Below are 144,179 nucleotides of genomic sequence, written 5' to 3' on the forward strand. Positions count from 1 at the left end.
CCTCTGGTTTTTGTGCATTAAAACAAATTTCTCTTTGTATCATTGCATTTATTGTAGTATTTTTATTAAATTGTAACTCTGACTTATAATCTCTTTTGAGTTGTGTTCGTTTCTCCTGCTGGTTTACCTTTAAACCAGCATATACCATGCTTGAGTACAATCACTGTCTCTGAGGAAATTAGCCTATTGAATCAGAAATTACTGGCATGAGAGAGTGTATAGGAATAATTTCTTTGTAAAGCATGGTTACAAAAAGTTATAAGGTAATGAAGATCAGTACTGAGGTAATTATTTTTTATTGCATAAGAATTCTGTTTTTCTTCATTCCTTTATAATATAGGGAAGTTTAAAATTATTAAGGCTGGTTTGGGCTTGCTATTTTTTCCCTTGTTGTATGTTTTGGTTCTGGTCTTTTTTATTGTAAATCCCCTTTAAAATACACTGCTTTGCATACACTGGAAGCTATAACATACATCAGGATATGCTTGTAGTGTGAAAATTGTGTGCTTATATTCTTTTCATAAAGTTCAGATGTATAGGCAAGGCTTCAGTGCAGCCGCTGCTAGATGTTTCAATCAGCAAATATTCTTCTGAGAGAGAGAATACAGAATGGATATATATATATATATATGTACAAAAGTCATATATATATGTACAAAGTATATATGCTATATGTACAAAAGTAGAAAATTAAGCACACAGAAAAGGAAGAAAACTACAGGAGAAAATGAGCTCTTAAGGTGAAGGAAAATGGCTTTTTTTTCCTAACTGTGACATAGGCATTTCTCCTTGCCTGTTGTTTTGGAAAGCTTCTTCCTTACCACTCTTGAGCATTTCCACTTTTTTAGTAAATAGTCATAGAATTGTAACTGAAGTGTGCTACTGAATCAGTCCCAAATCACCAAACACCCTACCTCTAAGCCAAATCATACATTTCTTTCCATATTTTTCCAAAAGTATCTAGCTCTGAATTAAAATTGATGCAAGGAATGCAATAGAGCAAGGGAAATCCTAGGAAATAATACCTCTCGATTTGTATAAAGTAAATTAATTAGGATAATATGTAAGATAAGAAGGAAAGGCAGGTGCTTCCCTTTGACACTGGAACCTCAGGATAGAAACCTTCTAAGGAGGAACTTTGTTTCATTTCATGCTGATAATTAATACTTAAATTTGCCTGTTTGTTAGAAACTTATCTCCTCCAGACTTTCATTAATCTTTCATGTAAATTTTGCTTCAGTGTGATTTTTAAGAAGAGAGAAGAGAACTATTTTTAAATAGTTTTAAATAGTTATAATGTATCTGGAATGGCAACAATTATGCCACAGAAAACCACGTATCAATAATATGAATAACAGTGAAGGCATTCTTAACACTGCTGAAGTTGTCATGTCTAATGTTAGCCAGTTCCAATTTCTCCATCACGCAAAAAGGAAATATGCAGCTTTATGTGGAAAGAGAATCTAGAAGCAGCCTAATTTATCTTGCAGTAGGAAGACCTGACTAGATGTTGATTATGTCAATCAATGCTAATGTTTCTACTTCTGAAGACTAACTACAAGAAAAAACGAGTGCAGAACCTTATTTGAAATCCAGTTTTGTAGGAATGGATGATGTCCTGCAGATGTATATATTAAGTTTACTTCAATAGTTGGATGCAGTGATTCACATTAGATGAACAGGTAACAAGCTCCAGCATACTTCATCTATACATGATTCATAGAATTATAACATGAGATGTATAGGGAACAATCCTATGAAAACCTCTTTACGGTTGCTGGAAAGTAGCATGTGCTGCTGCTTGTTACATGTCCTGGATGTCAGCTCCTCATTCCTTTTGCCTCTAAACCCAAATTTTCCCAGCTTCTCTTAAGTCATGAGTGCCTCCAAGAAACAGTTTTTCTTGGTGACAATTGTAGTAATAATTTGTAGTGACTTGTCTTGACTGAAAGGAGTTGAGGGAAATAACAGTCTTACCATTTTCTTCACTATTCCAAATCTTAGCAAGGGAATTTTAAAGATGTTGTGCACTGGATCATTACTTTATATAGACCTTAGCCATGTGCTTTTTTTGTGAACTTTAATATATAATTATATAGGATGTAACATGTTTCCACCACATAGAGATAGATAACTGGGCAGTGAAGCAGAGCAAAAGCCAGAACCTAGGGGATTTTACTAAAAGCACCCAACTTTCAGGGGAGTTTCCAAGAGATAAGGCTTAATTTACTGAAGACATCTAACTTTCAGGGGAGTTGTAATTAAAGATCCATTTAGCGAACAGGTTAATCCCAAGAAAGAAGATAAGAAATCCAGAGTACCATGTTTGGCAAGACCCACTGCTGGCATCAGCAAAAATCAGACCGAGTTGAAAAGTTGATGAGGATGAAGAGCGAAAAATACGAACACCACCAGATGAAGTAACAGGATCTCCCCTCATAATATTCCTCAAAATGGACAGCTCTGCCCCAACTCCGCCTGCTATGAATATTATAACTAGATATTGCAATATTATAATTGTGTATGAATATGTATGTAAAAATGTTGTAATCCCTCACTAGAAATATATAAATACTGTAGCTTCTCACTGTAGACTTTGGAGCTCTTTGTCCGATACTAATCGGAGGGTTCCCCAACGTTGTCTTGATAAATACCTTGCTGTTTATTGACTTAAACTTTGTCTCTAAACAGTTTGTTCTGCCTCTTTGGGCATCAGCAGTCTTGCTCCATTTCCTGACAGGACATATCAATAGAGGTGTATGAGAATCAAAACTATAATTGTATTTATATGAGGGCTTTCTTCAGGTCCAGTCAAGTACATGAAGGCCCATATTAATTCTTTTTCTGCTATATGTCTATTCTGTGTCTATGTGCTACCTATTCCCTGTCCCCCAGAGCTATCGCTTTGTTTCTTTTTATAAAATTGACTATGAATTCCTTGATGGACACATTAGTAAATATGTGAGTCTGTGGAATTACACATTACAGATGAGCACAGATATCTTTTTAGGTTTCTTTTTATCCAGTATTTTTATAATCCTATTAATGCCATGTTACAGATGTGAACATCTTGGATCAATATAAACCTGTTGTTTGGGGGTTTTTTTGCAAGTCCAGCTCTCCATGCAAAATGAAAATCAGGAGACTGAAAATAAAAGCAGTGGGGAGTTGCTGACAGACAAATAAAAGACAGCATTTTTAGTTGATCCAGGTTGTACCAAAAGACACCAAAACTTGGTGTGCAATGACAAACAATCATCTGAATTTTTTCCCCACCAAAGAAATGGCCTGCTCTAAAAGACTACAGGCTCATGCCTTACAATTAAAAGAAAATAATCTACTTTTGTCTTCATATAATTTTGTCTTTGTTGCTAGTCATGTCTGTAATGTACTTGGGTAGAATCTTCAGTCTTGTCAACTTTCAAAACCTTTTAATATAGTATAAAAACAGCTGCCTGTTTCTGGCAGTTGGTAACTGAGTATTTGACCTATGGTATCTTTACTGTACTCTTTGCATTAAAAGAAACTGACTTTTATTTAGTTGTTGAGGAATTCCAGATGCAGAGCTTTGACATGGTGAACATCCCCAAGGGACAGCGGCTTGCCCAACTAATCCCTTTCTACAGTACTTCCTCCCAAGGTAAGAGACAGAGGTGATGGGGCTTTCAGAAGCACTGGAGAACTGCAGATTTTTTGGGCCAAAACAATTGCATCATCACAGCCAATGATGTGTTGCCATAGATGGTTGGAAGTTTAAGGGTTTGGTAGACATGGGAGCTGATGTATCAATAATAAAAAGTACAGAGTGGCCTCCAAACTGGCGTACAGTATTCCCAGTGTAAACTGTCATGGGAGTAGGAGGCATGCAAAGGCCCAAACAGAGTGCACATCTGTGCATCATTGTGGGGTCAGAGTGGCAAACATGGAGGATTGCTCCCTTTATAGCTCCCATACCCTGCACATTATGGGGACGGGACATCTTAAGCCAGTTCAGCACAGTGGTGCAGATTGCAACAGGAAAGGAGCAGATGTTTCTGTAGGGGTCACAGATTGGCTGTTCCAGAGACCCATAAGGTTGAAATGGAAAATAGATGATCCAGTGTGGGCGGATCAATGGCCCCTAAAAAGGGAATGGCTGGAATAGTTACACAAGCTAACAGAGGAACAGTTAAAGGCAGGCTACATAGTACTGACCTGCAGTTCCTGGAACACACCTGTGTTCTGCATTCCCAAGAAAAGCAGCAAGTGGCGCATGCTCCATGACTTCCAAGCAACCAATGCTGCATTGAGTCAATCAGCATATTACAACAGGGGCTCCCTTTGCCTTTCATGTTACTGGCTGAGTGGTGACTAACAGTAATAGACCTAAAGGACTGGTCTCTTAATGTTTTTTTACACCCTGAAGACACCCTGTTTTGCTTTCTCCATTCCAAGTTTAAATCATGCGGAGCCAGTGCAGAGATACCACTGGGTCGTGCTTCCATAAGGCATGTGTAAAAGTCCCACGATATATCAAACCACGGTGGCAAATGCAATATGATCCATCCAAAAGCAGTATCCTTCTGTAATAATATATCCCTATATGGACCATATATTAGTGGCCACTGCTCAAGAGACAGAATTGCGAGTGGCAATAGACACATTGACTAACACTATCTGGGAAGCAGGTTTGCAGATTGCATCTGGGAAAATACAATGGACTCAGCCATGGACTTACCTTGGATGGCACATTACCCAGCAGGAAATTACACCACAGCCCCTGATGCTCAAGGTAACAGACACCATGACACTCGATGACTTACAGAGATTGTTTGGAGCGATAAATTTGCTTCAGCCAATTGGCTGAAATTAGCTTTAGCCAATTTTGGGTGTCACCACCAAGGAGCTCCACCCTTTGTTCGAACTTTTGAAGAGTGATCCTGCCTTGTCTTCCAAATGCACACTCATAGATGAAGCAAAGCAGGCTTTACACAGATGTGCACAAGCTATTGAGGACAGGGCTGGCAACATTTTTTAGATCTACACGTTCACCTAGCCCTGATAACCAGCAACTTGCAACCCTTTGTTGTCTTATTTCCATGGGATCAAACAGAGTCAGACCCCTTAAGAATACTGGAATGGTTGTTCTTGCCTCATTCACCTCCTAAAATCTAAAACTGTATGGACTGTTGATGACATGTTCTCTAAGTTTATTATTAAAGGTAGAGAGAGGCTTCAAGCAATGGATGGACAGGACCCAGAAATCATCTATATTACAGCAATGAAGGACAATCTGACCTGGCTCCTTGCAGAAGATGCAGGACTCCAGGCAGCATTGGCAGATTACTTGGGTGACCTGTCCATCCACTTTCCAAAACATCATCTATGAGCTGAGATCAGTAACTTACCCCTGATGGCTACACACCACTGCCAATTACAGCCAGTGGCGGGTGTGACCGTCTTCACAGATGTCTTGGGAAGAACAAGGAAAGTGGCAGTGACATGGAAGGACAAACGCACAAAACAGTGGAAAACTAAACTACAGACCATTGAGAAAAGGTCTGTACAAGTGTTAGAACTGGGTGCCATTCGTATGGCATTTTGAACTGTTTTGTGATGAACCCCTACGTATTGTCACTGATTTGTGCTATGCCACAGGGCTGGTCTCATGCCTAGAAGCTTCCTTTTCAAAGGAAGTTTCTAACCTTTTTTATTTTCAGAATTATGCACTTTATGGATTCTTGTTAATCACAGACAGTTCGAGTTTTACATTATACATGTTCATTCCCACAAGGACTTCCAGGACCCAAAGTGGAGAGCAAGGACAGTTGCTATTCCTAAAACTGTGCTGCAAGCCAAAATTTCTCACTCATTTTTTCATCAGAATGCAAGATTTTTAAAATGACAATTCAAGTTAACCCTTAATCAAGACAGAGATATCATAATGTCCTGCCCTGACTGCCAACAGTTCACTCATACGTCATCTGAAGGAGTTAATCCCAGAGCCTTAGTTGCCAATGAGATATGGTAAACTGATGTTACCCATACACAGGAATTCAGCTGATTGAAACATGTTCATGTTACTGTTGACACCCATTTCAAATCCATTCATGCTACAGCTCATGCAGGAGAAAGAGCAAGAGACATACTTAGACACTGGATTGCTTGTTTTGCAGTATTGGGAATACCAAAAACTATAAAAACAGGCAATGCCCCTGCATATTGTTCTGTTAAAGTTTAAACTTCTTTTACAGATTGGGGCATAACACATATTACAGGCCACCTGAAGGTATGTATGAGAGAGCGTATGAATATGTGGAAATGGGAACATTAATAAACTCTGCCTACTCTTACACAACAATCCTACGTCTCTTATACACAACTCAGGTAAAAAAATACACAAACCTTGGATCACTTGCAGAGATACTTAAGTTTCAATAAAGGTTTATAGAAGCTTTAAATAAAGAATAGTAGGAACAAATCCTGGACTGAAAACACCCTCAGGTAAAAGTCAAATATCAGAAAACATAAAACCCTGATTGATTAAAGTTACCCAGAGAGTTAGTTTGAATAAGGTTTATGGGAAACAGCTGTTGGGGTTGTTATGAAAATGGTTTTTCTCCTAAGTCTGCATTGTGCTGTTCATGACGTTACCATATAGTTATTAACCCTGTGATTTAAAAAAAAATTAAGAAAGGTGATATGTAGCAGTATGGACAATATGGCAATCATGGGTAAATATAGCAAATGGCCACCGAGAGCTGCATCATCCCCCTGAGCACAGGAGACTCGCATCCAGGCTGCATTTACAGGATGGAGGCGGTGGCGTCATGGAGGATGTCACCAACTTCGCTTGCTTATGAATGGGCATATTGATTAGAAGTCATGCGAAATGTAGCACCTCCTGCAGAGTTATAAATATTGGTGGTGCCATTAATAAAATGATCTCTCACTGCCCACAATGGCGTAAGAGGAGTCTGTGAGTTCACTCCACAGAATGGTGTTCATTAGCCCCTGTGCTGAGACCCATGTGGTCCCTCTGAGTCCAAAGTAAAAGGAAAGGAAAACCTGTTGGTGAGGATGATGGTCGCAACCTGGTCGGGAGTGGTAGCTGCAGTGCTGTTGAGGTTCTGCTCCTCCTCTGGATCTGAAGAATGATACCAGAAGTCCCCAAACTTCAAGATTATATATGCTTAGGTTCAGATGGGAATGCCCAGTACCTCCCTCAGGCAAGGAGTTTTCACAATGGGTGATTTACTCTCTGAGTCAGGGGATATTTTTGGAACCCTTGATGGCCCATTAGCAGACATGACCCTCAGGATGGGTGTGAAGGTGCTAATGACTTCCCAGAGAGGAATTATCACAGCTGAGTCATTGGTATGATGACAGGAACACCCTCCTGTCTAACAGGATCCTTTTAAACCCAGCTTGTAGGCTGAGGGGTCAGGTGTGCCCTGGGCAACTGCTGCCAACAATCCATTATTAACAGTTAATGAGAAATGGGATAGAGGGTGTAGAATACACAGTTTGGGTTACACCCACGCAGTGATAAACTGGTCCTGGCTGCTGAACTAGGACAACCCAACACACAAGGGTCAAGACGAGGCTCTCAAATGTTGATGGCTCTCACAGCACCCTGAGGAGTCCTTGCTCATTCATCTGTGCCTATTTGAGTTGAAATCCTTTTCCTCCTGTAATTGCCCACCTTTCTCTTTCTGTCTTCCCTTGCTGAACTCCTATTTCTCTTTGTTCCTACTTTGTATACTGCCTTTTCTACTTTGTTCACCACCTTCTGCCAAGTTTATAATTGCCTGTTTTGCCTCCCAAAATTCAGAAACTTGTAGCTTTGGGGGCCCAAGGATCTGATTTTATCTGTGCAAGAATTAGGATTTTAGTCCCATCAAATAATCCTGCTGTCTTCCTGGAAGTCATTAATCTCATGATGGCTGTTGATAGAGGAGACTGGCAAACAATGAAGAATCCAACAGTTACAAAAGTAAGGTAGAGTCCTTGAAGGTCAAGAACAACATCTGTGCTTGGGAACATCAGAGCAGATGTGCACTCTTTATGTGGAGCTTGAATGAATCTTTGCTTGGGAGCGTTCCAGTGATCTGGTGTCATGGCTGGACTCCCACACCCCTATGACAAAGGTGCCATGTAGGAGAATCTAGAGAAGAGCACCTGTTCTCAAGTTTGCCTCAGGATCCCAGTTTCCTTAGAAAGCTTTTGCAGAGACAGGCCAAGAAATATCTCCTTCCATGTTTCCAACCATCCTGGAATCAGTGACCCCTTGTACCAGTGCCCTGGATCCCAGCCCCACAAAGTGTGCTGCTTTTTGTGTATGTTGCTCTTTGAAGGGGGGGCAGTCAGTGCCTGACCTTTCTAGGAGGCTGATCGCCACAGGAAAACTGTGCACTGCTGGTCCGATACCTTTAAAACACGTCCTTCAGAGCCATCAGCTGTGGAAAAATTCCTTGATGGAACAGCTATCTCAGGAATTGCCTCTCCAGTCCCAACTCTGCATGAGTAGCAAGCTGAGCCCCAGTGTTGGGAAACTGTGTCTAATGCATGCTGCAAAAGCACAGCTCTCTCAGGCCTACAATGCAGCTCCTTTCTCACACCAGCTGCAAGGGATTAGCTCACTCACAGGGTGTAACTTTGTGGACCCTGACCCACAAATACAAGAGTACATACCATTTTTCTGACTTACAAAGCAGGCTGAGGTGCTGGTGGATTGCGGCAACCCTTCTCTCCCCTGCATATCTCAACGAGCAGGAGTTGCTGTGCCACCTATCCTCCATCAGCACCTGAACAGGACCCGCAAGGATATGACCTTCTGTAGCTCTGACAGTCCCTTTTCAGGAATGCTGTGCAGCATAGTCATCCCCCTTGTTACAGCAGCTGTGTTGGTTCCTAGTTTTAGCAAAGAGCTCACAAACAGGGTCAGTTATAAGTCTCTTCGGGTGGAAAAGAGAAAGGGCTGTTGTTGGCTATAGTCTGCTGCCAGGCCTTTACTCCAAACCTGATACTGAATTCATGTAGTACCCCAGTGTTACCAGTTTGGCTTGGATATGTAGGCAGACCTGTGCATCAGCAGGAATGCCAGAGAGGGCAGCCCACAGCATTCTTCAGAGTTCCCTCACATGGGAATCTGCAGGGAATCAAACAGATCCCCAGCAATTGCTGGTAAGAGGCTGCTGCTCTGCTGTGATCACTTATCCATTAGTCTTGGGAAACAGGAGATTTTCTACCTCCTTCCTCTATGGCACAGGCTACATAAAGTGTGTGTGTGGGGTGCTGAATGGGACAGAAGTTCATGTCTCAATAAAAGGGGGAAAGAGAAAAGGAGAAGGATTTTTTGCTGAGAAGGTATTATCCCTCCCACCCAAGCTGACTGTCACATGATTTCCTGTTATTAATTTTCCCTCTGCTGTGCTAAGGCTGCTGCTTTAACAGCTCTTATCAAGATTTCCTTCACCTTTGTTGTAGTTTGATGAGAGGGGTAGGGTTTTATGACTTCTGTGAGTTGGCCTCAGCCAGCAGCTAAGCACCCACACAGCAACTCACTTGATTTCTCTCTCCATGGGATGAGGAAGAGAAAAGGAAGACTGAGAGCAAAGAAAAAAAAAAACCAAAACCAAACAAAACCCAAACAAACCCCCAAACATGGATTAGTATAAAGACAGTCTCATAGGTTAACTCCATCCCAAAGAGACCCAGTAAAAGAGTCCAGTAGCATGTCCCATGGTGTAAATGGGCACCCAAATGCTGCAAATGATCCTCTCTCTTCCTTGTGTCTCTCTGTATTCGTAAGTGAGGTTAATGTGGTGCGGAAATATTAGTAAGAGATGAGAAGATAGTGCAGTCTTGCTTGGAGAGACCCTTAGTTTAGGCTGTGAAGCCCTGGAAAATAACTACCCTTCAGAAAGTTTTGTACAGTTTTGTGAAGATGCTTTGGCCTTAGGCCAGGGTCTGATACAATGTAATCCTCCTAAACCAAATATGCTGGAGAAATGAGACATTTCAGCACCAATCTCACAGTTCTGCTGAACAGCTCTCTTTAGGCTGATATTTTCTGTTGAGAAAAAAGCCAAGATGCTGGCCCTCAATCCTTTGAGCCATTTCCTCTAACTCATTTTGTTTGCAAAGTGCATCATACTGTTTTCTGCAGCTAAATATTCACAAAGGGATCTAGTATGATTTGTGAAAACTACATCAGTTTTCATAGAAAACCTCTGTCCTATGTCATGACTGTTTTCTATATGAAGCAGCTGCACAGCAGGTGGGATCCTATTTATATTGATGTACATGACCAAAGGGTGAGGAGCACTCTTAATTTTCATTCTCAGTATTGGTGTGGCAGTGTTGCTATAGCGTATTACATCCATCTTGAATTCCCCGATTCAGAATTTGGCCATCAGCTGTAATCCTCAAGGTTGTGATCTTGACAATGTTTTTAAGGTAGTGAGATTTGGGCAGAGTCACTATTTGCATAGGAAATGCCTTTGGAAAAAACAAAAGTGCTGAGGGAAGGTGGTCTGAATTGCTAGACAGTGGTTTTTCCTTGCTGCTTAGTACTACATTAGTGGTGTAGTTGGGAGGTGATTTCTAAGTTGGTACCTTTTAAATGTCAGACTTTTTTAAACTAGTTATGGTAATGTGATACCATGGTGACATTTACTATCAGCAAGAAGCATTAGTCTGGGCATCCTAGCCTTCTCCAGCAGGCAGGAGGTGAACTTTCCCTCCAGTAATACCTATAAGTTTGCAAGCATGGGTGTTTAATTTACAGCAAAGCCTGTTTTCTCATCTTCACACTTGCTCTGATTGTGCAGCACAACTTGCTGATGAAAGTGTAGCTACAATTATTCTGTATTCTCATCCACCTCAGAAAAAAATTTGAAGTGTGGTGTAAGTCCTAAAAATAGCTTAAATGTTAGCATTTTAGTGCTGTTTCAACTAAGCCTACAAGCTTAGGTTAGACCTTGCCATCATTAATAAAGCCTACTGAAAAAATACAGGTCTTCCACACAGTAGTTTGGTGTTCTAGTCTTTAAAGCAGCTGCTTAATATTTAGCATATGTTTAATCCTGATTTTATCAGACGTATGTGACAGAAGCTTAGTAGGAATTCTGTTGATGGTTACTAGAGTGAAATAAAATTCAGTTCTTTCACAGATATTCTTTGCTGAATTAAAAAACAGTAGATCTTATATTCACTACTAAAATAAGCTCAAGGAACTCTTACCTGTATTGAAGACACATATTTCTGAAAAGCAGGAAGGCTATTTCTTAATGCTGGTGACTTTTATGGAACTGTACTTGCAGACCTGAATTTCACTCACTGGCATTGTAGAACTCCAGAAAAAAACCCTCTCCTCTTAAAATCTTGGGCTGTTCATTTCTACATTTTTTCTTCTAAAGAGCACGAACATAAATAGCATGACTCCTGCTACAGCTCAAACCATGGCATGGATGCTCTTTAAAAAAATTTGCCATTCAGATTTTTCCCTGAATGCTTGTTACTAAACCAAATTAAAATAAACAAAAATGATTCCTGCTGCTTTCTGTCTGGTTCTGCCCATTGCTTTTACTAGGGAGGTAGTCCTAAAGGATAAACCTCAGTATTTACTGATAAATTAGCAAATTCCACTCACTTTCTGAATTCTCTTTCATTCTCACCAAGTGTACAGTAACTGAGAAAGTTACTGAGAAATGTCATCTTTATGATGAAAAGCATAAGGCCAATTCCTGCATTATTTTCTCTGAAAAGTTCCACAAGTCTTATATGAATTATGGTAGAAGTAATGGTCAAACTGAAAGTTCTAACTGTTCTGCCAGGTAAGCAGGTAATGGCTCACAAAGGAACAGATGGCAGACAAAGGAACTTTAAGGCTTTGATGAGTAATACCATAAAAAGTAATCTGGATTTACAGGTCTTTTGCCAGCCACATTTGGAATGGTGAAAACAAGTGCACTGAGAAGTGAGGAAAAGCTAATGCTTCATGGGCCTTCTGTTTCAGAAAGCAGCTGTGTGTAGACTAGGGATAATTGTGTAGTTAGAGGACTTCAACCTTACTCTTTTAGACTATTTAGTAAACATGTGCCCCCTGAAAAAGTGAGCTGAAAATTGGAGTGTCCTGAGGCACAGATGTAGAAAATAGCCTGTTTTGAGGAGAGTTAGTGTTGGTTGATTTGAAACAGCAGTTGGGCTATAGGAAGTTGCACGGAAAAGGGAGTGACAGAGAGCTAGCGAGTGCTCTGGACATGTACCAGAGACACCAAAGAGACAGTAAGCCTAGACACATGAACACTAAATATGGAGGACTAAAATACAACAGCTTGATCAATGTCTAGAGCAGTTTCAGGCTGTGTTTATAACACGGTGTTACTGGGAGTAGTCTAAATCTCATTCAACCCCAGGATACTTGCCCTCTGTGAATACTTCCAGCAAGACTTCCCTCCTGGCACAAAAATTGCTTCAGAAATGGGATGATTTTGCTTAACTAACTGTGCTGCATTTAGTACCCAAGAGGCCACCAGTATGATGTTTTTGAGTGGTCAACAGAGTTCAAGTGTTGTGGCAGCTGCTGGGAGAACAGCTGCCAGGAATGGAAACAACATGAAGAATATCCATGAGGAACGGGAGAAGAGGAAATAAGAAGCATTAAAATGAAAGAAAAGGCTCAAGACCAATTCTCCTCTATTAACAGAATTTTGATGAGTCAAACTTTATATTGACTGAAGCAGAGAATAACCTTTAAATGAACATACAGTTTGTGTTCTGGTAGACAGATCTAGCCAGTGGTTTCTGGTGAAAAGTGCTATCTACTTTCACCATGTGGATTACAAATATATTGGTAAAATGCTGTTGTGCTTTAATTACCTGTTCATAGGAAGAGATGGCTCATCAGACTTTGGGTTTAATCTAGTGCCTTTTCCAGGAAAACTTTATATCCCACTCCTGCTTTCAAGTAAGAAACCTAGATTGCAGATTATTAGATGGTTGGAGCTTGATATATCTAACAAGTAATTTTCTTCTGAAAATGTTATTGCTATAGTCTGTATCAACAGAATTCTTCAGGTAACTTCCTGTCTTAGCTGTTTATCAGAGGACTTTTTTTCATTCAAGGAAGATTTAGTGTAATCATGGCATAGGTTTGGACATTAAAGTAAAACTACTATAAAGCTCTGTAGGATATGGAGTGAAAGAGTTCAAATATTCTGGTTTTCTTTTAGTTGCATCACATTTGTTTGATTCATTTGACCTTTAAAAGGCTGGTATCAAGGTATCAAGGAAGAAGGGCTTTGACCTTGTATCATATGGCACATTTAACATTTAACAGAGTATTCCAAGAAGATTCTAAAAATGACATCCCAAAATTGGTGTTAAGAAAGATGGGTAGAGGCATTTTATTTCTTTTTCCCTTCAGAACTCCTATTTTAATACTGGAACAGAAGAATTAGTAATTCCAAAGTCTGGCACGTAAATCAGCAAAGAGTAAGGTTGTCTCTCCAAAGAAATGTAGCAGTCATCAGTTCTTCCACAGATTAAAAAATGAAAAAAAGGTGTTAGGAAATGAGGACATTCCAAACTCTGGATCATACATTCTGCACATCCATTCAGAGTCCATTTTGTGGTTTATCACTTGCCACAAAAAAACCCTGTGGAATTGTCCTTTTTTAATGTTCTCTTCAGTTTGTGTAGGTTTAGGGTTGTTTTTTGTTTCAGTTTTTTTTTTTTTTGCTTGTTTGGATGTTTGGTTTTTGTTAGGTGTGTTTTCATTTTAGTTTGGTTTTTGTTGGTTGGTTGGTCCTGTGCTCATCAAATGTCCTGTTGTCTTGTAGAACAGGAAGAAGGGATGCCAATAATATATTTTTCAAAATCTAAACAGACTTCCACAAGTACCAGAAATTATTTTTAAAAGATTATTCTGGATTATCATGAAAAAGTAATTTTTAAAAATTTTTAAAAAGTGGGTATACATTTTAAATAAACTGACTGTGGTGATATTTCACTCAATAGGTTCTGTTGTCTGATGCAAAATATATATGTGCACGCAATAGGGGTAACATGGTTCAAGGACTGAACATGTGTTAAGGAAGATGTTCATTCCTGCACATATTTATCAAGTTCTCCTCTTTGAGCTACTTCACTAATTTCAATGCAATAGAAGTCTCTTTTGATCTCTGCTGTGCTAGTGAGATCACTGCTTTCATCCTTTTATGATCCTCTTTGCCACTAAAAGAAAACTGGGAGGGCTTCTGAATGGAAAAGCAGCAAATTGCTAGTGACATAGCCATTGGTTACCCTGAGAGTACTTGCTGCATCCGTCAGTTTAATTTGCTTAATATTTGTAATTAATTAGCAAATGTAGAAATGTATTTGTGGATTCAGTCTCTGTAAATTAGTCATAAACTATTTGATACTGCAGGACGTTAGTTCTTTCTCTGGGGAACTAATGATTTCTAATGCTTCAGTAGTCATTTGTGGAGCTCATCTCATGTTTACCTATTAAAATGAAGTAATTACATTTTGCTGTAGAAATCTTAGAATGGTTTTGGTACTACCTGCTGTGAATTTGGCTGTGAATTTCTGATTGTGCATCAGACCTGAAACCAGGTGGACAGGATCCTGTCCACTAAAAAAAAGGTATTTTCAACAAAGGCAAAAAGTGGTCTCCTAAGAGTGGAGATCATTTAAAGTGCTTGGACTTAATAGCTGGAACTTGTCTACTTGTCTGCAGAGAGCTTTAGTGCAGCAGGTGCTGTGCTCACATTGTGTGCAGCCTGGGCACCTACATATGCAGGTACTGAGTCTGCCTGTATAAATAATAAGTCTTTTGTATACGAAAGCCTGTAGAACAAAATTTGGAGGCTAAACTGACAGAATTTTCAAAAGAAGGCTCAAGACCAATCCTTCCTACTTCTTTATACAGTCATTCTTGTTTTTCTTCCCTCAGTTCATTTAAAGAAAACTGCTTATTTAGCTGGAGTCCAGACACATGTTTATTAGTGTCATCTGTACCCAAGTGATAAGTGACGTAACCTTAGCAGAAGGGAAAAAAAAAAAGCAACTTCACTTGTTTTTTGCAAAAGTGGGTTTTTTCTTGAGGAAGTTCATGTGGTTTGTTGTCACTGTCAAGCAGCATAACAAACTTATGAACTTAATCATAGAGTCATTAGCGTTGGAAAAGACTTTTAAGATCCAGTCAGGATGGCAATTAGATGGGACTTCAAAGGATGAGCCATTTGGAGCCTGGGGTCTTGACTGTCTCTGTAATTGTCCCTTGTTTTAACTTGTTCCACCTGCCAAATACCTTAGAAAATGGATTATTTGTTTATGTTTGCAAGCTGCAGGAGATTTTCCTGTATGTGAAACAAAATTATTTCTCCGTGGGGAACTGTAAGATGAATGTACTGGTATTATTAATGGAGCTAAATTCCAAAAAAGTTAAGATATTTTAGCTGGTGGCCTATCTCTGTAGCATATCTAGCAGCTGTTATGCAAGTCTCAGACCTAAAGCATGTGTTGTTTTAAAATTAAGAGGTTAAGCAGTAAGATGTTTTTTCCCTGCTGTTTTTAAAAATTAATGTAGTCAGAATGAAGCACAAAGATATGAAATATAAGGATTTAGCCCAAAACTTAGTCTGTGTGTTCTCCATCCCTTTTGTCAAAGTTGAGACATTGTGTGAGAGAGCACATGTGAGTCAGGAAGCGGGATGAGAACAAGCAGTCCCTTTGGCTCTGCAGCACAGTGTTGTGAAATTCAGCTAGGAGAAAGTGGAAGTATCTAACCCATAGGTAGCCCTTGTCCATCACATTTGATTTTGCTGGGCTGAAAGTGAAGGCATGACCTCATTATGCAAACTAAAGCAGTTTAGATCATGACAAGAAAATACTGCAGATCTTCAGGGAATGTCATAACTATACAGGGAGGTACTAAGTAAGTTTAGATTATTCCAGAACCAGACCAATGTGCAAGAATTTGCTGAACTACATTTTTAGCCTTGGGCATCAAAGTCCTTTGAACCTGGTCTCAGTAACCTAGCACATTTTCCACTTTACTTATGCTTAATGCTCTCAGACCTGGCCTAAATTTTTACAATGTTGAATGTGTCTATTTTTCTGCTGTGAAATATGAACATGGTTAGGATAAGAAAAGACCTTGTTAAGTAGGATTTCATTTGGTGCATATGCTGGAAATGACATGCAGCTTTTAAAGCTTTTGACAGCTAATTCCTTGTTGGAGGTTCAGGTTGAGATGGTGGGTTTCAATCACTGTGGTGTTTGATACATTGGTTTATTAAGAAATATCATACAGTCTGAATGACAATGGCTATATAGAATTCTCTGTAATTATAAAATGTAGGCTCGGGAAAAATTCCATCTCCACAAAAGTTAGTGGCACAAACACTCATTCCCAGGGAAAAGAGACTTTCAAGTCATGCTTTTGGTTTCAATGATTGCTTACAAACTGTAAGTACATGGAAGTAATTTTTAAAGTAAGAAAAGTATCTATATCTTCTTTCCATAGCTGGGTTTTGTAAACTTCCAGACTTTGAGATACTTGTGAAAACACAGCATGCAGGTGTGTATGGAATAGTAAAGGATTTTGTGTGTATGTTGTAGCTTCATTTTCTAGACCGCTATTTTCTCATGGAAAAAATATTGAATTCAGGATATTAGTGTATCTTTGGAAACTTTAAAAGTATTTAAAACATTTAATCAGGTGATATTAATTGCATTCTGAAGGATAACCAGCTTAGTAGGTTAGTGGGACGCCCTCACTGGAGACAGTATTTTCAATACTTCCTCATTCCCTTCACAAGAACAAACAGGGTTTACACAATCAGTGATCCTGGTCTCTCATTACCTTGCCCAAGGTTTGGGACTTTTTGCTGTCCCTGATTTCCGTCACTGAGGTCAAACTCCTGCAAGCAAGCTAACTAGGGTCTCTAAGCCACGCGTCAGGCACTACTGATAGATCCCAAAGAACCCACAGAACCAGCTCTTGAAAAAGATAAACTTGTAAGGGTAGAGTCAAATTGTGGCTCTAGGCTCCAGCATTAACACGTTGGGAGAGGAAAAATTCCTTTGCTCCCTCTGTGGGCCTGTCCAGCCAGTCAATGTGTGCTTTATTGCGTATGTTGTTGATCCAAAGCACCACACCAGAGTGTCAGTACACGTTGTACTCTGGCATGGCACTGGCTGTGCTGGGGCTGGCATTCTTTCAGGTTTTCCTGAACTTATCTTCTGTAAACTTCCCCCCTCCCTCCACCGTGCTGTGGCTGGAGACTCTGCCTCCCTCCCTTATGTAGTCAGGCCCTTTCCTAGAAGAGATGTGAGACACTGCAGGTTCACCTTTAGCTTTGGCCAAGGCCAGAGATGCTGCTGTGCCTGGCTGAATATTTGAGAAGCTGTGTAGGCTGGAACTGTGGGTTTGGCAGTTACATAAGTATTTGTGTGTTCACTGCAGGTTGTGCCTGTTTATCCTCTAAAGGCACTGGATTACAGGCAGTTTGCATGTTTACCTTGCCCTAATACTTGCTTTTCCACATGAAGAAAGTCATCTGCCTCAGATTGTCAAAGAAACATAAGTGTGTGATCGTTTAAAAGCATGTCATGGGTGAAAGAGTGAGAATCTTTCCTGGCTTTTGCAATTTGAGAAGCAAACATGGATGTTTACCCTGTGCCAAAATCTGCCCACATAAGCAGATCAGGGGGTTTTTGTTTGGTTGGGTTTTGGTTTTTTGAGGGGGGGAATTGTTTTTGTTTTGAGGGTTTTGTTTGTTTGTTTTGGGTGGGTTTGTTTGGTTTGGTTTGGGTTTTTTTTTAATGTTCTGGAAGATCAGAGACTATTTTGTTTGTTGCAAGGGATTTTTGCTTAGTGAAGCAAAGTTCACAGAAGCCAGAGTAATGATCTGATTTTCAACTTTTCTTCATTCTTCCCTGTGTGCTTATTTAAATATGTGTGGGAGTCTCAGCTTTGAGCAAATGAGATGTAACTTCTAAATAAGCAATAAACTCCTTTGTCCACTAAAAACAAAAAAGTAACTTCAGAATTACTGATATAAATGATATGAAATGACTGGAGGGCTGTTTACATCCTGAGTGTTTGCATTATGTGCCCTGAAAATTCACTGTGTGGCTGTTTGGGGTTCTGCCTCTGAACATCTTCATGTGCAAGAATTGTGCCACCTCCCGTAGCTCTCATGCTCTCATAGAGTCTGAAGCAGCAACTTGGGGTTAGATGCATCCAGTGTGCAAATGCAGTGGTAAGGGTAGCTGACCTTTTGTATTGTGTATGTTTCAGAACAGCACTGCAGAACTACCTGTTGTAATTTCTTAGGGCTGAATCAGGAATTCAAGTCTCTTTTCTTTGCGAGGGGCCTTTTTTATTTGTATCTCTTTGTATTATGTCCTAATGTCTGATTTGCAAAAGAGATAATAATTCTCTACCTGATGAGGGTATGAAGGCTTTTCTTATGTTGGATTCTTTACTGAGTACGAATCTCTTAGCAAAACAGAAGCGTAATAGTGTGAACTCTGTTGATTTGGATATGTGCCAGCCAGATACAGGACAGTCAGCCATTTGCTGCAAGGTTACATGGCCCATGGATATATGGGATTAACTACTCTCTTTATACCAACAGCCCCCCAACATTTTTCAATATGAGAGATGGAGGGAGGTTAGATAAGGGCTCAGCTTTCCCTGTTCTGCAAACATTCTTTTGTGCTGGATATTCTGAGCCTCTTGTTCAGAGCCCTGTTTGGTACTGTTGAATATATACTCTGCGTATATACAATAGTGAAATGGAAGTACAGGAGGCAGCTTTTATAACACTGATGTTTACTAAAACTTTCCAAACTGGTTTTTGTTCTTATTTACACAGTGTAACTTGTAGAAAAGCTCAGCAATAAATACTGCCACAGGAAAAAGACATTAATTTAATTTTCTCAATAAATTTTCCTACTTGTTAAACACTAGATAATTTAATTTATAAAACATATCATTGGTAAAAAAAATAGCTGAAGTAAACAAAGTTGCCTATTTTACTAGCATTTCCTGTATTTAGTAGTGATGGCTTCTTTACACCCTTGGTGCCTTAACATCTGTGTACTAATGAGCGAAATTACTAATATTTGATGTAGGTTTCAGGAAAGCTTCATCTGAAAACAGTGGACCTTTGACTATTTAGGGAGAAAATTTGCCCTTTGTTGAAATTATGATTGACACATCCCCTAGGAGAGATTTCAACTATGGAAATTAAGGAGAAGGGTTTATACCTGTTGAGGACAGAGAGCATATGTCTCTGCATTGTAACTTACGGCTAATTGTTCTGGGTTTTCTTTGCCATGGAGGGTGTAGAATTTCTTGGACCTTGTGGCAGACCTCAGTTTCCTAGTCTTGAAAAGGCTTTAAATTCAATGAACTGTGAGTCATTGCACTTGGAAGAAGATGTCCCAGGAGAGACCACAAATAGAAACAACTCTGGGGCAATTCCATCAAGTACCAAATGGAATCCAAAAGGACCACGTGGGTTTCTGCTCTTTCTAGAAATGTTATCACAAACTGCTCAGAGCAATTTCAACAACTGATTTTTTTTTTTTTAGCTTAATCTATTTCTGACTCCTAAAGATCCAGAGTTAAAGTTGCAAGTTTTTTTTAAAGCTATTTTGGCACTAGGTTACTGAAAAAAGAAATTGATTTTTGTTATATTCTCCAATAAACTGGTACCACTACTCCACTTTTAGCAACTAGTTATCAGGGTGCACTCTGCAATCAGAAAATATGTAATCAAATTCCTTTGAACTCTTCCACAAGTCTTGTCACAGCACCTTTCTCTCACTACATGATTTCTGCCTGCACAAACACAATTTAATATTGAAGTTCATTTAGATTAGCAGGTGTAATGTTGCTTGATGAGCTGCCAGATACTGTAGATACTTCAGCTGAGATTTGATCTGTTGCTGCTAAACTCTCACTTGTCTGAAGCTTTCACAATCCATTCTTCCTGCACTTAGGGCATTACCTTGGCTGCTAATTATTTCACTCATCATGTACAAAACTGTGTTGTTTCCCTTAAAGGTGATGCATCAGCTTCATCCAGCTTAACTTGCAGACCTGCAAGGTAACTAACTACCTGCCTCTAGTTGTTACCTTGAGGTTTTTGTTCTAGTGATTTCCTGTCAGCTTCCGCTTTTCAATTACAATAATTTGGAAACACTTGATTTCAGTAGCTGTACTTTTAGGTTTTTATATTTAGTAAATTTTACCTATTGGGCACACTTGTTCCTGCTGCATCAGCAGTGGCATATCTCTGCAATAATTCTGTCTGACTTGCAAAAATACTTTAGGATCTCTATGTGCAAAATGTCATGGAAGAATACTTTGTACTGTGTTATGTTCTACAGACCAGGCCAAAGGAGAGGATATAGTTTAATCATTAGAAATCTTGGACTGAGAGGCATTACTTCAGGTTTCTATTCTTGGTTTTAATGCTGACTTAACATGTGAATTGTGAAAGATACAACCCCTGCCTACCCACAGATAAAATTAATACTATAATTTCTACTTCTCAAGGTTTGTCATTAAAAAGACTATACTAGTCTCTGTCTCAAGCCTGTTAAATATAAAGCTCAGGTCTAAGGTTTCATTTTTATCCATCTCTATCCCCATCCCTTAATGGCACAGCTTTTACTTACTGAGATACTGGCTCATACACTCAGTGATCTCTCACAACTACATTTCAATAAACCAAAGGAACTATAAACCAGAAGAATTAGGGGTTTAAGCCAGGAGAAATCACATATTTTGTGTATGGCCTACGAATAAGCAAATCACCCTCACAAGCAATTCTGGTAGCTGTAAACCACAGCTTCAGAGTTAAAGGAAATAATATACTACCGGAGCTTACTGGTTTTGACCTCCCTAATCCAGAAACATCAGATTTTGGTGGTTGTAGATAAGGAGAAAGATAAAAAAGCTAGACCACCAATTAGTGTGAGTTTCTGTACATGATTTTGTGAAGTGGTCAGGAGCCATGTTGTGTAAATGAGGTATTTGGGTTATACAAAACTGTGAGAACCGTGTTCCTTTATGATCTATACATAAGCCATGTGAGTAAGTTTTATTTCTGCAGGAGTTAAAAATAATGCACTTATGCAACTTCTAAGTGGTATAGATTTACATATGTATGAGTCAAAATCCTTTTATCTCCCCCTGTTTGTGTGACTAGAACACCCAGAGACAAAATGGACCTCAACAGAATTTGGCCCAAATGTGCACCTGTCTGATTGCTCTGCTTTACAAGACAACTCTCATAGGAAACATGAAAGCTCTCTGGAAATTCTTACTCTTGAAGATTAAGTACAAGCTGGTGTTAACAGTACTGGTTTGGATATGTACTGTTCTTCTATGCAAATTTCTAATCTTCAAAATAAAAAATGAGAAAGTAGGAGTTCCTAAAAAGCTGGAGCCAAAAGACCAAAAGAATTTTAAGTGATACTTGGGCTAAATTTAACAGTGGGGAGAAACTCAACATCTTCATGTGTGGAGACTGCAAGATTCCAACTGTAAAAGGAGTATCAAATTTAAAAAAAAGAAAAAAGAGGAATAAAGAAATAAAAGTAAAAATATTTTATCAGACACCGTTGCAGCAACAGATTTCCACAAAAAGCTGGAAAAAATGCTTAAAAGCAACATATTCTTTCCTTGACTTTGTACATCTGCTAAAAAATAACATTCAAGAGGGAGACATTGAAACCTAATCTAACAATCAAAAAAATAAATAAAATTGAATATGAGTGTTTATACCTGATGCAACAACTTGGAGAAGGCACCAGAAGTTCTGTGCGTTAGCTCTAAGCCTGATATGTATTCTCTGAGTGTTCCTGGAACAAATGCTAATATTGATATAAAGATAAGTGAGTGAGGCACGGAGTCTAATGACATTATTTATTCTAACAAAGTGCCTGCTTTGATGAGAGGGTAAATACCTATTAGAGATGAAGGCTGATGCCAAAACTTCTACTGACTGTACTTCGAGCAGAACTTTCCTTACTACCTTGACATTTAGCCAGTGCAGGTAGCAGAAGACTACAGTGAGGTTGTCTCTCCCTGGTTTGGTTTCTAATCTTTAAAGTCAGGCTGTGGTCAGATGTTTAATGCAGAATTAAGATTTCCTTCTTTGCCTTGAGTGGCTTGCTTTTGTTGGCAGCCTGCCTGCTACTGCAGGTTCACCTGGGCTTGAAGTTTGTAGAGAAGCTGGTGAGGATCACTCACAGAGTCCATCCTGGTACTTGCTGCTGGCATTCTCAGGCTGGTGTCGCAATGGTGTCTTGAGCTGCTAAAGCTGATTCTGCAGTGAACAGCTCAGTCCTTTATGTAGATAATAGGTAAATCCTTTTTTTTTTGCCCTGTTTCATATTAATGGTGCCAGTGGCTTACTGTGGTATGTTCTCTTATGTTCTCTCCTGTTTGACCATAGCTATATTAGTATCCAGTTTCATGTGTTGAAGTAGTACAGGATGTAACCTTTACATTTTGCCTTCCAATAACTTGCAAAATTATTCTTCCAGCTACTAACCCTTCAAATTTTAATATTTACTTTTAAAACATAGTGCATTATTCCAGAAGAATCTCTTGTGAGATACTGTACTCAGAGACAAAATAACATCTTCGTTCCAGTTCTGTTACCTTCCAGTAAAGACTGGGCTAGCTGCTTGTACAGCATGAGGGACTCACATTTGGGGAGTTTTCTACAGTAATTTATATAGTCTCTACTTTATAAAAGACAGTCCACCATTCTGAAAACATTCATGTTATGTTCTTAAATGCATGGCCTTGCATCGCTTCCAATAGAAATCTTTCTTAAAATTCAAGGTGTAGCTTAATTGGCTGTAGATCCAAAGAAAAACTAACTACAGAAAAACAAAATTATTGCCTCAAATCCAAAAAGCTTGAGACAGGAAAGTTTCTATTATTCCTCCTGAGAAATTAGAGCACATTCACATTTAAGCTTTTCTCAGAAGCTTGTTCTGAACTTCTTGGAAAGAATTCAGAACATTGCAACAAATACCATTTCTTATGATTCTTCAGTGTTTTACAATGGACAACATTGTTTAAAACTATTTAAAAGAAAATAATTGCATTAATCCAGTAGAGGTGCATACCTGTGTATAATGAATGACAACTGACAGAAGCTTTGTTAATCTTAATTACTTTTTATGAACTTATGAGAAGTAGTCCATGCAGTCCTGAGGGGTCTGCAGACCTCTGCAGGAAAAAACTAACTTATCCTGTTCTGGAGTTTATACTGCAGCACAGCAGCAGGCACATGCTGTTTAGATAGTACAGAAAAACTAAGTCCCCAGTCAGTATTGAAAATGAATGCCCCTGGAAGCCCCGGGGTAAGGTCATAGGCATATCAATGTAACTCTGCCAAAAAGTGGATTATTATCAGGTAATGTGATGTGGTGTGCTGCACGGATGATCACAGGTCCGTGATGGCCATACTAAGAAAGCCAAAAGGCTAAGGCTCCAATCCCTCAAATATGAATGGCATCAGTGGAACTGCTTCTAATTACGCTGCTGATGTATGGAATGCTATGCCAACAGGTATCTTTCAGGTCTAGATGCCAAGGCAAGTGCAAGAGAATGTAAAGAAAGTGTGTGGTTTTGTATTTTCATGTAGTGGAAAACACAGGAATCAAAGCCTTAGGCTCTAAAATCTGAAGATGCTTCCCCAGCTGTTCTGTGAACAAACCCCTGACTGTCTGATTTTTCACAGTGAAAAAATACCTCTGGGCAGGAGGATATTTTTGTAGTAAAGTACAACTTTTTAGGATGTGCAGCAATGTTTTATTAGTGGGTAAGTAGGTGGGTGAGACAGCACAATAAATGACTTGGTTTGCATGTATGAGTAAAGACCCAATTCTTCTGCTCAACTAAGGTGTGATTCTTTGGCAGACTAATATTGCTGTGGAGGCTGCATTAATTTGTATTTGCATACTATGGGGACTGCTTTGCACAGATCGCCTTAATTCTGTGTCTGAGCTTATGCTGAACCTTCTCTGTGGTGTTTAGACTAGATTTGCTCAGAAATTCTGCTTAAAAGGGAGAGTTCATCACTCAGGGAGCACAGGTGCATGGCGTGAGGTAAAGTGATTTATGTGGAAAATAAATCTGGGTTTTTGATAATAGGAAATTTAGTATATAATATAGTGCCAATTTAAGGTAATTTCCTTTCCTGCCAGAAAGATATGAACTGAACTGCAGTATGTATTGGCGCTTTCTAGTCTTTGAGAAGTATCAAAGTTGAGGAGCTAGAGGGATAACGCTGGGGGCTGAGAACAGAGCACGTGCGGTTTTATTCTTGGCCCAGCAATTACGCACTATGTGTGTGGCTACAGAGCTTAACTCTTACATGTCCCAGTTTCTCTGACTGACAAATAGTGACTGATGCGTTCTGCAGAGGAAGCCTGAGCAGCACTAGAATTGCTGGTTGTGAAATCGCTTTAAATGTTTTTAAGAGAAGAGTTAATGTTTGCAGGGTAAGACCAGCAGTGCCGCGTGCGGGATCCGCGTGCAGTCACGACTCTGCCAGCCGCGCAACGCTGCCTCCCATCTGTATTTCCGAGCCCGCTCGAACATAAGCGAGGAGACGGCTGGACCGGGGCGGCCGCGCAGCCCCGGGGATCAGGGAGCGAGGAGCAGCGAGTGCTCCGTGCTGTGCGCCCAGGCCCGCCAAGAGTTAACTGCAGCTCCCTCGAGACCGCCGCCGCCTCCCCACCCTGGTGCTGCATTATTATTATTATTACTTCCCCCCCTTCCCTCGCTTTCCAGTTTTGGCAGGGGATTAAAGCAGCTCCCCCCTGTGGCAGCAGTGACCCAGAAACGAGTTTGATTCTCGGAGTCGTTCCTCCATAATAAGTACAAACGTCAGTCTGAGGAGTGTGTGTGTGTGTGTGTGTGTGTGTGTGTTTGTGTGGCGCAGGGAGCCGCTCTCCGCGCCCGTTCGTCGACGCCGCGCCGAACTCATGCGGCGGCCCCGAGACCTCCGTGCAGGGGGAGCCCGGCCGCGCCGTCCGCCCTCACCGCCGCGCCGCCGCCAGCAGGTAACCGAGCCCGCCGCAGCGCCAGCCGGGGAAGCCGCCAGCACAGCCATATTTGATGGAGGTTTTTTGTCGCTCCGGAGGCGGCGGGAGCGCAGTTTCGTGCCGAAGGTCGCTGCCTAGTGGAAATAAGATAGTACGTCATTAACATGGCGCCAAGAGCCGTGCGGCTCGGTGCGGGGCGAGGGGAGGCGGACGAGTTGCGGCTCCGCTATCCCACAAGCAACTTGTGCGGGGTTGGCGCGGGCGGAGGCAGGAAGGGAGGCTGCGCTGCCGCTCGGTGCGGCGGGCCGCTGCCGGGCAGCGGCGGCCGCGTTGTTGTTTCGCTGCGGGCAAGTGAGGACCACACAGCTCCCCAGGTGCAGTGGACAAGTGAGCTGCCGGCGTGCCGTGCCGTGCATTGCGGTGCCGCTCGGCGCCCCGCCTCGGGCATCGCTGTAGGCTGTGCCGCGGCGCGGGGGCGCCGGGCCGCAGCGCCAGGCATCACCCACCACGGAAAGTAGGAAGCGTTGGAGAAACTTGGTAGTCAGATGCCCATGGCAGAGCGCAGGTCCTGCTCGGATACGGATGTGTAGGAAGGGGGCGGGGGAAGCCATGGCCTCACTCTGTTACCCATATGCCCTCGAGACCCGTCGCCTTTCGCCGCGAGCGGGGAAGGCGTGCATGGGGGAGGAGGTGTTTGTGTGCAGAAGCGACTTTGTAAGTTACGCTGACCTCCATCCCCGCCCCGCCAGACGCACTTGGCTTTGGCTTGTAGGAGATAAAAAAATGCTTGGAAAGCACACAGCCTGCTCATCGGTGAATTTAGACAGAAGTTGCCTTTCGGAGCGAGAGCGCTTCAGCTTGTTTAGCCGCCTCCTCGATGGGCACGGTGGGTGCTCTGCTGGAGGCGCGGACCGCCAGGCTAACACAGGTTGCCTCCGCGGCAGGAGAACAACTTGCCCGAGGCCCGAAGTACATGTGTTTGAGAGTGGGAAAAGGCAGGGAAAGGCGTGCGGCGCTGTCCGGGCCCGCCGGGGCGCGGGGCGGCATCGGGGCAGTGGCGAGCAGGTGCACGGTGGTCCCGCGGCGCCCGACCCCGGTCCGAGGTCCGGGAGGTGAATCGGGAGCGGAGCAGGGAGGCGCGGTGGAGCCCGGCCCCCTCCCGCTGCTCGGGCCGTGCCTGGGGCAGGACGACGGGGCGAATCCGCGTGGCCGGGCTGGAGTTTGTAGGTGAGGGAACGGCAACGCTGTTCGCGGTGTCGGGGCGCGAGCGTAACACCACAGGAGAAGGAGCGCGGGGAAGCCGCGGCGAACGTCCGAAGTTGCTCGCGCGGCGGTCAGGGAAGCTCCACGATTTGGGCCTTCCTTCGGTACCTGGCAAGCGAGACGGGTCCGGGCTAAGGTATTTCTGTGTAACGGGCCGACCTCCCAGGGAGGTGAGTGCAGGTCCAGCCAATCATTCCACTTGCGCCCCTTAAACAAAGGCGCCCTGATGGCTGCTGCCACCCTACCCGTCCCTGGGCTCAGGTAGCCGCCTGCTCAGAATAGAATTTGCGGGGTGGAGTTTTTGTTTGTTCGGGGGTTTTGTTTTCTTTTGCTTCTCCCTTTCCGTTCGCGCCCGCCCGTTCGTGCCCGATAGGGGGTGGGATGCTGATGATTTGGGGAAGGGCGGAGGCAAAGGGTGTTTGTTTGCACCGCCTGCTGGTTGGTTTCCTGTGACAAGAGGTGAATACATAGTTTCCAGAACTGTCTGGGAGTGGGAGGAGAGACAGACACAGAAGATGAGCTCAAGTCTCCTCCGAGCTGTCGCTTGATTCGTTGTCGTGGTCCCCCCTCCATCGCAGCGTGGCGATGGGGATGAGCAGGGAAGGTGCCTTGGCCGTTTTTGGCAGTGTCAGTGTTTTAGCGGAGAGGCAGCGGAGCCGGGGGCACGAAGTTTGATTTGCAGCCAGGGCCGGGCGGATTGGTGCGGCCGACGGCGGGGAGGAGCGGGAACGGGAACCGGGAGGGTGGAGGAGGAGGAGGCGAGCCGGGCTGTTTCATGTGGAAACCGAGGCCCTGCCGCTGGACGGGAAGGTGCCACCCCCATAGGGGAGGTGTAACCCGGCGGCACCCGGGCCAAGGGGAAGCTCCGTCTCCTCTCCGGACGGTGGCCGTTCTCCGGCGGCGCTCCCGCGAACCCTTGGCGGACGCAGTGCAGACAAGCTCCGCTTCCGTTCCGGTCGGAGCTGACATGGAATCGCTGCGGGGGGAGAAGGAGGAGAGCCGCCCTCAAGGGCACCCGCCCGGCCGAGGCCCGGCGAGCGGATTAACCGCGAGGCGCCGCTTTTGAATTGATTTCCGGAACCTCGTCTTCCACCCTCTGGAAAGGCGGTCCCAAGCCCGCAGGCACTGGCGCGACTCCGCGCACCTGTGAGTAGTGCCTGCTGTCGGCCAACTTCTCCCTTCGTCTCTCCTACCCCTCAGCTGACCGCTTTATTCAGAGAAAGTGCATTAGATTCACCCACAGGTGAGATCCAGGGGATCCTGAGTCCTGCCAGTCGCCCAGTAAAAGCGGCTGTGTGTGACTTGGTCTGAGTGGTCATATGCCTGCATTAAAAATAGATTGTGTCTCCTTGGGTAGCCGTGACATAGTATTAGAAATTATGGTAGCATTTAGCAACATGTTTTAGTTGACATTTTAATCTCAAAAGCTGAAGATGCTTTTATGCTAGCCCCATTTTTTAGGGAAAATTTAGCTGTTACTTGGAATAACTTCCTTTGTAAGCAGGCACTGTCTTTTAAATCAGTCAAAAGCTGCCCACACTTTCAAACCTAAAACCTTCATGAAAGTCATGCCAAAATATACTTACTATGATTCTCTTTCTAGTGGTTTCTCACACACAGTGGGATATTGTTGAAACAGCAAGGGTTGTATGTTTAAGTAGCAGGATTTTCCCTCTGGCTTCAGATACCACTTGGTCCCTGCTTTTGAGCTATGTTTGATACATATGTTTAAAATAAAATCATAATAATAAACTCACCATTCGCCTCACAGCTGCAGATTTCCCTTCCAGCTTCTCTGGTTTCATTCCCAATTCACAGACTATAGTAAAAAAAACTTCAGTCTTTCCTCAAATGTTTTCTCCATGTGGTTAGCACTGCTGCTTCATGTTCCTGTTTTCAGCTGGAGCTGAACCCTTTTCCCAGGTGGAAGAGATGAACTGCAGTGGGTGTAGGTTGAATTGCATTAATTTATGGAGCCCACTTGGTCTTTTCTCAAGATGTTGGGCGGTCAGTTTAACTACTACAGTTTGGGAGTAATTTTCTGCTGCTGCCCTGGTAGTAAGGTAACATTATGCCACAGGTGTGTAAATGAGCACGAGGATTCCTGAAAAGTGTTGGGCTGATATGTCCACATTGTGCTTCTCCTGTTCCTTATGAAATTTTGAATATATGGACTGTAGTCAGTGGAAATATTCCTTGTGGAGAACATTCTTGGCCTAGGACTATACCTTTCTTGTACTCTATAATACTGTAGTATTTAATTTAAGAACTCTTCTGGTATCTTTGTGACTTCATGGATGGTAAAGAGAAATTTTAAAGTTTTAGGTGTATCTTAGTAGTATAACTTACTTCTGATGCAGTTCCTTTTTTTGTTTCAGGTCTGGGATAGAAGCAAAAAAGCTTCTTGCAGTGTCAGGTGCCAGTGAAGACTGAGGTGGTGTCATAAATAAGCTATTTAAAAGGAGCACAGTAATAGAGGCCTCATGTCTTCATCTACTATCCATTTTGTAGAGCTGTGGCACACTTCAGTTCCATTTGTGCAATAACTGTTTTGAAGTGATTTCTTGTCTACTAGGGGTAGTTAGGTCTTAATTTCATAGCAGTTAGTAGGTACCTTTCAGGAAAAGCCAGTTTTTCAGTTTGTCTTCAGGGTGTACATCTGTCATAATTCTGGTTTCTTCTCATTCTGTCTCTGCAGCTGTTCAGTGCAGTTTGTTGTAGTGACACCTGTTAACACAGTTACAATTTATTGTTAGAGTTTGAATTATACACTCTCATTATCCAGAGGTTTATACAGCCCTTGAAAATACTTCAGTAAGAATTGTACTACATAAAACCTTTGACCTGAGGATGTAGATTTTTTCATGTGTATTCATTTTTTACAATCTGGTTCTGTTTAGCTATCTGCATAATAACAACTGATACACTTTACATCACTTTTCATTTATGTAGCATTTTACAAGTATTTTGAAAAAAGCCTACTGCTGTCTCCAAAATACAGTAGCCAAATTCAGGCAGTGTAATCTTGCCTTTAAAAATAACATGAGCAATTGTGTCATTGAAGTTCTGAGTTGCATTCATATGTTTAAACTTTCTACATAATCAGCAAGAATGATGAAAAAGGACAAATAGCCACTGGTGATGTGTCTCAGTAAAACAGAGCAGCATCTTCAGCTTCCAGAGCAGTGCAGGCTCACCAGTGCTGCCCTGGTATGGCCAGCTCGCCTGACAGTGCTTAGGGGCTAAAAGGTCATGGCCCCTGTAGTATCTATGCCATTTATCATGGTGGTATTATTGGATGAAGTGCTTTTAGATGCTTTGTCTGCCCTAGGAATTGAGGTAACATTGCCAGCTGTTCCTTGAAAGCTGTATTTGATTAAGACTGGCATTACTCTGAGTTCACTTTGATTTCCCTCTCCCCCCAATAAAGGGATAAATGTTACAGTAAAGTCCTCAGGAGAAAACACTATCAGCATGCTGTGTGTTGTTCTGTTTGGTTTCAGAACAAAAAGAAACAAACATCTTTCAGGGAAATGAAACTGAAAGTTTACCTACAAAAGTTGCTGAGTTACTAAGAATTCACGGTTTCACTGAAAATTCATAGAATGTTGATAGGATGCTTGGTGATGTATCCTTTGTCACCTTTGGGTTGCTGGATTTTGTGGTAGCTTCCCAAGTGCTGGGCTTTCTCTTCAGAGTGTGGGCAAATGCCCTTTTGGAGGTGGTGTAAAGATTTGGGAAAAACAGCTGTAGAAACATTTGATAGGATATCCAGGGTTAAAGGGCACTGCTGCTTGGTTGGCTGCTTCCTTGCTTCAGAGGAGCATTTCTTTTGTGATAGGGGTTGGGAAGTTACTCTGTGGCATGTGTGGGTGCAGTGAATGTTTTGTGGAAACTTCTGGGCTGGACAGCAATAATGTGGTTGCATCCAGCTGGGAACTGAGCTCAGTAACCTGCATGGTCTCTTCCTGTCCTACAAGTGTTGTAGGCTGGGTGCATAGTTTTTACTTATTCTTGGTATGAATCTTAAAACTGGGCTCAACTGTTTTATGTTTTCTATGCTTACAGGCATAGTGATCACAGTGTATGTGATTTGAATAGGAAAGGCCTGCACCCCTCTGTCTGCACCTCACCATCACTGTATTAATCAGTGTTTGTTTTTCATGCGGTTCTTGTGTGACTTTGAGTCACCCACAAACTGACAAAACCTGATAGTCTTTGTGGCAGAGGCACCGTGATACCCTTAAAAGCAACAGCATTTCCATGTCCATCTGTGTGGTTTTATTAGCTGTTCCAGTGTTATCTTCAGAATTTGTGTTCTGAACTGTGGGTATGAACATCTGGTGGGAGCAGCTTAAAATTATTTTAGAAGTTGAAAAAAAGCTGTTTTGTTACTTCTAATGACTAAAGTTCTTACAAGATTTGAATCTTGCTCCAAGAAGCCAAATGATGCCTTTTCATCTGTGATTTAGCTCCCTGTAAACTCAGGTTATAGTCAAAGATAGGAAAATGAGTTTTCTGGGTTTTAGCTCTTCTTTTTTTAATATTCTTTTGTTTTCCCGTGCACCTATAAAGCAATCTCATAGGAGCTTCATCAAATGGGATATTTCTTTTAATGTTATTATTGAGAACACAGGGTTTTCAGTGTGACCAGTTTCAGAAACCTGACTAGAGTGGATGAGGAAATTGGCTACCTTATATAATACTCTGTACTCCAGGAAAGTATCTTCTATTCCTATTTCCTGAAAAACTGGAGTGTTTGAATTGGCAGGTGTAAGTACCACTCTCTCCTTTAAAGAGCAACAGAAAAAGAGATATCTAGTTTGTTTTGTAAAGACACACGATAGGAAGAAGAAACTTCCATTTCTTTCCTAATTTTTTTGAATTTGCACAAAGTATGGCTAAGAGAAAATCAATTCAAAATGCACTTACCCAGGAAGATGTGAAGGAGCAGAATTTCAAATTTTCTTGTTCATTACAAGTTCACAAGTATGTCTCAGTGATATTTTGCATTACAGTGCATCTTTCCAGACCTTGTGGGAATGAACCAAGAAGTGAGGAATTTGACCAGGAATATGCAAGTTACATTTCTGAGATAGAGCAATTTTTCATTGTGTTCCATATCTTCTTTATTAATGGGAGATATTTTCACTCTGAGTATCTTCTTTTACATTGCCATTAATAATATGTGAACTAGTAGAGAAAGTACGTTTCAGAATAGATATTATCCCCCTAGTTTTGGCCTCATAACAGCTAATTGATTTTTCAGTTCTGTCTTAGCCTGTTTTGGATCTGAATGTTGATTTTCCGTCTTAATAAGTGACTGTATCAGAACTTGTCTCTGAATCTCCTACATGTATACAGGATCTGTACTCAGAAAATTTTGATGGTCCAGACTGGTTTCTGTGTGTATTCACTGGCAGCATTTCCATCTGCCATACACACAAAGTTTTGGCCTACTTCAAAGCAGTTCTTTTGAGAGAATTCTTCTAGCACTGTAAGAGACTGTCATTTATGATACTTTATTCTCTGGCATCAGACATTATATGTGAACTTTTACTCTATGAAATGGTGACAAAAGGTCTTGGTAAGGTGAACCATTCAGTTTCTCTTCAGTGAGCAAAGTATGCAGTTCAAAACTGTTACATGTTTCAAAGACAGAGGTATTAAATGTCACTCTGAAAAGCCACTCTGTGAGAGGGAGGCTTCCCCCAACTTTGTTTGCAGGTATAAGAAAAAGGAAGCAATTGTGCAATGTTTGGGCACTTAGAACCATACCAAGTTCAATGAAAGTGTAAAATAGAATCTCAGGTTCAGCTGCTTGTGATTTGCTCGTGGAGATAAAATGAATTCCCTCAAAAATGATAATTTTGTTTTATATGAATAACTTCTGGAAGAGCAGATATTTTGCACTCTTTTGGAAAAAGTGTCAGGCTTTGGTTAGGCTTTTTGGGTTTCCTTATTTTGGAAATTAGTCTTAGAAAAGTCTATAAACTAGTCTTATAAGAGTGTTGCAGAGTTTCCTACAATAACCCATGTTCTCAGTGAACAAAGATGAAACAGTTAATTATTACACTGAAGAGTCAATGAAAAGAGTTGTTCAGAGGTTTTGAGGAAATCCAAACTCATGTAAAAATAAGGTTAGATTTTCTGCACCTACATAGAAGCAAAAAAATGTTTTGGCATCTGATCTCCAAGTCTGTACACCAGAGATGTAGCAGAATGCCCAGACTTTGTTGATATCATTCATGATTGATGCGTGGTGAGCAAAGACTGAGGGGGTTTGATGTGCATCTAGAGTCCCTTGTCAGTTTAACTTGTGGTGGATATGCCTTTTTGCACTTGTCATATTTTTTCTGTTCTTCAACTTACACTCTTTAGTAGCTTTTTACATGTAAATGCTGACTAGCTATTTACAACTTCCTTGATTTTTCTGAATTTGGTTTTGTTCCACAGAGAATAACACAAAAATACCAGCGCCCTGAGAATAGCAGTTAAAAAGATTAGGAATTTTTTCCTTATACATCACTGGCTTATGTGCAGTTGAACTCCATATTGCTAGAAATCTAGCAGTTTGAAGGAATTTCTGACTAATCAATTGGTGGTCTTATTCCCAAAGAACAGTTAGTGTTAGGAATGGTACTAGGAATGTGCCTGAAGGAGGAAGTAACTCTCTTACCTTAGAGTGTAGTGCTTTCCAGGGCATTGATGATGCATGTTCAGTTATTCAGGGCAAACTGGGCTTGCTACTGCTGATATTTAATTTTTTATGTATAAGTGGGTGACTAATCTCAGATTTCATAAATCTGGCACTTTGAACAGGTGTAAAATACTTCCAAAAACGTATTACCCAAAGCAAATATTTAAACAAGGAGTAAAAATGTTATTGAGTTGCAAATCTAATGTCAGAATGGGCAGAGGAAGTTAAGGACCTTGACTGTAGATATCCAATGACTGTAAGACCTCTCAGGACAAAAATATGCTTTTGTTGTGGGGTGAAAGCATTAATGGGGTTGTCATTGATACTCTTCAGTGTTTTTCACCTGGTCATGTGATGACTGCCTCATTAAGCATCCTTGAGAGAATCACTGTTTAAAGTTGTTTGTTTTCTTTTGTGTGCTGTAAATCCTCACATGCCATCAGAAACAGGACTCGACTGTGTGTTATTACCTTGGTTTAAGTGCTGTCTCATTGCTTCATAGGTTTCCTGCTGTTTCCCGAGGAGATCATGAAACGACATCGGCTTCCCAGCAGCAGCGAGGACTCTGATGACAATGGTAGTAAGTGCTCCTTTGTTGTAGAGTGCAGAAGGTTAGAGTTTGAAAACATGTTTTAATGCAGTGTTTTGTGCACCAGAGGCATTTTGCATATTGGTTGGACTGGTAGAAATGTGTATTGTAAGGATTTAGTTTGAACTCAGTTATTCTGAGCCCAGGTGGACGACAGCAGATTCAGGATCCCTATATTGAATTGACTATGTAGTTGTAGTTGATGAGATAAGGGGAAGAGTCAGTGGTCATCTTTAAAAACTTTGCAAGCAGCGTAATTTATCATTACAGGGACGGAACGAGCATGGAGATATCTGCTGACATTGCCCATAAAAGTCTACGTAGGGACTTTAAATTTGCTTCAGTGTTCTCATGCTCTCTTATACAATGGAAAGCTATAGTGCTTCAAGCTTAAGCAGAAAAGATTGATGGAGCATAGAAGTTGTTCCTTACTTCATTTGAAGATTATCTTTGAGGAATAACTTTAAAAGAATTTGAATTCAATAAATAGTAATTTGGATTCAGAATGAATTTATGTTTTTTAACTGTTTCTATACTGATACAAATAACACTGAGCTCTGTGTGTTTGTAGTGGGTTGACCCTAGCTGGATGCCAGGTATCCACTAAAGCCACTCTCTCACTCCCCTTTCCAGCTGGACAAAGGAGAGAAAATATAATGAAGTGTTCATGAGCTGAAGTAAGGAATGGGAGAGATCATCATCATGGGCAAAACAGTCTCAGAGTGGGGATATTAATTAAATGTATTACCACCAAGATCAGAGCAGGAGAGCGAAAAGTAAAATAAATCTCAAAAGCAGCTTCCCCAGCCTCTCCCGAGGGTACGATCAGCTGTTGTCTCCCACAGTGTGGGCTCCTCTCTCCACAGGTCAGCAGGTCCCTGCCATGACTGTGCTCCATCATAGGCCTCCCAAGGGATCACAGCCTCCTTTGCACATCCACCTGCTCCAGTGTGGGTCTTTGCACTCCTGTGATCCTTCACAGGCTGCAGGGGCACAGCAGCCTCACCATGGGCTGCCCCATGGTCTGTCCGAGGACCTCAGCTCCAGTGCTTGGAATGCCTCCTGCCCTTCCTTCTCCACTGACCTTGGTGTCTACATTGTTGTTCACATGTTCTCACTCCGCTCTTCTCTGGCTGCCCTTTTCATCTGCACAACACCTTCTTCTTCTCCTTCTTATATATATTATCACAGAGCCATTGCTATCATTCCTGATTGGCCCAGCCTGGGCCAGCGTCAGGAAGCCCATCCTGGAGCTGGCTGGCATTGGCTGTACCGGTTACAGGGAAAGCTTCCATCAGCTTCTTACAGAAGCTACCCCTGTAGCCCCCACCACTACCAAAACCTGGCTACAGAAACCCACTACAGTGGTATATCTGTCTCTTGTGTTTGAATTCTAGTGATTGATAGTTTTTCACGTAAGCGGAAAAAAGAAGGTGGGGGAGACAAGAGGACAGTTTTGGAAATGGGCCGAGGTATTTTATTTGCCCAAATAAGGTTGTACTTGACAATAGGGCAGCTCAGCCAGTTGTCAGAGATTTTCCTGGTTTTAGCATGATGTGTCTGTGTGCACGTCTTCAAATCTGAAGTATTTTGTAAAACTTCAGTCCAAAATGTAACAGAAAATGGTCGGGCTGGTTTTCCAGGTGCTTTTGAAAATTTTACTCCAGAAACATAGCCCTGTGTTGCACTGTGGCTCTGCACAGGCGACTGCTTCCCTCCATGCATTTCTTTGTCTGTGCTTCATAGGATCCTGCTCAGGTATGGCCAAATCTGCCTCTTAGAACAACCTTATGTAAACTACTGCTGAAATGAAGCGGTAAAGATAAAATGATTAAAGAAGGTGTGAACTAGCAACCTGATTAGGAGTTAGGCCAAAGAATTGAGTAACATCTGAGCTGAGGGATATGTCTTGTTTTCGGAGAGCTACCTACAGTGGGGGGATTTTGGAATAAGAAAAACCAAAACAAAATAGACCTGTTTTTCTATGTTAGAAGTTTACTCTAAGTTGTAAAAGTTTAATTTGGTGTATTTCTTTAAAGGTGATGTGTACTTCCCCCCAAAAAAGTGTGGTTTTACTTATAAAACAGACAAGTAGCAGCAAACATGATGTCTTCCATTCAAATTTTGTTTCACCCTTTTTTCATTCCCTAGTAGCTTTAAAAAGTGTTCCATATTGATAGTAGTCTTTATTTTCACACCCTTAGCTGTTTTTTTTTAAATTCTTTGATCCCTTGGTGTACCTTGTGTTACAGGCTTTACCAAATAAAATATGAAGCAGCTGATTTTGGAGTTGAAGTCCTGAAACAGATACAGTTGGCTGACTTGTTGCTGATTATAGCACTTGTTTGTAATGTAATTTGGTATATAACTATTTGGAATAGAGTTGTCAACTTAGCTAATTATGTTCTCCACAAAATCTGTTCCATAGATCAAGATCTAAGAAAATGAGTTTGGAAGAGAAAAGCAAACCCCTTGCCCTTCTATTTTAAGGCCTAAATAATTTTGTTGAATAAATTGCATGGTAAAGGCAGTAAAATTTAAAATATTTTCAAATATTATTTGAAATATGTGCCATTTCCCTTTCATTACACTTTTTTTTTTGGTTATGTTTTTTTTTCCTCTTTTGAAGGAGGAAAATTCAGATACTTGTTCCTGCTTATTTATTCTATTATTTTATGCATTTTCAAAAAAATCCAGAGTTAATCAGAAGCTCAGATAACTTTGAATGTGGTGTCAGCACCTCCAAGGCTTTTTGTTACTCACGCTTCCCTGAGAAGAATGACTGACACTCACACCCTTTCTCTCCACTATTCCTGTTACAGGAGATACCAGTTGTTCCTTGCAACTATGTTTTAATGTCAAGGGTCTCCTCTTACAGGTTTCACCTTCACAGGATCTTTTCTTGCCTTTAGCAGAACTACTGATTCCGCTTCACTCTTTCTTTCTGTATTCTTACTCTGCCAGTAGTATCTTTGATCCACTGTACTTGCAGTAGTGTTAGAAGGGTAAGCAAGATTTTTTCCATAAAAAGATGAAAAAAAAGATTTCTATGAGTTTCCACACTCACTATGGAAGGCTTTAAGTTCACTAGCTAATTTTTCCTTCTCAGAGTGTCCAGAGGCAGAAAACAATTAACTTGACTATTCTGGGAGCTTCAAACCGATGTCTTTTAGTTGAAAAGTTGATATTTTAATAAAGACTTAGTTGGAATACTATTCCCAAACATCTGCTTCCCTTCAGTCAGTAGGGAAGCAGATGTTTGACCTTGACCTTGACCTTGTATCCTCTTGACCCTCCAGCAGGCTTATTGCATTCCCATCATTCTGAACTCAATAGTATTTGAGTTTAGGGCTCAGCACTGCTCTCCCTCATCTCACAAGGTGAGGATTGGGTCTCCAGCTGCTGCATTTCTGCAGTTCTGAAGTTGAGTTTTCATGCTATGCCTTACTAGACTGATCAGGCATCTCAGATTGATCATGAGTGTTGCTGGATAAATGTGGTTGGAGTAACCTGAATGATGGTGCTTTTCTGGGCTAAAATCCAGCATGTAGAGTAGTGCCATCAGGAAAATATTTTGGGATGAAAAAAGTGTACATTTTATTCTATTGTAATATAATAATAATAATAATAATGATGCTACTAATAATAGAATTTATCTAAAAAAAACGTGTTCCACTGGACCACTGAACACAATCAATTTCTTTGGTAGCCACAAGGAGATAGAGAAGCAAAGCTCATACCCCAAGCACTAAATATACATTATACTGAAGATATAATAGTTCTTCAGAGGAAGAAAAAGCTGCTCTTATTTTGTGAGATGAAAGAAGGGAGAAGAGTTTTCATGTAGGGGTGAAATATTGAAGAGAAGAAAGCTTAACAACATGACTGCAGTCCTAGAGTAGATACGTGTATTTACTGACTTAGGTAAGATATTTGACTGTGGGCAGTTCTGTGTTACAGTATTTTAAAACTTTGCAGCTCAAAGTCAGCACCCTCTCATTCCTCATCACTTTTTTGCCCTCGAACTTGATTCTTTCCCAAAATCTAAGTGCAGACTTTAAGCTCCTAAAAGTGTTTATTTTATGTCCTTCAACCCAGCTTCTGAAAATTGTTAAACTGTGTCCCCTTAAAATCAGAATTTTAAATCCTCATTTCAATATGAGGCCAAAATAGCATATTTTAAGCACTGGGTAAGAGATGTCAGTGCCAGTTGTACCCAGCAGTTCTGCACTTAGTCCCTGGATATCCAGGTGTGTTCTCAGGGATTTTATTTTCTGAAATTAGAGGTCACTTTTGAACATTTCATCTGTGAAATATGGAATGAAAAGTGGCTGCAGGCATCGCTCTGGATGTTGAACTTTTGTCTAAATACAGAGGAATGGTATTGAGAGAGGCTTGAGGAGGTAGTTAAGAGGACTGGCTTCTGAAAGCTTTCCTTTTTCTGTCACCTATCAGCTGTTAGTTTCTGTCCCTTTCCAGATACTGTAGTACAGCAACTCTAATAGTCATTAATATTAGCCAAACCTTTTGATGGACGTGGTATCTTCTTCAAGGCCTGCATTATAGAAATTAGTAATTGGTTTGCCTCAAACCAATTATGCACCTGTTTTCTCGTGGCTCAATAGGGGTTTGATAGTTTTTAATCAATTTTTGTTACACTGCATTTCTGCTCACTTCTCTGTTTTAAACCTTCTCTTCATGGTTCCAGGGCTCATTTTAATTAGGTGCTAAAGCTGTTTAAGTTTTCCTGATCAGTGTCTGACCTGACTTTTTAGCCTTGTTGGTCTGTAAACTACAAAGGTAGTTTGTGCTGAATATTCCATATGCTTTGTTTCCTGGTGAGATCAAGCTATGCAGTGGTGTAGTTCCCATTTACAGCTTCAAGGCATTCCTTTTTGCACAAATGGGTTGGATGTGTTGGACAGACTGTGTTTGAGAAATGTCTGAAACTCCTGGACAGCTGTATTGTGGGGAGAGTGGGTGAAATCTGGGTACTCCTTCATGTGAAAGAGAGTTAGTTTGCCGTTTTCCATGACCAGGGAATTCAGAGCATGATTTTCTTCACACTTTACTTGCTCCCACAATGCTTCTTCATATTTTTTTGAGAGGTTATCAATTTATCATACAGCTACCTGCAGAGTGTCTGAGAGACACTTGCAGATGAAAAATACTTCTAAGATTTACAGAGTTCTGAAAAATGAAAGATTTAATACTTACAGATTATTTAATAGAGTTCTGTAATTTAGGCAGACGCCTATTCTATCATTGCTAAACAAATGTTATTTTAAAGTTAAATGAATTTTTGCAATATCCATTCCTCTGACTGAATGATAGGGATCTTACATTTAGAAAGGGCTTTGAATCCCAATGGATTCCACAAGTGTTTGAGATGGATCCCAGAGTGCCTTCACAAAAGTTACTGAGTACATAACCTTACGTGTGTGTGTGTCATTTATTGTTGAATTGCAGCTGCTGCGGGCCTGAAATGTGGTGATCATGTGCATGGGATGCTGTGCAGTGTTTTCTGAAAAGGAAGTAAAGAACGTGTGTTGTTTTTCAGTTAAATTGGCTGGTAGGTGAGGGAAGGTGATTAAATAACAAAATGTAATGTAATTTGAGTGCTAAGAGTTTGGGCAAAGAAACAAGTTTAGCAGTCTCTACTGTGCTTTTGAAAAAGGGTTATGGCATTTAGAGTAATGACGAATGGCCAGAACCAGCATCTTACCTGAAGGTTAATCTCACAGGCGTAGGGTGGCTTTTGGTAAAGTTGTTGGAGCATTCTGGAAGAGCAATTTAAAAGGCTTAGCTAGGCTGATAGGATATCACATGTGAGAAAGGGACTTCACATAATCATCACTGTCATTTGACAGGAAAAAAGATTGACAGGAGGAGAAGTGTCAGCAAAACTTCAGCTCTGGACATGAGGAGAGCAGACTTCAGGCTGCTCAGGGAACTAGTAAGTAAAGTCCCCTGGGAGAATGTTTTTGCAGGTGCTGTTTATAATAGAAGGGTTAGAACGTAGAAGGGTTACAATGTATGGAGCTCACTATTGGCAATGGCACAGTTGAGAGCCTCTGGGTAAGAATCAAGGGAGGAACAAATAATGCCAATGTCATAATGGGAGAATACTACAGACCTCCCAACCAGGGGAATGACGCCAACAAATTTTTCTTTGAAGAACTAACGGACACTTCCAAGTCAACTGCCTTTGTCCTTATGGGTGATTTCAACTGGCTAGAAGTTAACTGGGAGCATCATACAGCTGGTACAACCTGGGCCAGAAGATTCCTAAAAAACCTGGCTGACAACTTTGTGGAACAGGTAGGACCTAAGGAAGCCAACTCAGAAAGACACTCTCCTTGATCTGCTGCTTGTGAACAGAGTGGATCTTGTGAGTTTAAGTGGAGATTGGTGGCCATCTTGGCCACAGCAACCAGGAGGCAATTTTGTTTAAAACCTCTGTTGACAGAAAGAAAAGTGCCAGCAAAACTTCAGTTCTGGACATGAGGAGAGCAGACTTCAGGCTGCTTAGGGAATTAATTAGTAAGGTCCCCACGGAAAATGATTTTGCAGGTGCTGGGGTCTATCAGTGCTGATCACTTTTAAACATCACCTCCTAAGGGCACAGGAGCAGCAATTCCCAAATGTCAGGAGTCAAGCAGCTGAGGCAGAAGGCCAGCTTGGCTGAACAGGGATCTCCTCTTGGATATAAGGTGAAAAAGGAAGAAGATGTATGCCCAATGGAAGCAAGGTCAAATGACATGGGAAGAATACAGAGATGCCGCTTGCCACTGTAGGGAGAAAATCCTCATGGCTACAGCTCAATGGGACTTGCAGCTGCCAGAAACATGGTTGACAAAAAGAAGAGTTTTTCAAATATGTTAATAGCAATGTATGTATATGTATGTATGGCCAAACTTCGCGAACGAAGATTTGGGAAGGGCTGTCCCCACGTGGGTGTGCCCTTCCAGCCTGCTCAGTGGATTTTAGGTGAGGCTCAGCGTGCGCAGAACTGGCCCCACCATTTAAGTCCTGAGGTTCATCTGCCATGGCCGAGCGAGCTTGGACAGTGCCAGTGAAGTCCTCAGGACTAGAACCTACAGCACCCGGCATTTCCCATGAGGTCTCCCATCCAAGTACTAATCCAGGGCTGACCCTGCTTAGCTTCCGAGATCTGACGGGATCGGATGATTTAACTGCCCATTAATAGTAATAGGCAGTATAGAAATATCATTGGCCCATTACAGGATGAGGATGGTCAGCACCCAAACTGGGACAGAGAAAAGGCAGAGGTGTTAAACGTTGAAACAAAGATGGGAGGGGAGGAAGGGTGGGTGGGGTCCTCCAAGGAATTTTTCTCTCCCTACCAACACAAAGGTTTTGGGAGTTGACATGCCAGGACTGAGAACAAAGGAGTGGTTGATGACTCTAGATTCCAACTTGATGGCTGGGGGAGGTGGGGAGAGGTTTGTGGGTGGTGCTGCAGATCAGTTCGTTTCTGGCGGCTGCTGTGGACTAGAAGCTACCATTGTGCCAGGCTGCTGAGCGCACCTTAAGGGGAGTTCCTTGGCTCTTCCCACTTTCTTCCCCCTCCGACTCTCCATGCACCCTGGGCTTCAGAGAGAGAGAGAGAGAGAGGGAGCGCCTTTTGCATTTGCTGCAGACTTCCTGAAGACCGATGCCAACTGCAAGGGGCTGCTAAGAACTACCACCCCGCTCACTCCCTACTCCCAGTGCCTCCTTCTTTGGACAGAGGACAAGGAGGGAGTTTACTCTGCCCTCAGGAAAGGGTTCCATCCTGCCCCCGTGTGACTACTATTACCACGTGAGTCATAAGGTGAACACCTACTCCGAATTTTCATTTTTGTCTCTGCCTCTCTGGAAAGAAAAAAAAAAAACCACTGGGTTCAGACGTGTAGCCAGCTGAGGTGCAACACTGCCATCTCCTACCCGTAAATGTAATGTCATCGGGAGACTTCCATTGGTTTTGAGGTTGTTTTGCTACAGTGGGTAGTGGCTTGCCTCTAATCTGTTTTATAGTTACATATATATATATAACAGTTAAGAACTGTTCTTCTTCTATACATTTCCTAATTAAAGTTTATTTTCTTTTCCTTAAATTTAAAAGGGGTGTAGTGTTGGTTATTGAGAAGAAGTTCCCTTCTCTAGTTTAAATACACACTGTGGTTTCCTTTAAACTAGGACATGTGTTAAATGCTTTCTTTGCCTCTGTCTTCAACGTGAATGACAGACCAAGGGAGTGCCCTGAGCTGCAGGACCACAACTATGAGAAATTATCAACTCCCAGCTGACTCTGAAATTGTGTGGGATCTGCTGCTCCAGCTGGATTCCTACAAATCTATAGGGTCTAATGGGATTCATCCCAGAATCCTCAAAGAGCTGGCTGATGTTATCACAAAATCTCTGTCAATGATTTTTAAGCGGTCTTGGGAAACCAGAGAGGTCCCAGTTCACCGGAAGCTGGGGAACATTGCCGTGATTTTCAAGGAGGGCAAGAAGGAGGACTCCAGAAACTACAGGCCTGTCAGTCTCACTTCAGTGCCAGGTAAAATCATGGAAAAGATTGTTCTGGGAAGTATTGAAAAACACTTGGAGGACAAGACAGTCATTGATCACAGCCAGCATGGCTTCATGAGATGAAAGTCCTGCTTATCAAACCTGATTCCTTTTATGACAGGGGAACCCAGCTAGGTGGTGAAGGGAAGCCAGTTGATGTAATCTTTTTGGATTTCAGTAAAGGTTTCAATACAGTCTCTCACAGGATCCTTCTGGACAAAATGTCCAACACACAGCTGGACAAACACATTATACAGAGGGTGTGCAATTGGCTTATGGGTCAGGCACAAAGAGTTACAGTGAAAGGTGTAACATCGGGCTGGTGACTGATGTGGGATCTGCGGGGCCCCATCTTAGGCCCAGTTCTCTTCAACATCTTCCCTGACGACTTGATGCAGGATTGGAAGAATACTAAAGCAGTGTGCCAACAACACTAAAATGGAAGGAGCTGTTGGCTCCCTCAAGGGTAGAGAGGCCCTGCAGAGAGACCTTGACAAATCAGAGGAATGGGCAATCACCAACTATGTAGAGTTTAACATGGGAAGGTGCTGGATTCTGCATTTGGGGTGGGGGGCAACTCTGTTTCTGTGTATAGACTGGTGAACAAGATGTTGGAAAGCAGTGCTGTGGAAAGGGACCTGGGGTTCCTGGTCAATGGGAAGTTGAATATGAGTCAGCAATGCCCTGGGTAGCCAGGAGAGCCAACCGTGTCCTGGGGGCCATCAGGCGAAGCATCACCAGCCAGTCAAGGGTGGGACTGTCCTGCTGTGCTCTACACTGTGGTGGTCTCACCTTGAACATTGTGTGCAGTTTTGGGCACCACAATGTAAGAAAGAGATTCAGCTAATTAGAGAGTGTCCAAAGGTGGGCCACAAGGATGGGGAGGGGTCTGCAGGAGAAGCCTTGTGAGGAGCAGCTGAGGTCATTTGGTTTGTTCAGCCTGGAGAAGAGGAGATTGAAAGGAGAGCTCGTTCAGTCTTCAACTTCCTTGTGAGGCGAAGTGGAGTGACAGACACTGATCTCTTTGCTCTTGTGACCAGTGACAGAACTCGAGGAAGCAACATGTACCTGTGTCAGGGGAGGTTTAGGCTGGCGATTAGGGAGTGGTTGGGCACTGGAACTGGCCTCCCCAGGGAAGTAGCCATCACACCAAGCCTGTGTGAGTTCAAGAAGCATTTGAACAATGCTCTCAGGCGCGTGGTGTGATTCTTGGGGTGTCCTGTGCAGAGACAGGAGTTGTACTCTGTAGTCCTGATGAATTTCTTTCCAACTCAGCATATTCTGTGTTTGTGGGGTTCATTTTTGGAGAGGCAGATTTTTCTTTACAAGACTGCTAGTATTGAGTACCCCTAACTCCACTGGGCTTTTAAGGCCTGACAACGTGGTGTCTGGAATGCTTACAAGGGAGGTGCTCAAATTCACTTTGATAATCTGTAGTAAACTTGAGTTAAAACTGTGTAGTGGCTGCCCTGAGACTTCAGGTGGGCAGCTAGAGTGGTACATGCATCTTGTGCTGAAAAATAAGATGGGGTCTAGGAATTCCTGATTGTTAGAAGAGTGACACATGCCTATTTATTGTTTTATGTGTGTTCTTTGAGATGATAAAACTAAATCGTGCTACTGAGGAAAGAGATGATAGGAGGGAGCTTATATTAAAGTGCTTTGGCGGGGAGCTGCAAGGACTGTTCATTATGTGTGTCAGAGACCAAGCTGTTCTGTGTTGTTGTAAAGCAGTGCAAAAATCATTTGGATGCATGCACTGTTCAGCAGCTGCAATTGGGGAATTGTCAAATGACTCCAAATTTTGAGTAGCATTGCTGTTGACAAGAGGTAAAAGGCCATTGCTTCTTCTGTTTTGATCTTAAATGAAATCATTGTATAATAATATGCTATAAAGATAAGGAAGATAGACGGGCAAAACCTCTAACAACAGAAGAGTGAGAAGGGAAGTTTGACTGTGTGAAACGATGTCATAGGTTGTGTTTGTTTGCTGCTTTCTCTGTGATAAGGCCCGAAGACTTCTGCCCAGCAGCTCTTTCTGTACCTGAAACTGCCCATAAGAATAGTCTGCTTTTATTTGCTTTGGGCTGGAATTTGAGTCCAGACTTGGAGATATGTCTAAGTGACTCTAAGAGCCACTGCTGTAAGGAATTGTGGACCAGGCACTAAATGGGGAGACTGAGCATCTGTTTTCTCCTCAGGTCTTTTTGACAGAGTATTGACAGCAGCACCTCATTGGTCGTGGAGTGAGCTGCAGAACAGCAAAGGCGTCTGGAAATGCCAGTGTTAAGCAGAAGTGACAGCCAGGTATAGATCTGTGTCAGGCATGTTTTGCTCTGTCATGCTGGGTAGTGAGAGTGTATTTATGGTGGGAGAAGTGCTTTCAGGGATCTGAGGCTTTGAAGTTTTCAGAGGCTATTAGCTGCACGTAGTTCTCCAGAGACACAGCTAGTTGCCCTACAGGTAGCTTTACAACAGCCTTGTGCATGGTAGCCAGTTGCTGAACCTTTTCTGCTCATGGTGAGCAGTATATTAGTTGTGGAGTAGAATTCCTTGAGGGCTTGAGTTGCTTTGTTGGTCCCGAGCAATATTGTGTTTTGATGGGCTTTTTTGGAATCAAAACATATTCTTGACAGATCATTCAATAAGTTGATACAGTTAAAATTGCTTATGTTTTTCCTTTCAGGAAGCTTGTATTCTTCACAAATACGGATAAAGAATGCACACTCCTTCATTGCTTGCTTTCATTATCAGGAGAGTATGTATATGTTACATGCACCCTGTGGCGATGCTATAAAAGCACAGTATTTACAGTGTAAAAAATATATAGTAGTCTTGAGGAAAAGAAAAAAATTCCTACCTGAGTCCTAGGGACTTACAAAAGGAAAACTGAGGCATATAGTAAGAGTATGATCCCTCTCCCATTGTTCTCAGTGACTAAATCCTTTTAAAACACACAAACACCTTGGTCATCTGAAAGGATCCTAACCCTAAAAGAATCCAAATTATCTTAGTGTGTCTTCTGGAACGATGATGCTAACTAGACTTCTGTGTTCATCCTTAATTTGCACTATCACGTAAAACTTAATGAGACACCTTTTATCCCTGATGTATAATGACAATGGTGATGCATGTTTTGGATGTGTTTATTTAGCTTTGTGCTTTAGAGTTGTGTATTTCTTGTATTTACTGTTTCTCACCTGGCTTTTAGTACTATGGGCTCTCTGAACAACTCGATTTTCTGTCTGCTGTGGAACTCATTCTTCCCGTGGAGATATATGTTATCTTACAGAACTTTTGTACCTTCCAAATCCCAATGATTCAGACTTTCCTTACAGTTTTCTTTTTTAAAATTCTATTTTATTAAAACTTTAGTTGTTTTTCTAGTCTTGGTGATCCTAATCTAGTTTGGGACTAAGACTCGTATTCAGAACACAATTCACGAATACAGTAATTTTGGATACTTAATGCAACAGGATAATTTTGTTGAAAAGTGTCCGGTATCTTTCTAAAAGAACTCAATCAAGTTTAAACACTTTTATAATACAGAAGAGATGTTTCAAATCCTGTGTTAGTTTTCATCACAGTAGATTGTTCCTTCTGTATAATCCAGGAATGGTTCTTACTTCATGCATTCACATGTAAAAATCAGATCATTAATCACTGAAATAGTTTTAATTGCTTGTGAATTTTTGCTTTCAGTGAGGTCTCTTTTCTTGGTTAGATATAACAATATAGAAAGGATGCTTAGAAGACTAATAATATCCTTCATTTTTCTGCTGCAATTTTAATGGGGTACTTGGAGTGTGTGGATTGCTTGTTAATGTGAGCAGCTTTGAGAAACTCAGTGACCTTGGCTGGCATTGGTGAAGGCAGTGATATTTTGCCATTAGCTTTGATGGAAGCAGAGTTGAAACTCTTGTCTGAGATTTCAAAAGTAGTTAAATTCAATACTGTTATGGACTGGATGTTTTACTATCATTTGGCTGGCTCCTTCCATTTCTTACACCTTTGTGTGGAAGTAGTGGTGATGCTTTGAATCTCTGAATTCAGTTGGGCTTTGTTTATTCAGTGAATACATGTTTTCCCAGTTCAAGTGAAGACCTTGCTAAAGGTCATCTGTTGGCTGCAGTGTGTAGCAAAATCTCAGTCCTGTGAGAAATTCTTCCACTGTTTTCTCCTAGTATAATCTGCAGTTGGTTTACATTGTTGAGAAAAATAAAAAAAGTCTCTTCAGCAACTTGCTGAAAACACTTTGGGTTTTCACTGTTCATTCACCAGTTTTATGTGCAAGGAATTTGCTATTACAGAACTATGTCAGAAACTCTTTGTTCCCTTATTCAGTGTAGGAAGTTAGTTGGCATGGAAAAAATACTCGTTATAATAAATCCTGAGGAAGACTGGCTGCATTTGAGTTGTCCCTTACCCACAGAAATTTTATGTAGTGTGCTTTCCTATAGCACTTTTAAAAAGTCACCTAAAATGAAGATCCTGTAGTTTTGGTGGTAAGAGTTGACTTTTTGTGTTACACAGTTAAGTAATCCAGTGCCCAAACCGTTGTGTATATAGACATAGAAGACATATAGACACTTGTTCTTAATGTGTAAGATGACACAGTAGAGAAATGGAGATGGCAGATATGGCAAGGGTTGTTTTACTCCTCACCTTTGTATCTTCTTTGTAACATGAGAGAGACTTGGAAATCCATCTGTTAATACTCATATTAAAAATGAAAAAGGCAGCCCATATGCTTTTTACATTCAATTTATGGTAAATTGTAATCAGAGCTGAATTAAAGGACACTGGTAAAAGACCCAGAAGTAGATCATACTGCCACTGCTCAAAGGTTTCCAGACACTTGCCTTACTTGGGAACAGCTGCATTAAAGCCTCCAGACTCAGCAGCTCTTCTCCTTGCCAGTACTGCTTGTTGTTCTTAATCTGTTATCTTGTGTGCAGGATCCCTCTCCCAGGTCCAATAGTGTACAAAAACACTCACACCCACAAATGAATTGGAGATAGCCAAGTGCCTAATTTGCTGGTGCAGTGGTTTAACTCACTGAACACCTCAGTGAAAGATATTAATGTCTTGCCAGTGGAAAATATCAGAACCCACGAGAAATGAATCTGTGTCTTCTAGTGAGGCTCTTCATTGAAGAAATCACCTCTGTCTGAATGTTAATATTTACATTGCTACATGCAGGAAAAAAAGCTGCATCTGACACTTTTTGAGGTATTTCACTTATTCCTGTCTGACTTTCAGTTGAGTTTGGGTATGGGCTGATAGGCTCCTCACAAGGAGTTCATACTCTGGCTTGTGTTTTTTCTTTAAGTTTTCAAGAGAACACTTGAATGGAATGGTAGTTAAATGATCTTGGGAGGAGTCTGGCTTTCTTCACAGATCAGTAAATGGAAGTTAGTAACTTTTTTGCTTTTTCTTTTTTTTTCTTTTTTCACTTTGTAGAAACACCAAGTGGTAATTGTAAAGTAGAGGGGCTTAGAAAGACTGCTGATAATTTCACCATCTTTTACATTAAAACACTAACATTTGATTAAAATTATTTTTTTTGTATTCTTACCTTACAAGATAAGATTTTTAGCTGTTTGCTATGAACTTTTCTTCAATTTTGACCATGCATGTTCTTTGTTGTTCATTGCTGTGCTCCAGAGACGTTTACTGGGGCAGATTCCTTAGTGTATTACTAACTGAAAAGAGAAGGCAAACAGATAACTAAAACATAATGAATTCTTCTGATGACTCATTATTCAGTCATATCTTTCCAATGAAAGTCTTGGACGGCTATTTCACTTTTAAAATTACTTTTTGTGTTTAATAGGGAACTTATCCCATCCTGTGCTTTTTGAACGGTGCTTTCTGATCCCCAAGAGGTTTCTGCTGGCTGATGTGAGGCAGTGCTGCACTTACAGGCTGTAGCCTTCTTTTTTTTTCAGTCCTGCTGTGTATGTGCACAGTCAGTGAAGGAATGAGCAGTGTGGGAAAACCTTTGCATCAGTTTGCTTCAATTTGTCCAGATAATTTGTTTGATTAATGCCCAGATTTGCAATATCTGTGTACATCCTTCAGAGCTTGACATACAGGTCTTAGCTTCCTTATCAGATAAACCCATTACAAGGCTTTCAGCTCTCCAACACGAAAGGATATGTTGGCTTTTTTTCATTACTGCTGTGTAGTTGGCAGTGGAAAATACCTGCTGTACATGTAAATCTTACTGTGTTGAAGTTAGTTGATTTGCACAGGTGTAATGTATTCTGTGTCAAAGCACTACCTTGTCAAAGGAGTGCAGATTCTCTCTTTTCCCATTTCTCCTGTTACAATATTTCTGAAAGCTGACAGAGACTCTCAAAAGGTTTCAAGGCAAAAGGGTGTAATTTGTTTGGAGTGCAGTGAATAATTATGGAGACAAAAACTGTACAACCACAGAAATTGTACAACCACACTGAGGTTTGCTCAGGAGAAGAGACAACTTGTTCTGTGGGCTCAGTTGTGTGTATGTATGTGGCAGTGCTGTTTTCAGAATCCTTGTGCTGGCAGAAATCTAGTAAGTGATACAGGTTTCTAGGACATTGATACATGGACTTGTCTTAGTTTTGAGGGGAAGAACCAAAATATTTACCCACAGACGGGGGGGAGGGGTGGTATTCCTCCACAATAATCACGTCACCCTTTATCAAATTTAAGAAAGGGAACTTTAATCAGAAAATGGATATAAGAAGGATAACTGTTCTTAACTGATATATATATATATATATATATATATATATATGTGTGTGTGTGTGTGTGTGTAGGTATAGATATAACTGTAAACAGACCAGAACAAACTGCTTCCCCAGCACAAGAGAAAAAAACCCGAAACACAACAACCCCAAAACCAGCATGTTTCCTCCTGGAGAAAAGTTATATTTATGGGCAAATGTCTGTGTCACAGCCCAGTTAGCTGCAGGGTGAGCTCCCAGTCCCTCTCCAGCGAGACAGACGAGTGGTGAGCACTCAGATGAACTCTGTCTCTCCCTCTTGTGTCCCTTGTCCCAAATGAAGAAGGAAAGCTGGAAAATGGAGAATGGCAGCGTGTCCCAGAAAGCAGCTGCGACCTCTCTCTCCCGGGTCGCTGCTGCAGCCAGGGTGGGCCAGTCACAACACTGGAGGCGGCGAGACTGGAGGCGGCGAGACTGGAGCAGAGACGGGACCCAAATGCCGAAACCAGGAGCAACAGCAGTGGCAGGGGAAAAACTGGCTGATTCCACAGTAGCAGCAAGGAGGAGCATCAACGGCTTCTCTCCCACAGCAGCTCACACACCGCCAGAGCCGTGTGTAGTCCCCAAGAACAAAAGAGACAGTCCAAGCCCGTTTCCCAACCCATCTTTCCCCAGTCTCCCCCACCCAAAACGATCAAGAAGGAATTGGTGGTAGTTAGCTACTTTTGTTAACTAATGGCATGGGGAGTTACTGGCGGGGGGAGAATTTACATCAAAACTACAACAGGACTTCAAAGAGTACATCTCAAGTTATTGGCAGAGCTCCTGGTCAGTTATTAATCTGCAGAAAGTTGCTTATTGATGCTCAGAGGGAAGGCTATTACGACGTCATTTTCTTCAAATGTTGGGTGGAAGGCAGGTAAGTGCAGTGCAGCCAGTACATGCACGCCTGAGTTACGGAATGAGAAACAAAACAGAACCAGAAGAGTCATTACAGCTTAGGACTGAGTAACTTTTATTTTCAGGTTTGTTGTGAAAGACTTTCCTGAAGGTTTGTGAAGAACCCTGCAAATGATCATTTCTGTATCCTAGGTTTGTCCATCTGGTCCCAGCATTCCAGATCTCTGCATCATAGGACTTCATGCTCCAGAGATGAAGATCGGAAGCCTTCTGAGGTATTTCTGGAATTTGATTTGCATTTTGTTACATCTGTCAAAGCACGTATACACAAAATATATACATACATGTTCTGGTGATGGATCCATTTCTTCCAGTTTACAGTTTCTTTTCTTTGTGCTACATTTTGGCTGGCACATGTGCCTCCCTTCCACTTCCCTCCCCCCACCCCTACCCCCACCTCAGCCAGATGATTAGAGAGTTCAGCTGCTGGCATGGCTACTGCCAACACTGATTTCTTACCTGTGAATTTTGTTGTAGTCTGACATCCATTCAGCATAACTGCAGTGTCTTTCTTGTACTGCTTTAGGCATCAGGGTTTATTTGTAGCTTGATTGGTGAACAGTGGAAATTTACTTTAGATGCTTTTATTTCATAGTTGGCATTGGATCTTTTGATATGTGATCTTTGTAAAAGTGCTTGTCAAACTAAAAATCTGCTTCCTGACAGTTCTGTCTCAGTGCTTTGAAGAAATCATATCAAGGAAGATACAAATCTTCAAACTTTCCGTGATTGGATCAGCTGTTAGTAAGACACAAATGTGATCCAGTTCTTTGGAAATGTTCTTGCTGAATCTCCCTGTCTTCAGGCAAATTCTACACTGCAGACTTTGTAGACGTTGCAGAGAAAGGGTTAGCTCTGGGAAGTGGAATTTCTTACTTAACATAGTGCATGTATTTCTTACACATTAGTGAGTGATGTTGAGGAAAACATGCTTTATTAAATCTCCCTAGTCACCTGTCTTAGAGATGAGTTTTCACAAGGACAATCCCATTCATTGTTCAGTGTGAACTAGACTCAGTACTGGTGGTCTCCAATTTCTTTTTTGATTGTAGGCCAGTAAAGACAACTTTTCTTTTTTTGTTGTGACTGTGGAAATCCCTGCTGAATTTATTCTTGCTAGTACCAGGCTTGTTTTCATTAGTTATCTTCTGTGCATTCCTTACAAGTAGCCCCTTATACCTAGTTTTGAGAACTACCTCATGAAAGGCTATCAAGAAACAATCTGAGATAATTACAAGTCTTGGTGTTGTTTTTTGTGTGCTTCTGTTTTCTTCTCTCTCTTACCTTGCTTTTGTTGTCAGAATTTTTGCAGTTTTGTGCTGTTCTCTCATGTTTTCTTAGTCTGGATGAACTTCTCTTGTACTTCCCTTCAGCTCTGTTCCATAGCCTTTCCGCCTTGCTTTCCCTCCCTCTGCATTGTCCCTGCTCACCACAGCACACTATTGTGATGAGAGGCGCGCTGACAGAAAAGTGACACTTGCTAAACTCCCCGGGTGAAATCCTGGGCTCGCTGAAGTTGGTGGCAAAATTCCCATTGACTTCAGTGTGGCCAGGGTTTCGCCATTTAGCTTTGAAGTGTTCAGTGCTTCTGAGAGCGAGCTCTTCTGTAAGCTCAGCTTTGCTCTGGGCACTCTGATTGTATCAGAAGTTAGAGCAGAAAGAATGGTGTCACAGGGCAGCTGGCCTGGGAAGGAGTTTCTTGGCTGTCAGTGCTGCATTAGCTTTGCTTCTGAGGGAGTTTTGTGACAAATTTATCTAAGAGCCTGAGTTATTTTCGCTCTGAGATTGAGCAAGGTTTGAATCCCATTTCATATTTTTAGTCTTCTTTTTGTGTGACTTTTGATTGCTTGAGTTCAAATCACTTAAAAGTGCAGAATCCCCTGGCGAGCTGTGCTTGTTTGTTTTGTGAACCGATTTACTTTGTGCCTTACTTTTCATTTCTTGATTGAAGCCTCACAGGACTTGTAATTGGATTGTTTAAAACATTTCATTACATTTCATTACTTGCATTCACCCTTTTCAACATATGGTAATATTATTCTTTACTTTTTAATGTTGGCAGTTTTTCTGAATATGTCAAGACTAGTGTTAAGAAAAATGTCATGATTTTGTGCTGTTTTTATGACAAAACCAGAGTGGAAACAGAAACATATGGAGGCAGAAGTGGGATAGTTATGTCTGTGTTGGGAGGGAGGAAAAGTTTCAAGATGTGCAGTGTGGTAAGGCAAATCACACTTGAAAATATTCTCTGAAGTATAATTAGCCATCAGATACACTGTTTGCCTAAAATACTTCCCCAAAATCCATGTGTTTTCAGGTGTGTGAGTAGTGTGTGACAGAAATGGCTGTCCTGGGGAGGCCTGCCTAATTAGCTGTCCATATCCATCTGGTTATTCCTCAGTCACACGCAACAGTGATCTAGAGCTGAGCTAACCAGTGTAATCACTGGTTTAGGGGTGAGAAGGTGGGTCACTGCCCCCTTAGCAGCCTAATAATGAGCACTGCACTGATAATCCATCTTTTCCTCTCTTAACTGCAACATGGGGCTGAGTAGATGTTGACTCTGACCAGCACAAACTGAGAAGTCTACAGGAAGCTCTTCCTAAGATGTTACCTGTTTTCTTGTTCTGGTTGAGCTTTTTTTCTGTTACTTGGTTGCTTTTTAACTCTTGCCTTTTGAACGTGGCATTGAGTAGTTAGAAATAAGTGGTTGTGGAAGTGAGAAGTGCAGTGCTGCAGCCTTACAGCAGCCTTTCCTTTGGGGGAGCAGGGTGGGGAGGGCTGGGACTCGTGTCAGCAAGTGCAGGTTTGTAATTGGGATGCCCTTTGCTTTCTGCAACACTGACAGACCGTGGCCAACCAGACTGAAGCTGCCACAGCATGCCTGCTGCAGGAGTGAAACCCTTTTTATTTCATTCTCTGGCTTGTTGAAGACAGCATGGCTGCTTATGGCTGCTGGCCCAAAAGTTGCCAAACATCCTGATTGCTTTAAAGTTGGATGACTTTGCAAAGGCAGAGTAAAACTACAGCTATGACAAAGGTGTCTGTAGCCAATAGAATAATGAGCATCTGTGCTGAACAGGGCAACTGCCACAAGAATTCCAGTTGGAGTCTTATTTCATATTTTTGATTATTTTTTTTAATACTTACACAAAGAGTCATCTCCTTAGAATTTCCTCTTGTTGCTGGTCATGGTGGAATCATGCCTTAATTCCTACCACAGGGAATTTCTCAAATGTTTTAGAATTAGTCAGTTCCAGTAATAAGAAAACAAACCAAACAAAAAGCTTTGGAATGAAAACTAATCTTCCTTCTGCTGCTGTCTTACAGCTCAGAGCTCCTGCAGCTTTTATTGCAGCCACAATGGAAGTAAAAGTGGATAAAACCTTTTAGCATAATGTCTCCAGTTCAGGTGGAGTGCCAGGACCTGTACTGGAGTTAGCTGGAAGTTACGCTGTCAGGATTTGTGCCCTCAGCCATCCCTTTCCCTGCCATGAAGCCAAACTCTTGTCCTGCAGCGAGCTGGGTTAGTGCACTGTTGGTGCAGTGACCTTGTTACATGCTGTGCTCCATGGTTACCCTGAAGCTGTGAATCATAGAGTGTAAATATCAAATGTCAGTGTCTCTGTTTTTCTCTCTTGGTCACTCTCTTTGCAGGTGTTCAGAACGGACCTGATCACTGCCATGAAGTTACATGACTCCTTCCAGCTGAACCCTGATGAATACTATGTGCTGGCAGATCCCTGGAGGCAGGAGTGGGAAAAGGGAGTTCAGGTGCCAGTTAGCCCAGGGACCATCCCAGAACCAGTAGCCAGGTATAGTTTGGAGGAATGTGAACAAATACGTACACAGTTTATGTCCTACATTGCCTTGGCTTCCTGAGCTTTATTCCACAGTGCCTAGATAGGAAGGTCTTGGTTCTTGGAGATGAAGAGCAAACTGCGTCAGCTTCTTGAATCGTCAGAGAGGTCGAGTCAGGCCTGTTCTGCCTCTGTGAAATACAAATGTCAGAGAACCGATTTTGGCATTACATTAGCATGGAATGTGATGACAGAACCTTAAAAATATCTTCTGTTTTTAAGGCCAGACTTGAGCTCACTCATTGTTGCTGGAAGAGCCATTGTCGGGTGCTCTCTGTGCTTAGTTCCAAGGCATAGGTTCCTTTCACAGGACATATGAACACACCAAGCTTAAGGGCTAGAAAAAATACAGCACTTACTTTTTTTTTCCTGTTTTTTTGTGATATCATTTACTAACCTAAGAAATGAATTTGTTGTACAACATTTTATCTGTTTTAAGAAGCATCCAGATGTGCATGTAACTAAATGTGAGATACTCTAGCTCTTATTCATGAAGCCCTTCTTTTCCTTACCTTGTTTGTTACACTTGGATACTGTTTCCTGTTTTTCAAATTAAACAGTACAGTTGTAATGGCAGAAGCATGCTGCAGCCTATTTTATGCTTAGTTGGGATGGAGTTGGAGAATGTAAGAACCATTTGCCATTTAATCATGCTAGATCACACTGAGACAGTCCAGACTGCCATAAGGCATTACCAAATGACCCACCAGTGCTACTGGGACCAGAACAGCCTGATACAAAGCAAAAAATTTGCAGTGATGCTACGCTGTTTCTGTTAGATCTACATCTCTGAGCTTGGATTAGAGGGGCTACAGCAACATTTGTTAATGTTGTGCTCTGTGCAACAACCTGCAGGCAACTGCACAGCCCCCCTAGGTCTGTACAATGAGGAACTCACCTGTACATCATGTAAACCCTGTCCTTCCTTATTCTGAAGGATTGGACCTGGACTTTCAAGAATTCGGCATTTTCCCTCTGCTCTCCACTTTAGAACAGGGGAACATACCATTTCCTTGTTTCACACTGACCTCACTCAGCCCTGCAGAGATGCAGGCACATGGTACCTGTCCTCACATTGTCTGCTCCTCACTAATTTCTCTTTCCAGCATCTTCTAAGGCTGTGGGAGGGATGTGAGACCTGTGGACTTGAACAGAGCAAAACCTCCCATGGGATCTCTGCCATGTATTTCTGAGGGAGTGGTTTGGTGACTGTATCAGGTACAGGTACTTGCTTGGGAGAGAGCTTTGCCTTTCCAAAGGCCAACAGAGATGTTGCTCCAAATTTAAGATGTAGAGGATAGGGAAAGGAGGCACCCACAGTTTTATTTATCAACACAGCAGGCACCACTTTTTGTTTAGCTGCTGAAAACCTGCTGGTCAGAGTGGTCCTCTGATGCCTGGTAATTGTTCTCTTTGCTCCTGCACAAAATACTTGCAGAGCCTTGCCATGGTGGTGCTGGAGTGCAGGAGCTGTTCTGTGCCTAACTTCAGGAGTGAAAGGGATGTTCTCTACATTGTATGAGCAACAGACAGATCATACCCAGTGTAGGACAGAAGCCAAGACTGTACAGGTAGCTGATGCTAGTCAGATACATAACAGCAAATAAAAGGTTTAGCCTCATAGTGACTGGTCAGTGCAGAGTAGGGGAAAGGAGTGAAGCTGTTTGGAGATCCACTGTAAGCATGTGGTCAAATGGACAATTCAGTTGAATGGTTTTCAGTATGTAGTAAGGGTTGGGGTTTTTTTTTTGCTTCTTTCTATCACAGAAATAACACCAGGAAAGGTGTTTGTTTTGAGGTCAGAGTGGCTATGCTTGTTTTTTCTGTGCCACTACCATGGTATTTAGACAACATGTACAGATTGCTGCTCAGAGGTTATGGTTTCCACATGGAGAGGTACTCAGGAAGGAATTTATGATTTGGAGGGCAGCACCCAGTTGAAAGTAAATTCTGTGTGAAGATGCAGTAGTATGTGACATTTTAATACTGTGCAGTACAACCAGAAACAGTTCAGGCAGTGCAGTTAGGCTGACAAGGTCATTCACATTTGTATTTTTACACAGCACCTCAGAAGCCCCAAGTTCACCATTTGGCTCTTGCTTACCATTTCTAATCATTGTCTGAAATAAGCTAGAGAGGGGAAGTTCTGGTGCTGTGCAGAAGACTGAAATAGGTAGAGGACTTACTGAGATCTATTTGTGCAAATACAGTAGTGGCACATAAGGGTCTTCTGCTAGGAGAAGATAAGTCAACACACTGAATCTCAGATGGGGGAAATGTCCTGCTTATTGTGGAGCTTAGGTTGTTTCCAGCATAGAGTTGCAGCCTCACACTGGTGCAATCTCTTCCTTTGTAGCACCTGCACAACAAAAAATCCCGTCCACTGGTACTGCAGGTGGCAGACATTTGGCAGTGTGGCCTGTCACTCCTAAAGGTACCCAGGTTATGTCGTGAAGTTTCATCCAAACTGAATTTCAGTACATGCCATTAACTAAGAGAAGGTGCAATGTCCTCTGCTGAGACAGCTGGAAATACTACTTTTTTCCTTGACTGTTTCTGTTCTTGGTTCTGTAATTAAACAGATTGATTTTTAAAAAGTCTTAAACCAGAGTTTAATACCTGTGTGTATGGCAGCCATCACTATGTAAATACAGTGTTCGTACTTTAGCTTTAAATGAGTCTGAGTTTCAGGTAAGAGTAAGCACAGCTCTGTGCTCTAATATTTAATTTTATTTAGAGTGCTGGTAATGAACTGGATTTCTAGACAACTCCAGTTAATTTCTTACAATACTGCCAGTCTGTTAGGGAAGTGCATGGTACTGTTTTCTGATCTCAGTGGTGCCAAATGATTGCTGAGATGGTTAGATAGCTGCTCTGATGTTTATTAGTTACTTAGAATGAGGCATTTTGAATTCTCTAGAAACAAGCCTCTCAGCAACCCAGCACACCTCATATCTTCTTGTCTGTCTGTTTCAGGATTGTGTCTGAGACAAAAGCTGTCACATTTACACGTCCCAGGAAGTACATTGTTTCCTCGGGTTCAGAGCCTCCTGAGCTGGGCTATGTTGACATTCGAACTTTGGCCGACAGCACATGTCGCTACGATCTCAATGATGTGGATGTAGCATGGTTGCAACTTGCCAATGGAGAATTCAAAGAAATGGGTGAGCAATGAGTGTTTTGTTGCCTTCTTTTTGCCTTTTCTTTTTAAAGCTGGCAATCTTACGAATAATTTCAGGGAGGACATCATTGAGAAGAGGTCATAGAGGTATGAGGAGATGGAAATCATGTGAGTTGGGGTAGCCGTGGGAAACCAGACCTGAAGTGATTAAGCCCTAAGATAGATGCCTTCATCAATGCTGCATTGTATCTGCTTAGACATAGTCTGAATCTGGCCACATGTGGGGTTTTTTTCATTCATAAAGGAATTCTAACAAAGTTCCCAGTTTGTCGTCCAGATTCTCAAAGAGAACATCAGATAGACCATTCTGGTAGTTTTTCCAGGTAGTCCTGCTTACTTATTTTCATCTTCAGCCCAAATCTGTGTCGTCTTTTTAGTTAGTGGTGTGTGAAGAAGGCAAGACAATGAGTCTTGGGAGGTTTAAAGAATCTAAGCCAGCTGAATGGCACAGGAAATGAGACAGTAAGGAATTACTGCAGTCATTTATTGCAAGAAAGTGCCCAAACTCACTGTAACCATGTGCTTTAGTTCCATACCAGGAGAATGAGCTGTCACAAAGGGAGCACCTGTTCCCTTCTCCTCTACAGAGTAGGTTGTGTGTGGGAAAGGACAGGGGAGAGGGGCAAGAACAGGAACACTTCTTTAGTAAGGTATGTGCTTCATGAGAGCATTTCAGTGGAACTGAATAGAATGGAGGTCAGCACAGAACTTTCAACAGATTGGATAAGGGCAAAGATGCTGTGCCACATGGAAGAGGTTTGGACATGTTGGTAAGCACTGTTGGTTTTTGTTTTGGCTTTGTGGCAGTTCTCTGCTTTGGGGTACAGTTTAGTCAAACATGTTTTACCTGGCTGTAGCCCATACGTGGCATGGCTGAAAAACTGGTCAGCCACAAGTTGAACTCTTAGAGCTATTTCTGCTTTTTAAGCCAACACATGAAAGAAATGGCCCAGTCTGGACCTGGTCTCTCAGCCAGGTCTTTTTTCCAGATCTCATGTGTAATCCTGCACAGGATTAGTGTTGGGCTTAAGAGTATTTCAGTTACAATTCCAGGGTTTAGCTTACCTTTCCTGTTGTCTTCATTAAAACAGCAGCAGCAGGTTCCCTTAGCTTTCCCCAAAGGAAAAATAAATATACTTTTTATTGTTTGTTTGATAGCCATCTGTCAAGTTTGTCAGTCTTTTGCCAAAACCAGAGGAGGACTCCCACAGTGTTACCCTGGGGTATGAACAGCTCAAGAGGAGTTGTTCACTGAGCAGATTTGTACCTCTGCAGGAAGCCCTGTGGTAGCCATTCAGCTGCACTAGCATAACCTTTAAAAGTACATGCTGCATGTGACACTGAACAGATAGAATTTGTCAGATCTTGTGTTTTGGTGTAGTTTCTTGTAGTTTGTTTGCTCTAAATCATTATCCACTCAGTGTTGGTGTACACAGAGGGAAGAAAATGCTCCTCTTAAGTACCAGACAGCACACTGGGAACTTGAAACATATACCTGGGTGCTTCGTCAGACAGAGCATACTACAGATACTATAAATGGGCATTTGAAAAGTTAAGTATTTCCTGATCTGCAGCTGGAGCACTTCCTGTTGTGTCTCTGCAGCTAGGAATTCCCTGTGTTTTCTTTGATACCTTTTGCAGGACTTCAGGTACTGAAAACACACCTTTAAAATAATGTCTGTAAACATTTGAACTGCAGCTGGAGCCCAGTTCCCTCTTTCTAACCCTTGCAAATGCAGAGTCAGTCACATGTCTCTCAGGGTTTACTTCACAGAATCATGGATTTGGATGGATCCATATCAGGGTCACTGAGTCCAGCTCCTGGCCCTGCTCAGAACACCCCAAGAATCACACCATGCGCCTGAGAGCATTGTCCTAATGCTTCTTGAACTCACACAGGCTTGGTGCTGTGACTAATTCCTTGGGGAGCCTATTCTAGTGCCCAACCACTCCCTAATCTCCAACCTAAACCTCCCCTGACACAGGTACATGTTGCTTCCTTGAGTTCTGTCACTGATCACAAGAGCAAAGAGATCAGTGTCTGTCGCTCCACTTCCCCTCACAAGAAAGTTGACGACTGAACGAGCTCTCCCCTCAATCTCCTCTTCTCCAGGCTGAACAAACCAAGTGACCACAGCCACTCCTTACAAGGCTTCTCCTGCAGACTCCTCCCCATCCTTGTGGCCCACCTTTGGACACTCTCTAATTAGCTGAATCGCTTTCTCTACATTGTGGTGCCCAAAACTGCACACAATGTTCAAGGTGAGACCACCACAGTGTAGAGCACAGCAGGACAGTCCCACCCTTGACTGGCTGGTGATGCTTCGCCTGATGGCCCCCAGAACACGGTTGGCTCTCCTGGCTACCCAGGGCATTGCTGACTCATATTCAACTTCCCATTGACCAGGAACCCCAGGTCCCTTTCCACAGCACTGCTTTCTAGCATCTTGTTCACCAGTCTATACACAGAAACAGAGTTGCCCCCGACCCCAAATGCAGAATCCAGCACTTTCCCATGTTAAACTTTACATAGTTGGTGATTGCCCATTCCTCTGATTTGTCGAGGTCTCTCTGCAGGGCCTCTCTACCCTTGAGGGAGCCAACAGCTCCTTCCATTTTAGTGTTGTTGGCACACTGCTTTAGTATTCTTCCAATCCTGCATCAAGTCGTCAGGGAAGATGTTGAAGAGAACTGGGCCTAAGATGGGGCCCCGCAGATCCCACATCAGTCACCAGCCCGATGTTACACCTTTCACTGTAACTCTTTGTGCCTGACCCATAAGCCAATTGCACACACTGTATATAATGTGTTTGTCCAGCTGTGTGTTGGACATTTTGTCCAGAAGGATCCTGTGAGAGACCGTATTGAAACCTTTACTGAAATCCAAAAAGATTACATCAACTGGCTTCCCTTCACCACCTAGCTGGGTTCCCCTGTCATAAAAGGAATCAGGTTTGATAAGCAGGACTTTCATCTCATGAAGCCATGCTGGCTGTGATCAATGACTGTCTTGTCCTCCAGGTGTTTTCCAATACTTCCCAGAATAATCTTTTCCATGATTTTACCTGGCACTGAAGTGAGACTGACAGGCCTGTAGTTTCTGGAATCCTCCTTCTTGCCCTCCTTGAAAATCATGGCAATGTTCCCCATCTTCCGGTGAACTGGGACCTCTCTGGTTTCCCAAGACCGCTTAAAAATCATTGACAGAGATTTTGTTATAACATCAGCCAGCTCTTTGAGGATTCTGGGATGAATCCCATCAGACCCTATAGATTTGTAGGAATCCAGCTGGAGCAGCAGATTGTGCATCACTTGGTTTTTTCCCTTTTTATTGTAATTATTATTATAATTTACCGTTATTACTGTATTTTACTTTATTGCCAATTATTAAACTGTTCCTATCTCAACTACAAGTTTTACTTTGATTCTCCTTCCCATTCCACCACAGTGGGAGGTGAGAGAGGGGGGTTGAGTGAGTGGCTGTCTGTTGCCTCGTTTCCAGCTGTGCTTAAACTACAGCAATGTCACATTCCGTATTGGGAGTTAGACCAAAAGTGGAATATCCTAAGCCTGCTTTTCACTGTAGTGATTTAAGTCTGTGGAAATTCTTATGCTAAACCAACCCTGCAAAAGGAAGTGATTTTTGCTGTAGCAACTTGCTTGGTTTCACAGTTGTTTAAGTGGTGTGATTTTGTGGGAAAGGTTGGTGTAGTACCAATTTGGAAGCATTACAGCCAGCTCCTTGTCATGGCAAGTGGGAGATGGAAGCCAGAGAGGGAAGCACCATGTTCTTTTGTGTTACTTTTCTTGCAACTTTTATGATAAATATTTTTTCCAGGTCTATAATAGTCATTTAATATAATGAACAAATTTGAATGATAGAGTACCATAACGTAATCAGTTCTGTGTCATGATTTTCTGATGGATGCTGTTGGAAAAGAGCAAATCCCAGATTTGATGTTGCTTTTTTCCAGCTGTGTTTTTCACTTTTCAGAAGAAATTAATTTACTGGTTGTCCTAGTTCAGCAGGTGGGACCAGTTGTCACTGTGTGATCAAAGCTATGTATTCTATCCCCTCTCTCTATTCATTTCCCAAGAACAATGGACCATTTGCAGCAGCTGCCCAGGGAGTCATTAGCACCTTCACACCCAGCCTGAGGGGGCATGGCTGCTAATGGGCCATCAACAGTTCAAAAATACCCCATGACTCACAAAGTTAATCACCCATTGTGTGAGTCCCCACCCTGGGGAAGGGACTGGGTGCTCCCTGAAGGTACATAAGCGGGGGGGTAAGAAGACCTCGGGAGCCACTTGTCAGATCCAGAGGAGCAGTAGGACTTCGACAGGAGGAGATCACCACTCTCGACCAGACCACAGCCATCACCTGCACCAACTGGTTCTTCACTTCCTTTTGCTTTGGACTTGGAGAAACCACACGGGTCTCAGCACAAGGGCAAACAAACCCCTGTGGGTTTGTGCCCCAGGACACTGGGTTATCCTGCTGGGTTTTGTGAGTTGAAAGCAATTTCTCTTTGTGTCAGTGTAGTTATTGTAATATCTTTCATTAAATTTTAGCTCTGACTTATAATCTCTCTTGTGGTGGGTCCATTTCTCCTGCAGATTTACCTTTAAACCTCCACACTTGTGTAGTAGGGCCTGATGGAGACCTCAGTTGGGGTTCACCTGCTGGGTTGGAACTTGTGATAAACCAACAACTGATGTTAGAAACTGCAGGTTTGCTCCAAGTATCATAGCAGACTTTGTTGTTAATTTCCTCCCCCGGCCCCATCACTTTTAGCTCAAAACACTTTCAAATCTGTCACCAAAGGGTCAACATCTGGGTGGCAAAATTGGAGCAAAAGCCACAGATGGTGTTGTCCCAGAAGGAAAAAGGAGAACAAAACCAGGAAACCAAAATCAGTTTATGGAAATTTTTGCCAGAATTTTGAAAGATTTGGATACTCCACTTCTGTTAGTTCCATACAGTAATAAGACAACTTTGATTTTTTTGTAAAGTTTCCCTGGTTTATGCTGGCTAGACATCATTGTCTAGGAATGAAATGTGTACATATGGGAGTTGGCTGTATCTACTCAGCTGCTAAAAAAGAAGGTGGAGTCGTACGTGGCAATGGTTATGACTCTCTTTAACTAAGTTGACAACTCCTGTCTTCCAGGGGTGCCCGAGCTCGATGAGTACACGATGGAAAGGGTCATGGAGGAGTTTGAACAACGCTGCTATGATAACATGAATCATGCTATTGAGACAGAAGAAGGACTTGGGATCGAATATGATGAAGATGTTGTCTGTGACGTCTGTCAGTCTCCAGATGGAGAAGATGGCAATGAAATGGTGTTCTGTGACAAATGCAATATTTGTGTGCACCAGGTATGGCAGCCCAGGCACAGCAAGGGGGTATAGGGTCGTGATAGAATCTTTTCCAAACCACTGAAGATAACATGTTGGATTTTTTCCATTGACAGTTGTTAAGTTGTTGCAGGGTTTGCCATTGAGCAATGGGATGAATTCAGAAATTATGTGATTGAGTAATTCTAGACATGTCATGCTAAGAGAGTTAAAAGTGGTATTGTCCATGTGTGGAGAAAGCTGTAAGGTGAGGAATTGCCCTCTCCAAAACATACATATGTGCACTGTTGTACATTCTCACCTGGTCACATCTTTTGTTGTATTTTCCTCTCCCTGTGCAGTTCTGGGGCTAACACACCTTTAGTATCAGCAGCTTAGGCTCAGCAGGGAGGGGAAAAAAGGCAATCAGTGGGGATATAGGTAGGATTTATTACAGACAAAACAGAGAACCTACTGAGCCAACCTAAGGAAGCACCACGATGTGATGCCTTTTTGTGGTAGTTACATTTTCTTATATGAAAGAAGAGACACAATTTTAGCATATCTGTTTCAGTGGATGCTTCTTACTGTGGCAGATGCCTTCGTATCAGCCTGACTTTCCTTCCCAGCTTTAAAAAGTTTGTGTTGTCATTCTTTCTTCGGAAAACTGTTATCTGGTGAGCAGGAAACATACTTTCTCACATATGCATCACTTAAATGCATTTGTACTAATGATGAATAACTAGGCCTACGAGATTTGTAATGTACAAGTGGCTACCCTATGAGATACATGGAGGAAAGTGGATGTTTTCAGTGGTTCTCTGATCACATCAAACCTGAAACTTAAGTGCATTAAAACTGACAGTAATTTGGATAGAGGTCTCCATAATGAAATCTTCTGAAAAATGTTGTCTCAATTAGTTGCTGTTCTGCACTTTTCCCTCTGAATAAAATAATTTTGAGAGTCATGAGAAGAGGCTATATTTGAACAGCTAAGTAACAGAAATGAATGTTTTTGCTTTTGTTTTTATTCTCTTTGCTGTATGTGGGAATGCAGGCATGTTATGGGATCCTGAAGGTGCCAGAAGGCAGCTGGCTCTGCAGGACCTGCGCACTGGGCATTCAGCCCAAGTGCCTCCTGTGTCCCAAGAAGGGTGGTGCCATGAAGCCAACCCGGAGTGGCACCAAGTGGATGCATGTTAGCTGTGCTCTGTGGATTCCAGAGGTATGTGCCGATCCTCTGGGAGTTTAGGGCTGCCGTGATTTTGGGAGTTGGTGTAATATGTGTAGGATAGGTACAGTGGACTTAGGAAGGCAGTATCAAAGAATTTTAGTTAGATATAAAATCTGGTGGGATGATGCTTCATCTTTAAAAAAAGCCTTGGAAAATGAGGCCTTTTGCTGCTGGCAAAGCTCATTTAACAAGGACAAAGGGTATTTTGTTTCATTTTGTAAATGGAGCATTAAAAGTGAATCAGGAAGGTCTGGATGTGACAGTGAGAATTCCTGTGTGTTCTCAAAGTATTCATCCTTTATGATAATCTGAAATTGGTGGGTTTAATCTTGAAACTGGTTTTTTCATGAAGTGAGAAACTGATTTTTTTTTAAAGAATTTTATTTCCTTATAAACTGAGGAATTTGGAACATGCTTAGGCTGCATATGCACACAGTAAATTTGATAAAATTCTTCCTCTTTTCAGTTAACAGTGTCATAGTAACTCTGATTTTAACGTTTTTTCTCTTAGGTGAGCATTGGAAGTCCAGAAAAAATGGAGCCCATCACAAAAGTTTCGCACATTCCCAGCAGTAGATGGGCACTGGTGTGCAGCCTTTGTAATGAAAAAGTCGGAGCTTCTATACAGGTAATTTAATCATACAAATACCCTGTGAGGGTTTTGTCAGTTTTCGGTAGATTAGAAAATGTGTTCCACGTTGTTACTATGGACATAAGTCCACACAAAGGGCTTTTGAGTGTTAGCATGCTTTTACCTCTAGTAAAATTTTAATAATAGTAGCCAGGTCATCCAAAACTTCCTAATTTCTTGATAGGCTGATACTTTTATTACTACACTGATATAAAATTGATATATGTTGTTGAGGAAAAAAATATATTTCTGTGATGTACCACATAGGCAAATGATGCTTGTATGCTAAAACCTATTTGCTAGTCCCTATGTAGTGATTTCTAAACTCTTCAATACCAACAACTCAGATTTTTGGACCAGTGTCAGTTTGTCTTATGGGCTACCTTCAAAATTCTCTCTGTAGTTTCCGTTGGATGTAGATTCAGCTTTTCTGACTACAGCCTGTAAATTGTTGTTGTTTAATAACTGAACTGATCTGCACCAGAACATTTCAGACTGGGCAGTGTCATTTCACATGCATAGTTACATTGGGTTGTTGCCTGTAAACGACCTGCAGATCCTTTACAGTGGAAAACCACTCAGAAATGTTAAATAAATCTTTCAAGAACAATTTTAAAATCTAGAAAGATTGAGAAAACACATTTCCAAGCCTCAGATTTTTTAAAGAAGGGGTGTTTGGTTTCCTGACACAGCAGACAATACTTTGATCTCCTTTACAAATGATGAGGAAATGTAAGGACAGGTGACCAGTTTGGGGCGGTGTTGTGATTGTGTAGAAAAAGATGGAAGATGCAGCTTGGTGTCCAGGTGATGCCCTTCACCCTCAAAGCACCTCCAGTACTTCAGTAAAATTATCCTCAGGAAGCTACCTGAGACCAAGAGGATGATACTACAGTCTCAAGGAGGCTGAAGTAGAACCCTTGCTTTTTTGAGTCTAGCCTGATGTTAGAGGATCCATGGTGGTTAGACCAGCATTAAGGCACAGAAATTGCTCAAATCCCACACTACTTTTAAATTGGTTTATATCAATTTCCCTTTTCCCCTCTGCTCCAAGTAATTTTATGAGATTGCCAAAAGAGCTGTAGACCAGCAATGCAGCAGTAGTTTCAGTGAAACTTATCAGTCCGCTTCCATGTAAAGAATATATAAAATAGGGAATGTTAACTAGAGAAAATAAATCTGTCCACAGCATATAAATTTGCAATCGTAATACCTCCTTGCAGAGCTGTCCCCTTCATATTGGCCACTGTTAGATCATTGAAACTGTTTTGTCTGTTTTCCAGACCATCATGTTCTGAGATATGCACAACAATTAGGAAAGCAGGCTGGGCAGAGAGCAGCTGCAATAAGCTGGGAAAAACAAGACTGCATGTTCTCCCTAGGTTCAGCAGATTTCCTTTTGATGAGACAGTTTTCCCCCTCTTGTCCCAATAAAACATGAGCTGCAATAAGAGCCAATTATGGCTAAAGTACCCCGCTGTACTGCTCGGTGTTCCATTTGGGATGCTTCTGCCCTGTTTGTTATTAGGAGAGTAAAAGGCATTTGGTATTTTTAAATTCCTTTTATACGTTCATTTGAAACTTGGACAGTTTAAACCCTGCTGTACCTTTACAAGCCATCTGTCTGCTGAGTCAACCTGAGCAGGAAAACCCAGAGGAGAGAGATTTGCTTCTTTACAAAGTGCTGTGTAAACATCCTGGTGCAGTGTAGTGCTCTTTCAGGGTCGATGGCTTGGGTTAAGCATAGTTTTGTTTCCTAGTTTCATTTCCACTTTAAATCCTGTTCACCGGAGGCAGGTGAGTGGATACAAACACATATGTGTGTGTATGCATGCTTATATATTATCTGGACCTATCAGTTGGTGGCTGGTGATGGCTATGACAGCATTTTGCAAAAGAAAGATATAATGGAAATGAAATGCTAAATTAGCTGAACTAGTGCCCATCACCCATGGCAGCTGGGTTCACTGGGAGACAAGAAAAATCACAAAAAAGTTGAATTTCCTGTTCTACTCATCTCCCAAGTGAAGTGAAGGCTGTACTCAGTGAAGTAATGGTTGACAGTGCTTTAATATTTGACATTATAAAATTGAGGTAACAGCAGGAAAAACAAATCCCCTCAACTGAGGCCTTTTGGCTAGAATGAGTCCAGGTGATAGGAAAGGCTTTTAAAAGTCTCAGACTGGACTGGAGCCACTGAGATGTTTTTCTCCCCTTGTGCTGGCACAGTCCAAGGGGGAACACTTGCCTTTGGGTAGTGCTGTCATACACAAGTGGCTCTGGTATCAGTAGGAATGCTCCTTTTGTGGCTTTGCTGGTTATGGAAGAGTGGTGATGGGGCTGGGAGAGGTTAATCACTCCTGTCCCTCTGGGCCACTTGATCCTTTCCTAACCTTAAAGAACTAAATCATAAACCTAATTAAAAGAGAACAGGGAAGTATGTGCAGCTTAGAAGCAGAATGCAGTAACAGCATTCTTCTTCCAAAGCAGCCCTGGCTGCTTGAATAGTTTTAGGCAGTGTGGCTTTGTAATTCTTTATTTGATTCTTTATTTGATTCTTTATTTAATTAATTTTAACCTAATTTCTGTAGTGTTCAGTGAAGAACTGCAGAACAGCCTTTCACGTTACCTGTGCGTTTGACCGTGGCTTGGAGATGAAGACCATACTGGCAGAGAATGACGAGGTGAAGTTCAAATCATACTGTCCCAAGCACTGCTCCACCAGGAAAGCGGATGATGAGACTTCAAATGAAAGCCCAGGTCAGGGGAAGGGGATTCAGGACAGCTCTCTTCCTACCCACATTGACCCTTTCCACAATATGGATCAAAATCAGGAAGAGGCCCACAGAGTCAGCCTCCGCAAGCAAAAACTCCAGCAGCTGGAGGATGAGTTCTATACATTTGTTCAGTCTTTGGAAGTAGCTAAAGTGCTGCAGCTGCCTGAGGAGCCAGTGGAATTCCTTTACCAATACTGGAAGCTGAAGAGAAAAGCAAACTTCAATAAGCCTTTGATTACCCCAAAGAAGGATGAAGAAGACAATCTGGCTAAACGGGAACAGGATGTTCTGTTCCGAAGGCTGCAGCTCTTCACGCACCTACGTCAGGACCTGGAGAGGGTAAGACAGCATCACCTGTGCTGGCTAGTCAGCCAGGATGCCAGACTGCACTCCCAGTGATGGCCCATGAGCGCAGGCATCCCATGCTGCATCTGAATTTCTTCAGAGCACAGCAATTACCCTTTGCACACAGAGTTAGTCGGGGCCAGCAGGTGGTGGCTCATAGTATTCAATCTCCTAAAGGTTGACTGTCATATTTTTGGTTTTTTAGTGATGTATTACTGATTGGGTTTTTTAGCGCTTTTTCACTATTAACACTGATGGCTGTGGACTGTACTGCAGCCCTCAGCTGGAGCCTTCTTAGCCTTTAAGACTTTTCATGTTCCTTTCAGCTGGTGCACAAGAAGGAAAAGACTATGAACCTTACCTTGATTTGCAGCAGATCTGTTTTTCATTGTTACAGCAGAGTAGGATGACATTTCCCTGGACTATCTGTATAGTAGGTTTGGTAGGCAAATGATGTTCAACTCACATTTAAAGAACAGTTCACTAGGATCACTTTGGTGTTTTAAGTACATCTGGTCCTGTAATGACCTGAATTCCTTCCTTTTTGGGTTAACCAGTAGAATTTAAGAGCTGTGAGAGCCAGAAAAAGTACTGAAATTAGTTTTTCACATCCCTGCAGCTCATGTATGTCATGGATGAAAGCCAGCCCAGGAGGTGCTACCTCAGTAACCTGTAGGTGAACTACAGCCTTTCTTCCAGAATCTTTATATCAAGACAACGGGTGCTCATGCATCTATTGCATCCTTTGTAAAGGATCCTGTTGCCTAATTACTCTTGTAATGAATTGCTGCAGGTTTTTTTCTGAGTATTTTCTAGCTTCAACTCCAGCCCAGGGCACTAGCTTGGCAAAATCCTAGCTGCTACCTGGAATCTTTTGTTCCTGCTAAAGATTTCTTTTAATCCTCTCTTTGATCTGCTAAATAATTAGACTTCTCTGGATCTTAAATTATTCTGTTTGTATTCCTTCTCTTTCTAAACATGATGTCAAAACAGGATACATGATTTTTGTATTTTACTACTCTGTGTTCCCACTGATTGTATAGCCCAGATAATTTGGATTTTTTAAAAAAGGAACCTTTGCAAAAATTGTTGTATTTCTTGAGATCAGCCTACAGGGTTCACAGGGCACCACAATGTATGCAGCTGAACTGAGTGAGGAGCCTTGGAATCATCCATGTGTACTATTCAGTGATTCCTCATTTAGGAAGTATTTCCTATTGAATGCATTTAAGGATTTCCAACATTTCTCTAGGTTTTCCTTTGTGTGTGATTTAGGTGTTCATAGAAGTTACTTCTATGCTGCAGCCCTCCAAATCTCATGGAATAATCTGTCAGTTAAATGGTATTTAAGACTCTTTTCTAAAATTGTGATGAAAGTGGTCAAATACATTCCTATCTTGTTTAAATTATGTCTGGTACTTCAACTGAATGAATTCAAAGCAGAGATAGACAATATCACAGAAACACAATTCTTGTAAAACTCACCCACTTGCTGTCTTCCAGGTGCGTAACCTCACTTACATGGTGACACGGAGGGAAAAAATCAAGAGATCTATTTGCAAAGTTCAAGAACAGATATTTAATAGCTACGCCAAGCAGTTGGAACAAGAAAGCATTACAGGTATGCCTCATGCAAGAGCACAGGCACATGGTTTGGTTACAAGCTGATGGCTGATTGTGAAGGACAAACAGGACCTCATTTGTTCTTACTAAGATGTGGTGGAGTCTACCATGCGGTGGGAGAAGGAATGAGAATGTGTGCAGCTGGAATGGTGGGCACATTGTTGCAGGAACTGCTGTGTCTGCCTGTATCCATGCGGATAAGGCTGGCTTGCTGCTTCTGCTCCTTGCTGGTGTGATTCTCTAATGACTCCTTATGACAGGGAGAGCATGAATCAGATTCAGGGGCCATATGGCACCTTGCCAGGCTGGGGTTTGATAGTGCCACCGTATTCGCATTTAGCATGCTCTGCAGCATCCATGGCAGTTTAAAGAAATTAAAAGATAGAACTCTAGTTTTCTAAATATGTTTTTTTTCTGTCTAATCTCATTGACAGTCTTTGCTCAGAAAGATGAATACCTTCAAAATTAACTGCAGTGACTAGATTATCACTTAAGTATTCAGTAACTAACAAACAGTATTTTAGATGGAATCAGTGGGATCCACTTCCTGGTTGGTTTTTGCCTCCTGCTCTGAGAAGTATCTCTGTCTCAGTGGATTAAAAAGTAGTGCTAGGACTTGTATTTGCTACAAGTGTAATTAGGTTAGGTGCAGCACAACGTAGGCATGGAGTTGTGGTGTAAAGGTGCAGGACAGGCAACCAAATAACCATTTCTGATATGGACATGTCATGCAAAACTGCTGTTTTCACAGACATGGAATTGCTTGACTTGAACTTTGTTTGCTTGCATTCAGGTGTGCCTTCCTCATTCTCCTCACTGAAAAACACTGTGTTGTTCAACAGTCCATCTTTGGGTCCCAGTGCCCCTAAGATTGAGGATCTGAAGTGGCATTCTGCGTTCTTCAGGAAACGAATGGGCACATCTCTAACCTGCTCCTTGAAAAAATCACACAAGAGAGACCGAGTAAGAGACAGGTCTCAGGATGACAACAAATCCCTGGTGAGGCAGCCCAGCTCAAGAGAAGGTGGCACAGCTCCAGGTAGCGTTTTAAATTTTGTCAAGACCTTTGCAGAAACACGGATTATGTCAGCACAGCAGAAAAATGGTGTAGTTATACCAGACCACAGGAAGAGGAGAGACAGTCGCTCACAGTGTGAGGTAGCCAAGGCAGAACTGAGAGATAAAACTTCTAAACACAACCACAAACCACTGAGACCCACGGAACTCTCTCAGAGGCAACTGGATGACAAAAAGGCTGTGAACCAGTCCAGTGGTCGGTCAGCACCTGGCACTCGAAGGGATATGGTGCCTAAATGCAACGGAGGTCTCATCAAAGTAAACTCTAATCACAGAGCTGTTAAAGTGCCTACTACGCCCACAAGCCCAGTGAAAAACTGGGGCGGATTCCGAATTCCAAAGAAGGGGGAGAGGCAACAGCAGGGCTCTGAGAGCCTGGAGGAGTCCTGCTGCCAGAACTCCAGCTACTCCTACCTGGGCATGGGCAGAGTTCTGCCGAAGAACAGGACAAAAAGCAAGTTAAAGCCTGACAGTGAGAACGATGGATATGTCCCTGATGCTGAAATGAGTGACTCTGAGTCTGAAGTGGTTGGAAAAAAGTGCAGGCAGCAGAGGCTCAGTCCAAACACGACCATCAGCAGGAGGACGGAGATTATTCGGAGAAGCATCCTGGCATCCTGACTAGACAGAGGGGCACATTGTCAGTAGAATCACTGCCTACAAGCCAACTCCACATTTATTCACTGGTGTGAGAGAGGAGCATTCTTAAACATGGCTACAGACTGACAATAACCCATTCTTTCTGAGTTGTTTAAATATGTTTACATGCACATAAAGGTGTTTTAAGGTATTTGTTTTTTGCTCTGCCCCATCTTCCCACGCTCTCACCTCCCCCATTTCTGTGAGAAGTTTGAATCTCCTTTATTTGCAACTTTCCTAAGTAGAGAAATGACACAACTAAAATAGGATTTGGGATGAACACTAAAATAACTTGCAATCTTTTAGAAGGGGCTAGGGTCAGTAAGAGGAATCAGGCTGCATTCACCCCTTTTAGCTAAAAGGCAATGAAAATTTTACTTCCTTCTCCTGCTTTCTGGAAAAGCACAAACTCTTAATTTAACTTGTGTATAGAATGGGAGATGGTTGTTAGACCATACTGCACTGCTAAATCCCATTACAAATGGACACTGTCCGTGGATGGTGGCAGCTCTTTCTGTCTTTGCAGAATGTGTCTGTCGCATTCAGTTAGGGCACAGGTCAAAGCCCTCCTCACGCTCCTCCAGCGTTTACATGTAAATGACCAGGCATAGCCATGGTGTACTGGAGAAGGAGGAAGGGACAGAGCCGGGCTGAAAAGACTCAGACTGAGCACAGAGGATGCTCCCAGTTAGCTCAGTTCTGAGCAAGGGGCAGGTTTGTGTATTCCAGCACCCCATGGAATAATTCATCACCAGTCAGTCACCTTCCTCTAGGCATGTGATGACAATTCAAGACAGAAGTTTTCTAAGGCACTAGTCAGTAGGATTTCCCAAAGACCACCACAGATGCACTAATGGTATGTATGGGGAAAGCCAGACTTACAACACTAAAAAGGTTGCTTTAAATGAACATGAATGTATATTTTTAAATAGAATAAAATGCAAAAGCAATAAATTCTGATTAGCTCTTTACAGTCAAATGAAGAAAAGCTATTTCATTCTATTCTGGAGTAGATTTGATGGAAGAGGGAACTCATATTGTGATTGTGTACTTTTTTAATAATTGCAAATGGCAATAATTACTAAGCTGTCAGCAATAATATTAACAGGGTGTAACAACACTTTTGTACCAAGTAGAACGCACACATCACAGTGGAGTGTTAGAAGCCTGTAGATGTAAGACAGGTATGTACTGGTGAAAAAGTTTTAGCAGCAATGAAAGGCATAAATAACCTCCTCCTCTCCTTTCCTTCTCTGAGCCTGCTGTTACAATATCCACTCATTTCAGAATGTCAGACCCTTGCCTCCTGAGCAGGGAACACTTGACAACAGAATTCCTCTGCTGTAACTGAGTCTTCCAGAGCGTTCAACAGAAAATAAAAAAGGCTTATTAACATCCCATCTTGGTATATGCAAGTTACCTTTATCAAGTAAATACTTCAGCAGAATGCATCTCTATTACTGTTGTAAAACTGAGAAGTCTTAACCTTTTGAGGAAGGGGAATTTTATGTAAGATATTCTACTTTTAAAATCTTGTTGCTGGTCCCCAGTCATCAGACTTAAAAAGGTGAAAGTCAGGCAGGGCACAGGTGGCTGAGGTTACATAGTCACTCTTGGGATGTGTTCAAAGTACAAACAGCAGATAGACTAGAGGTAAAAGTAAGCAAGCTCTACTCAACAGTCAGCAATGTTCTCTAGACAGACACTGATATTTTTTGTAAGAAAGCGCCTGACCACATGAGAATTGTTTGCCAAGCCATAGATGGAGTAACCTAAATTTGGACTGAGTTAACCTTCAACCTCACACCAGTTAAAGAGAGGTACCTTGTTAATTTGCACTATTATGAATGCTAACATTGTGCAGTTAATGCCTTACCTGTTTTGTCCCCTGACATTTAGGGTAAAAAGTTTTGTAATGTTTCCAGTTGAGTTGAACCAAAGCCAAAAAGGCTGGGAGCTGGCTGTGGTATGACCAGCTCAGCAGGTTAGTTTGTCTCCCTGCTTAGCTCTCAGCAGAAGCTGTTTAAGTTAGTGCAAACCATGTGTTTTATTGGGATTTGCTAGATTTCTGTTTTCAAGCGTTCCCTTTCCTTGTGCAGACTGACCAAGAAATCTTTGATATGACTGGTTTGTTCTGTCAAACTGTAGGCTAGTTGAATGTCTGTAAAGTTGCCTGGAATGCCACTGGTTACGTTATAAACTCACACAAATGTAAATGAAGGGTTCTATGTGTTGTGTATAAATCTTAATTTCAGAAATCTGAGAAAATTGTCATTACATTTGTAAAACTTGTACAGAAGATTTTTCACTATGTGCCTAGCTTGGGTGTCCATTCAGCTGAAATTAATTTAAAAAAAGGTGCATGAAGAGAAACAGATAGAAAGAAGTATATGTAGAGACTACTATTTTATAGGACATGGCCCAATCCTGTATTTATTTTCTCCTTTTTTTGAAGTATTTCTAAAGACCTAGTTGAAGACAGCTGTATTTTTTGTTAAAATATTTGGTAGAATTGTGCCTTTTGTCTGTATGTGAATAAATGCTGTACATTTTTGCAGTATCCTTGCCAGCAGTGTTTTAAACTTCGGGGTATTTTTGTTTGGGTTCTGACAGAAGCACTTCACTGCAATGTGAACAACTTTCATGGTTAAAACACTTAATTTGGATTAGTACAGGTATCACAATGCACACTGTAGTTGCAAGATTTTTTTAGGTTTCTTTTAGGACTACTTGTTACTGACTGCTGTGCCTATCCCCTCAACAGAGCATCATGCTTTTTCACTTTAGATTCTTCAAGAGATGTTGCTTACCTCAAAACATGCACATTTGTTGATCTATGATGTCCTTTCAAAGTCCATAATCTTTATTCATGTTCCACTGGAAGAGGAACACCAAGTTCGTACCTGTGGATCTTCAGGATAATGAGGCTGAATGTTCGTTTCACATTCTGAACTGCCTGGGGTCAAGCATTGCTGAGAGAACATTTGCTCCTATAGCAGGATTTCTAGGAGATGAGGATTCCTCTAAATTCAAGATACACAAATATGGAATGGAATGGAGCAGAGGAAGAAAATGACAAGGCTGTCAAGGCTCACATCTAGAAACGCATCTTGAAGAATAGCAGTGATGGTCTTTCACTATCTGGCCTGTGTCACAAGGAGTAGGGCTCTTGAGAAGACCCAAAAAGAAATCTCACCTATTGAATGCAAACAATCTGATCACCTAGAAATGTTTCCTAAGTAAACACAGTCAAGAATGTTTTAGTCAATGCGAGGCAGTACTATCACACTAAGGAATCTTTAAACTACTCAAAAGCCGATGGGGAAAGGAAGATCAGGGAAAAACAAACTTTTCAATGGAAGAGCAACAAGAAATACACAGCTAGAAACAAATGTAAAACAACTGGGACAGCTAACTGGAAAGCTCCATGCCATGAAACAGTCTAAGGTTACAAGGAAAGGAGCAAAACCTAGCTAAATTAATAGCAAGTCCCAAGTTTTAATTGCCTGAGCAGCCTCCTCTAGACACCAAAGGAAAATGACTGGATGATGAGCAAAATGTGACCACACTCTTTTTCCTGGTTCTGCCAAATGCATCTGGTCTGTTTTTAGCTGCTCAGAGGATTAGGCATCTGTGTCAGGTGCTGTAATTGCTCTTCTCCACCTTCACTATGAGGTGCTTCTATCATCACTGCAATTCCTATTCTGGCAAACAGCCATCACACAAGGTGAACTGAATGTACACATAGTTAGTGAGGAACCACACAGGTGCCCTTCTATGTATGAGGAACAAATACAGAAATACTTAGACTTGCCTCCTGCTTCCAGCCAGCCTTCATTTCACAGCCAGAGCCTGTCTTTGTGAGGAGTGAAGGGGATTAACAGCTCACAAAATCTTCCAGGGGATCCGTGATCATCACAGCTGTGCATTATGCAAATGAAAATAAGGTGCTTGGTACTTGTTTCCCTCTGTATGATACACATGGCTGATGGATAAAACTCTCACCCCAACAGACTTATGCAGCTTTTGGACACCGTATCCATGTTGCTTTGAAGAATCTTCAACATCTTTTTAACAAAATTAGATTGCAACAGCTACGGGTATATATCAAATGGAGAAAGCACTAGTAAAGATGTGTGTACTGCTGTAGGAACTAGTGACTTCCCCTACAGTAAGAAGGAATTGTTCCTGAGGTTGCATCCATCTTGCAGGCTCTGGGTTTCAGCCAGGGTTTCAGGAGGTGGCACAAAGTCTTGGTGATCAACCCAGCTCTGTTTTAAAATGCAAGTATGGTGAAGATCCATTGCCATGATTGTATAGGTTTGTTAGTCCAAACCAGCAGTTTTGGGCAAGCATTACCCAACTGAATTAGAAGTTAGAAATCAAAATTATATTGACATTTAAGAGGAAGGACAAGAAATTATGTCACTTAAGGCCAAGATGGCAGCCCTTCAAAATCAGTTAACACCTATCAAATGCTTATAGTCTATGCTGAAAGAAAAAATGGAGTTCAGCTCTGATTTTAGAATGGTTGATAGATGAGAAACTTCACATCTAAGAAAAACATGTACACGAGGAATCCCACATACTGGCATCTGTAGAATTCAATCCCACTATTTCAAAGAGCTGGATGACTTCACCTTTGTGCAAACTGAAGTCATAGAGAATGGAAGTTCCCAGACATATACAAACCAAGGGAACAGATCAACAGAAAAGCAAGGAATTGTAAAGTAATTGCAAAATAGTAATTAGGAAGCAAAAGGATAATTGCAGAAATACTATAGTCCTTAGAACTGAGCTGTCTGAGGAGCTGTAGCAGCATTTTAGTTTCTACCTGTGTTCCAGGGGCACCAGACCAAACTGAGCTAAATTTTTAAAACTGGAAGGCAATGGAGGCATCTTGCAGCTTAAATACTGACCGCAAAATCAGCAACTATTTGACATTCATTATATGTAATTAGTCTTATTATGACTCAACTTGTTCCTAAGTTACTGCACTGTAAAGAAAAATAAAAGGTATCAACTGTACGTGGGTAAAGCCAAGAGGAATTTCAATACAGGTGTTATCTACTCCCTATACACAATCTTGTCATACTTGGAGCTGGTGCATTTTTAACAAATATAGCACAGCATTGTGTAAGACTTTAATGACAGCATTCTGCAGTCTTCCTCCAATCTTTATTTTGCAAAGAGAAACAGGATCTTCATCTACTCCCTTTCATACCAGAATAAACCAGAAAATGTATTAGTTTTACAAGCCTTGCTGTGTATTTTACTTTAGTGCTCCAATATGAAGTTTCTTCAGCAATCTTCTTAACTCTCATGGTGTGTGAGCAGTACATGTGTTTAAATATTTTCCAGATCCTTCAGGGAAGCAGCTTTTTTATTCTGTGTAGTTATCAGGCTGAGCTGTAATGAAACATAAGCAAACAGTTTCTTAGTAATTCTTTGTAGGTTCAAAGTAACAGCAGAACTTCCATATTGAAGGTGTCACAAAGGAGAGAGAACAAGCACATATAATTGGGAATTTGGGATAAACAATAGAATTTACAATGTGCTCTGTAAATTACTACAGCTTTTGCCTTATTTTAGGTCCCAAAGAATTCAAGATGATAAAAATTCAGGTAGCAGAAGCATGCTTTAAAAAACAACTGCAGAACAGACACATTTAAAACCAGTGCAGACATCACCCTGTATTTTTTATGTTTCTTATGGAATTACTATTATTTCAGATTTAGAGTAATTAAACTGACTACAATAAAACTAATTTCTAGGCTCCCTACTAGTCCATCTATAGCCTGTATTTGATTTAATTTTACAAGTAAACTACATAATGTAATGAGAGCACACACGATTAAGTCAGAAAGCAGTCCTCAGCCCACAGATTGAGAATACAGAGAATCACCATTCTGAATCTGAGGGAACACATACATGAACATTCAGTCTTTTGAGAAGGGAATAAACATCCAGATTCAGAAGAGTGGGCATTCTTGCAGCACTATGCTCTAGAAACCTCCTTCTCCAGCTTTTAGCAGGGACAATGCTCATATGTCTTTTCTTTGGCTGGGGATTAAAAAGGAAGAGGCTTGTCACAGCAGTTCTGAAGTCACTACAGAGCAGCCAGGTCTGACAGCTGGCAGCAGTAACCTCTGCCAGGCTTGAAGAGGGCAACACAGTTCTAAAGCCTGGCAACAAGATCTGGGCAACAGTTTGGCTGCTCAGCATCTATCAAATCTCTTTGTTCCTTTTCAGAGGGAGCCTGGTGAGGAACAGCCATTTACCAATGTTTGCAGGAACAAGACCTCTTCCTCTGGGCACTGAGGCCACAAGTTTACTCCCTTAAAATGTGACATGACTGTGTTTGGTTTTTTATGGGAAGACAGGAATATAAGCGCTGAACAGATCTACATAACAAACATGAGGTTAAATAAATAACTAAATAAATTACTCTTTCAGAGCAAATCTTAAGCAGCTGAGTAGACCTTGCCATGACAGAGTGCATTTAGAGCCAGGAACCACAGCTAATGTTAAGACAGCTTGGCAGCTACACCCATTTATTCACATTTAGGTCAGTCAAACATTTTCTTTCTGCAGCTCATGTGGGGTCATCCACATTAACAAGCTGTAATTTGCAAATAGGTTTCCTAAATCACTGTAAAAAAAGTAGGAGGCAGAACGACCACCTTGGTAAACTTGGTAAACAAGTGATCCCAGTGAATAAACCTCCATGGGATTTGCTTCAAGTTTTATAGTTTAAATGGTATGGAAAAATTCAACAGTGACATACAAACACTCTCTCTCTTGTCCCTCTTCCCCTATGTCCTGGAAAAAAACAAGCATTTCCTATTCTGTCTGCACAATTTTCAGTATTTCTGACATTGCAGGAGTTACTGCAGCTGTTATACGTAGCTGATGGTAACTGCAGTGGGGTGTTCTTCAGTAAACAACCTGCTCTGTTCAAACAGTAGCTGCAGTTAGTGAAAGGGGGCTTTTTTGTCTTTGCTAGTTTGCTGCCATTTCTGAAGCTGGAAATGATCGTATAACTTCATTCACACATTTTAAAGTTTAATACACATCAAACTGGTTTCCATAAACAAACCTACACTGTCACATAAGCATTTTGTCAGAAGGCAATACATTCAAAATAAAAGTTTGTTGTGAAAATTTTATTAGTCATAATGCACATAAATGATCACCTCTGCCTGATGTGAGTACCTCTGTGCTTTCTGTATTCAGTGTGTTTAGGTAACATTTTCTGTGAGTTGTGTACCTGTTGAGATGCTGTGGCTGCCCTCTGTTCCGCCTGGATCAGTCGCCTTTGGAGCCTATCAATGTATTCACGATATTCCATCTTTAATGTCTCATCCTGCGTAAAGAGAGTATCTCATTACCAATGTCAGCTTCTTTTCACTGAATTCACACACACTGCAGCAAAAAAGCTTAACACAAGAGGAACATCAGAAGTGAAAATGTTTTCCCTTTACAATAAGCCTGAAGACAAACTGCTGACATATAGAGAATTTCCAGCTCAAATATGATGTGAAATGACTCTTCCTTTCAGAGGAAGTTTTACTCATTTCACCATCTTGAAGCAAGATGCATTAAAGCTGACATTTTAATTCAGGTAATTTAATTCATGTAACCTTACCTTGTAAATGTTTTAGCTATCCCAAATTTATGAGGCTGACAGGAAAGCCCTTTTCTAAAGTAACTGTTAAATACTGAACAATGCACAGTCCAAAACAACCTTGCCCTTGATTTTCAAAGGATAATGCTTTTGCTATGCGGGTATGTGGACACAGAATGTAAATTCTACTATTCCACATAGCATGTAGAGAACTTGGTATCTGTCTATGCTACATTATCCATAATGTCAATGCCCACTCCTGTTCAGAGACTTGCATGAATCCACAGGCATAAGGAAGTTCAGAAACACTTCCTGAATTGTCTAGAATTGCCAAATTAGTCACCTTAAAGATGATCTCTCCTTTAGCATTTATCATTTGAGAGTAAAGTTCATTTGTCTTCCTGCCCTTTGAACATGTCAGTTAGCAGAAACAGTGAGGCTTTCCAATTATTACTGACTATCCCTGTCAAAAATCCTTAATTTCCTTTAAACTGGTAACATACTCACCTAGATAGGTTTCTGTTAAGATCCAAGTGTACACACTGAAGTGTAACTGAAAGTGCTGTCACATCAGTCATTATCTTACCTCAGTCACCTTCTCATTTGTTATTTCCAGCTGGGAAATGAGCTCCTGGCTACGAAGTTTTTGTTGGCACAGCTCACTTCTGTGAATCAGAAGAAAAGATGTTGATCAGCACAAAGTACGTCAGTTATCAGAACATAATTTCATAGGTACTTCTTTGCACTGTAGGGGCTTAGGGTGGATTTTAATTACAGGGTTGCTCTTAAAACACTGATTTCAAAAGCACCACACAGCACTTCTTCATGCTGTGTATTCAAAACTGTAATGGCAAAGGAATTAGATGTATTTGTTGGAATCAGCAGGAGTTTGTCAAGAGCACTTGACATTTTACAGGATTTTTTATGTTTATTGAATCTTATTTTGGAGGCATGTTAGCTACGCATGTAATAAAAATGAGCTGCATTTGCACAGTGCATTCAATATTAACATTCTAATTAGTGTTCCATTACAAGACTTCAATGTGGGCACTTTAAAAAGGTGCTTTGAAGTACCTCAAAATAAATCATTCTATAGTTGTGAAACAGACAACAATGTGACATATCACAAGCAAAAGGAAAATACCACCTATTCAAAGCAGTCGTTTCACTTTTATTCTGAATGAATTTTAGTGATCCTTAATTTGCATAATATTGAAGACAAAACCATATGGGTTATGAGAGACATCTTTGAGCTGGTACTTAAAGGAAACAGTCCTTGCTTCCTGTCATGACAAGCCACAGAAGAGGACGGGTGACTGAAGACAGAACTTTGGTAATTTTAGCCAGAGGAAGATGCAAAACTGAGCTGCTCTAACCTTTGACCAGTCTCAACTCCACTACCTTTAGATGCTCTGCCTACTGCTGAAATTACAGGCACTGTAATGGAACCTAAAGCTTTTATTCTTTTTGAGGCAATGGAGGTAAGGTAGAAGATACTTCAGCCTCAGATCTTAATCTTAAAAAGCTTCCAGTATTTTAAAGATGACACTTAGTTCTCAACAATTGTTTCATTAACTTTTTAAATTTACAATTTCATAGAAGTTGAAAATTTCCTATAGGGCAATACACAGTTGCAATATATACAAGGTTGCAATATATCTGTTACATCAGATCACCACTATACCAGACGAGTAGTTTCCACTCCCCTGTTCTCAACCAACCCCTTTCACCAAATGCAGGTAGATATCACAATAACAGTTCAACAACTTTTAACTTTCATAAAAGTACATAGGCAGATATTTAAATCATGTTAAGCTGTTAAAATTACACAGAGATTATACCTGTCCTACCACATCCAAACACTTTTATATAAAGTAAGAATTAAAGATGGATTAAGATTGCAGGATCAAAATATTATGTTAATATGTAACACTATTCTTGCAATTTGTACTCTCTGATCAATATCAAGTATCGAGATGAGGCAATTTCAATACAGGAATTTTTAAGTGCAAAAAAAATTCTTAATTACTGAAAAGTCTGTTTCCTATGCTTTCACTGAGGTGTGGAATTAGCATGCTTAGCAGCACAGCCCACAAACAGAGCTTTCTGTGTTCATATACAGTGTGATCAAGGAATTACTTTTATAATGAGATCACACAGAACACATATTTAAAGAAAACAGTTTAAGGAAACATAAGAAAATGCGATGGCTATCGAGCTAGACAGTTGATTCATTCTGAGTGTTAACCCTCCCCAAAACACACATTACGAGATCTCAATATCAGAACTGAGCAATAAACCCAACTACTGAAGAAATAAATCAGCCCCCACTGTACATTGTCTTTGCTAACTGAGTAGGAAACAAAAGGTGAGCTTTCAGCATTTTGCCAGATGGATGATAAATCCACCAGCTGCAGCAAGTACTTCCTACAAAGCTCTCATGACAAATATAGCAAGTACTAGCTGGTTTTTTGTTTGAATTATACTCTTCAGTTACTCCTAGTAATTATGAATTGTGTATATTGCTGGTACCTGCAGCTGTCTCTCATCCTGTTTAATTTTTTCTTTAATGAACATGTTAAAATAAGTAGCTACGGCTGCCAAACATTACACAAGTGTAGCAAAGAATAATGTTTTAGAAACAAAAGGAAACTTCTTCATCTCAAGATCCTGTGCAATTCACTCCATGTACTCTACAGGATGCAAGGAAAAGGAGAAGGCAGTCGTGGCCAACATTTCATACACTGCCACCAAAAAGGTCATTTCTCAGAGGCAAATTCTTTTCAATTGCAGAGGAGATAAAACTGAGAACTCCAAACCCCACACATGGCTACTGATGAGTCAGGGACCCCAACTATGATACAGAAATGCGTCAGAGCCAGAGACTAGAACAAACATACCCAAAATAGCTGCCATCAGATGACTCAGGCTAAGTAAAGTCTTTCAATTTAAAAACAATATGGCAAGTATTCCCTTTTTTAAGTACTGCCAACAATAATTCAAGTGAATATTAAAAAAATTAAGCAGTTCAGTATAGCTATTCAAATATAATGGGTTTATGCTCAAGTATTTTTGACTTTTCCTCCCAAAATACTTGTAACTACTAGACATAATGGCTAAAGCGTAAGATTGTTAAGTAACTAATTTGTTCATACTATGTGTTATTATTATTACTGAGTAGTAGCAGTATTAGTATATTTTACTACTTTTTTAATTAAAGAGTTCAGATTTTTAAAGCTCCTCAAATGTTACATGGAAGTAAATGTCTCTTTATCATTTAAAGCAACGTTTATAAGTTGTTTCATGTACTGTTTTGTAAAACAGACCTGCACATACCTATTTCTACCCCAATTCAAGGTAAACCATACACCTTAACCAAGCAATCATCCACATGTCTGACAGACCAAGGCATATCCATGGCAAGGCTGAGAGAACGGTCAATTCCTTCTCAAGTTTTCAAGTTAGATGATCTACCTTTTTCCCTGTCTGCAGTTTTCCAGATCTACTCCAGTGAAGGGCATTCTGTGGATAATTCAGTTATTTGATTCAGTATGACACGTTGCTTATCCATATGACTCTTAGACTGATAACTGTTCCAACCAGAATCATGTGCAACAAAAATAAGCTCTTGGTGTTAGCCACTAGTGCAGAGTCTGGTAAGGGTTTATCTGGTTATCTGCAAAATGCTCTCTGTTTACCCCAATTCTTATCTTCAGTCTCAGAATTATGACAAAAAACTATGAAAAACACTGATATACCAGTTAGATGAGATTAACCATCTATTGCATCTGTCCATTCATCTTAGTACAGATGAAGTACAAGGTGGACTTCAAAAAATGAATGAATCATCTATCCTTATTTTTAAAACTTGCATACTGTCTTTCCACTTTATTTTCTTTCAGCAAATGCTGGCAGATTGAATTACCCTAGTTTTGCCTCAATTCTGCTGCTAGAACTGTCTCACTCCTCCTCATTCTGTTCTGCGTTCAGTTGTTACTTACAGGGGTTGGAACTGCAGACAGTTTCAACCTAAACCAAGTGTAGTTTCCCTGAATGACTGAGAACAGAAGTAGATAATAAAGACTGTGAGAAAACTGGTACAATAACTGAAACATGAGATAAGAAGAAAGCTGAGAAAGACCAGGCTGTGGGAATGGAATGCATGTTGATAATTTCTCATGAAACTGAATTTACATCTGGAAAGTGTGTAATATCCAATTAGAAGTTGTGGCAGAGTATATAGACACTGTCATGGACCTATGCGAGAGTGACCATAGGAGGGATTTAGAATATATATAGTGTAACTTGTAATTTGAAACATCCTTCTTCTCCATTTTATCTTTTTTTTCCCTTTGAGTGTGTTACCTGTAGTGACACTTGTGACCCCTGTGCTCCTTGTCCACTACAACTTGACAACAGTTACTGAAGTTCGTTTCCTTCCAACTTACAGATTTCCTAAGTGTTCCTTTGGTATTGCTGATTCATGCTTCTCAGCTGAAGTCTGAAGAACTACAGAGCTTTATACTGATGCTAGAAGGTAACAAGAACAGTCCCAGCTAGTCTCTTTCCCCCAAATACAGCCAGAGGAACTGCTCTGTTAGGTTATAATGCTTCAGTGAAAGCAAGGGTCTGTAAAAACTTGCATATATATTCCTCAATTCTTTCAAAAGTAAATTCTTTCAAATGAAGACAAGAAAAATAAAAAGCTGGAAGTGCTTACTACTGATTCTTTACCACGACTGTCAAAGGCAGATCGCCTTAAATTTTCAGGACATAAAAACTGACAGTGATCTTAGAGCCTATAACTTGAGAACTCTACACCCTGTAGATCAGCAACAACAGCAACATGGATTACTTCTAATTCTTAGCAAATTCTACACACATTTGTGGAAAAGTGACACTGAAGATCAAAATAACTTTTTCAACATCAAGTCTAATTCTGATTTGATTACTTAGTTTACTTGCACAACATTCCAATTTGGTTATTTAGATTACTTGGACAACATTCCAGCTATATTGGGGAAAGAAAAAAAAAAGAAACTAAAGTATCAGTTACTACACTAATGAACATATAATAGTTAAATTGTTCATCAAGACTTAAAAGTTCTTTTCGTGTTATGAGTTACATTTTGGAGTTTGATAGCTTTATAAATGTTCTTTACTTCTGTTTTCCAATTAAACCCCTATATAGAATGTGAAAGATTACAACCTTTAAATGTAATCACTCATTCTATTGTACTACTAACCGAAGAGTATAATATATTTTTATGAAGAAAGCAGTGCAGTTTAGTCTCCAAGTATTCAATGCATTGCCTGCTGTTTCAGCAGTGCTTCTGAATTCCAAATTCAGCCTTATCAGCAACAGGTACATGTTTAACTTGAATGAGATCCAAATATCCAGGAAAGCACAGAATAATTTTCAATGAAGCCTGGAACTATCAATTTACTTATCAGCAGTTTTCTTTACAGGTTTTCCATGGATCTACCGTATTTTAGGAAAATTTACTTTTCCTTTTTAATTTTTTAAAAATCAAAAATCACCTAGCCTTCACTGATGTTGCTTCATTGCTTAGAAGTATTTATTTAATGTGTCCTTCATGCATATGGATTACACCTCACCAACAGAACACTGCCAGACTTAAAAGATGACAAATGAACAGCAAATAATATGGAAAACTTAGCAGCTGCTGCTGGAAAGTTAGTAAAGAAGCCAAAATGTTTCAGACATCTTCACATGGAAAATGAAAGTGACAAGAACAGAACTTGAAAACCAGCAGCAAATCATGAATTTAAGGCAAAGGAATAGGAAACACCTACACTAACAAATGAGACACTTGATTCAATGTTTACAAAAGCTGCACTAACAGCGAACTCCTGGTGAAATGTAAACTACCTCCCCATATACATGGATAAGACTTTGTTAGGAAGTTTATAACTTCCTGAAAAGCACTCAGTTATAAAACACATTAGTATGATGTAAGAGTAAGAATTCCTGTAAAAACTGTATTTTTGTTAAAAACTGAAATTCTGCTACGAGCCATCACCACAACCTCTGCATTTGCTCATGTATTTATGAATCCCCTTTTTCTTTGGACCCTACCATGAGGCTTGGTGATACCATTTCCTGCATTAGCCTCCAGAGGACTTAGAAACAGAATCTTTAATTAATAATAGATTAATTAATCAATCTAGTACCAGTATTACTCTGGTTTTAGTGTTCTGTATTAGTGTTCTTACTGGAATTTCCCTGCTGTGCTGGTTTAAAGGTGAACCAGCAGGGGAAATGAACTCACCACGAGAGAGATTATAAGCCAGAGCTAAAATTTAATAATAATATTACAACAAATACACTGACACAAAGAGAAATTGCTTTCAACTCACAAAACCCAGCAGGATAACCCAGTGTCCTGGGGCACAAACCCAAGGGGGTTTGTTTGCCCTTGTGCTGAGACCTGCCTGGTTCCCCCAAGTCCAAAGCAAAAGGAAGTGAAAAACCTGTTGCAGGTAAAGGCTGTAGTCTGGTCAAGAGTGGTGATCTCCTCCTGTCAAGGTCCTGCTGCTCCTCTGGATCCAACAAGAAGTGTCCGAGGTCTTCTTACCCACCACTTATGTACCCTCAGGAAGCACCCAGTCCCTCCCCCAGGGTGGGGACTCACACAATGGGTAATTAACTCTGGGAGCCAGGGGGTATTGCTGAACGCTGGGTGTGAAGGTGCTAATGGCTCTCTGGGCAGCTGCTGCTAATGGTCCATTGTCCTTGGGAAATGAATAGAGGGGGTAGAATACACAGCTTTGATCACCCCCACACAGTGTTAACTGGTCCCTCCTGCTGAACTAGGACACCTGCTAAGTGCAGTTGCTGCAAAATCATTCTGCTTTTTAAATAATCAGCAATTTGATGTTAGTTCACAACATACTAAGAAGGGATTTGCTGTTCTGCACTTGCACTCAAAATTCTCACTGTTATTGTGATAAGATTAAAATCAATACGATAAGTATTCATTTCTATTACAAGCAAGGACTTTTGTGTTTATTGTAACTCAGGGGCTAATTTTCATACCACCTGCATTCCGCACTATGTAACTCAGTATCTGTTAGTGTATATAATGTGAAAAGTAGGCTAGTTTTTAAAATTTCCAGATAATATGTATAGGTTCTGTTATAGCCACTTCTCACTATATCATCTGTGCATCACTGCACGGATTTAATATGAAGTTCTTCATGTTAGTCTAAATGACAACCTTCCTGTTCCTATTGCCAGTTTCCTTGCAAGGTAGAGCACATGTCTGATAAAAACTTCCATTTCTAGCTTAAAAAAAAGGCATAACATGCAAAATCATCTTAAAAAGTAACTGACCTGGCCTTTAGACTTGCACTAAAATATCTACTGAACTCACATAAACAGATACGTTTTCAAAACTTACTACCTATATTTCATCCAGATTCACAAAGCAGACTTCCTGTCACATGTGTTGTATTTTCTAAGTCAGCGTTTTGCTGCAGATAAGTAAGGTCTAAATCTTTCTGTCTGCTGTGACAACATTTTAACACTTAATATTAAATCTTTTAGAAGGAAACCAGCTGTTTCACAGAGAGCTTTAATGGTTTTGGAAGTCTGCAATTTTTCTCTTTTAATTGGAGCTTGCTGAACTACATTCAGGATCTAGTTCTGAACCCAGATGGCTCAACTGTGAGTTTTTGTATTTTGATTTACAGAAAATAAACCATGGGTTTAAGAGCTAAAATTTACCTTAGCATGAAACACTGCAAAATACATTTCTTCTCCAGTTACTGCATTGACAAAAGATGTTAAAAAACTATTTAAGAATACTTGCAAAATGCAGTATATTTTAAGGGAAAATAAAGCCAGCCTATATCTGAACAAATAAGGTAACAAACCCTGGTAACAGGTTACTTTGGAGAAGTAAACATGACCATCTACTTCCCTAGAAAGATGGAAAACCAGGTTGAACAGTGGTAGGGTGGATTTTTTTGTAGGCAACACCTTCAGGAATTGATTTTCCTTGCTCATGTTTAGAAACTTGAGTTCTAATTCCACTCATATCATTGGCACTCTGACAGCCAAGAAATGCCAAGCTATGCTTAAAAAATTGTAACTAAAAATTGCATGAGGTACTGAAAATACTATGATTTGAGCTGAGATTATGTAAAGCATTATAATAATAAAACACAAAAAATTCCCAAGATTACTTCAAAGGAAATGAAAGCTAAGATTCACCAGTTCCCAATTTTAATAGGGCAAAAGCTTTGCTTCCTTGTTAACATTATAAGCAGCTTCTGAAATCAGTCTGAGCAAAGAACCATCCATGAGTGCATCCTGTACTTTAAGTGATTAAAGGGTCATTTCAAATTTATCAAGTTAACAGAGTGGCATATCTTGAATGTTTCTTCTGAAAACCACTGGAAGGTAATAATATATGCAATGTTATATTCTTCTCTAAACATTTTCATTTTAAAATGAGACTTATGAAATCAAGCTTTCTGGTTTAGGACTTACTATGTACCAGTCTGTTAATGTCTTCCAATTTTCAACCAATTTGGAAGAGGAAGAGATCTTGAGGACAAACTTCTATGTAGTACTATAAAATCATCAGGCTAATCTCTAATTTATAGTCTGCTTGAGCTGACAGAGTTTCCTGAGCTTAGAAAGAAATAAAGCATAAGGCAAACTTGGAAAACTTATATATTGTGTTGTGAATTCAAGTATCAGCCAGTTACTTGGTAACATGGATGAATTAGGATAAAGTTTGTATCATATTTTTTCTTAGGACAATCACACAACCTATTTTGGTCTTCATTTAAGACAGCAACTGCTCAGAAGAGAACATTAGATGTGTATTCCCATAAATTTTTGTTCTCAGTTTATTCTAGAAATCTGGAGACTCACTCCACAACTGATGTTATGGTGACTTTTCTGAACAGGCATAGAAGTTTTTCCAACTCAAAGCTAAATTTCTCTAAATTGAGTGTGCTGTATCTTGAAAGAGAAAATTAAAAGTAATATGTTCCATTTATTTTATCACTATAAAAACTCACATATTATCAACAAGAAGTGAAATTTTTACTTCAGTGCTAACTTCACAAAGAGCATCCAAAGTTATATTTAGATTATTCTTCCTTGTTTTGCTGGAAGCACATCAGCTAGTCCAGTTGTTTTTTTCACCACAGGTCTACTGGTCCTACACCACACAGTAACAAAACACTAACACATTGCAGAAGAGGAACGACACTGCACTTACTTCAGCTTTCTGATCCTGGCTTCTGCAGTTTCAGTAAGATTTTTTACTTCTTCTTTCCACCGGTTGGTTGCTTGTTGCTGAGCTACTAACAGACATCGAAGCTCAGCAGTGGACTTCTGACTGGTGGTTTCAATTTCCTTGAGTCGTGCTTCATACCCATGTTCTTTCACAGCATGCTCATGCTCCATTGTGCTTATCTACAAAAAAACCACAAATCAGGTACAATCAAGTCTCTCACTCTTCAGTTTTTTTGTTTTGTTTTACAATGCTCGAGTTAAATTCATAAATACATGTTGAAAGCATGTAACACACAATAATTACACTTGCAATTACATGCTCAAAGATACATGTTCCCAAAGCTAATTTAAGCAAATAGTACAACTGACAATAAAAGATAATGAGTTGTGTTTCCTTCGTTTTTCTAAATAATCTTTATCCTTCTCCTTGTGTTTTCTTCACAGAAACATGCTCTTCCTTTTTTGTCTAGCTAAAATGTATTAGGAGTTTCTTAACTGCATCTGAAATCCTTTGTACATCAGAGGGAAATAAAAGCAAGCAGTAAATCTTATCTGTGACTATAATGGAAGCCTGTTTGAATGAGACAAAGATGTCGTATATGCTTTACAACCACTACCTATCTTTTACAAGACTCTAATCCTTTATTTTTAAGCTATGTTTGAGCAAAGGGTTCTGAAGTTGGACCAGATTTCAAGTTAAATCTGACAGCTTCCTTTATCTTGTGGTGCAAGGAAGAAACCAGATTTGAGATGATCACCATTCGTAACTTGAGAACTGCTTACTGAGTTTGTCTTCAGTGCTGCAAATTCTTAGATCCCTTTTCAGTATCTTTATACTGCAGAGAGGAAAGCACCAGCTTTATATGTTCAGAAAGCACATAAAGGATTTAAGCTGTTCCTCCCTCGAGAAGCCAAAGGCACCGTGAATCTGCTGAGGTTACTACCAATGCATTACCCTACATGCAGTCTGTTAAGGTGCACCTAATGGAACATATTCAAAAAGAATCATCTTTCAGCTAATTAACTTGTTTGCAACTACTCTTATGAAAGAATGTTCTCTGTCCAGAAAATACAGAACCAAAGTTTGACAACCACACTATTAAATTATTTATCAGTTACACACTGCCCTGGCAACATGGTGGACATACAAATAGAGGAATACTCCAGACTGAAAGTCATAGAGAGATTTCTACCATATTAGAGACAATAAATAAATGAAAAATGGCAATATTATTTAATCTATTTATCTTATAAAAAACAAAGAACATTTTGGATCTTCTTATCAAGGAGAATTTAATACATATTAAAATACAATTTCATTAGCAGAGACTGAATGACCCATTAGATTCCAAGGAAGCACAATGCTACAATATTACTTTTAAGCAGCAACCAGAAAGCACCATAAAAACTTCTAACCTTAATTTAAACATTTAATGATTTTCTCTTGGAACTGCTGCCTTATTAAACAAATATCAGTCTTACATTACAATTAAAATAACATATAAACCATACCTTTATTTTAGCTTTTTGTTGAGCCTCTATCGCCAGTTTCCTCAAACCCTCTATTTCTTCTTGCAGTTGTTCATTCTCTTGCTGAAGTTTTAGTCTTTGTTCACTGACAAAGGCACTCTTTTCTCGTTCTGAATCCAGAATGCTTTGCAATTTACAGATAACTTCCTGGCAATGAGATTTCTCTTCCTCAGAGCTGAAAGAGAAGGAAAATCTTGTTGGAACTCAAGAATTGAACAACTACTGAACTAGAGAACAAAAGATACAGACTGGGACAGAACTTTGGTTTGACCCAGTACAGCTGTTTTACCATTTCTTTGTGAAAGTTTGTACCAGCTAAACACGTTTAATGGGCTTGACAGCTAGAACTACACAAAAGTCAGCAAAGAATTTTATCAAGATGATGGAATTGATAAAAATTAATCTTAAGATGTTTCAAAATCATGGTGTCTTGATACAACGTTTGCTACTTATTAAAAAGATATGACAAAACCCTACCACGTATTCAACAATTTAAATAGTCAGAAATAATTTCCATTGCTTTCTCTTCTTATTGCTGTAACATCTGTAACACCACCTACTTCACTTCCAGTTGTTTCAGTTTATTTTGTGTTGTCTGTAGACTTAGCTGAAGGTCATCTTTTGCAGCTTCTGCAAGTAAGTACTTCTGATACAGCTGCTCTAGTTTTCTATTGTCAGATTCATGTACTCTGTTTTCCCTTGAAATCTGAAGAAGAGTAAATGTACATGTAAGATCTTCTTTACTTTCCCCTGGTGACTGGCAGTGTAGTACTTACAAGGCAGCTACTTACTCCTCATTCCATTCTATTTTCCAGTGATTTAAAACAGAACTGAATTTCCATCATTGTTGCTGAGCTGCTGCTACTTGAAAAAAGTTTTCAATGATGTGATCTGGCCTGACATTTATTTATTTTTCTATCTATTGAGCTTAACTGGAATATGTACCAGGATTCTTTCAGGTATGTTAAACATCTTTCTTTTACATTTTTACAGTTTCAAAGAACCTTCTTTTTCACTTTAGTGTTGCAGCTTTAAAACTCTTTCTAGATTTAATGAAAACCCAACCAAATAACCAACCAACCTTAAAGAAATTACATGAAAATTTACAATTGAGAAAAGCCACTCAAAACAAAATAAGAACATTAAGGTAAAAACACAAGAAAAAGGGGGAAAATCAATATATCTTTTCCTTCTGAAAAGAGATCTTAAATGGGATGTAAAAATACATACAATTGTCTTACCTTTTCAAGTTCTTCTTCCACTGCTCTCTTTTCCCTAATGGCTCGTTCAATTTGATTTTGTTTTTCTCCACATTCCTATTTTTAAAAGTAATTTTTAAATAGATCTAATGAATCAAAATGAAAATTCAAAAAGTACCAAAGCCAAGCCCCACCCACTGTAAATGTAGTTCTTGCTGCTGCTATCTATGCATTTGATTATTATTTACCTGCTCATTATTTTCTCTATAGGAGCATTCAATATACAACGACATGTAAAATGAAACCTTTCTAAAATAAATTCAATGCAAAAATAAGTGCATTAAGCACTGAGTTCTTCTGGTCACCTGTATACTTTATTATAAGTTACTGGTTCATTCAAGAATATAATGATTGTGATGCACAGACTTTGTCTTAGGATACTTCATCAGCTTTCACACACTTCATTTCTACATACTCAACTACAGATATGCAAAACTCAGCTTTCCATGCTTATCTCTGAAAGAAACAGGAATACTTGAGAAACAGCATCATGTAGGAAATATTTTCTAGAGTACAGATCTCATTGTCAAAATGTTTGTGAACTAGTGTCTGGAGACATGCTCTACAGTAATACCAGATTGTCCTACACAACTACTCATTAATCATGTTAGTAGACTTACTTTTACTGGAATATACTATTTTATTTGATCAGCAATAACTAGAAGTCTCAAATTTTTGCTATCAAAAATGTTTTTATCAGTCAACTCCATACCATCTGAAGAGCTGAAACTTCTTCTGTTAGCTGAGAAATCTGCATGTTACATTGCCTCTTTGCAGCATTTACCTGTGAGCGAAAAAAGTAAAACCAATAAATTAGTCCCAAAAAGTACTTTTCCGTGTTGCTTTTTGACATATACATATATAGTGTCTATATGTGGTGCATATATGAAAATATCTGGGACTGTGATAACTGACAAATCTTATGACATAAACATTATACAAGAATGATTATCAATCCATCCTACATTAACTGAGGGCATTGAGAAAAAAAGCACAAATCAAGACACCAAAAGTATCAATCTCTACATCTTCACAGTGCAGCCTTGCCTACACCAGTGTCTGCACAGACATCAATAGTTTCAGTTGAGAGACTTAAAAATACCATTTAGTTCAGAAGAAAACATGTCTAGGCAGCAAAGCTGAGGAGTATGGTACTATCAGCATGCTGCCTTGCCACTTATATTATCAAAACATTTGTAAGAAACCTGCCTGTGATGGCCATACAACAGCAATAGTTTTTCACCCTGAGGAAACCCAAAACAATCTTCCCATTCTTTCTAAATGTCATAACTTACTGCCTTTCTAATTCTTGCAGCAGTATCTTCTGTAAGTTGAGACATTTCATCTTTCATTTTTTTGATCTCTTCGTCCTTTTGTTTCTCCCCAAAGAGTGCCTAGAAAAAAATTAACAAATTTAAATATGACTGATACTTCAGTGTGACACAGTGTCTAGCACAGAGCAAAGAAAACACACATAGTCACTGCTCAAAAACTCTATACCTGTATATAAACACACACACACTCCTATATAGACTACGGTTTTTTATGGTTCATATAGTAAATTACTCATCTGCCAGAAAAACAAAATTAATAAAAATGTATAAGCAACAAAGGAATATGTATGCAGACCCTTTCCTGTTGGATGCACTGAACCAAACAGCTCTATAACATAAGAAAAAATGGTGAGAATTACAGAAAAAGGTATAGCGAGGAATCAGTCTTCTGGTGGATGTAAGAAATCTACTGATGTTACAATATGATACTGGTCTGAAAAGATTAGGGAATATAGGATTTTTGATCTCACCTATCAAGAACCCTAGGTGGCACAGAGAATGTGTATATGCATAAAGGAGAAAGACATAAAAAGTCCTTAATGAATGAAATAAGCTAAATCTGTAGGTTAACATGCCACTTCATTGATCATAATCTCTTTTACTGCTCTTATAGAATTCAACTTTGTTTTTTATTGCTCAAACTACTCTTAAAATTCTTCTGATATCTGTTTATAAGCTTAGCTTTGTGTGTTTTATAGCGTTAAAGAAGCAGCATTATTAAAATTTCTACCTCAACCTCTGTTACAGTTTAGATTCTCTTGTAATGTCTCTGTATCACCATGTGCTGATAACGACACCCCGGTTTGCCCACACAGCCGCACGCTGAGGGGCCGCCCCTGACAGAGTCGCACCAGTTTTTGCTGCAGTCTCCAACCTGGGATTATCCAGCGGCATCCCGTGCCGGCTCGTCGCAGCGCGCTCCTCTGCGCCGGGACGGCCGCTCCCGCCGCTCCCCTGCTGCAACAGCCGGCTTCCGCCGGTCCCCCGTGCCTGCCCCGCCTCTCGCTGGTACTGGCGCGCTCTGCGCCCTTGATTTAAAGAAAATCTAGATATTGATAGTAAAGCACCAATTTATTACGGCCTGGCCACGGCCATGTCACGCAGGAGGCCCGTGCCTTCAAGTACGTGTCCACCGGGTATACAAAAATTCAGCCCTTTTATGCAGTTAGCTCTAAATATTATCTATTACAGGCAGGCTGTAGATTTACATCATGGAATTATACATTTTGTTGTTTATGACTTATGTTGTTCACTATTCTTCACACCCCCCCTTATGTCCAGGTTCTGCTTCCCCCCCCCGACTCTGTGTTAGAAAGCACTTCTCATGTGCTGCTTCTCCATTCAAGCAGGTCCTGTTATCTTGGTTGCACATACTCAAGTTAGCTCCAGTCCTCTTTTTATCTTAACTGCCCACTGCTTGGGCTGGCCCTACTTGCAAACAATTACATTACATTACATTTTGCAAAGTCTCAGCAAATTCAAAAGTTTGCAGCAATATAGTTAAATTTTAAGCCATATTATCTTGTCTTTTTTTCACCCTCCGCTCCCGACTGCGCGAAGCGAGGTGTGCGTCCCGAGCGCCTGGCGCGGGCGCTGCCCGCCGAAGCTCTCTCTTACTGCCGCTGTCACCATGGTTGCTGCTTCCCGCGTGGCAGCGCCAGAACTGCTTTGTCCACTCAGCAACACGGAAGTGGACAGAGTGATTGGCTAATACTCTTGTTATTGTGTGTTTGTTCTTTTATTTTGGTCTGCCTTTTTTTTTTTTTAGTAAAAATTGTTACTTTGTTTCTACTCCTTCTTCGTAAGTCTCATTATTTGTTTTTAAATTTGCAGTAGGTCTGGGAGGGAGGAGTCTCTATTCCATACAAGGTCCCACCTCCTCTGCAAGATTTTCTTTAACCCAAGATAACGTCTTATAGAGTAGGGAAAACCAGTTTATGACACTAAGTGTTCACAGATATGTATATTAATGTGCATTTTTTAATCTTGTTCACTAACAGACTTCCCAATTTAAAAAATTAAGGATGTGTTAGCCAGATCAGTTAATTAAGTCTGCTTTGTTTTGTCTCCTCGAGTTTAAGAAGCAATTTCCACGGTAAAAGGAAGTGTTTATCTTTTTAACTGCTCAAAAGTGTTGAACTGTTGAGCCCAAACAGAATCAATTCTAAGATCTGTATTCCCACCAAATTAACCAAACCAAGTTTCACCTACTGATGGCTACAAATGGCTACAATGTCTGAGATGGGCATTAAAGTTCTGTCTTGCCAGCAAACACAATTTTCCAAAAGTCTGACTGGAACTGAACCTGAGCATCAAAACACAAAAAGCCTGTATTAGACAAGAGTATCCTACTTTCTAAAGAGGCAAAGAGCAGACTCTTTAGGAAAGTTAAGAATTGTGAAAACAGGAGGTCTAATTTTTCTTTCAACAGGCATATCAAGACTTGCTGGATTAGGTCCTGTTCTTTAGGAAGTTTTGGTGGATTGTGAATGTCACAGTTTTTGTATATGTACTTTTGGCATACATATGATCCTAGACATTTAACGATAGATTGTATATAAAAATTTCTTTTAAGGCCTTTTCACATGTCTAGATTTCTTTGTTGACTCCTCCTGCACTTCTTCCTAGGTCTCCTCTGTCTTGTCTGAAATGGGCTGATCAAAACTGCACATGAAGGGGCACTATGTTTAAAGGCTTTTTTTAAAAAATCCTGTTAGTAATTGTATCAAGCACCACTGAGAATTGTGTGAATGTGTTCTTAAGAGAGATCCACACTATCTCCTAAACCTGTTTTTGACTGGAAAGACTAAACTCCGCAGCCAATATGATACATTTGAATTTTTTCCACACTTTTATAACAGATTAATAAACATATTTTCAATCTTTTCCTGACTGCAGACTTCACCCACTCATTACTCAGTCACTTCTTAACATTTCAGAACACAAATCTCTCTCTTGGTGACCTATATCCCTCCTAGAACAAAAACATCCCTTCAGTTTAGCTTTCTTTCCTAGCCATTTTTAAGTTATAAATTCAAAACAGAACCTTCCTTTTCATTCTGACAGCAGAATTTGTTTCTAAGCATGTGATAAGAAACTCTGGCAAAAATTTTGGAAAATCCAATGACCAACCTGACTTTTTTCCAGATTAGCTTCTTCCAAGAGCTGTATGCAATCTTGGACTTTTGCAACAGCATCATACTTCTCACTTTCTAGGTTAGCAGCCTTGGCCTGAAGCTCTCTGATTTGTTCCTCTAGGGCTGCTCTTTCTGTTCTCAGTTGTTCAGCATCTTGGACAGTAACAAGTAATCTGCAAGACAGAAGTAGTTTTATTCATTTAACGATAACATGGTTAATTAAGACACTCATCCATTCAAACTAATAGGAAGCATCTATTCATAAGTTGCCAAAACTGCATTGTTTTCTGCTTGTTTTTGATATTAATCAAGTCCTAGAAAGAAACAGAATTAAAGGAGTTAACTCAGAAGATCTTGAGAATAACGTTGCTATCCTGGGATACATCTCTGAAAATGTTCTATATTAAACCAGAATAGAACAGCCCCACAAGAAATAAAGTTCTCCTCTGTGAAGGAAACAGAATAATTGGATGTAGGCAATGAATTTGCAGCTATAATATTAAAAGAAAACCACTGGTAAATTTTTAGAACAGCTCAGAAATTCTTATTGTTTAATTACAACTGTCAGTATTGGTAGGCATGAGAAAGGGCAAGAGAGCTTCAGAGGGATCCTAACTAAAACCTCAGAAAGTTCACAAGTGCAGCTGGTTCAATGAAATACACAGTTCTAAATATCCACAGTGAGCACTTTGGCAACATAGGGGTGCCCTCTTAAGCAGCAATGGTTTGTTACATGTCTATCATAAAACATACAAAGACAAACAACTACTCTATTTTTGCAAAATCAAGGCATCATTTTTGCATGCATCCTGTTAGTAACACCCAGTGAGCTCTTTACCTGGTTTCTAATTGTTTTAAACTAGACTGGATTTGCTGCAAGCGTTTGTCAGATGCTGTTTCTCTTTCCTGAGCAGATATCACGTCTTCTTCCTAGAAAGAATAAATGTATTATCCAGACATGATCCGAGCTTCCCTGAACAAAATATACTCCCATAAAACAAGCTAGAAAACAACTTGCAAATAATTTAACATCAGCATTAAGAAACTGACAGACCCTTCAATTGCAATAGAACTTATTCCTCTGTCTAGAATACCTTTCTCTCCAATTGGCTGTGAAGCTTCTCTCTCAATTTAGTCATTTCCTCAAGCTTAGCATTTGCTGCCTGCCCATCTATTTTAGCTTGCCTGTATATAAAGAAAACAATTATTATAGAGGGAAAAAATGGCTCCATTACAACTTTGTTGAAATAGCTGTGAAGGGCAGTCAGACTTCTTAACAGTTTCTACAGGGCAGAAGGGGTTTCCCCCTTCTGTTTCATACTGTGTGGCACAGTGAGAGAGGAACACCAAATTCCAAAGTCCTGTGGAAATTACTGCTCAAAGTCACCTTAAATGGAAGGTGTATGCATGGATTAAATATTTGGGAGGACTAGGAAATCAAAAATTCTAAGTGATTAAATAACTGAAGTACAATTAGCCACAGATACCTATTAGAGAAGTCTTTTACAGAATTAGATTTCACTTTTTAAAGCAATAGGACTAAGAATTTTAAAAAAAACCTTTAAACACTTCTAAGGAATTTAACTGATGGACTTTGTAATTTGAATAGTTTTTATGAGCTGAAAGGGAAGAGATAAAAATGGACTAGTTAATGAATTGTGTTAATAATGACTAAGTGGCTCTTGATCCTCAGCAACCCTCCTACTCCTCTGACAGAAAGACACAGAGAGCCCTTCACCTACCAATTATTGTAACCCAATTATTCAGGCTGCATATTAGGCTAAATTTAAAGACCAGTGACTGACAGTATGATAAAGTTAAAAGAGAGTAAACATCAGCTAACACAAACTGGAGCACCTATAGTTATGAAAGAAGCTAAAAAATATTTTATACTTTTAACAATCACCTTCAAGCAAGAATTTGTGATAGAAATAAAAATTTTGAATTAATGGCATAAAAGATCAGCATATTATATCTACATGAAACTATTAAGAAATTACAAAATCCAAGCAATTTTACAGTGAATACTTTTTTCAGTCTTTCAAGAAACTTTCAGGAGAGTTAATTTGAGTACAATTTTTTTAAAAAGCAAAAACTACAATAAAAACATTATTGCCAAAAACATGGTCTTCATTGCAGGTCCGAAACTTTGATCTTACTCCATCTGAATCATGTGTCTTTCTCCTACAAATAGTAATGTTAAATTCAGGAAGACATTAAATTGCTTTCCCCAAAATATTCAAAAGGTGTTGTAAAACAAAATAAAAACTCAAAAGACAGCATAAGAAGGGAAAAATAATAAAACCATAAAGAGGTCATAAAAATCAGAACTGCATGAGTATTAAAAATGCATTTTAAAGTTCAAATTGAGATTCATATCAAGTGCATTTTACAGGCAACAAATTGATTCCAAAAATACAGCTTTTATTCTTCACTGTACAGTATATTTTTAACATAATCATGGCAAGTTATCTGTTTAAGAGCTTTAAGATTCTGAAATGCAGATATGTGCCCTAGTAATGCCAAGTTCCTTCGTTTGTGTGTTTTATCTAGTCCACATAAACCTAAATCTAATATTAAATCTTTAATACACAAGTTGTTTTCTTAAAAATCTAATTTTCCATTCCAGACTTAGTACTCAATCACCATAAATCATGTAGATCTATTAACAACATCCCAAAGGATTAGAATTGTCTGTGCTATGTGTTATATAATCCACACAAACTATGTCTATGTAACTTCATGTTAGAGGAGCAACTGCTGAAAATATTCCAGACTTCTTGGAGAACCCCTGCAGCACTTACACAGAGCTGCTGTCATTAACTTTGGGAGTAAAACACTGTACTATTTTTGGGGTTGCAAGGACTTTTAGCTGACCTGAGAGGAATGTGAGCGTAATCAGTGCCCGTAATTACAGATGTAAAATTCTTCTGGGAGGTTCTTTACCCAAACTGAAAAAGCTATTGGAAAAGTAACAATTTCCAAAGTTCTTCATGATCATGGCCCTATAAACTAAACAGTTACAAAGACTCAAGACAAATGCATTGAGCAGTCCTGCCCAGCTGGAACATATTAAATCAGAAATCTAACATTCTGAATTGAGGACAGTGACTAACCCAGCCCTGTGGGTGCTTAAATGGAAGGCTACATTCACTCACAATTTCACTAATTATAAACCAACAACCACTCAAAACTATGCATACATACTTGGGCATGTGGGAGTAGAAATTCAGAGCAAGATAATCCCCTAGTTTTCAGTCAGTCACAGGCACTTCTTCCTGAAGCTGTAGTATAAGCAAAAATCACACACTTCTCCCCTCTACTATCCCCACACTCTGCTAAACAGACAGTTCTACAAATCCTTGTGTGTCTTCATAGCTGTGAAGAGTTTAGCCATTTTGGTTATCATGCCCTATTCTAAATCATTTTATCAAAGTAGTATCATTAAAGAATTTCATGTAAGTCCAAGGATCAAGCGAAAAAAGGGGCTCCCTTTAAAAAATGAAATAGAGATGAAATCAAAGGAAATCATGATTATCAGTAATTTTGACAAAAACACTCAATTGCCTGCTCAACCACAACCAGAATGATTTTAAAGTTTTCATTGGTTGTTAGTTTTTTGCTGTTTTGTTTTTGATTAAAACCACTGAACAGCAGAAATGCAGATTAAAGTAAATGCTGACAGCATTTACTGGATGTCTAAAATGGGTTCAGTGAGGGGCAATTGCTTTCATTCCCATTTATTACATGAGTTAATGTAAGCACATCAATGCAAGACCAAGGATTTACAGATTAATGAGAAACCAAACCAGTATTTTCATGTTAACATGTTCCGCAAGGAAAGGAATTTTAGAAAACAGAGGTATGGCAATGGTGTTTATTCCATCTGAAGAATTAAATATTAACACACACAAACAAATTTCAAGTGATGATTATTTTAGCAGATACACTGCATAGCACATTAATCTTTGATTTCTTATCACAACATTTTTCTTCTTCAAAACACACTACTTTGGAAAACAGTTTTTCCCTGTCAAAGTCCTGAATAATAAAAATGAGAGGTTCTAACAAGTTCCCCATAAAACCTATCTTCAGCATTTGTAACCAGCTTCTCATCCTAAAGGTACTATACAAAGGAAACATCAAAATAAACATTGTTTAAAGCAAAATTTAAGTGCATTATACATTTTTAAGTTTATAAATTTATAATTTCATTTCAAAAAGCTTATATAACACTTTAGGTAATGCTATAAAAGAAAATAAATAATTGGATTATGACTCCATTGCTTTTTTGTTCTCAGTCCACAAATCCACTGTACTGAAATTAAATTTTAATTTGACCTCAAACATTACTAATTTAAAGAGGGATCAGACATAGTAAACTGGCATTGAATAGACTTAGGCTGTAAACACAAATAATCATGAAACTGTGTAATAGATATTGTTCCACATTTTCCTTGATATAATCCAGGAATGTAATTAACCCTACTCCTAAATTCTATAAAGCCTATGGTTTAGAGCTGTTTAGTGATACGTGGATGCAAATTTTACTAAAAACATTGAAACTTGAAGCTTGTTTGAACATTCAAATTTCAGAATGGTAGTGAGTAATAACCATGTAATTGATTTTGAGCAAACTGTATTTTAATGAAAACCTATCTTCAGAGTCAGTTGTGCTGTGATACTGACACTTTGTTCCTTTTAAATCAAAGGTCAAATCTTTAATATTTCAGGGAAAAGTTGAACCAAACAACAGTAACTGGAAATATGTTACTCTAACACTACTCATGCATGCATGTCTAACAAGCTGCAGAGGCTTGGAACCATTGTAACTATCAATATGAAATTAGCCTGCAGTACAAACAAGGCCCATGATACAGCAGTAGGCTATGAAAAGCTGTAGAAAACATATTAAACATTTTTTGAGTTGTCTGGTTTATACCTCAGTTGTTGTCGTAGCTGCTCTAGTTCCACATTCTGTTCTGTCACAGTTCTCAGAAACTGTTGATTGGTCTGCAAAATAAGGAGATATTTGAAACATGTTCCTTATAATATTGAAAATGTTATGTATTCAGAATTTTTACAGGATATTTCTACAGAACATTATATCATAAAGATAGCCAATAAGGTTTATTTAACACTGTGGCTAGTCTTCAAGTGTCAAGTTCTATGTAGAGTATTTTCGAAAGGCAAAAGCAGAGTGGTATTCTTTCCCCATATTTTGGTAAACTTCACGAGACAAAAACTGTAGTAGCTCAGACCTGTCATCTGCACTTCTGTGTAGTTTAGGTGTCTAAAATCCCTTGTGACACTGAGTACCACAGCAGACCACACATACTGCAAAGAATTCCTGTGTTTTAGTGACAAGGAACAACGAACAATTGCTCCTCTTTCATTCTTTTCTATGCAAGCCATAGTGCTGGGGGTGTCATTCTCCTTCAACTGTCTTCCCATTTGAGAATCATTTCATATTTTTGTTAGCCTACTAGCCTTTGCTAGATTTTACACATAGAGATATTAAAGATGACCATAATGGCAGGCACCATTCAAAATGCACAATATTCTCCTTTTTCATCCCTCTCCTATTAATTGCTAACATCCTTCTTGCTTTTTTGACTATTGTTAAGAATTGTTTTTGAACACTTCCTACTTCTAAAATACCTGTTCTGAATGATAACAAACCATCATAGAACACCCAAAGTGAAAGCCCCCTCTTGCCCATGTGTATTGTTTTGTTTGATAATACCAATGAAATGTCAGATAAAATGAAGTCAGATTATCAACATCATGAGATATTTCCACAAATTTCTGCAGTTTACTTCAGTTTTCACTATCCTAAATATTTTAGCATCAGCAGTGAACACTGTTGCCAGTGTTGCTTATTTTCAGAACATGCATAAATATGCTGAACAACTCCAACCTGGGTACGTATAGGAAACACAGCTGTTATTACCACAATAAAAAAACTGATTAAGTACTCTGTCTCTTCACTTTCTATTTTTCAGTTTGTTAGCTGAAAGAAAGGGCATGCTGCTTTATCCTTTGACATGCCTTTGGCAACAGATGGTGCCAAATGTTTTTTGGAAAATGTAGACAAATGGATTCCCTTTATCTTAAATATTGACTGTTTCACCTCTTTCAGTTAGTTTTTCTCTCAACATAATTTCTTTCCAACTCTATGATTTTAAGCATACAGTGACTATTTTTAAGGTACCTACTACTGATTTGCTTGTAACAACAGATCAAACAGTTGGCAGCTTCCAAATCCTCAGCAAAACTACTTTAGAGCACACCATTGTCTTTACTTGAGACTGTTTTCAGACAGGAGCCCTCAGTAACAGTAAGGTATTTATCTTTACACAGCAGTTAATTTTGAAACAATCACTCACTACAAAAGGCAAAAATTCCTCTTTTGCAGCAGTGTACAGTTTCCAGCACCACAGTTGAAGACTGATGGCATAATTGGAAATAATTCAGAGGTGAGCAAGAAGAAATGATTACCCATATTAAAAACATTGTCAAAGAATATTAAGACTTGAATTGCTTTCAACAGAACACAAAATGCACGGAAAGGAAAAAGAGGCAATATACAAGTTTTCTATAACGGAGGCACCATGACAAAGCTTGAGGTAATCTTTCCTTCCTACCTATAATGTTAGACACCAGAAAAACAGGCTTACATTTTAACAAGAGGTCAGAGGTGAGGAAAAAAGTGTTTCAGTGATCAAGACAAAAAAGAGAGTAGACTGCTAGAGTAAGTTAGGAGTCTTTTTGCACTGCCAATATTCAAAACAAACAAACAAAAAAAATCACATAGGAATCATGTCTTGCAAAGACAAAGCTGCTCAGTCAAAAACTTCACCCCATCTTTCACCTCAGTTTTTCTACAATACTAAAACTGTCAGTTTTGGAAGTCCTATGCTAAAGCTTAACAACTAAGAAGTCTCACAATCTGAGGTTGTGGGAAAAGCACTGGAGGATTATTAGAGCTTAAAAAAATGTGCAAAAATGTCAATGACAAAGACACTGAAGTCAGTAGTACCCAAACAGGAATGGATAAACATGTGGCAGAGCTAGTGTAAGAAAGAGGACATCATTTAAATACAGTTTTCCTTTGTGCAGATGGTTTTAAATGTGTAAGTGAAGTACACAAACCATATACTATAATTCTGAGTGTAAGCTTACCACTGAAATCTAAAAGAAAGAGCTCACACATATGAAAAGCTAACGTCTCAACCACCTTGACTTGGTGTTTGGAGGCTAAGAATAAAGCCATCACAACTTGATTTTTGTCTGGTCCCTAGAGGAGTTTGCAAATTTGACTGGCACAATTTCAACCAGGTATATATGAAGGACTTCTTGTTTTTGCTTTACATTGAGGGTCAAGTAGGGAAAAAAATAAAATAAAATTACTAGCTCACTGTTCTGAATATTTTACTTACCAACTCTATTTTTTCATTGGCTACATGCAGCTGCCGAGTCAATTGCTGAAAGCTAGTCAGTTGATCCTAAAAAGAGAATTGAAAACTTCCTATAATCATTATAATAATAAATAATACATAGTTAGAAAGTTTCATTATCAAATGAAAATATTTTCAAAGAAACTATACATGTAGCAGGAAATTCAGTATGACTTTGTACCTTTTAATTAGTAGCTTTTAGCTGTTGTCCTCATAATCCAGAAAATTATATTTTACTACCGAACAATGTATCTAATTGTCACTCAGTTACAAAATGCCTCCTTCCAAAACTCATAGGCACTTACTCTCAAAATAAGAAAGCACACATGACCAGTGCCTTTAAAGAGCCACACAGACTATGATGCTACACTAGAAGCATTTTTGCTAAGCACAGTAACAGACATGTACACCTTAATTAAAAATTGCCTATATAGATACGTTTAATTTGCTCTTGGCCTCGTAGGATGTCTTGTATCCATACAAAAAAAGGCTCAGTTACACTCTTGAGTCCCTGAACATGAACTCTGCCATCCAAGGAACACTAGCATAACAGAAAAATCACCTGGAGCATGCCAGCTGCCTTCAGAGCATAGAGGGGACTGAAGTCCCTAAGCTGAAATATCTACTAATTGTGCTGCATTCATCTAACAGTCTCAAGGTCAAGTATATGCCAGAATCCTCTTCCTGCAACTCCCTTGCCTACTGTATCCAATCCTTATGATATCATCTTTGCTTTCTGTGAATTCTAATTCTAGTTGGTCTTAATGTATTTCCATTTACCTCTGACAGCTATTTCATATAAGTTAAATCTAAAAAAGTGTATTTCAATGAAAAGCTGAGATTTTTCTGGAGGACCAGTAGCAGTTAAGAATAAAGGGCTAATTAACCTCACTCTTGTTACAATGGCATTAAAATCCACCAAAAATTTAGTTACTAATGAAAAGTGGAATCTGACAGCCTTAAACCCTCCCGCAGTTACCAAATACTCTCCTATAATCTACTATGTGAATATGTTACCATTAACTTACTATACAACACAAGAAATAAATTAATAGAAGAAATAGGAGCAGAAAGCTGGAACTGCATAAAGATAAGAGCTCTCGTAACTATTCCTTAAAACAGTTATGGAACTTGGCAGAGCACAATAGCTGTACAGATATTTATCCTGTTACTCAGAAAAGATCACATTGCTAAGGTGAACTTAATATGAAAAAAAAAGTCAGTAAAAAATATTTCTGAGGTAACTGTGCCCCTAGATCAAGTGTACTTGAAAATAGAAAGGAGGTACTAAAAAATTTGTAGCTTTTCTTTACAGATCTAGAAATACATGCAGTGAGGTACATACAGGAATAAAGTTTCTATCAGTTCTTTGCACACTGAGCATCTTTGTGTAGCCCATCGGAGCAGAAGAGCTTTTCTAAGATTTCCTGAAAGGCCTTCCCCAGACATAGCAGAAGAGAAACAAGCCACTAAACACAAGCTAACTTTGATGACTGATAGGGAAAATAATTAACAGTACTGTCAGAACCTGACCACTTCAGTTTGACTATATATAGATCTAGAATCTCTACAGTATAGGAAGGTATACCAAAATTAACAAAAAAATAAAATTAAACTTACAGTCTGCCTTTTTCTTTCAGTCATGTGAATCTGCGTTTCAGTCAGGCATTCGTGGTATTGCTGTTGAAGTTGATCGTGCTCGTGTAACAACATCTGCCAGAGCTCAACTGCTTGTTCTTTCTCCTAAGTTACAGAATAATACCTTGTAAAAATATTCTATTACAGCACATTTATCTTCATTTATCATTCTCTAAAAAGTGAGGTCTTAACTTCCATTTTGAAGAAATGTCATTAACTATACTTTTCTCTGTTCACATTTTAACTACACAGAAAATAAACCAAATTCAGATGTAGAAAAACAGGTGCTCACAAGTTCAAATTCCATTGATAAGTGAATCACAAGTTTTCTGCTTTTTTTTTGAAGAGCTCAAACTTTCACAGGTATTTAAGGTAGGCATACAGTATAGATAATATTCAAATACCAAATCCAGCTGTCAAAATTAACTTCAACTCAATCATACACAACAAGATTGACACATTGTTATAATAAGCTGAACAAAATTTGATTGCATTTTCAGATTTAAATAGTATTTTCTATATGCCACATATACTTGCCTCCTCATATCACGTTACAATGGTTTTGATTAAAATGACAAGCTACTACAAAAAAATTGAATAGAACAAAATACATAGTTAAGTTGCTGGTCATGAATTCAACATAAGGATCAAATCAACAAGGTAAAATTACTGGCCCAAATTAATATTAAAAGATTCTTCTGTGAATCTAAGGAAGAAGTTTCTTCATGTCTTTGAATTCCATGGTCAAGAGGGCCTCAAAACAGTTTCCAGAAACTCTGAACAAATAAATTCTGATCAAGAAATAAAACAGTTTCCCCTAATATGTGAAGGCACAACAAGAGAAATAAAACAGTATAAATGTTTCATCTCACACACTTGCTTTGCCAGTCGTAGCTGTTCTTGAAGGTTTCTCACAATGACCTCATCTGCAGGTGTATCAGTTTCCAGATGTGTGAAAGGAATAGCCTCCAGTTGCTTCTCAAGAACCTCTTTCAACTCTGTATGCAGCCTGAAATTCAAAGAACTAAGTTCAGCAAAGTATTTCTTTTAACAGGGATTTTTTAAACAACTGAAATATGCTGTGCCTTCCATCTGTACATACTACTTACTTCTAAGTCAGATTTAAATCTATTACGTTACATTCTATAAACACAATAGACAGTTTGAAATAGTTTCATATATATAGTTCTTTAGCAATATGGTTCAGTTTTCTATAACAGGTGCTGTAATCTCTATTAAGCACTTTAAGACTCTAACATTAAGATCCTCAATCTACTTAGTAGTTGAAGATTCCAAAGAGTTCAAGGTCTTAGGAAAAAAGCTTTTAAATATTCAGAAATCAAGAGAAAGAGTGCTAGTAACATGGCAGTGCAGTTATTTACCTTTCATTTTCCTTGGTGACTTCTTCCAATTTAAGCCTCATCTCGCTCATTTGTGCCTGACACCAAGACATGTAAGAGTAAGCACTCATTTAAGTTACGCAAATTTTGGTAATTCTTTCATCTTTTATTTCTGACTGATATGGTAAAAGATAGGCATCTTAATTCAGCATAATACAGTACATTAAAGTCAGTTTCTTTTTTAAGGCATGCCACTTAAATTTAACAGCTGCAAAGCCTTATTATACCTCAGCATTCAGAAGTTATTACAGGCATTAAAATTCTTATTTTGAAATTCTTTTGAAATTTTGAAATTTTTTTCACTTTAACAAACTGATTTTTAATTTAATTAATTTTAATTTTTAACTCAAGCTCTCTTAGGGACACAGTGGATAACTCTCATCTTTTATACCATAAGCATTTGAGAAAAGTTTAGGAATTAACTGAGGAGAAACTTCAGTTGCGTGAATCAAACTGGGTGTTTTGGTAACTAGTGCAACAAAACCATAGTACTTCTGCTGCCTTCTGAAATGGGTCAAACTTGAAGGCTTTATTTGCAAAATCTTTATGATGGACAGATCAAAAATATTCAGTGCATGAAACCAAAACCAGTATATAACTCCTGCATGTAGATCACAAGTAAAAACTGCTTTCTGTATGATGCAGGTTTTAAACATATCACTTGCTTTTCACTCATGTTACAAAGCATTAAAAAGTTTCATTTTCTGTGACAAATGGAGGACAGTTCCCTTCCATCTCAGCTTTCATGATAATACACATTTAAAGAAATATTTCAATCTAAAGAATTAACAAGAATGAAGAAGTCTGAGTACATCTATATTTGCAGGATGGAGTTGGATTGTATCAGATCAGACATGAAAGTAAAGAGGGAAACAGCTGCCTTCTCTCAATGTCACCTAGAAATATGCTTGCAACCATATCAGCGCATCTAGAGATACAAGGCATGCATGTTTCATCTCACAGCATTGCTTCTCCAAACAGTAAACTGTTGCAACTTGGACAATGTCTACCTTTACACAGAAAGTTCTCCATTCATCCACTTGAGGCCAACTGCAGTCTAGCAGGTTTCTGAAGCATGATAAAAACTAGTGGACTAGATACTAAGAAGGCAGTTAAATGCCACCCTGACACCCGATCCCATCAGATCTCAGAAGCTAAGCAGGGTCAGGCCCAGTTAGTACTTGGATGGGAGACCTCCTGGGATACCAGGTGCTGTAGGTTCTAGTCCTGAGGACTTCACTGTCACAAGCTCGCTCTGCCACGGCAGATGAACCTTAGAGGTTTAAGTTTCATGCATGCTGTGCCTCACCTAAAAAAAAAAATCAGCTGCACAGGCTGGAAGGATACACCCACGTGGGTAGAGCCCTTCCCAATCTTCATTCACGAAGCCTAGCCATATATACAAAGACCACTAACAATACCCAGTTTGAAATGTTAGGAACATCCATACCTGATAAAGCTGCAGTTGTTCCTTCATTTCCTCCAAGTGTTTATCATATGCTGTGACTAGAGTTGACAAGCTAAAAAGTTAATTACTATTTTTACACTATGACCAGCAAGAGTCCTGTATAACAGATGTAGAACATGGGACACTATAAATGACCATTAAAACATTAATATTTCATACAAAGATACTCTAGTTCTACTTCTATAAATTCTCCTTCTTAATATTTTCATAATTGACAGTAATTCATTGAAAATTCTATATTAGCCTAGAGCAATAATGCCTTAAAAGCTAACAAGAAAGGTTTGCTTATTTTTGTAACAGGAAATTACAGATTATGAAACCATTTCCTGATAGGCACCTGTTAGTTCAAGACTGTCAAATAAACATTTTTTTTTAAAACATCCACCTGATCTCAACAGACAGCAGTTACCTGGATTACCTAGATCAGTACAGCTCTACCAAAACTTTTGTTTATTGTTAAAATTTAGCCTAGAGAATGCCTTCCTTCATCTCTCATCCTTTATTTTATAGATTGTGGAAGAAAAGTCAGTAATTAAATTTCCTAAATAAACACAACACTATCTAAAAACAACTACCACAGTATCACCTCTATAGACTCCATTCATAAGTTCTCAGACTTTTGAACATGTGTACGTAAGACCTGGTTCACCTGGATATTTACACTTCTATAAGCAGATGACAACTTCCTTCAAGTTCATTGTAGTACTCGCACGTATCACATGGAATCAGTTACCTTTGGTCCCTTTGGTCCATCACCCTGGATCCTGATATGTCACCACCAAGGGCATTTTTCTGTAATGGAATAATTCAGGTATTAGTACTTGCACATAAATGTATGTAGTTTTAAACTTTTAGATGCAACCCAAAACTGTCTGTACTGTAATTGTACACAATATCCCACAGAATCACTTTCAGGTTTGTATTCAAAACCCCTAGAGTGCAAGCCTAATAGCAAAAAATTCTGCTTTCTTTTCCTGGAGATCTCTGATATAAAGCCTAATTGCATCTGAGGGGGAATCTCCTCAATCTTAAAAGAGCAATCATAAGTTTGTCTAAGTGTTAAGTCCATTTCCGTGCATCTCAGCACCAGGAATGTGCAGATGTCCTAACTTCTGCACAAACTTTCAGACAGGCTTATGGCAGCCAGCACAAAAGTTACCCCAATATGAGACCAACCTCTTAGAAAAAAAGAAGTCTGTAAAAGTGAAAAACTGTACTATATTACAAATCAAGTGTTTTTTCAGGGATAAAACTTTTGAAAATGTACCCAAAATACCATAATTCACTATTAGGACAGTTTTGTTCTGCTGTTGCTGCTTGGAAAAACAACAAGCAACTCGAGTTGTGTGACGGACCCAAAGCAAGGCCAGGCCATGCTGAAGTGAGCTCTGCTCTATGTATGCAAAGTCGTTTGTCGCAAAACCTCATTGCCAAAATTCTTACTATTTCCATTTCTAAATTCACATACCTGCTCACCAGTAACTCTCAAAATCTCATCTGCTTCACAGTGTCCAAGTGCCATATTTGGCCTCCAATCTGAAAAATACCAAGTTTGAAAATCACAGCTACAACACTGGTCACTATTACATAAGTTTGACAGGCAGTCAGAAATACATTTAACAGTATAGTGCTTTGAGGGCAAAAAACCATGCTTCTAAAATTCTTCTCTTTAGCACAACTGATTAAAAGACAACACGATTTGAAAGGGCCTACACACACTGTAGTGATAATGAATTCCATTCCTTTCGTATTCCTTCTACTTTCTTTAAGAAATCCTAAAAAATGAAATTTCTGCCTAGAAAACACACAAACACACACGCATCTTCATGACTGGCAAGGTCTAAGGGCAACAAATCACAGTGTCTATCAAATTCAATTAGCTGGATTCTGGGTTTGTCTAGTTTGGAGGAAAGGAGGCTGAGGAGCAAGCTCATGGCTCTCCACTGCCTCCTGAGGAGATGAAATGTGAACAGGAAGTGCTGAGCTCTTTGCCCTGGTATCCAGTGCTAGCATACTTGGGAGCAGTTCAAAGCTGTGCCAGGGAAGGTTTAGACAGGACATTACAAAGCATTTCTTTTCTGAGATGGTGGTCAAACACTGGAACAGGCTCCCTAGAGACAAGGTTGAGGCCCTAAACCTCTCAATGTTTAAGAGGCATTTGGACACTATTGTAAAGAATGCACTTTAATTTTTGGCCAGACCTGAACTGGTCAGACAGTTCAACTAGATGATATTTGTAGGTCCCTTCCAAATGTACTATTTTATTCTATTCTGTAAGAATCTGAGTAACACCTTTTTAACTGGAATGGGTAATGGAGAAAAAAAAGGAAATTGAGAAGGTAATGGCTATATTTTGATTTAAACAACTTCCTGCCTATTTTTCTTGATACATGTCCCATGGTACTTTTTCTAGCTCGAATCTAAAGGAAGATATAGAAAAAAAGACAGAGGGGATAGAAAGGAGTTAATAGCAAAAGAATGCCAGGAAACAAGAAGAGGAAAGTTGCTGCCCTTACCAGCCAAAAGGATGTAACTATGAGAAGCCATCGGTGCAAAAAGGGGCAAATTTTATACACTCCCCATTAGAAGCTCACCTTCAACAGTGAATCATTAAATACATTCTGATAAAAGTTCCAGTGTATCACAAAAATATGTAATGGAATGGAAGACTATTATTTGCAGTTCCGGCTGCTAATACTTAAAAATGCATTCATGTAAAACTTAACTTACAACCTGATCAGTGTCAGAGATTTGAATTTCATTCCAAGAACCTTCACAGCTACATATTTAACACAACAAATACTTATTCTAAAACATTAAATACAGTACTACTTAGAGAATCTCTTTTTAGGTGTATTACACACATTTAGTGTTTTAGAACTTTAATTTCACATTCTTGAATTAAGAGAAACACCAACCCATATATCAGACTCAGAGCAGGCCTCAACTTAGGGCTCAGCTGGCATACAAGACAACTTCAAATTTGTCTTTTGGCACCTATAAAAATGGTTAATTCTTTTTTTTAAGAGAGAATTAAACTCTTTGATAGGAAAGGCAATTCTTACCATTTCACAGTACCTAAAGATTTATAAAGTAAGAAACTACAGCCAGACAAAGTAAATACATGTGATAAGGCAAAATTCCAAATATTTGAAAAAACCATGATTTATTCACATCAAAGCATAATGAACACTTGTAAAGCTCAATAAACATACAAATTTTTGAACCAGAAGGACTCTGTTGGTTCAGACAGAAGCTCTTTTGCTACCAAGGTCTTTGGAATCAAGAACTGGTCTTTCACCTTTGGCCACCTAAAGCCATCACACAAAACTTGCTACCAATTGAAATTCCAGGGTTTGGGTGATGCACAGCTATAGCATTGCATGCCCAGTGACCTTGTCTTACTACTGTGCTGTCACGTTTTCCTGCAACACTAATTAGGAACAGTGACAAGTCTTGGGACAACATATCCACCCATCTTCTAATCACAGGAATACAAACTGTGCAGAAGTAATTTTGCCAGTATTTTGCTAATGTGTACTCTGATTAGGTCATATTAGGAAATATTAACATTATCAAAATTGTATCAGGTAACTAAAAATAACGATTTTAGTCTCTAAAGGAAGTTTTTCCTACTCTTTTCTACTTTTGAGGCATAAGCCGTGGTTTCATAACTAATGAGGTATTAACATAGAAACGCATGTGGTTTGGGCCATTACCCTCAATAGCAGCTTTTATTTCTTAGTGTTTAGCTAACTAAAACTATTATTCACGCTGTTACTCGATGCAGAATATAAACGTTCATTGCCACCAATGCTCACCTCGCTGCGCCCGTGTTCCCACACGTTTTCCTCTCGCCAAACATCCAGGGAAAAAGCGCTTATTCGCAGCCGCTCGCGGGCACGAAAAGCGAGAGCCGTTCCACAGGAGCAGAGGCGGCAACTCGCGGGCGCCTGGGACGGGCTCCCCTCAGCCCGGAAAGCGCTCGGGTCGGGACGGCGAGTGGAGTGAGCCTTCCGCTCCCTCCCCTCGGCCCCAGTCAGGAAACACACACAGCCGGCGCGCCCGCGTCCACAGCCCGATAGCGGAACCTCCCAATGGGCATGGGCATGGGCATGGGCATGGGCATGGGCATGGGAATGGGCTAGGGCCTGGGCCAGGGCCAGTCCCGCCCGCCGCCGCTTCCTGTCCGCCCTCAGCGACGGCCTCGGTCACGTGGAGCCCAGATAGGGCGGAGATCTAAGGCGGGGCGGGGTTAGTGGCTTTTCGGGAGCCGCAGCGACGGAGTATCTGGAGATGTAAGAAATCCCTCGCTAAAACTTCTCTTGAGGAGTTTGTGGGTTAAAGATGGGCGCTCAGGCGTTAAACCTCTCAGGAAATTAGTTTGTGGCTGCAGCCTCCCTGACATCCGATCCCGTCAGATCTCGGAAGCTAAGCAGGGTCAGCCCCGGATTAGTACTTGGATGGGAGACCTCCTGGGAAATGCCGAGTGCTGTAGGTTCTAGTCCTGAGGACTTCACTGGCACCGTCCAAGCTCGCTCGGCCGTGGCAGATGGACCTCAGGACTTAAACGGTGGGGCCAGTTCTGTGCACGCTGAGCCTCACCTAAAATCCACTGCGCAGGCTGGAAGGGCACACCCACGTGGGGACAGCCCTTCCCAAATCTTCGTTCACGAAGTTTGGCCATATACATACAGTAGAGGCAGCAACCGTCAGGGGAAGCGCTGTGGAGCCCTCTGAGACTTCGTACCTGTTGCAGGCCCTAGTGAGATAGGGATCGGCCTCTTCTCCCAGGCAACCAGCCAGAAGATGAGGGGACAGAGTCTTCAGCTGCGCCAGGGGTGGCAGGCCCAGAATCAATTAAGCTGGAAAAGACCTCGGATCATGTAGTTAGCCTATGACCAAATCACCACCATGTCAACTAGACTATGGCACTGATTGCGATATCCATTTCCTTAAACACCTCCAGGGACTGTTCAACCTAATTGATTCTATGATTCTAGTAGTGAAGTCTTAAATACTATAGAAGCTGCTCTCTGTCTTGATTTCCAACTTTTCCCCCTAGAAGCAACTCATAAAGAGAGCTGTTTATTGTTTCCTACTTGTTTCTGTCCTTTTTGCCACCATCAGTAGGGTTTGGGATGAAAGAGGCAAATCCCCTTGGTAAAGTGGGGAGGCAGTGGCACCTTGCTGGTAAGGTGTGATGCTCCTGTGGGTCAGGCCTGTGACTCCCAAGAAAATAGCTATCTGGGTAGAGATGAAGTAACCTAATCTGGTGCTTCCAGTTGAGGGGAATGGGATTATAATTTAGCTACAGAACCACCTGTCTAGTCACAGGACTTGACAGCATGTATATGATTCTTAGGCTATGCACTGCCAGCTCTCTTCTATGGCTGGGAGATGTATAAGAGAACAAATCAAGGATTGCTTTTGTGGAGAGAGCAAGGAACTCGTAATACTGAGAAGGGTAAGGGTAACAGGCCATGAACATCTTGTAAACTGGGTTGCACTGGTCCTTTTGCTTATTAAAGTAATTAACGCTGTTCTAAAGGCTTGTACTGTTATTGCCGAGTATCATCAGCTGTTGGATTGCAATATTCTCTGTGCTTGCTGGTCTGCAAACATTCAATGTGTTTAACAAGATGTGCTTGCAGTTTTCCTTGAAATCCCTTGATTTGCCTGGTTTGCAATGGCTACAAAGGAGAATTTTAGCAAATTCCTTCATTTTCTTGTATCTCATTGTAACGTTTGTTAAAGGTTTTTCTCAATCTGTTTTTCTCATGTTATCAAATCTTCTAAGACCACGAGGTGGAGACTGTTCTGTTTATTTGTTCTCTTGATAAAGATTTCTAGTGGTTTTGGAAGGTACCTATTTAGATGCCTAGTTGAAAAGCCTTAAGCTTGATAAGACTTCAGAATGATTTGTATCCCTGCAAGTATAAAAGCCTATGAGAAGCAGCATTCATGTAACTCTTTAGTTGTTTTGCAAAGCTAATCTATTTCAGTTTTGATGTCAAAAAACATCATTTGGATATTTACATTGTACAAAAATGTGTCTATTTTCCTGGTAAGCAAACAGTGCAGTTGGTGCTGAGATGCAATCTGAAATATTCTTTGACAGAACTTTCCTTTCTCATTTATATAGTATATGGAATTTAGAATTAAACACACAGGGAATTGTTTACCTGTGAACTGTTAACTGGATATGATTGGACTGAGGCCGGACAGTGCATGACTGCTAATGGGAGTTTGCACTCCTTTCTTTAACGACACTCCAGCACCACTTCAAGAGTCAGAGAATCCTTTTGGTAGGCTGCAGGTCTATGAGGGTAAGTGTAACTCTTCTGATGCAAATAAATCTGATTTTTGTAAACACTGATGTTCCTCTGCAGTTGATATGCCTAGTGTTTATTTAACAGTCTGTGATGGTTGTTTTCTCAAACTGATTTAACAATTGTGACTGTATGACATCTAATTTAGTTTCTTTGGTCACAGTACTGCTTTTATAGGTCAGATCTGAAATCTAAAGTAAAAATTTTCCTTTCTGTTATGTCCTGAGCAGTCTGGGAAAGAATACTGGAAAAGAATGTAGCTGTAGTTGTTGCCTTACCCTTAAACAGCTCCTCTGGTAACTATAAAGCTTCCTGCTATACTCAGATGAAAACTACTCCAGATTGGCTCAGGAGTGATGCTCTTTTTGTAGATGGTGAATTGATTTTCATCATGCTGAGCATAAGGTGAGTTGTTGGTTCGTAGTAGTGCGACAATACAGATGACTGGGAAAAGAAGCAAATCTGTTGGGTCACTTAGTAAGCTGGATTGACTTCAGTAATGGTGAGGTTGACTCTTCCGAGTCTTCAATAGTATATGCTCTCAAACTTTGGTTTTGGATAACTCATATAACTTGCAGACTATCAGAGGCTTGACATATTTGAATATCAAAATAATTTTGTGGTATAAAAAATATAAATATAAGTATAAATATAAATATAAATACCTTTGCAGGAACTAACTAGAAGTGAAATCCTAAAGATAGATTTTATTTTTTCTTTAAGATGTAATGTGTTTTAATTGCTTTTTCAAAGTTTCTTTGAGGAATAGGAAACACAGGAACAGGAAACTTCTGTGAAACCGAGAAGTTGCAGCTCATAAAATATAATTCAAAATTGTACCCAAATGGAATGGTTAAAATTCTATAGTAATGCTGTTTCCTTTCTCATTACCTGCCTATGCTGTCACTTTTCCTTTTTTTTTTTTGACTTTTTGTCACCCATTGCTTTGAATCATGCAAAAATTGAATGTTTCCAGCAGTTCTCTGCTTCCTGGTTATTGAGCTATTCTGATTAAAGCTCTACTAAAACAGTATTAGTACCTCTTTGATATTATTATAATAACTAGGTTTATGTAAAAATAAATATGTCAGTCATACCTACTCATAATTCTTACTAAAACTTTCTAATAATGTCCTTGCTGTGAGGAACACCACTGTGGTTCTATGTTGTGTTCCTTAAATGTGATTCAATTGTAATACCCGAGGGTATTGAAGTTGTGTCAGAGGAGGTTTAGGTTAGATATTAGAAAAAGGTTCTTCACCCAGAGGGTGGTTGGGCACTGGAACAGGCTCTCCAGGGAAGTCACAGCGCCAAGCCTGACAGAGTTCAAGAAGCATTTGGATGAAGCTCTCAGGCACATGGTGTGACTATTGGGGACGATCCTGTGCAAGGCCAGGACTTGGCCTGGATAATCCTTGTAAGTCCTTTCCAACTCAGCATATTCTGTGATTCTGTGATTCCATAATGCATGGCTTTCAGGTATACATGGTCAGTAATTCCCTGTACAAAATATCATCCATTTTCAGGGAAAAACCATTTAAGGCTAAATTTTTTCTTACTGTTTCTGAGATTTAGCAGTCATAGTTTTTGGATGTGTGCTCTGCTGCGAGTGTCTGATCCTTTTTTTTGTTTTTGGTTGGTTGGTTTTTTATTGTCTCTGGTGCTCTGAATCGTCAGGCTACCAGCAAGCACAAGACTTACACACTTAAATGATCTGCTTGAAGTGCCTGCCATATGATTGAGTAGGATCCCTCTGCCTTGGCCAGCTTTGTTCACAGCAAGTGTAGTGGATAAAATAACCATGTGCTGATGCACTTTGTACTCCAGGGAGAGGTAATCTTACTAGACTCGCAATATTTTTCTGTTGCATCAGGGTGAGTGTCTTCAAAGCTGGAATTGGTAAGTTAATAAAATTAGGACAGTACTTTATGAAGATCTTTGTGATAAGAAGCATGAAAAGTAAAACATCTTGAAGTTAGAATTATGGCACAGCATTTTAAATAGTTAGGAAACTGTCAGTAGCATGTACACGAGCAGGTCTAGCTCTGACATGGCACAGACCAAAAATAATGAAAACAGAATTGTTTTAATGGGATATGAAAGTCTCGGGGCATTACAAAATAGTTATTACAAAATACTGACAGCCTGGTTTGGGTTTTTTTTTATTTGAAAAAGCATTTTTCCTGAATGACACAACTGAGCAGAATTTAGAAGTTGAGCATTGTCCATAAGTACAGTACTGTGAAAAAGTCACAAATCTTAATTTTCACTTCCAGTTGTAATGCTTGTAAGATATATGTCTGTGGAAGACTAGATACAGAAATTGTTTCAGTATGGGAAATGTACATATTTGTGGCAGTATAATAACACTAATAACTTGGCATAATTTTAAGAAAATTGTGCTCTGATTTTTTGACTGCTGGGGGCAGCACTTATTACTGCTGCTTTCTGACAGAAGAAAAATATGGAAAGCAAGTGGTCAAGTACATTCATATAATATACAGAAAAACTAATTATTTTTAGGTACCTGTTTTCTAATCAGAAGATAACATTACCTCTTTTTTTTCCCCCTCCTTAAACAGGAAGAACTTCCTTTAGAGTTTGAGGTGACCAGAATGAAAACCAAATGGGAGGCTGAAGCTCATCTTCTTGGAATTACTTTCCACCATAAATGCACTAACAAGTTCAATGCATTCGCAATTCATGACTCAGGAGAAGAGAGAAAATATGAAGCACTGTGCCTCAACAGGAACTACAGGAATGACAGGAAGCAGATTTGTAAGCATAAAATTAGCTCTTCTGTAATGTAGTTGCACTATTTTTGGAATATTTAAAGAAAGCCAATCTGGTTTTGGGATTGAGTGCCAGTAGTATTTTAATTATGCTGTTTATCTCCAGATCCATTGGTGCTGTATTTTTTATAAAGTACTGTGGCAGATAACTGTAATCAGTGCTTGATTTCCGTATTGTCCCCTAGGTACATAGAAAACAATGCATTCAATACCATTGGCATCTACTTTATCACTTTCCTCCACTAAATCAAAGATAGGTTGTTCTACTTTTTCCTTGCCTCCAGCACCTCCTGAGGTGTCATTTAGTGATAATTTCACCGGATACATTTCCAGTAAATCTCTTTTGCTTCTCCCCTACTGTTCTAAACAACATAATCTCTGCAGATGGCTCCATACTATAGAAAAAATTGGAAAGGCAGACTAAACCAAAAAGCATTTTTAAATTGTGCTTTGAGCCTGTTTATTGTCTTTGTCTGTGTGACTGAGATGATCTGACCTGTTACTTCTGGACATTTTGTCTAAATGAACTAGCTCAAGAGGGGAGACTATAGTTCCTATGCAAACCTGTCACACAATATACAGTGACAGGAAGGTAAGGTAAATCTTAGAGAAATTCCTCTTTGTTGCCTTTTTTAAGAAAACTTATCTTCTGCAACTGTTTATTTAGAAAAATTCTAAGCTATTGCTGATAAAATACATTACCAGTGTTCTGTGAGAAATAGATATTTCTCTGTAATAGCCTGCAATATTTTTCAAGAAGGTGTTCTTTCTACAGTACCCCTTCTAAAAAAAAACAAACATCCTTTTTCACATCTGCTACCAACATCCTTGGTAGCAGATGTGATTATGTGATGAGGTTGTTCCTTGCTGCTTTCATTACTCTTTGTTTGTCTTTACTCTTACTAATTACTTCCTTATATGAGAATTCCATTCTCCTTTTTAAATGATGTTCTGTCTACTGTTCAGCAGTTGTTTAATGTAAGTATTAATTAGCAATTGGCTAATTAATTGCTTCTATTGTTTCTGTATGGTAGCCTAAAGGACAAATTCTTAACTACTGGGTCACAGTGTTTAAAAGTAAATGAGGCTTCTAGTCTTACAAAAAAAATATATTTACTAGCTTATCCCATCCAGTCTTCCTCTTCTCTGTAAGAAAAGGATATCCCTATGATATGATTTTTCAGTTGGTCAAGAGCTGTAAATTTTCACTCCATTGGAGTGTAGATATGTCATAAAGCAGGATGTCACTGTGCTCTTGCTCTGACAGTGGTTCCAAGAAGCATAAATTGAGGAAGTTTAAAAGGTAAGCATTTTTCATACTTTTCATAATTTTTCATAGCTAAGGATTGTGCCCCATGCTTTACAGTGCAAGGTTTTCAGAAACACAGTAGTGGTTTTTATTTATAAACTTAAATTTTAGAAAATAAACACATGGAAGCTGGTTACATGCCTGTCCAAGAAAACTTGAAAATAAAGATGAATTAAGCGTATTGAGGCTACCGCCTTTAATAAGACACATGCTACAAGACTTACAACTTTTTTTGTTTATTTCTCCTCTCTTTGCAGTCATTGTCTGGAATTTTTCAAAGTTTTAAACACAAAATAACTGATTGGAGAAGACTGGAAGCAACCTGAACCAGATATATGGAAATCTGTTACTAACCAAATGCATCAAGGCATAAATTTTTATACCCTTGAAGTTGAATGAAGCTGTATGGAAACAACTTCATTCTAAGTAGAGTTTGTAGATATCACATTTAGTAAGGCTTTCCATGATACCAGAATCATCAGTCTTAAAACCAACTGTAAAGTATGTGGATCAGTTGATCCTAAATGAATGAACAACCCGTGCTTCAATTCATCTGGATATGGAGTTTTTCATCTGTGCAAAAGATGAATCTGCTGCTACCAATGAAGGGGAGGGGAAATGTGCTAAAATTACAGGTGTTTTTTCATGAGAGCTCTTGTCATTGAAAATATTAGAAATGCTTCTATCTGATTTAAGGTACAATCGAGACCAGATGCCAAAGTCGATAGTATGGGTTTTATTTAATGCTAAATTTGAGGCAAAGAAAGAGAGATAGAAAGAATTAGAAAAAGGAGTGGGGCTGAAGAAAGAAAGTGACAGAGAGATTAAAATGGAAAATGCATCACCACTCTGTGTAAACCGACAGCATCCCATCAATCCAGTTCTTCTGGTCTTCTTGGTGGTGAGGGTCCCGCAAAACATTGAGTCCAGTGGATTCATATACATTCAGGAGATGCTGAGGCACCTCCCCCCTAGCTGGGGGGAGGAAGCTTTTCAGTCTCTTGCAACGGGCTCTGGATATGTTGCCTCACTTGGATCACGTGCAGTCCTCTGGTTGTGGAAAGCCTCAGAAATGAGTTGGGGGGGTGCTTTGGGGGTCTTTGATGATTAATGACCCTTCTGAGCTACGTCTCACCTGAATGTCCCTAGCAGGGTGAGTGGTGACTCCTTTGGTTTGGCATGGAGAGATTTTGCCATCATATACCCAAACCCCTTCTCCACCACCACCCCTTGGGCCTTGTTCTCTTCAGAACTGAGATGATTAGACAACAGTCCTATTTCAAGTTCCCAGTCACAGTCCAAATTCCCATCAGGACGCATTGGGAGGGGGATGTTTCGGTGATCACAGGCGGGCAGTTGCTTCCTTGCAGTTTGAAAAAAAGTCTGTGATTTTAACAGTGTTTAAGACTTTTACCAACACTTTAGTATTGCAGACGGGTCCAAAGGAGACCGCACACACCAATGTGGTGTTCAGGCAAATCCCAACTTTATTCAAATTAGACAACATATATAACCTGAGATAACCCCACCCCGGGCACAGCACATCTGACTCTATAGGCTAAGGTTAGAAACATGTGCTTATAAGGTAAAATCCGAAGCCCCTTCCGGGTGAGATTGCTGGGCTTGTTGTTGTTTGACCTCTGAGTCCGGTATCACGTGGTTCTTCTGGACCCACCGAAGTGAGTGGGCAGCAACACTGTAGTCCATCACATCATCCCCTGGCTTAAACATTGTAACAAGTGTCAGTTCACTTTTTGCCCATGAGGGTGATACATCCTTGCCAGACAGAGGAGAAAAGACTGAAACAGCAGAGGTAACAATGCAAGTAATCACAGAGTGTACAATAGCTGTCTGAGTCTTTAAGAATGTAAAACCAATGGCAATTATCATCCCAATCCTCATTAGCCACTGCCCAACCTTGTAAGTCCCAAGTATGGACAACAGTCAGGAACTGGGATTCTTCAGCTCCTGCTGTTGCATTGTGAACGTTAATACAACAGTCAATTTCAGTAAAATTTAACATTCCACATACATTTTGTTCATTTAACAATAACATATCTAATGCTAAATAGTTTGTAAACCCATGTTTGGCACTTGTTGGACTTGCAAGTTAACACTCTAAATGCATATCTGGTCCAATTACCAAGGGAACCCCAAAGTCATCTTTTGCCCTGCTATATGATAATCTAGGGCATGTATATCACTGATCCACTCTTGACTTTGTTCAGAAGAACTTAGTTTCCATCATGTCCTTCTTGCAAGTGAATAAGGAAAGACATTATTTGGGAAAATGGATGGGAGCGCTATCAGCACTTTGAATGCATGCTGAATTAGAGTATCCCCGAGCTAAACCAAGTGGTGCAAGTATAGCTGCTTGTCTTGCAAGTCCAGGTGTAATTTTTTGCACACAAACTTTTATTCAAAATACAAAAAATGATCATGAAAACACAAAACTGTGAAAATATCATTAGTGAGCTTATGAGTAAAACTAACTTACTTTCAAGTTATCTCAGGTTGCTTTTTCCATCTTTTTTTTTCATCTGGGCAAATTACCTTCATCACAATTCCTTTGTAATTACTACTACAGTAAGTTGCACCCACAACTGAGAAGTATGTGTGGTGCAGGATGTACTGTAGTTGCCATATAAATTAGCATAGATAAAGAATTTATGTAAAGTTAAAACCATGTTCGGACATGTGGTAGGAAACTTGATGCAAGGAAATGCATAATGCAAGTATTTCAAAAAATGGTTAAAGGCCTCGAGAGCTGGTAAAAGGTTTTCTTGTATTTTTTCCATGTCCCATTTACAATGTATAGTTGCAACTCCTTCTGGTTTAGGAAGGGGGACTTAACCGTTTTTCATTAAGATCATTTAGTTCACTCATAAATATATATTTGAAAAATTTAGCCAAATCATTATAATAAATCCAAAGCCTTCTGAGGAAGGAATGGGAAGATTAATACATATTTGTATGATTTTGAATACGTATAAATTCTTCTGCTAACTCACAAGTTAAATTTCATTGAATTTTTTAATTCTCAATTTGTTAAAATGATATATCCAGTAAAAGTAAAAGCTTTTTTCCACTCCATTTTTTTTTCTTTTTTCTTTTGGTAAAAAGACAAAATAAATTTACCAAAATTAACATTACTTTAAATGGTTTGCCTTATATAGTTCTGCTAATACTTTCCTTCCAACAAATTACTCTGAATGAAAACAAAAATCACAAAAATTAATAAACTGATAATACAAAGTAATTAATTACCAGGCAATGAAAAATTTTCTTGATTCCACACAACTCCATCCTCTCTGTTGGCAGGTTCCTATAAAAAGGCAAGTGAAAATTTGGCCCAATACAGACTAGTTATTATAAGGGAGGCTGATATAATGACATTCACAAAGGTGACAGATCCTAAGGAAAAATTGGTTACTGCATCTTGTCTGCTTTCTATGAGCCTTCTCCTGTAAATCGGCTGGCAGCTTCCAGACTCCAAAGTGGTTCCTTTGATCTTCAATTGGGGGCAGTGCTGGCACTTGTAGAAACAGAAAACAACACAAACTTCCCCGATAAGTTATCACTTAGTGAATCAAGTTAACTGCATGAACTTGTGTATTGGGGATCAATTAGGTGTTGGCATTTGTTGGTCTCTGTTTTTGCCAGCCACCTGGGAAAAGTTTATTCTTTTCCTACCAAGTTACTGGTAACAAGCATTGATAAGAGGAAAGCTTCACCCTTGAAGGCGGAGCTCTGTGTAAGCTAAAATTAATTGAGTTTCTCTAATTGACTGACGGAGTTTAGAGGACATTTGAAGGAGAAAGTGAGGATGAGGGAGAGGAAGCCCACTCCCAGACCCATTTGCTGAAGACCCCAACTGATGATGCACATGCCCAAGGGGAATTCAAATGCTTACACACATGCGCAGAAGGACCCTGTGTCCTAGCTCAGCAGGTGGGACCAGTTTATAAGATTCTCTTACCAACTCAGGACACTCCCCCAAAGGCAGGGGCAACTTTTTCTAAGCATTGGCTTTTGGGGGAAAGAACCACCAATACCAAGAGCACAAGCCCTCTCACCTTTTATTGAGCCTGCAAGAGACGTCTGCCTGAGGAGGTAAGGCCACCACCCCCCAGGAAGAGGTCACAGACCCTGCTTCTCTCTCTCTCTCTCTCTCTCTTCCTCCTTGCTCTTCCCCCCTCTGCTCTCCTCCAAAGGCTGTCAACCAATAGGAGAGACTCAAGTAACTTTAGTTTATGCGAAGTCTGTCTTCAAGGATGAAGCTTTCACTCTATCAGCTTTTCTTCCCTAGAACTTGGCAGGAAAAGGATAAATCTTTTCACAGGTGGCATTGGCAAAAACACAGACCAAAATGCCAACAGTTTTAATTCCTGACACAGCATTCCACTAAACTTTTAGACTTCATTGTAAGCAGTTTGTCAAAAAAGTGCATGCAAATATTCAAGTGAGAGTACTGTTTTTCTCACAAAGGTTGTTTTCCTATGATGAATGATGCTTTGTATGTAAAGGACAGTAAATCAAATTATTTTTTCAGAGGCTTCATCTCAAGTTTATTCCTACTTCAAACTGAATGCTTCAGATTTGACTTTGGATGTTGTTATGAGTTTAGCTAGGCCTAAATTTAAGCTTTAATTTTCAGAGTAGGCCTTGGATTATCAGCTGACTTGAGCTGGGTTAGGATAGCTATCAGCTGACTTCTACTGGCCAATGGTATTTGATACCGTATTCCGACGTCATCTCAAATATAAATACGGTAGAATAGGACGGTTCTTTCAGTTCCCATCGTGGCCGAGGTAGAGACAGGAATGCTGCTGCTGTCCTGCTGTGGTGCTCCCCCACCGCTACGTTGCATTTTATTTTAGTTAAAGGAAGTAAATGTTTTATTGATATTCTCTCTCTCTTTTCCTTGCTAGGTATCTTTTGGGGGGCTTTATGGGTCCAGAGTGATGGGATCTGTTTTTCAATGGGAGGTAAAAGATTGTTGTTATATCTAACTCGTGTAGGTGTGTGTTATATTGTAGTTTGCTTTTAATTTTCTCTTTTCTGTATAAATATATAAACTTATTGTGGGGTGATGGCCCCTGATGAGGCCTGATGGGTTGAGGGAGACGCCTCAGTCCCGTGGAGGAGTGCTCCCCGCAGAAGACAAAAGCAAGGAAAACTGATAAGATTAACAAAGGATGGAGTGTTAAGAAATAGCACGGCCTTCCTTTGCGATACCTTCCATGACTGCTCAAGGGCCCACCTCGCCTCAGACATCTGCAGCACCATCACTCCCCCAGTAGATTGACTATTAGTCACAAAACCACATGAAGGAAAAGAAAGGTATAAAAAGTGTGGAGTTTAAACTCCAGCAGAGAGGGGGCAATGCCACATCTCTGTGAGGGTAACTGCTGCAGCTTGTCCTGTCTCCTCCTACCTCCTGGAACAATGTAGGGGTGAGAAGACCATGTGCTTTCTATTTTTCTATACTTTCTTAACTTTACTTTCTTACAAAGCTTATTCCTTTATACATTCTATCTTACATCTTATGCTAACAGCTACTTTGATTCTTGCTTTATAAGCATCTTCTTTCCTGACTGTGTTTTGCTGCCTTAATACTAACTACAGTAACTTGCTTCACACTTTGCTACTTTATATTGCATATTGCTTTTTGCTATTCTTACTTTATAAGACCATCTCTGTTTTGCAACTACAGTAACTGCCTTTACTTTCAATGTGCAGTTTCTTTTTCAACATGTGTGTTGATAAGAAGCAGTTCTGTTCTTTCCTTTTGTTTTGTGTTACAGAGAGAGTGGTGTGCAAGATATTTTATTGTCCTATGTTTTTGAGAGAGTGTCTAGATAAGTGTTTTACGTGGCTGTGTTTTTAGTTAGTAGCTCTTTGGTTCTAGTTTCTGTCTGTTGTGAAAATGGGATACATTGCTGTATTGTAACTTGAGTTTGGTGTGTTTGTAGAATGTGTTTTGTGCTGCTTTCGTTTGGGGTCTTTTATTATCAATTAAATACAATCTTGCAGCTGAACGTTATCACCGGCAAAGCGGAACCCACAATAACTGTCACATATTTGTATTAACAAATGTTATTTCAGGCTTAAGTGTGGCTTCATATTATAGGTCAGAAACCCTTCCAACCTGTGGGCTGTCCGTTAGCTGACAGACAATGTTGGGGACATATCCTAGTTCAGCAGGAGGGACCAGTTAACACTCTGTGGGGGGTGATCAAAGCTGTGTGTTCTATCCCCTCTATTCATTCCCCAAGGACAATGGACCATTAGCAGCAGCTGCCCAGGGAGTCATTATCCCCTTCACACCCAGCCTGAGGGAGTGTGGCTGCTAATGGGGCATCAACAGTTCAACAATACCCCCTGGCTCCCAGAGTTAATCACCCATTGTGTGAGTCCCCGCCCAGGGGGAGGGACTGGGTGCTCCCTGAGGGTACATAAGTGGTGGGTAAGAAGACCTTGGGAACTTCTCGTCGGATCCAGAGGAGCAGCAGGACCTCAACAGGAGGAGATCACCGCTCTTGACCAGACCACAGCCCTCGCCTGCACCAACAGGTTTTTCACTTCCTTTTGCTCTGGACTTGGGGGAGCCACAGGGGTCTCAGCACAAGGGCAAACAAACCCCCTTGGGTTTGTGCCCCAGGGTACTGGGTTATCCTGCTGGATTTTGTGAGTTGAAAGCAATTTCCCTTTTGTGTCAGTGTTTTTAGTGTAATATTATTATTATTAAATTTTAGCTCTGACTTATAGTCTCTCTCGTGGTGAGTTCATTTCCCCTGCTGGTTCACCTTTAAACCAGCACATCCATTTACACTAGAAAAGCAGCAATCCCTTTGTCTCCTGGCATCTTTTCTGTGGGAGGAATCTTCATCGGTCCTGAGTTCTGTTCTGAAAAATGGCAATGTCCCAGACTTGCACATGCCAAGAACGATAGAGCTGTGTGCCAAGATCAGAAGTTGCAGCCCTGGATTCTCAGATCCCAATGATGCAGCCACATTAACACTAGAAAACCAGCAAACACTTTGTGTCCTGCCACCTTTTCCCTTGGAGGAATCTTCATCCGTCTTGAATTCTTGACTGAAAAATAGCAATTTCCCAGACCCGCACGTGTGAAGAATGATTGAACTTTGCGCCAAGATAAGAGGTGTCTTTTTTGGGCTTTCAGGTGCCAGTAATGCAGCTCTATTAACACTAGAAAAGCAGCAACCTCTTTGTATCCTGGCACCTATTTTATCGAGGAATCTTCATTCATATTGAACTTTTGGTTGAAAAATTGCAGTATCCCAGACCCACACTTGCCAAGAATAATTGAGCTTTGCACCAAGATCAAAGGAGGCAGCATCGAGCTCTCAGGTGCCAATGATGGTGCTCCATTTACACTAGAAAAGCAGCAATCCCTTTGTGTTCTGGCACCTTTTCCCTGGGAGGAATCTTCATCTGTCCTGAATTCCTGGCTGAAAAATGGCAGTGTCCCAGACCTGCACGTGCCAAGAACGATTGAGCCTTGTGCCAAGATCAAAAGTTGCAGCCCTGGGCTCTCAGATCCCAATAATGCAGCCACGTTAACACTAGAAAACCAGAAAACGCTTTGTGTCCTGCCACCTTTACCCTTGGAGGAATCTTCGTCTGTCTTGAATTCTTGACTGAGAAATGGCAATTTCCCAGACCTGCACGTGCCAAAAACAATTGAGCTTTGCACCAAGATAAGAGGTGGAAGTTTTGGGCTTTCAGGTGCCAGTAATGCAGCTTCATTAACGCTAGAAAAGCAGCAACCTCTTTGTATCCTGGCACCTATTGCATTAAGGAATCTTCATCCATCTTGAACTTTTGGTTGAAAAATTGCAATTTCCCAGACCAGCACTTGCCAAGAATAATTGAGCTTTGCGCCAAGATCAAAGGTTGCAGCCCTGGGCTCTAAGGTGCCAATGATGAGACTCTATTAAGACTAGAAAAGAAGCAATACCTTTGTATCCTGGCACCTCTTCCCTGGGAGGAATCTTCATCCATCTTCACCTCTTGGCTGAAAACTGGCAATTTCCCAGACCCCCACATGCCAAAAACAATTGAGCTGTGCAACAAGATCAAAGGTGGCAGCCATGGGCTCTCAGGTGCCGATGATGCAGCACCACTAAAACTAGAAAAGCAGCAACGACTTTCTTTCCTGGCACCTTATCCCTGGGAGGAATCTTCGTCCATCTTGAATTCTTGGCTGAAAAATGGCAATTTCCCACACCGGCACGTGTGAAGAAACATTGAGCTTTGCGCCAAGATAAGAGGTGGAAGTTTTGGGCTCACAGGTGCCACTATTGCAGCTCCATTAACACTAGAAAAGCAGCAACCACTTTGTATCCTGGTACCTATTTCATTGAGGAATCTTCATCCGTCTTGAACTTTTGGTTGAAAAATTGCAGTTTCCCAGACCTGCACTTGCCAAGAATAATTGAGCTTTGTGCCAAGATCAAAGGTTGCAGTCCTGGGCTCTCAGGTGCCAATGATGCAGTTCCATAAACACTAGAAAAGTAGCAATCCCTTCCTGTCCTGGCACCTTATCCCTGGGAAGAATCTTCGTCCGTCTTGAATTCTTGGGTGAAAAATGGAAATTTCCCAGACCCCCACATGCCAAGAACAATTGAGCTGTGCGACAAGGTCAAGGGTGGCAGCCATGGGCTCTCAGGTGCCAATGATGCGGTTCCACTAAAACTAGAAAAACAACAATCCCGTTGTGCACTGGCATCTTTTCACTGGGACGAATGTCTGTCCGTCTTGAATTCTTGGCTGAAAAATGGCAATTTCCCATACCCGCACGTGCCAAAACGATTGAGCTCTGTGCTAAGTTTAAAGGTGGCAGCCTTGAGCTCTCAGGTGCCAGTTATGGGGCTCCATTAACCCTAGAAAAGCAGCAATCCTTTTGTGCTGACACCCCTTCCCTGGGAGTGATCTTCGTCCATCTTCAGTTCTTGACTGAAAAATGGCAATTTCTCAGAACCACATGTGCCAAGAATGACTGAACTTTGCACCAAGTTCAAAGGTGGCAGCCTTGGGCTCTCAGATGCCAATGATGTGGCTCCATTAGCACTAGAAAAGCAGCAATCCCTTTGTGCTGGTACTCCTTCCCTGGGAGAAATCTTTGTCCATCTTGAATTCTTGGCTGAAAACTGGCAATTTCCCAGATCTACATGTGCCAAGAACTATTGAGCTTTCCGCCGAGATAAGAGGTAGCAGTTTTGGGCTCTCAGATGCCAGTGATGCAGCTCCAGTAACTCTAGAAAAGCAGCAACCTCTTTGTATTCTGGCACATATTTCATCGAGGAATCTTCGTCTGTCTTGAATTTTTGGTTGAAAAATTGAAATTCCCCATACCCACGCGTACCAAGAATGATTGAACTTTGCGCCAAGATCAAAGGTTGCAGCCACGAGCTCTGAGGTGCCAATGATGCAGCTCCAATAACACCTGAAAAGCAGCAATCCTTTTGCATCCTGGCATCTTTGTATCCTGACACCTTTTTCCTGGGAGGAATTAGCTTTTTTCTTTCAAGTTGGAAAATCTAAATTCTTTAGCAAGAAAATAAATTAGAGAATATATTTCAGGAACCACAGTATATTTTGTTCTATGCATGTTGCTGTAAGGGCCACAACCCTGACCAGACATCTTCAAACATCAAACTGCTGCATCTCTCTGATGTGCTGTTTGGTGCACATACTGGTGTGCAATCTGACTACTCCTCTCTGATGTGCAATTTCCCTTTCCTAAATTAAATAATTTAAAAGCTACTGAAAAGTTATTTCCATTACCTCTGATGTTTACTAATGTCTTAGAGTCTGTTCATAATAAGCCTCAAACAAATCATAGGAGTTCATGACTGTTGCCCACAGAGAGTGTCTGACATTATTAGTGAGTTCTCAGATGTGTTTGCCTAATTCTGCATGTGGCCCATGAGCATCTGATAGCACCCAGATGTTTGCTGTTCTGTATCTGTTAGAAAGGTGGAAAGAAATTAATATCAGTTGGCTCTGAGCAACCTGAAAATATCCAGACGTACTGCAGGCCAATCTTTAGGATAATGCCATTTGGGTCTTGCCATATGAATGTAAGTTGTGGAATTGTTGGGGTTTTGCCTCTGTGCTGCTCAAGTCCTTGATTGATTTTAGGTTTCTTTCTTGTAGTTGAATAAGGCAGTAACTGGGAGATTGCAGGAACCTCTGAGCCAGCCCAGATAAACTTCCTTTGTGTCAAAGATGGATTTGCATCCCCAGCTCTAGGAGAGATAAGGAGTGGGCTGTGACACTCAGGGGGATGGGAGTTGGGTGCAAGTTGGTGCCTTACCAGAAGGCATTTTTCAAGGTGGTCTGGTGAAACGGGTATCCAAGAACAGGTCCTTGGGGCACATCAAGGGAACTTGTCTTGTTTTTTATCACTGGTGTCTGGTATGCAGAGCAGAGCAGTTCCAGTCTATGTCACGTCCTTTGTCTTCTCTGTGTTTCGTGTTATTTGGGTCGATTCTTGTCGGTGAAAGGTTTGTCTCAATTGTGTTGCATGCTTGGTGTTCTCCCAGGTACAAGGTGTCTGCTCTCAGCCTGGTGCTGTTCTGCTCTGCTCTGGAGGTGGGTGGGTAGATAGAATATTGCTCAGAGTGTGATGCTAACGTGTGGATTACCTTAACCTGTTGAGGCAATGGCTGTACAGTCATACCAGATGGGGCAGCTGCCCCGAACTTGTGTGCAGTCCCTAGAGCTGGGTTTTGTGTAGCCGATGGGGCTTGCCTAGCACTGTCATGAAGATGGGTTGTCGTTTGTCTTATTGCAGGCTGTGGTTTGGGTGTTCATGTACTAAGGGAAAATGAAAACTTTTAAGTTATTAAGCTCTTAGCGAGCACCTGCGTGACCTAACTAATCCTTTGTTTTTTTCCTGCTGGCAACCAGACAAGAAGTAGCACAGAATGAGACAAGCTGAAGTAGCTTAAAAAGATGGTCGATCAGTCAATTAGAGTGTAATAAAATATGTTTTGGTCTGTGTCTGGCCCTGCTGCTTGATAAGTTATAGAAAAAACATCAAAGTAAAGAGGGTATTTTTAGTGTAAATGATCATTCTAGCATAGAAGAGTGAGAAAGTAGTTTTAGCATGCTGGGAAAACAAGGCAGAGTAGTGGATGAAGTAACTGTTTAAGCCTAGATCTTCTCAATTATCAAGGCTGTGTTCCTCTCTGACTTGGCTGCATGCCTCAAGGCAAATACAAATACCCTGGGAACCCAATGATGAAGGTCATACAAGAGGGTGTGGAAACTGATGATGGGAAAAAGATAATGTGGGCAGGGGTTGTAGAACCACTGCCCAACAGGCAATCCTGCAGACTGTTGCCACTTATGTAATTAATAGGCAGTGATTGGCTGCCTCTTGGGCATCACCTTGTACTGCGTACTGGCTCTACGTAGTATAACGCATGAATGATCAATAAGGGCACAAGGAGTGGGGAAGCTGAGCGACACCCATCCTTCCACTGAGCCTGTGCTGGCTCCACGGGGATGCCCGCTAAGCATAGGTGCTGTCCAGCTGCTGCCCATCCTGGTAGTTCTGGCCTGTCTGCTCGAATGAACGTTAGGGATACGAATTAACCACTGTGTCTTTTAGTATCCCTTTTTCATGTTTTAAGTATTTTATTCTCTTGCCTATTGAGTATTAAGAATTTAATAATTTTATTCTCTTTTGCTAGTTGGCATTGCAATAGATGCTGTTTCTGGTATTTTATTACAGTCATTACCTTTTTTGCAGACTTGTATCTAAAGCGAACTGTTACAGACAGTACTCAGTGTGGGAAGAAAGATGTCAATTTTCTCTGTAGGAGTCCTTTATCTTGGGGCTTCTTGATCGTTTGTTTCAAAATGGGATGGAATCTCAGAGACTTCTTTGTGTTTAGCTGGCAGCCACCTTTAATCATGAAGCCAAGCTCAATCATTCCCTGGCATGTGTGGGTCTGGGAAATTGCCATTTTTCAGCCAAGAATTGAAGATGGATGAAGATTCCTCCCAGGGAAAAGATGCCAGGACAGAAAGGGATTGCTGCTTTTCTAGTGTTAACAGAGCTGCATCATTGGCACCTGAGAGCCCAAGGCTGCCACCTTTTGTCTTGGTGCAAAGCTCAAGTGTTCCTTGGCACACATGGGTCTGGGAAATTGCCATTTTTCAGCCAAGAATTGTAGACAGAACAAGATTCTTCCCAGGGAATTGATTCTGTTTGTTTGATCTCTGAATCTTTTCAAGTTGCTACTGCAATCCACCAGCATTTGGCCTGCATTAATTTTCACTATGTTGAAGATCTGCCTGTGATATAGAATCACACCCTGAACTTGCCCTTGGGTTTTGTGGTTTTTTTTCTGCATCCTATTCTTTGACCATGGACTATAGCAAAGAGCTACCTGACTCTTCCCTAAAGGAGATGTTTCTGTTTTCACATGCCCAGGTACAAATCTGAATCCTGCAAAAACTACACTGTAACTTAACCTGGAGATTTCATGTTCTGTTTGTTATTACAGATATGCAACAGAGCTTCTGACAGACACATAAGTACAACACGTTCAGAGGAGACATTCACTTGCCTCTAATTTGAAGACTGAGAGGTACAAATCATGTGTGACATGTCTAGGGAAGAGGAAGTCAACCACTTCAGCTGATGAAGCTGCAGAACAAGATGTTTACTTCCAATCTGTTTTTCTTTAGTTTCTGGTTTATTTTTTCACTATGAGAGTTATGAAAGTAGTAACAATAAGGTTTGCTAAATAAAGCCTCATGCTGCTTAGCTGCAGTTTTCTCTAATAAAGACATTTATTTTCTTAACTTTTTATTTCCTCTTCTCCTAAACACAGATATTTCCATTTAAACATGAACATATATACAAAGATATTGAATCTTAATAAATATATATAGATTTATATTTTATATTTGTTTGTACTCTTCCAGCTTACATGTAAGGCTGGAATTTTTGCAACTTTGTTACTAAGCTAGAAGCTATTTTCTTTGGGAACATAATGATACAAGACATTAAGACTCTTAAGTGTGATTGTGATACATGTTTCAACTTGGTCTCAGAGAGAAACATGAGCAAGGGCACACAGAGCTGATCAAGTCTCTTATTATTATTAGTCTTTCACAAATGCTTTTTTTCAGGTGTTTCACAGACATTTGATGTTTAGCAAAATGACATATTTGAGCTAGAACAAGTAATGACTTTCCCTTTTACTGGGGATTGCATTATTACAATCTGTCTAGTTCTTTTATATGTAGTGAAATGCTCCTCCAACTAATGTGCATACAGAAGCTATTTATGCCATACATGAACGGTGTTAAAAGTATGTTCATCACTTGACTGAAAATATAAGGTAAGTGGGATATGCTACATTTCACAAAAGTCTTTTAGGGGTACTGCCATGAATAAAAAACACAACCCACACCGAAGTTCCTCCTAAAAGGAAAAAAATGCTCATACACGAGGTCGAAGCATGTGAGGTTTATGTGTTTACTTAACATTCTGAAACACAGAAGACCCTACCGTGACACCCAGCCCTTCCAAAACCAGGTTGCACGAAGCCTTTTGGAGTAACAAGAACTGACAGTAATTCTGGCAGTAAACACTGCCCCCCTGTGTGAGTTGTTTTAATTTCATTCTACAGTGGCTTCCTTCTTCAGGAATAATAATGCAATTGTGTGCATTGCTGAATATGTCATCCTGTGACTAAATTTAACTTTATTTTAAGGTAAATATTTATTTTTAAAAATAGTATTTATAATTGTTAATCTTCTTTCTATGAATTACTGCAAAAATATAAAGGAATGTGTAAATATAGGGTTATTTGGTTTATCATTTATATTCCCTTTATGTTTTGTTTCAGTATTTTTAAAAAATTCTGCAGACTGACCAGATCATCTTTGCAGATAATGTGTAGAAAGTTGTGGACTTGCCTTCTGCAGTTTTATTTCTCTATATTTTATCTAAATGCAGATTTGATAGTGCTTACAGATGCTTATCAGAAAGCTGACAGCACATACTCATTTAAGTACCTACCTATCTCTTCAGCGAATGCCAAGGGCTTGTGCAGGAGAAGAGCGTATGAGGACCTAACCCAAAACTCACTGACGCCAACAGGAATCTCTTCAGTGAATGTCATGAGAGACGAAGGGCTTCGTACCCTCCTATACTGAGCACTCAAAGTGCACTCCAACATGAATACAAAATACATCCAGGAAGTGTCAAACTCCACAGCGTTGTCCCAACCAGGCAAGCAAAACTATGCTGCGGTGAGCAACACACTCAAATGTTTTGCAAGACCCTTGGCAGACCTTGAAAAGATACTAAAGAGAAGCGATGTTATTACATGACTATCCCAGCAGATTTGTGATAGCCTATGAATAAAAAAAGGGATAAAACTTTTTCAAATTACAAAAATTCCAACATCCTCAAAGCATTAGGAGCTGTTAATCTCTAACAGTACAATTAATCTCATAGTCAATTTGTATATATGCAAACAGCTCCCTCTACTTTAGAAACAACTGGTGGTGTTATAGGCATAGCTGATATTGCTGAATTATTTTTTCTATCATTCATTTGAATTTCAATCCTGATTTACATTAAAAGGTAGCATTAATGCTAACACTAAATTACTGTGCTCAAGTAATATGCTCAAGTGCAGAAAGGTTAATTTAGCCAGATAGCCTCTGTATTTTTATTAACATATTGAACAACTACTTGAGTATGCATTTCATAAGGAAAAGGAGGGGGATTGTGGGTGTTTCTGTATGTGTTTCAGAGTGTAGAGAATAATTTACAGTCCAAAATGTATACAGCTTTTAGTCAAAACTGTCCACCTCAGGGACTGCTTTTTTGCAGAGTTTGTGCAAATGCTTCACTACACTTCTGTATGAAGACCATGTCACATGGGACATTCTTTTAATATAAAAGAGCATATATTTTCCCAAATTAAGACACTTCCCAGAATTATTCAAAGAAATGATAGTGTCAAGGTGCTGTAATTCTTTAACTAAACATACCACAGAAAAGTTTGCTGGAAAGCCTATTACAAGCAAGAGCAAAAGTAGGTAAGCTGAGATTGCACCTTCAGTTGTCCTGAGTACAATGAATAAGCCCCCAACCACTACAAAACAGCTGTTTTGTGATGCTGTGCTTGCCCCTGTGTTGTGGAGCAGTCATGATCTCAAACACCCTCCTTTGCCACGTTAAGTGGTCCAAACTCCTCAGTTCTGGTGCACACTGTTACGCTGAGCTCTCTGGTTTGTGTTTCATCTGATCCTTGAGTAAATAAATTCTGATGGAACTGCAGCTTGGCTTAGCTTCTCCTACCCCCTGCTGGCACCAGCAGTTGTTTCCAGTCTTTCTGTTGCAGCAAGAGGGGAGGTTTTGTGCCAGGCAATTGCAGCTGCTGGTGTCAAGGGTCAGGTCCACAGCCTCTTGTCTTTGTCACCAGCTGTCACTGCTGGCTGGCATCAATTTATTCTATTCTTTCAGTTTACAACCAGCTTGAGACTTACTGCCACACAAATTTTACTTCCCCCTGTGACCCTAGTAACCTTTACTTGAAATAATCTATGCCATTAAATCCTGGGGTAATTTGGCTGTGCCCCTGGGCATTGATTTGGTTTCAATATCCTTTCACCAACCTTGAGTACACACACACCATTGTCAGATGCCATCAGGTGGCAGAACACGTTTCACATTTTCTCTTCTGCACTGACATAGTCCCGGTACTGACCCCTGGGACACCCCACTAATGGCTAGACTCTGTGCTGTTGATCACAACCCTCTGAGGCCAGTGGCTCAGCTGGTTTTCAATCCACCTCAGGGTCCCCTTAGTCTGTGCTTCATCAGCTAATCCATGAGGATGTTATGGTGCCAATAACTTTTGCTAAAAAGGTAAATGAAAGCCACTGCTTTTGCCTCCTCCACCAAACCAGATATTATACTGGTGAAGGATGTCTTCTTCATAAATCCTACCAGTCCTCAGCAAACTCACCCGCTCACCATGACCACTGAAAGGGTACTAGAACTGTCCCCAAATCACTCCTCACACAACATTAAGAGCACCTCTCTTCTGGATTTATTAGTTGTGGACTCCTCATTCCTCATTTTCAAGAAGGCTATAAAAGCTGTGTAAAAAGCAATTCCCATTTTTAATTTTTCACAAATCAACCTTTTCATTGGAGCACCAACAGAATAAATTCTAATTTACAGATTACTAGTCCCAAGGTGCTAATGACAAGCCACTAAAGAGCATAAAGCTCCTCTGGTAGAGGCAACAGATGAATGTCTGCTTCAGTAATGACCATGACACAAAAATATTTTGCCATTGTCTCCCATGGTCCCTAAGAAAAAGACCTGAGGGAAAAAAATGCTGGTTTTGTTCTTGACCATTCTCCAGAGGCATTTTTTGACTTGAAATCTGAGACCAGTTCTCTGATCAGTATCTTCCAACATAATCTTCATTGCTCCAAGTCATTCCAGTGGATAGCTAGAAACTTCTGGGAAAATGAAAATCCAAATGCATTCAGGAGTGATGATAAAAGTGCCTCACAGGACAATGTTGTAAGAATTTTAGGGGAACTGGGGCTATTGTATAGTTTTGTACCTTTTACATAAATGAGTTCCCCCTAATAACAAAAAGTTAACTCATAAGCCTTCTGCCCCTCCAGTTTTCCTCGGGAAATTCTAAATCTCCAAGATGATAAATCACTTCACCCTTCAGTTCTTTTAAGATAAAAATGCTGAAGTCCTATTAGGCTTTTCTAGGCCTCAAGCTACATAAAGGAAAGCCTAGGAGAGCAACAAGCCTGCAGTAAGACTTTGGGGAGGCAGTTTATGGCAAAAGCAGGAGGAACATTGTCCTACAGATCCAGTTGGAGAGCCCTGAAGTAGGCTGTTCTCTTTGAAATATTTTTTCTTTCCTCCCATTCCCACTTCAGTCTATCTTTGCATAATCTCTTTTATTTTGTTCAAAATCTCTTTTATTTTGTTCAAGTGAAGCAGCAGCAAGAAATTCCCCCCTCTCTCTTTTTTTAATTGAGAAGAACTGCTGGTACTCAGCCTCTGGTGGGGAAAATCACAGGCCGGGGCAGAGTCCTGGCTCGCTTCTCCCACATTATTCACTCTGATGCAGTTAGAAGCCAATGCACACTAATTGCTGTGATCTCCTCATTTGGCTTTTAACTTAAATAGCCATCTGTAGGAGAATCCAGCTGCTTTCAGCAGCCAGAAGCACTTGAAACAGCAGCCCCTTACATTGTTTAATTTTTACTTTGAGGTCATGAAAGAGACCACTAACTGTTTCAATGAAACTCCATAGGATGAGCTTTGGCTGGATGGTTTGTTTCTGCTTAAGGATTTAATTTGAACAATATGGACTTTTCCCCATTAGCATAAAATAAATCAGCACTTTGCACTAGTTTCCCACGCATCACTTTCCACAGGCTGCCAGCATTAGGATCATGTGGACAGATGACAAGCACTCAAAACTACTTACATCTATTACAGCCCACTGGTCACATCAGCTCCTGGTTTTGATCATTCTTTAAGTTGGATATCACTGTCACTTGCTTCCCACAGTCACCAGGTTTGGTATACACACATGCCTTGTAATTTAGCCACACAGCGTATTTAGACAGTCATAAATTCAAATCAGGTAGCAGGAGCTTGAATAAGAGGAGACATTTTTCCTCAGTAAGGCAGTTATTTGAAATACACCATAGCTATATGTGCAGAATTTCAAGATTAAGTATCAGAATTCATACTTTCCTTCCCAAGCATTCCATATGCAGGTTAGCATAGAAAATGCTGCTTTATAGAGAAATTATTTTGTTCCACAAGTCTAACTGAGGTAAGTTTGAGATTTACTGAACTAGAGTCCAGTTATATCAGCTCATCTTCAAAGTAACATGGGATGAAACAAATGATCCAAGCTAATAAAGGGAAGCCATTTTGCTACCTTGAAAAAACAGGGTATTTTTATGTGAAAGTCTTTCAGGCTTTTTGTTCCCCCCTGCACCACTCCTGCCTAACTGCACTGTGCCATAGGGGGCATCACTATGCTGGTCCAAAGCTGCCCCATCCCCTTTCCCAGCAGCCTTCCAAAGCTCCGTAGTGCCTTAACCCTTCCCCACAGCCCTACCCTGCTGCGAGCTTTCTGCTTTTGGCCACACAGCACCCCCCTCACCCTTAGCAGGGCCAGCAGCACCCATCCTGGCAGAAGCCACATATTTCACATATTTCCTGGGAAAGCAAGTAACACATCCCCAGTGTTCCAGTGACCAGCCTGGTGATGCAGAGAGGTGATACCCTCGACAGAGCACACCTGGCTTTTAGGACACAGAAGAGTCCTGCCAGGGATCTCTGTCACTCTTCTGTAAGATATACATTTCAGTGAGCAATGCTGCATATGTCCTTGGGCAGGGGGAGCCCTGGCAGTTTTGGAGTTCATGTCAGAGAAGCTGCTGAAAGCTGTCTCTGTGAAAACAGGTGAGTGCAGGAATTGTAGAATCATTAAGATTGGAAAAGACCTCTCAGATCATCGAGTCCAACTGTTAACCCAGCACTGTAGCATTTACCACTAAAGCACTTTCCCATGTGCCACATCTACATGTTTTTGAACAGTTCCAGGGATGGCAACTTCACTACTTCCCTGGGCAGCCTGTTCCAGTGCTTAACCAACTCTTCAGTGAAAGATTATTTTCTAATATCCAATCTAAACATACCTGGTCACAGATTGGGCCATTTCCTCTTGTCCCATCTTTTATTACCTGGGAGAAGAGACCAAACCCTGCCTTGCTACAACCTCCTTCCACGTAATTGTAGCAAGAAATAAGCCTTTTCTGCAGGATGAACACCCCCAGCTCCCTAAGCTGCTCCTCATCAGGCTTGTGCTCCAGACCCTTCACCAACTCCATGGTCCTTCTCTGGACAAGATCTGGCACCTCAGTGTCTTTCCTGCAGTGAGGAGCCCAAAACTGAACACAGGATTCCAGGTGCAGCCTTGCCTATGCCAAATGCAGGATACAGGAGAATATGTGCAGTTTGTCTCCAACAACACTCCCTTTCTCCCCTGAATTGGCAGCCACCCTTCCCACAATCTGCTTCAAATACTCAAGCCCCCTGGATTCTGCCATCCAGTCCTACACCAAAGGAGGCAAAACAGAGCGGGGAGTCATGCTGAAGCAGCAGGTTGGGATCCAAAAGCATCCTTGCCATCAGTCCCACACTTACCACTTCATATGTTTCCTCCCGTGCAAACAAAGCTAAGTAAGTACACTGGGGTTTTAGTTGTGTAACCACAAGTTCTACCTACCAAGAAACCATTTAAAAATGACTACATTTTCTGGATTTTTTTTTTGTAAAAAAGGTATTTCTTGAGCTATTGATGAGTGAAGACATAGGGTACAAAATCTGGGGAGATTTACAAGTTAAAAAAAAAGAAAGTTATAACTAAACAGAATCACAGCTAGGGCACAGGCAGGAAAAGCATGTGATTCCTGGCTCTGGGTCCAACAGACAGGACTAGTGATCTTCTGGGTGTGCCTGTTGTGGAGAGTTTCTACAAACAGTTTTGGGAACTACAGCAGAGGCCCCAAATATTTACAAAACATTCAGAAGCTTCAGCTTTCTGCATCAAATGAAAATACATATCCTATCCATGGTCAGGGTTTACCTAGACATTTCTATGATCATCTTTTCAGATCTCCAGTCCAAATTAATCTGTGATGCTTCTCATCCAGACTAGTCTGTATATTGTAGACTCACATAATCTCATATGCCAGCTTTAGTTATGAAAGAAAGACTGGACTTGCTGAAGAAAGAAGTTGAGTATATATCTAAATACCACAAGAAAACAAGCTACAGATGCCTCTCTGAAAACTATGTCAGATTAGAGATGCACATTTTTCCCTAAACATTTTATGTTTCAATTGGCAGCTCTAAGCCAAATTGCTCTGCTTAACCCCAAAACACTTATACAGAAGCATCAAAATTTCAGGGAGAAACTTTTTTTGAAAATGAGAGGATTTTTTTCTTAAGACTGCATGGATAGACTAAACATTGCTAGATTTTTTTAAATATACAAAAGTCAGATGTTGTCCACTTTCTAATCACTGAAGTCAGATAGAAAACAAATCCAAAGTGGTCCACACTGACATTTGAATTTTTATGTGTGTGTAGAAACTTCACTTTGTACAACTGTTAGAGCAGTTTAGATTGAACCAAATATTGAACTAAAGAAGTGGCTTCATATTTTGTATTAACAAATTATCATGTTCCCCATCTTGCTGGGCAATTCCAGCACAGCTGCAACCAGCCTTCTTGGATGCAAAAATCTTCCTTTTGCATTCACCTCAGACTCCAGTGCTGCAACAGCTCACAGATGGGTATTTTTTAAACCTTGGTAGGAGTTCAATAAGCATGTGCATTTGTTTGTATTTGCAGAATAGGTTACAGCTGGATAAAAAAAAAGAGTAATTTTTTTGTTTTATGGGAGGAAATGAGAAAGACCAATGCCATAGACAAGGATTTCATTAAAATGAAGAAATTCCAGTTCTCCAAAGGGAAAAAAAATTAAGCTTTGCTTGAAGATCCTTCATGAAACAACCTGTGTGGTCTTTATCATTTCAGACTCTCAAAGTGTGATAGCTGCAGATTTACATGATTTTCTGAATGTGCCTTGGAATTTGAGTCCTTTTTTAGCCTGTTTAAGCCCTAAATTCCATTCCAACCAAGTAAAGACAATTTTTGATCAAAAAGCTGCCACATCAGCATGTAATCTTCCAATGAAATCTATCAAACCTGTAACAATAGGCCTAAAATGAGACACTAAATTTTGACAACCAAAAAAATTAGCTGCAATTATATATCATTGTCTTATCCTCACTGCATCTTCTAGAGCACATATAGAGCATGTTTTTGCAGGTCTGCAAACGTTTTCTTTACCCTAAAGTATGACCAAAAAGTCTCACAGAGTGTTAAAATTTTGGGAGTGGCAGAAGAAAGATAAACATTTTTCACATCAGGAAGTGAAACTACCTGAATTAAAGAAAATGAAATTAGAAGTTGGTTAAGATGGAACAAACTCAACTTATTTACATATTATTTTCCATAATTTTAAAACTTCTTTTTGTATAGTGGGTTTATGACACTTTTCACCTTCATTTTGCAGACTAGAAGTGAAAAAGTTCTGCTAAAAATGAAACCTTCTGTAACATTTACAAAGTGCCTGTTTCATGTAAAAGGTGAAATGTTTTGTTGTCTTCAAAGTCTCCTTTTCCCTACAGTGACTGAATCTATGTGCCAAAAAAGACACATGCTTTATAGAGATATTCTTCATCCTTACTGATAAGGCTATGAAGCCTTATAGGAGAGCAGGAGGTGCTGTCTCAAGGCATGTATAGGTGGGTTATTTTTGAGGGCAAGATTCTCATACATAAACCCAATATTATCTAGTTGTTACTGATGTTTTTCATTGCATCTCAAAGCATCCCTTAAAGGGAGTCAGGGTCCTTAGTAGGAGGCCTACTGTTCCTTGTGAAATAAGAGAAACATCATCTACAAGGAGCATATTAGTTGGACAAACCCTGACAATGGAGAGCAATTATGAATAAACAGCTGCACTCATCATACCTTCTTAAAACAAGAGAGGAACAATTAGAAACAATTTCAATAGCTGACTGGAACAATAATGGAACCATTGAGGAAAACCTCTCTCATTTTACTGAAGCAGAAACTGGCCTCTGACTACACATGTATGAGAAAAGCCCCCAGCAGAATGCAGGCACATGTGAAGAGCAGAACATCTATGTGTGGTTGCAGTCCAGGATCAGGTTTTTTCCAAGCCAGCCTAATATGCAGATGCCTAGTTGAACAGCTGCATGTCTCAACACCCCCCGTTGGACAGTCACTTAAGTACCTTCCTTCAACATGTAGATGTTTTTGCCAATTACTACTCTAACTTGCTTTTGCTATGGGAGATGTAATGCCCCAGTAGATATTACTTCATGTTTAATTAAGCTACAAAGACAGGATGTGGATGAAGGATAATGAAAAGGGACAGAAAATGTAATTCTAGACTACCTGGCCATAATTATTAAAATTTCTTTAGGGAAAAATTGGCTCCTCTGAATATCTCCAGAGGTTCCTCCATTGATTTTGTAGGATGGCTAAGAAATACTGGGTGACTTCTGCTATTTGGGATCCAGACTTCCCGAAGACAGATGCCTCATGGAGTGTCTTGGTTTGAGATAAGCAACTGCCAACCCCCTCTAAGCACAGAGAAAAGCCTCCCTCCTAACACCAGGGAAAGGGAGGAAAAGAGAGGGGAAAGGAGAAAAACACTTCAAACCGCATTTATACTAAAACTACATATATTTTTACAGAAAGAAAGAGACAATTAGAAGAGAGTACAAATATACACTCACACAAGTCTGCAACAACAAGTTCCTCGCCTCAACTTCATAACGAACACACAAATTCTACTGTCCTAACTACACATTACTTAAGAAAAACCTTATTCCCCAGGGAGACAAACCCAAGCAGAAAGGAGAGACCCAGAACAACACATTTTACTTTCCTGAGATACCCTGTGAGCCAGTGGTGGGCCTGGTCCTCTCCATCCCCCCTGGGACAGCATCGTGCGTCCTCCCAAGAGGAGGGCTGAGAAGCGACTGCCTTAACCACTCCCACACTGGTTCCTACTTCCCTGGAGATGATGTCATAATGTGGTATGGAATACAAAATTACTGGCTAGCAGAGGTCAGCTGTTAGCTCAGCCCAGCTCAAGTCAGCTGACAGCTTCGGCCTAGTCCAGACTTCAGAGCCCAAATCTAGGCCCACCTAGGGGAACCCATAACATGGAGTCAGAATGCTTCTTAAAAATAATAAATGTATGATGCCATGGGCCAACACCAGTGCCAGTGTTAATACAGTCTTATTTTCCTGCACAACAGCCTGTAACACCATTATCTGTGAGGTGGAAAACCTACATTTAGGTTTATTAACCTAAGGAAGGATGAAAACCAAACGCAGTACAAACTCACAGCACCTGGTGCCTGAGGGACTTTCCTGAAATACAGACTCGGGTCGCCTCAGACTGATGGAGCCTTGAAAATACAGCCCTGCCCTCTTACTTTTTGGGCAGTTGTGTAGTAACCATCATTGTAAAGAGTGGGCAGACAGGAATAAACTGTGTTCCAGGAGGCCATGGTTTTGTCTTGGGGGATTCTGGACAAGCCACTTCACCTCACTTTGCCTCATCTCACTGGTTTCAATTTTGAAAAGAAAAACAACAACAACAAAGAACCCCAACAATAATGATCAAAAATGACCAACTAAAGCTCACTGGTTTTAGCTGCATTAAATTTGCTTTACCATTTTGACCCATTTTTCGGTTTCTCCCCATTAATTAGATATCACAGATGAGGCAGAGTAGACACAAGAGCTTCATGTTCTACAGTCACAGGAAAGCAGGGGCAAGAGGAAGACTATTTTCTGTGGAAAAACAGGGATTTATTTATTTATTTATTTAAGGATAGTTTTTCTATATTAATATATACTTTTCATTTTTAGAGAACTTTTCCAGTTATTTCAAGTACTATGTATACTGGAAAGTTTTAGGACAGTGCTTCCAAAAATTTGAGCCTGTTCTAGAAAACGTAGAAATGAGAGATAAAGCAGAAACCGACTCCTGATGAAAAAATCCTCACAAAACCCCCAACAACAACACCCCTTCCCCCATCAAAACCCTAAATACAAAGTTGTAATAAGAATTCTCCTGAAGAGAAAAATGAAAGATTATTACTAAGCTTTTGCTTAGGGAATAATGTGCATCATTCACTTGCATTTCATTTAGTTTTTGAAAACCCATAGATGTGTTCACATAATGAGACAGCAGGGCTGTTGTGTAGGACTTCTATCATTAGGGAAAAAAATAACTCATATTTAGAAATATCCAGTCCTTCAGACAAAATCACCCATTGTGCAACATTCAGAGACTGCAAGATTTTCTATTCCATCTTCTGAAGAAATATCGGAAAGGACACGGCTTTACTGAGTTGATTTCAATCTGAATTGGAAATATCAGTTTATCTGGATTTTTCTGTTAGCTAAAAGGCTTTCAAGGAAAAAAAATTGAGAGGAATCCTCTAACCATCATACCACTATACTGACTTAAATATCATTGAAGCTTCTGCCAACAACTGTTTGCAAAGCTGCTGAAGGTACCAAATGCTATTTTTTCAAAAAGTAGAATGCTTACATCATCAATATTTGAACACTCTGAGTTCAGGATTACTTCAAACTGCATTGTTTCCCATTATAAGGACAGTCCTTGGTTACAGTACTCAGGTCACACATAAGCCCTTATTCTCAAATATGCCAGTCCTTTCTAACATTTCAACACTTCAAATCACTACTCATTTTGTTTATACTCATATTTAGTTTTTCAAGGTTATACATTGAATTACTTGATTTCACTCTCCAAATCTCAGCATTTCCTTTCCACTTACTTTGATGCATTCAGCCTTCCAAGCTGCCACCTCTGGTTGTCTTCCATCACTTCAGAGATCTCTACTTCTCAGACTTTATCATTGTTGGTTCCTTATTATCTTTGCTGCTTTCAGCATTCAAATCTCAATTCTCCATCTGCTTTTCCAGTCATTGGTCTTTTTATACTCTTTTTGATATCTTAGCTTGTATAATCATCTGGAACCCTTAGACTTTTTACTTCCATTTATGTAAACTATATGTAGCCCTGATCTTTGTCCTTGTATCATTCTTGTCCCCCAGGCATCTGACATTGTCACTAAAGCCTTCTAGTCTTGCTTAGTTTCTCCCTTGCATTTATCTTTCACAAATTCCCAGCTCTCACTGCAAATTGAAAACACAACTTTTCACTGTAGCATTTCAGAACTGCACTTCTGATTTCTTATATGTTAGCAAAGGGGGCATCTGTATCTGTATTATTCATATGCAGCAAGCATTTTGGTCATGGACATTGTGTGACTACATAAAAATTGTATTGTTCTGTGTCTCTGCACCACCTCTGAGGTGCAGGATTCTGTGTGGTGAAAAATCACAAGGGAATTTTAGAAGATTGTATTTTCCACTGACATCTCGTTCTGAGCTGAAGTGAGTGCACAGTGACATTTTTAGCTGGGAGTCCAAATGAATTTTTTCTTTGTGGTAAAAGCCAACCTAACCCTACTATTCAAAGGCCTGCTGCTATTTCCACTTTCTTTGGTTAATACTCGGCCCAATCACACCTACCTCTAACCTGACATTCAGCTTCAGCCTTGTGGTTTCTTTGAATTTGGCATAACACTTAGAATTTGGCAAAACATTTAGAACCAGCCTTCACTAGTCTGGAGTTGTCATTAAAACATACCTAATGTATCTTACAGGCAGGAAAGGGAAGCTTCTGAGAAAAGCAGAGACAGGGATTACTACATTGTCATGGAGCTCAAGATTGTTTACCCAGACCTTCCTGCTAGGCTCCACACATACTTACGTCTCACTTCCTGCACTTGCTGTGAATGCCCTTTCTTTGCCCATGAAATAACAGTGCATGCAGGAAAATTTTAAGACTCTGGAGTCAGGAAGATGGAAAGCTCAGCTCTTTCTTCCTTGCTTGCAGTAGTGATTTTCTCCTCTAAAGTCCAGCTGTAAATTTTGCACAGTCATATCCTGAGCTACAATTCAAACTGGCTTACAAGATATGGATCGCTGTACCTGCCATAACCTCTAAAACACACTGCACTGCTCTCATTTACGTGTATTAAGGAGAAGGGCTTTGCTGGTAATCCCCACAAACACTTCCACACTGGCAAAAGATTTGTTTGGGCAAGCAGATTATTTATGTAGATGAGAGCTGCAATACAAGACAAGATTTTTGTGCATTTCTCAATGCCACTCACAAGAGAAGAACAAACAGTTCAGCAGGGCTCATAAACTGCAGTTGTGCCGTGAATTCATCATCAGGGGAAAACTGGTGGCCTTAGATGGCATCAGTACAGCGACAAACTGAGGAACTGAACCTGTAGGCCTTAAAAAGGTACCAGATCACCTGTAAAAGTTATAGATAATTTCCAGCTGAATTTAAATTTTCAGCTTTTTTTCCCACTAACACACAAGCCAATTTTGTTGCCAATTGAATTTGTAACTAACATGTGCAAATCTGCTTCATTTTCTCAGTTGGCTTCCCAGGAAATACCTGCATACAGGGGAAAACCCCCTGGCCTTTACTGGCATTAACCAAAATGGTTGTTAATAAAACATGTGAGTAATATCCAGATTTCTAAAGATACTGAAACACCTGTGAACATTTGTAGAATCAGTTTAAGTTTCCTGATAAACAAGTGGACTGTGACCAAGGAGTCACATTTCTCTTTTGCTTGGTTAGCATAAAATAAGTAGAACAAAGTTTCCTAACCTCAGTTCCACCAGCACAAGTTCATCAGGAGCTTATTGGAAAGAAACCTCTTCAGATTTCTAGAAGGAAGCAATTTGTGGATTTCTGAGGATCTGACAAATTTGGATCACTAAATCTTGTTTCAACAGCACAAATGCCAAGCTATATATTGGGAACCACCTCAGCTGTTCTCTTTGCTGAATAATGTGGCTTAAATGCTTGTCAATGCTATCATTTAATCACAGCTACTTTGTTCTGTCACTACAAAACTACTGTTTAAATTGCTTCTTCTACCATATTAACCTCACTAGTTACTATTTTCTGCTCACAAATTCATGAGTTTTATTTCATATGAGCCATGTGTGATGGCTCATATCAAATAAAAGAGGTACAAAGGCAACATAGATAGTTCTGTTTTACTGCAGCTTGTGGCCTTTCTACCTTATGGCATGGCAACCCACCCCTTAGTGTTTCTCTTATTCCTAATTCATTAATTGCTTTTAGCCCATACTGGGTGTTCCTGAAGATTCATACCTCAAAGCAAACCCTTTAAAATTCCAGCCA

General features: G+C 40.2%; 3 protein-coding genes across 18 annotated transcripts; 2 read left to right on the top strand and 1 right to left on the bottom strand.

Moving 5' to 3' along the window:
• Positions 1-24,885: 24,885 nt before the first annotated feature.
• JADE1 (jade family PHD finger 1) lies at positions 24,886-73,156 on the top strand. 14 transcript variants are annotated; one of them, XM_071555581.1, is made up of 11 exons: positions 24,886-25,101; positions 33,549-33,626; positions 50,018-50,100; positions 53,543-53,700; positions 56,722-56,909; positions 62,101-62,312; positions 63,328-63,495; positions 64,016-64,132; positions 66,727-67,251; positions 68,761-68,878; positions 69,674-73,156. In XM_071555581.1, the coding sequence occupies exons 2-11, from the start codon at positions 33,575-33,577 to the stop codon at positions 70,576-70,578; spliced, it is 2,526 nt and encodes an 841-aa protein (XP_071411682.1). In that variant the 5' UTR covers positions 24,886-25,101; positions 33,549-33,574; the 3' UTR covers positions 70,579-73,156. The 14 variants fall into 14 exon arrangements, with proteins under 14 accessions (XP_071411682.1, XP_071411688.1, XP_071411684.1 ...); XM_071555587.1 differs by lacking the exon at positions 24,886-25,101 and adding an exon at positions 25,155-25,234; XM_071555583.1 differs by lacking the exon at positions 24,886-25,101 and adding an exon at positions 25,718-25,797.
• On the bottom strand, positions 71,640-110,923 carry SCLT1 (sodium channel and clathrin linker 1). 3 transcript variants are annotated; one of them, XM_071555594.1, is made up of 22 exons: positions 110,548-110,923; positions 108,195-108,262; positions 107,460-107,518; positions 106,709-106,778; positions 105,241-105,296; positions 104,735-104,867; positions 103,841-103,963; positions 102,203-102,268; positions 99,703-99,773; positions 95,855-95,945; positions 95,599-95,690; positions 94,756-94,933; positions 92,475-92,651; positions 91,585-91,683; positions 91,002-91,073; positions 90,272-90,346; positions 89,591-89,736; positions 89,013-89,205; positions 87,484-87,680; positions 78,810-78,888; positions 77,867-77,962; positions 71,640-76,005 (listed from the first exon to the last, which is right to left on the bottom strand). In XM_071555594.1, the coding sequence occupies exons 2-22, from the start codon at positions 108,246-108,248 to the stop codon at positions 75,943-75,945; spliced, it is 2,190 nt and encodes a 729-aa protein (XP_071411695.1). In that variant the 5' UTR covers positions 108,249-108,262; positions 110,548-110,923; the 3' UTR covers positions 71,640-75,942. The 3 variants fall into 3 exon arrangements, with proteins under 3 accessions (XP_071411695.1, XP_071411699.1, XP_071411698.1); XM_071555598.1 differs by lacking the exon at positions 92,475-92,651; XM_071555597.1 differs by lacking the exons at positions 108,195-108,262; positions 110,548-110,923 and having other exon boundaries at positions 106,709-106,822; positions 107,460-107,496.
• A 2,044-nt stretch (positions 110,924-112,967) lies between these two features.
• On the top strand, positions 112,968-117,677 carry C5H4orf33 (chromosome 5 C4orf33 homolog). Its single transcript, XM_071555896.1, is given in 6 exon segments — positions 112,968-113,055; positions 115,234-115,285; positions 115,478-115,529; positions 115,641-115,791; positions 115,794-115,836; positions 117,417-117,677. Coding segments are annotated over 6 exon segments (528 nt in total). The 3' UTR covers positions 117,559-117,677.
• The last annotated feature ends 26,502 nt before the right edge of the window (positions 117,678-144,179 follow it).

This window comes from Pithys albifrons, chromosome 5 (genome assembly GCF_047495875.1).
Source record: "Pithys albifrons albifrons isolate INPA30051 chromosome 5, PitAlb_v1, whole genome shotgun sequence".
NCBI classification, from domain to species: domain Eukaryota; kingdom Metazoa; phylum Chordata; class Aves; order Passeriformes; family Thamnophilidae; genus Pithys; species Pithys albifrons.

Excerpts from the sequence above, each read along its gene's own strand:
- SCLT1 (XM_071555594.1), bottom strand. The coding sequence starts at position 108,248 with ATGGCACTTGGACACTGTGAAGCAGATGAGATTTTGAGAGTTACTGGT. Across the intron at positions 105,297-106,708 it reads AACAACTGCAGCTTTATCAG|GCACAAATGAGCGAGATGAG; the intron begins GTATGGATGTTC and ends TCTTGGTGTCAG. Across the intron at positions 89,206-89,590 it reads CTGAAACAACTGGAAGTGAA|CTCTGAGGAAGAGAAATCTC; the intron begins GTAGGTGGTGTT and ends CTTCTCTTTCAG.
- JADE1 (XM_071555579.1), top strand. The coding sequence starts at position 25,867 with ATGCTTGGAAAGCACACAGCCTGCTCATCGGTGAATTTAGACAGAAGT. Across the intron at positions 53,701-56,721 it reads ATCCCAGAACCAGTAGCCAG|GATTGTGTCTGAGACAAAAG; the intron begins GTATAGTTTGGA and ends TGTCTGTTTCAG. Across the intron at positions 64,133-66,726 it reads AAGTCGGAGCTTCTATACAG|TGTTCAGTGAAGAACTGCAG; the intron begins GTAATTTAATCA and ends TAATTTCTGTAG.